This window comes from Mesoplodon bidens, assembly GCF_964165515.1.
Source record: "Mesoplodon bidens genome assembly, chromosome: 16".
NCBI classification, from domain to species: Eukaryota; Metazoa; Chordata; class Mammalia; order Artiodactyla; family Ziphiidae; genus Mesoplodon; species Mesoplodon bidens.
In genome coordinates, this window is record NC_138173.1 from 25,476,536 (window position 1) to 25,620,714 (window position 144,179).

At 35.6% G+C, this 144,179-nt stretch overlaps 1 long non-coding RNA gene across 1 annotated transcript; it reads left to right on the forward strand.

The window, feature by feature from the left end:
* Positions 1-35,875: 35,875 nt before the first annotated feature.
* LOC308629983 lies at positions 35,876-106,752 on the forward strand. Its single transcript, XR_014017753.1, has 3 exons — positions 35,876-36,006; positions 62,838-62,993; positions 106,716-106,752. It is a non-coding gene; the product is annotated as an uncharacterized lncRNA (long non-coding RNA).
* The last annotated feature ends 37,427 nt before the right edge of the window (positions 106,753-144,179 follow it).

Consider the following 144,179-nt stretch of genomic DNA (forward strand, 5'->3'; position numbering starts at 1 on the left):
TTAATTTATTTTTTGTTTGGTATATTTGTTTGTTGAGTTTGTTTTGTTTGTTTGTTTGTTTGTTTTTGGTTGCTTGATCCAGGCAATAGTTCAAGGTCTTGTCATGATCCACTGGCTGGATCTAGTCACATAATCCTGTTCAACTGGAATGGGATTGAGAAATGTAGTTCTCCTTGTGTCCTGAAGGGAGAAGAACCTGATATTGGTGAATGAAAGCAATCATCTTTGAATTGAAATCCCTAAAAAAAAAAACAATGGTGAGAAGGAAATGATGTCCCAAATTAGGACCAAAATCGAGAGAGAATTTTTAGCTATTCTAATTAGCTTTGGTCCAATTATACCATGTACTACTAAAAGGATTTGCTTTGGGGATTGCTAATTCATTTTCAGCGGTTATTAAGTAATTGTTTGGAGTAGAAGAAGGTTAAGAGAAATTGAGAGGGGAAAGCATAATCCCTTTTCTGAAAATCTGTATGAAATGGAGTTCATAAACTATAAACTGATGGATTATTGCAGTGGTTGTTTATGGAAAGTTGCAGAAACTGTGGTCTACAGACAGGTGCGTGTCTGCAGAACGTTACTGCTCCACGTGATAAGTAGAGAAATAGAAGCATTTTGAAACTTTTGCAGACATTTGTCAGAGAATTTTACATCTATCAAATCTAATAATAATTTAAAAATATTAAAATAACTAAAAACGCACTTGCATTTTGTGTCTTTGCTTTTTATGTGATTTCATTTTTCTAGCCAATCATTTTTTATTGTATTTTACAAAAGTTTCAGTCCATGATAGATGGAAAAAAAAAAAAAAAACAGTTTGGTTCATCACCACAGATGATTTGTGAAGCACTGGTTTGAGCACTTACCGAAGGATATGAAGGAAAGTGATCACTGGGAATTAGCCTGTGTTGATATGCTAAGATAAGCAACTAATATCAGTCCACATATATTTTTCTTTTCAATAAATGATCTAGTAATGTTGGAGAAACACAGTACATTCAGTGTATATGGATTTTGGCACATTGACAAGTTTCTCACCTTTTTGGAAAAGTCATTGAAATATGGGCTAAGTACCAACTTTATTAAGTAGGTTATCAGTTAAATTCTCACAGCTGAGATCACTGGTTTACATGTCAGTGTCCACCTCTCCAGTTGCCTCTCCACTCTTCCTGAACACGACTTCACCTTCGATGGCACATCTAGGTCCTCTTTACATTTGTAATCCCCTATTTTTCAATGGTACCTTTGCAACAGGTCTGAGGTGTGGAGAATGAGAAGTCAAATAAAGTAATTTTTAACATTTAAAGGAAAAGATGGGGGAGACCTATGTAAAGCATACATAATAAAGCATATATACTTCAATGGACAGAATTAACTGTGTAATTTGACTATCAAAATAATGAAAATAATCTTAGATTGCCTTTTTAGGAGATGTATTGACCTATTAATTTATATTCTACCTTTCTGCCAAACTGGATTGTCAGTTTACTATCCATATATCTTTAAAAATATCAAACTATTGAAGTAGGTTCAGTATATTTTATTAAATATTGTAGTATTGTAAGAGGTAGGTCTGAAATTTGTTTCTGAGCTATCTAGTAACCAGAACAAAGAGAAAAGTAAGAATTATGAATAAGATAAAAGTAAAGATTTTTTCCAGGAAAAACCAAACTTCTTCCCAAAAGCCATACAGAAATTGTGTGATATAGTGGTCAATGTCCACTAAAAAATATGTAAAATAAATATAATTTTGAGTTTATATTTCTTTTTCTTGCTGTAGCTCTTTGGTTGTCTGGTTTGAGCAAAATATAACAAAACACATCTAAAGTAGGTTCTCAAGTTTTAGATTGCCTAAGGATAGTCTGGGGCGAGTCTGACTCAGCAGATCAAGGGTGGGGTTCAGAAATCTGTGTTATTAAAAAACATCTCAGTTGATTCTGATTCCCATGGTCCAGAGACCACAGTTTGAGAAACAGTGATCTAGAGGAGTCCTTGGCAATTTTCGGTGTGGGTGGTTTATCACAATTGAGCCTTAGATAAGAATGGCTTCTATTTGTGATTCTGCTATTTGGAAAACATCTGGATTGCATAAATCAAATCTTGCTAATTCAGAAGACCGCCACATAAAATTTGACCTTAAATGCTTCCTCTTAAATGTACTTTAAAAGAAAAAATAGTTTTGCCCTCCAATGTATTTCTCTGGGCTCTCTGCAATCAATAAATACCATAAATGTAGGATTCTTATGAAAGTGAGAGAGCTTACACAGAAAACTTCACATGGAAAACACTGATATGAAGGACTGCCTGAGGAGTTTCCCAGGTATTATGGAATAATTATTTAAAATATTATCTTAAAGGTCAAATTGACAAATACCTACTACTTAACCATTTAAAAATGAAGTTTTATGCTTTAGATCAGATTATTTAGAATATTTAGTAGTCTTTTATTTATTCTGTAACATGGTTATATTGTGCAAGAAGTAAATGGGTAAATGGGCTAGTGTCTTTTTTTTTTTTTTTTTTGCGGTACGCGGGCCTCTCACTGTTGTGGCCTCTCCCGTTGCAGAGCACAGGCTTCCGACATGCAGGCTCAGCAGCCATGGCTCATGGGCCTAGCCGCTCCGTGGCATGTGGGATCTTCCCGGACCGGGGCACGAACCCATGTCCCCTGCATCGGCAGGCGGACTCTCAACCACTGCTCCACCAGGGAAGCCCTAGTGTCTTTTTTTAAACTGTAATTCAAAGTAATGTGTTTGATAATAGAAAAATAAGTCATGTGCTTTGAATATTTTAGGTCCTTTGGCTGACCTAACAGTACATGGCTGGGGGTGGGTACAAAATTTCTTAGAATTTGTGTTATTGATCCCCTGATAGGATGTTTGAACTAACCTCAAAAGAAAATATCAGCCACCTTCTTACAAGTCAGGTTAGTAGTAAGAATCATAGGATAAGATGAAAAGAGTATGCTTTGTGCAAAAGGAAATCTTTTGAAAGAAATTCTGAAAAGTTACATAAAAAAGAATAGATTTCCTAAATAGTGGAATTTCTTTCAATTTTATTTATAAATATGATATCAAATAATCCTAAATCCAAGTTAATTCAAGTTTTTAAGGCTCCTGCACATGGACCTATTAACTATACCTCTTCTAAAAGTTGCTTTATTTTATGAAGCACATTAGCACAGCACACTAGAATCAATGTACTAAATATGGGACAATTGTTTTCCTTATATAAATATGCTGCCTAAATTGTGATGTCTTGAAGCATTAAACATTTTTACATGAAGTTCAAAATGAAAATCTTGTTTTATGGAGATAGAGATTGATAGTTTTTGTACATGAAATCAAAGCATCTTAGAGACAGAGAAAATCTTTTCACCCTCCTTCTCTGTTGCCTGTTAAACACATGTAAACACATTACTAGCAGCAGCAGCAATAGCAGTAGCCATGCCTCGAGGCAGAAATCCTTCTTACAATATTTCTTCCAGGTTTCATATACCCTTTGATCAGAAGTTTCCAAGATAAAGTTTCAACACTTTATATTATGTCCACTCTCTTGCTATGCATGTCTAATTGTTGAAAAGTTCTGAAGCCAAATTTTGCCTTCCTATAATTTTCCTCCTTACCATTGGGTATGACACAATAAATATGCACCTAGAACCACATGTTCAATTATTTGAAGATATCTCACATTTTCCCTTAAGTCCTTTCTTCAGGCAGAACATTCCCATTATCTCAAATATTTCTTACACTAAAGAGTTTGCAGATGTGCACTGACTTGTGAATTTGCTTTTCTCCTCTACTGGGTCATTTGCTGATTGTGGACAGGAGCAGGGCAATTTTTATATTTCTATTTCCAATTACAGCATAATGTCTAGAACAGATTAGACAATTAAAAACTTACATCCAGATGTTTTATTAGAAGAATGAGTGAGTTACCACTGAACTTCCTACGGTTTTTCAATATTCCCTTTAAAACTAGTACCAGGGCTTCCCTGGTGACGCAGTGGTTGAGAGTCCACCTGCCAATGCAGGGGACACGGGTTCGTGCCCCGGTCCGGGAAGATCCCACATGCCGCGGAGCGGCTAGGCCCGTGAGCCATGGCCACTGAGCCTGCGCGTCCGGAGCCTGTGCTCCGCAACGGGAGAGACCACAACAGTGAGAGGCCCACGTACCGAAAGTAGTACCAAAAACTAAACATGGTACTCTTAAGATTACTGGTCAATTTGACTGCAGAGTGATTATCACATTTTAGAACTTGGATAATCTGCATTTTAAACAATACTGTACATAGGTTTCTTTTCATTATATCACTCTGTGGACTAATACTGAGTTTGTAGTCAGTTAAATACAGTAGGATTGCTTTTCAATTGGCTATTTACTTAACCATTGTCTCCCAATCTGTGTGAATGTAATTGATTTAATCTAAATCTAGGACCTTAAATATTTCCTGTTAAATTTACTATTTTATGAAAAAATTTAGTTCTGCAATCAAATTTATTTTTCCTAACTCTGTGTTAGGAATAAATTTCGTAGATTTGCCTTTAATGTATCTTCCCAAGTGAAAGGACAATAAGTCACAAGAACCTTGTTGCAAATTTTCATGTCTATAAATCAACATATTTTAGTGATAATGATCTTTCCATCTAACTCTGCTGTTAACCAGATAGTTCTTTTGTTCCCTACAGTTATTTCAGGGAAGGCTTTGTCAAAAGATCTGTTAAATCAGTATATACTCTTTTAAAAAGTGATATTCCAAACTATTTGTCTTATAATTCTGTCAAAAAAAGGAGATCTGGGACTGGGCTGGTCTTTGGAGATAACTGCTTTCTAAGTATTCATACATTACTCTAGAATTCTTCTAGGGATCCATGCCATCAGTATATTCTTTGGATAATTTTCTCCTTCTTTTTGAAAAACCACTGACAATATCTGTCTTTAATTTTTGGACTCTTTTACATAAGCTGGGATTCCTTTCTCCTCTTCCCGCCTTCCTCCTGCCCCCATAAGATTCCAGTGCAGGGACATTCTAAATCTTGTCAGTGTTCTCTGTACTGGGTAACATGAAACATGAAATTGTCAACAAGGAAAGTCTAGAATTTACCAGCTGTTATGGATTTAGAAAAAAAATAACCTTGCCAGGTACCATTATACTTGAAGTTCTTTATACCTTCCCTATTTTATTATCTATGCAGGTTTTTTTTTTTTTTTTTTTTTTTTTTTTAGCGGTACGTGGTCCTCTCACTGTTGTGGCCTCTCCCGTTGCAGAGCACAGGCTCCGGACGCACAGGCTCAGTGGCCATGGCTCACGGGCCCAGCCGCTCTGCGGCATGTGGGATCTTCCCGGACCAGGACACGAACCCGTATCCCCTGCATCGGCAGGCGACCTCTCAACCACTGCGCCACCAGGGAAACCCTCTATGCAGTTTTGAAATCCATAACTTTGGTATGGCTAAGTACTCTGTAGGCCATATCCCTAATGATGTTTCTTTTACTCTTTCTTCCTAATCTTACCTATTGGTTTCCAATTATGTTTCTGCTCTTAGGTCTGTGGATTTCTCTACAAGTACTTTTCCTTTGACCTCCTCCTCACTATCTGTGTTATAGATCCATTGTTTTTTCCAGACATATGTTTCATCTCCCACCAGTTTTCACTGGTATCCATGAGATCAACTTATTTCTTTAGATTACATTTTAAATTTTAATTTATGAGACACCCATATTCCAAACTGTTCTAGAAATAGACCCTAACCAAACTCATAAGGCCTTGTTTTATTACTGAACTCTTTCCCTGTGAATTATTTAACATCACTTCAATCACTATTATTTTTATGTTGAATTTATTTTTCATTCTGTTAGTTCAGTCTTTTGATCTGGGAATTTTTCCCCCTCCCTCATGTCTTAAAAGCTTTCTTTATCATAGCAGGAAATATTCATTACAAACTTCTTTAGATTTCCAGCATTTCCCAGTAACCCATAATTTAAGAGTCACAAACCTTAGTCTAGAAAAATCAAATCTTGATCATCATCTCTTAAGCACTTAGATGTTCACTTTCTGTATTTTTTAAATAACTTTTAATTCTACAGTCATACTTTTCAACTGACAGAAAAATATAAAATCCCTAGATACACCTATACATCTGTATTAGTTATCTATTTCTGTGAAACAAATTAGCCCAAAACATAGCAGCTTAAAAGAATGAGCATTTATTATCTCATAGTTTCTGAGGGTCAGGAGTTTGGAAGCAACGTAGTTGGGGTTCTGCATCTGGGTCTGTCAAGAGGTTGCAGCCAACCTGTAGGCTGGCTCACAATTATCTCAAGGCTCTACTAGGACTGCAAAGTCACTTCAAAACCCACTAATGTGATTGTTGGGAAGCCTTGGTTCCTTGCTAGCTTTTAGATAGAGACTTCAGAGAGAGAGAAAGAGAAAAGGAGAGCATAAGGGAGAAAGTGCCCCAGATGGAAGCAGCAGTCATCTATAACCTAATCTCAGAAGTGACATATTATTATTTCTGCCATATTCTATTGGTCACACAGAGCATCCCTGGTACAAGGTGGGTGGGGACCACAGCAGGGTGTGAGAAGCAGGAGGTGTAGGTCATTGGGGCCATCTTGAAGACTAGTTGCTACAATGTCTTTCAGTTCCCCATCCAAGCCTTCAAATGGGAGCATTCTAGGTTTCTTCTGAAGAAATTAGTAATTCCCATGGACGTTAATTAAGTAACGGTAGTGGATGAAGACCTATGGTTAACTTTAGATAAATTATCACTATATTAGCATACTCTGATTAGCTGTAGCATATGTTTAAGATGATGATCTAAATTTCTGCACCATAATTTCCAAGTTATTTCATTTCCTAGTTTTCAAAGAATAAGGAGAAGGATTGCGTTTGTTAAATATAGAGAATAGCCACATAGAAGATTAACTCTTCTATATATGGTCTTTACCATGTTTAATTCTAGTTCAGAAATTTAACTATATGGAAATATGTAAAATGGTATATGATATAGTGGAGTTAGGTAGTAATGTGTGAAGATAAAGGGGGTATGGAAGCACAAAGGCCAGGAATTCATTTTAGTTTTCAAACTGTGCAAAGCAGGGGAGATGAGATGATAAGATATTCTGCTTACCTTCAAGGAGCTAAGAGTAATTATTAGTTTCAGAACAGACTTGAACTTTGACCATTATTCCATTTTCCCCTTCTTACTAGTTTCAGGGTGGATATCCCATCTGTCAGTTAGGGACGTTGTGAAAAGCAGTGAGATGATTCTTATTGTGTTGTGATCTCGTAAAAAAAAAAAAAAAATGTGTTATATAAATGCCTTATTAAAATTTAAAGAGCCTGTTATAGGCACCATAATTATCAGATGTCTCTACACAAAATGTGTATTTTCCCCTCCTGTAACATAAGTATTAAAGTTTCTAATACAATCGTAACTGTGATGAGGCTTTTCTTACAAATATGAACCTAAGTGGCAAAATGGAAGTAATTCTCTAATTAATTCAAGCTAGAACCAAACCCTTTCCCCTAATTATCTGGCAAACAGACTCATTCTATCTTTCCTCTGGGGGAATTAGTATTTCAGGCAAAAGTGATTTTTGGCTTGCAGAGCCTTAAATAATTTTCAAATATTTAAAATAATTTTGGAGTAAAATACCATTATCCTTTCGAGAAATAAGAGAGTGAAATTAGAAGCCTTTAAGTTCATACAAGAAAACTGTATAAGATTAAAGAATCCGGGGTAACATTTTTGTTCTACATTGTATTACTACTAAAATGTCTAATTTCAACCCAAATCTTGAAATTATATGGGGAGAATCCTCACCCCAAAATGGACTCTCATCTATAGTTTTTAAAATGAGATCTTTTATTTATTTTGTGGGATCTTTCATACTATCGTTAGATGCAATAGGCAAGTCGCACAAAACATATATACACCAAGCCAGAATGATACAACGTATTGCAGTTTTGAATTAGCATTAAAGGAAAAATAAATTAAAATTAGCTACAATCAAATTTATCAACTAAGAAAGAATTGGAATATTATTTTCCTTCCTCTGGAGTTGGGGTTCATAGTACAGCCAGGCCATTGGATTTTTGCTATGCTAAACTCAACCCGAGAATAGGAATTGCAGGATACTTATTGTCTGTCGGTAGACCTGATTAATTCACAAATGCTTATTATTTATAATACAGGAAAATACAAGATAATCAGCTTGTACAAATTCTTTCTTGCCGTGCTATATCTTTGAATTCTGAACCCTTAAGGTGTAATTTCTGAAAGTGTCTCCTGGTATTTTGTTACTTGCAAATTATGGCTGTATTACTCTAAGAAAATTCAATATCTGGAGATCATTATTTACCAAATACATGGAGGAGAGAAAATTGTTACTATCTGTACTATAAAAAGATTCTGTTTTACAAAATGATGCACTTCATGATTCCTATAAATAGGGAGCTTCTCCAGTGCATTTAAGAATATGAATTGAATAACAGAAATGGGATGTATACAGAATTTTCCAGTCAAACATTTACAGTGGAACAACAAAAAAAGATTTTTTTTAAAGTATAAGACTCTTTCTGATTAATTTGTGATCAGGAAGCATTTAAACCATTTAAGAAAAATCACAGTCCATCTTTGGGAATCTGTTGATTTTTTTCACCAATAATTTTATTGTAGCTTTCACCAATCAGTGTGATCAAATTTAGTTTTCAGTTCATCTGGGGCTTACTAAATCTCTCTGAATTATATCAGTCAAGATGCTAAATGAGGATATAGAACAACTATGATCTTCTAATGCATCGGTTGCCATGGAAGCTGCTCTTCTGGCCTGATTTGATCAATTTTTTTCAAGCAAGTAATTTGATAAATCTTTCCAGAGGGAAAATGTCATAATGTTCTTATACCAAATTGAAAGAACCAAATTGTTTCTTTAAATTTATAATGGTCCCCTCCTAATAACCATGATATTTTTGTCATTTTATTTACATTCAGCAGATACTAAGCCTTGAGTTTGTGTATTTTTAAAAGCGTGTCACTAAAAGTCTTTCTACTTTAACTTCCTTCTTCTATGTTTATCAAAAAAATGATCTAAAAAATCCAAAGCTTTTTTTTTTTTTTTTTTTCTTTTTGCGGTATGCGGGCCTCTCACTGTTGTGGCTTCTCCCGTTGCGGAGCACAGGCTCCGGACGCGCAGGCCCAGCGGCCATGGCTCACGGGCCCAGCCGCTCCGCGGCATATGGGATCCTCCCAGACCGGGGCACGAACCCGTATCCCCTGCATCGGCAGGCGGACTCTCAACCACTGCGCCACCAGGGAGGCCCTCCAAAGCTTTTTAATATAAATATTGTGATGTTTTCCTTGAGAAACAGTGGCTAATTGCATCACAGTTAATGAAATGCGTAGGTAAAAATACTCTTAGAGCCAACCACCACTATCATCAAAAGCCTTCATTAAATGCTGCATTTGCATATTAGATTTATCGCAATTAGCAGAACTGGAATCCTTACTCAGAATCTTTTGACCATCTAGTTCTGATAATCTGCTTCCTGAAATGAAATGGAGCAGGAAAGAAACTGTGCCATACTATGAAATGTTATGTGCAGGAAGGGACTTTTTCAGTTTCCCTAAACCAATCTCAAACTCTAGGCAGCATTTTTATTTATGATTGTAGACATAAGATCCAGTGTGCATTTGCGTAGTTAACTTTAATGCTGCATGAAAAGTAGGGGCATCGTGAAATTAATTAGGACCTTTACTTTCAGCCATGAGAAAGAAAAGAAGTTACTCTCTAACAATTGCAGGCTTGCCTTTAGGTGGCAGCGTGTATCAAGGAGAGACTGGCTGTGATCTTCGACAACAAAAAGTAAAAAGAAAAAAAAAAAGAGATCAGTTTCTTGTCAGAAATGTCTTCTTGTGTCTCTTGCATTTGGTTTCTTCCTCTAATGAATCTCTGAACATACGTGCCCTGTATCACTGAAATCATCACCATGCATTTTCTTTGGTACAAAAACAATATCTGTTCTTTAATACGTACCTCCAAGTACCCACTATAGTGTTATGAGCCCTGTGGGTGTTAAAGAACATTTTTTGCCTGACTGACTGTCAATACTGAGTTGGAAGTAAACATCTCAACTGCTCTATCATTTCCTGTTTCTCAAAATTGGAGCACAGAAGTTATCTGTAGAGTATTGGCCAAGATAAGAAGAACAAATACACAGTCACACTGTTTAAAAAATATTCAGAAGTGGCAATCTGTTTTTGAATTCTAGAGAAAAACTCCTGTGAGTTTCTTTCTGTGATATGCTGTTCCATCGGGTTTTCTTGGGAATTAGGCTTTGCCAGATCTGGCCAAACGCTTTGTCATAAATTCAAATATGAAGCCATGTTTATCCCTTTTCATTATAACCGTATATCCATGCTGTACCCACTTTCTTCTTATGAATATAATTTTCATAGCAAAAACATAAATATAGAAAAAGTCCTAAGAATTTTTTTTCTGATCTTCTTTTCTTCTATCCTAAACAGGAATTATTGGAATTTTGGAAATAATGCATGTTTCTAACTACGAATGTCTTTTGTAAAAGAGACAGTAAAGGAATTAGAGCAATCCAAACATTGCAGCTCCAAACCTTGATCAGAGAATGTATTACTTTTTACATAATTATATTCTGTTCATGTCTGATTCAGTTAGAAGTCTTTCCAACAAAGTAGGTTACAGCATCTGGAGCTTTTGATCTCATTTAAGCCTCTGATGTAATCGGACAAAATGATCACTTCAAAAAGAAAATGCAACCCCTCAAAACCCATCTCCCCAATTTCTAATGATACTTTTAACCCTCTGTGTTTGTTGCAGCTGTCACCCTAAGATAACAGCTGGGTTTAGCTCTAAGCTGCAAGCTCAACTATTGCAGAATATTTGACGATCTTCTAATGCTATATTTGTCAACAATCGCTTATTTCCTTTGCCTACTTTTTTTTTAAGGGCCCTGAAATCAAGCTCATTAATTCAGCTTATTAAAAAAAAAAGCAAAACCCTTGCAAAAAAACTATTTAAGATGGCCTTTCCCAGCTATTTGATGTCTCTAGCCCTGCTAAGTTACAAGGGTCTTTTTCTGTCTCCCTAGTCTTTTCAGTGTTTTCAAATTCATAAAAACAAGCTTTTTTCTTGACTCTAATTTGCTCCTTTCTATCTTCAAGCTGTAATGTCCTTCTACCGAGTCTCTTGTGTTTTATCAGATGTCACTTGTTTTTATGCTCTTTATGCCTTATGTACTTTGTGCTTTTGTCCTTTTCAAACTACTTTGGATTCTTGTGGGTTTCAGCTCCCTGCCACAACTGTTCTATTCCTTTGTAAACTTCCTCTTGTGGGCAGAACACAGATCAGCTGCTGTTTAATAAAGCAGGCATCTGATTTCATTCCTTTCACATCCATCAAAATGTCTTTTCCTAGAACTGGCATTCTTCCACTATTATTTGGCTAACTTGCTACATACAAGTGATTTTTCATTTCTTGATTGGGGAAAGAAACTCTCAAGGGTGATTTTTTCTTGTTGAATTGGAGAACACCAGCTTTCCTCCTAGGAAAGGGCTTGCTTCTCTGCCATTTTGATACCCATCCATCCTCTAGTACCTTGAAGCTACCAACTTTGTGAAAGTTAGTGATCTTTGGAGAAAAATGTCATATATTTAACTTCATCTTGAGTTAAAAAACAAAACAAAAAAATTATTACATATCTTACATTGATGAACTGCTAAAATTAATTTCAGTAATAGCAATTCTAAATGTTCATGTGTATATATTTTTCTTTATTTGGCAGAATCTCAGATTATAGCATTTATCTATAAACTCCCATTTCTTTTCTTCTTCTCACTGTTAAGAAACAAACAAGAGTTATTTTTCTCATTTTGTGGTTGGGCAAAATGAAGAAATGCTAAGTGAGCAGAAATATAGTGACAGAGAAGGGAATAAATGTCTCCTGATTCCAAGCCTGCTGCCTCCAGCAGTTTGAAGCTGCTGGTTTCTCTGAAAGTTACTGATATTTGGAGGAAAATGTCACCATTAAAGCGCACTATAGCTTCCACTGGGCCAAAGGGATTCTCTGCTTACCATGGGAATGCAACACAGTGATGTGTTTTTGAAAAGTCTTGTGGATCTGTAACTGCTAAAAGGAAGCAATTTTCTTTGATTAACACAAGAGTCCATTAACTGATTAGAAAATTTTCTTAATAATATAAGAGGCATGAGAATTCCTGCAAGCTTCTCCTGACTGTGCAATCCATTTGGGGGTTCATTACTGAAATACTGTTTAATGCCTAAAATGAAAATATTGAGCATTTTCAAGCAACACCTATTGTAAGGGCTGTGAATAACCATTTTTTTTTTTCTGAGGAGATCAGCATTATATATATATATACATATATATAACCTTTTTTCCTAATTACAATATATGTTCATAAAATAAAAGTTTAGAATATGCAAAGATGCAAAACCAAATTGTCTGTAATTCTCTCACTTTGGTTTAATTATTTTTCAGATTTTTAAGTAAGCATACATAAAGAATTTTACAAGAATGGGTTTGTGGGTCTCTCAAGGGAACTCCAACAAAAAGCAGCCTTTCTCCACATCTGAAAAGTTAGAGAGAAAAACCCCAAAGGAGTATAGAGGCAAAAATAATGTTTATTACTAACAGAGGGTAGGCAGAGCAAGTAGCTTTATATCTGTTATAGGCTTGCAATAGGAAATTTTAAGATTATGTAGATTCCCTGTTATAGTGTCTGGTTCTAAACTGGGTTGTGGCCCATGCAAGAATCCTATCCAGGTAAAACTTATAGCCTGGAAGAGAGAAAAGTCTGTGTTCTCTGCAGGAATGCTCCATCTTGAGAGGAAGTGAGTGGTTTTAAGCAGAGCATGTCCAGTTATTTGTCCACATTTACCAACAGATTAACTCACAGGGCCAAGAGAATGTGCATTATACAAATTAGTTTCCCTTAACTGGAAGAACACATCAGTATGGAGAAGTATTTCTCATCAGCAGGGTCACACAATACCTGCTGGTTTATATTTTGCCCTGTCCCCCCATTTAACCAGGAAACTTGATTTTTTTTTCTAGATTCTAGGTGAACCCACTGGATTTACATTAGCCAAGCATGGTTTTAGGCATATAGCATGAATCAAAACTGGAAGTTATTATTATTATTAATTACTATTATTATGTACAAAGAAAACAACTGAAAAACAATATGAGGGGAAGATTGATGCTACCCCACTTCAAGACATACTATAAAGAGACAGTAGGAAAGAATAAACAAATAGATCAATGGAACAGAGTAGAGAGCCCAGAGATGGACCCACATAAATGTAGTCAACTGATCAAAGAAGCAAAGATAATACAATGGAGAAAAGATAGTCTTCAAAAAGTGGTACTGGAACAACTGGACACGCACATGCAAAAAAAAATGAATCTAGACATGGAATTTGTACCCATCTCAAAAATTAATTCAAAATGGATCATAGACCTAAATGTAAAATGAAAAACTATAAAACTCCTAGAAGGTAAAATAGGAGAAAACCTAGATGACCTTAGATTTGTCAATGACTTTTCAGATACAACACCAAAGGTGTGATCCAAAAAGAAAGAATTGATAAGTTAGATTTCATTAACATTAAGAATTGCTTTGTGGAAGACAACGTCAAGAGGATGAAAAGACAAGTCATAGACTGTGAGAAAGTTTGAAAAAGACTGATAAAGCTGATAAAGAACTCTTACCAAAATATACAAAGAACTCTTAAAACTCAACAATAAGAAAACAACTCAATTAAAAAATGGACCAAAGATCTTACTTAAGAGGTCCCTCACCAAAGAAAACATACAGATAACAAATAAGCATAGGAAAAGGTGCTCCACATCAAATGTCATCAGGGAAATGTAAATTAAAGCAATGAGATACCGCTCACTTCACACCTATTAGAATAGCTAAAATCAAGAACAACAACACCACATACTGTTGAGGATGTGGAGTAACAGAAACTCTCACTAATTGCTGGTAGGAATACAAAATAGTATTATGGTAAATACAGCCACTTTGGAAGATAGCTTGGTAGTTTCTTGCAAAACTAAGCATGTGGGCTTCCCTGGTGGCTCAGTGGTTGAGAGTCTGCCTGCCGATGCAGGGGACACCGGTTCTTGACCCGGTCCGGGAAGATCCCACATGCCACAGAGTGGCTGGGCCCATGAGCCATGGCTGCTAAGTCTGCACCTCCGGAGCCTGTGCTCCACAATGGGAGAGGCCACAACAGAGAAAGGCTTTCATACCGCAAAAAAAAAAAAAAAAAAAAAAAAAATCATACTCTTACCATACGATCCAGCAGTCACATTCCTTGGTATTTACCCAAAGAAGTTGAAAACTTATATTTACACAGACACCTTCATACATATGTTTATAGCAGCTTTATTCATAATTGCCAAAACTTGGAAGCAACCAAGATGCCCTTCAGTAGGTGAATGGATAAACTGTGGTACATCTAGACAATGGATTATTATTCAGTGATAAAAAGAAATGAGCTATCAAGACATGGAGGAACCTTAAATACATATTATTAAGTGAGAGAAACTAATATAAAAAGGCTACATATTGTTTGATTCCAACTACATAACATTTTGGAGAAGACAAAACTATGGAGACATTAAAACATATCAGTGGGGCTTCCCTGGTGGCGCAGTGGTTGAGAGTCCACCTGCCAATGCAGGGTGACGCAGGTTCGTGCCCAGGTCCGGGAAGATCCCACATGCCTTGGAGCAGCTGGGCCCGTGAGCCATGGCTGCCGAGCCTGCGCGTCCGGAGCCTGTGCTCCGCAACGGGAGAGGCCACAACAGTGAGAGGCCCGCATACCACACACACACACACACAAAAAAAAGTAGAAGTACAAAAATATTGGCTTAAATAATCAAAAAGGACTTAATGGAGGAAGTTGGACTTTGACCCATGAAAGATTAGATACACTTTAGCTGTGGCTCAAAAGGGGAATAGCGTTCACAAAGGAATAGCAGTATCAGAGGTTTAGAGAAATTTATGTCAAATTAGAACACTAGTGTAATCCTTGGCTTTCTTCTTAAAGTGGCTTTGGAAAGTATATGTTGAAACTGCAGAGCTGTACTGGGAGAATCCAGTTCAGTGCCTTCACCATTATAATAATTCTGCTTTTCTCCCTCTATTCTTTGGTCTATCTATATTTTCCTGATCTTTGTAACAAAATAATGAAAATAGTAAGAATTGGAAAATTGAATCTGGATAGTATTAACAATTAGAAGAGTTACCTCTGTGAGAACTTAACTTGAAATCTCATGAAGCGATTATGAATAGCCCTTAATTAACATTCACTTGAACATATTTGTTGTAACCACTAAGTGATAACTCTGGTCTAATATTTAAGGTTACATTACACAGTAAATAGTAGCTACAGTTACCAAGTATTTCATGCAAGTTAACAATATATAGAGGATGCAGTGAACATTGTTGAAACCAAGAATATCAACATCTAAAAAAGTTCTTCACCAGGGGCTAGTATAAATTCTATGATAAAGAGGGTCCATTGCACTTTCACACATATAATGATTGTTCTTATAAAATGTTGAATCAACCATAATCATTTATATGTATCAATTTTGATTTCTTGGTGCTTTTGATAATAATAACACATGCAACTGTGGAATTCTTTACCATTTGATACCTGTTTGTACTGTGAATAATAAAAAACGTTACATTAAATGGTCTCTGAGGCAGGAAAGTATTTTCTACTGGAATAAATTCTAAGGGTAGATTTCTGATTCATGAATAGATAGTTGAAAGATTCAGTTAGGATTAGGGTTTTTAGTTATGTTAGCCATTATTTTTTCTCCCTCTTGGGAAAATATAAAACCCAAGGCAAAGCTAGAGTTTATTAGCTTCTATCACATAATCAGTGCATTCTTCTTCACATAGTAACTAATCCCAAACCTTCAGGGTGTGGATTATACTTTTTTTTTAACTGGCTTTCACTTTTAAAGTCACTAATATTTAACTTCAAAAAATTCAATTATTATAATCCTATCTTCTGCCTACACAGACAATTTATAAAACCTTTAAAACTCTTTCTTCATTTCTGCTTGATATACCAATAAATGGTATATGTAACATACTCTATCTAGTATCTCTATAAAAAGTTTTTCCTTTTGCCTTGTAAAATATTTTGGACCTAATTGTGATATTTTTTAATAAAACACATGTTTTACCTTAGTCTTTTCCACCCCGTGTGTCTTGGTTGTTGTTCGTTTGCTAATGTGATGTTTCTTCTCTGCATCATATCCATTGATTGATTGGATGCTTATGAAATATTTGAATTCAACCTCATTGGATCTATTTTTATCTCACACTGAGCATTCTGTTGGTTAATTTTCTTTAGATAATAGGCACATCTATTTAGAGTTTTATGTTATGATAATGTGGTATAATGTAATACATCTTATTAATTTCCTAATAATCATTTTGGCATTGAATAGTTTCTTTAGAATGTATTTATTTATGATATCATTATGGATACATAATGATGCATGACTTTATAAACTTGTATAAAGGTTTACACTTTTCCAAAAAGCCTTACCATAAATTTTTAAAGTCACTGTACAATTAGTTAATGCTGTATGTTTTCTAAGAGACAGTAACTTCCTACTGGGAAAATTAAAGAATCAATTCCAGGAAAATCAAAGTTTGATAATCAAGGGTTGATAACATAAATTAGCCTCATGATGATACTGAAAGTTGTTGCTCTGTGTGGTGCAAGTGTGGTAGAAAAAATGGCAATTGTTTCTCTAGTTGTATATGACATAGAATTCTTGTAAAAGTTGTCCTTTGGTTTGTAATTGTAGTGCTGTTTCTCTTTCTCTTGATTTACTGTGTATATCATTGCTCAAAACAACAACAATGGAAGCAATCACATTCCCATCAGGCATAAAACTGTGTGATTGACAAGTGAGTCTGCCATTTTGGTTTAGTAACCCTGTTACAACTGTGCCATATTTTTTACAGTTGTGATTCATTAAGTACCCACCTATGGCTCTGCCACTTTTTTCATTATATGTTAATTTTTGAGCAATTTCTGTTATTTATTCTCTTGCCAAGACTAACCCAGTGAGGTTGTTTGGAAGCAATCATTCTTACAGGACTGATAGCTTGGCTTTGTTCTAGGACATTAGTTGGTGACTTTTTTTTTTTTTTTGCAATACATGTTTTTATTTTATTTTTATTTGCAATACATTACATGTATACATTACATACATGTTTTTTTTGCAATACATTACTCTTGGATGATACCAATGTAGTTCGATTAGAAATCAGGACACTGTCAAATAAAGAAGGATTTCTATGGAGGCTGAAATAGAACATGCTACCCAGGAAGCCTTAAGATAGAGCATAAACTCTTTAGGAATATATTAGAGTGACACTGTGTGAGTCAAAATCATGTGTCATATCAAATTTACAAGAAGATAAGGATGTTTGTTGGAATGATAATGTATGAGAACAGTCAGACCAATTCATATTTCTGTCAAATATAAGGTTTTAGAAACTTTCTAACAATTCTCTACAGTATACATATCTGCCATACTACTGCCTAGGAATAGAAGAGAGAATTTCAATAGATTTGCCTAAGGTTAGTCACCAAACACATAAGTTAGTGATTAAGAAAACATTTTTAACATTTTACCTTTAGGAAGGATATGTGCAAATTTCCTCATTTTTCAAAGCATCTTTATATACTGTGAAAGATGATTAATTCAGAGCTAGACATTTAACAGCATAATTTAAAGTCATAGAGGCAACCACTGGGATATCTCAAATGAGTAATAGTAGGTGGAGGAGAGAGAGGAAGAGAAGAGCAAGGTAGGTGCCCAAATTCCTCATCTCTCATGATGAGGAAACAGGGGAAACTGCCAGCATTATGAATAAGAGAGACATAGAGGTATATTTTGGTGATGACAACCACTAAAATAACTAAAAATAAAAATGTTGAAATACCTGTTGTTGAAGAATAGAGCTAGAAGGTTAGATCTGGGGAAAGAGACCTTACCTTCTCACTCTTAAATTCCATAGTGTTTGAATTTATTTTTTTGTGTGTATTCTCTATCTTTAGAAAAGATACTCTCCATTGGTATTTCCATCCTCTATTCTCGTCTATACGTTTTATAATCACATGCAGCTTTACCCAAATCTCAAATAGCATATACCTTCACATTTCTCTATAAGAATGAGTCATCTCATATGATCTCCAAGAGAGTTTTCACTGGGTTTGTGCCTCTGCCAGTCCTCTAGGTGGAACTGCCTACACAGTGTCTACACTGTCAGACTGAGGGCTTAGTGGAGGAAAACAGTTATTATAGAATATGGTTCCAGAGGTTAGAACAAAGACCTATATGCAAATATTGGAAGAAGAGAAAAATCAGAGTAAGATAGAAGGAATTCCTTCTGGAGGTACTGAGGACCTGTCACTAGAAGTTTCAACTTAGGATAGGTGCATTAGCTTCATTCATAAATGGGCAGTGAGACAAAATTGTGGCTGAATTTTGCCTTGTTGGGATGTTGGGTTTATGCAGGATATCATTTTTCTTCTTCTATGTAGAAGAAGCTGTAGTGCACAGCCTCTAGGGTAGTATCTCTCCATATATGATCCATATGTACGCTGAATGAGAATCAACCTGGGGTGTTTGGAAATTTATGGGCTCCAGACTATACATGCTGCTTCAGAATCTTTTGAGTCCTGGGAATCTTAACATTTAATAATGTTGGTTCTGGTGTCGAATAAAGTGTGAGAGTCTCTCCATGGAAAGCAGAAACACATACAAAAATTGTTTCGGATAAGTATGTTTCAAGAATGTGGCTCTTATGTGACCATCACAATGTGTGCAATGAAATAGTGTCTGGGGAGAAGATGGTCAATGCCAAGATATTTTTTAAATTGTGTTCATTTTGTTTTTGTAGTTTTATCTTCTCTCTTCTTCTTATATTATTTTTCTTTCACTTCGTGCTATAGAAATAGTGATGAATGCTGTTGAGGCAATAGTTAATCCAACCCCAGACTCTCATTTTCAGGTAATTATTTGAAACCAGAACAGCACTTAACAGCACTGACTCATCTGTCTTGGGAGATTAACTAATTAAAAGCTCAAGCAAGACAGGCTCTGGTTTTTTGTTTTCTTTTCTAAGCTGGTTAACAGAAAGAAAAGAGAAAAATAAGAATATTTTGCCTTCTGATATTTTTCTGCCATCATTTTATATTTGTAAAATATGTAGCGTGTCTGTGATTTCTCTTTTCTGAAAAATAGAATGGCAGATTAATATGAAATGGTGAGGGAGGCACAACTGAAAAATGAATCAAATTTATTCAGCCAGAATTATTTAAAAAGATGCAGTAGAAGAGGGCAATGTTTTAGACAAATTATCCAGATGATTGGGGGAAAGCAAATAAAAGTTTTGTGTTTGTTGCATTAGCTAGGTATATTTTTATACTGTCTTAAACCAGTGTACTTTGTGGACTGTAAATTTTAGTCTCAATTTTCATTAACCTAATAAGACTGATTAATGAGATATATGCTACAGTACAAGTAATCACTTCATTGATTACACAAAAACAAATGCCACTATCTTGTCGCTGATATGAGAGAGGATATTTTGGTTTGGATTTTTGTTTTTACTTTTATTTTGCTTAAGACAACCATCAAATCAAACCTCAGTATATTTCCCCGGTCTTACACTTGGTCAGGTTAGTATTGAAAATGTGTCTTCTTGAGAGCCCTTGTTGCACTTGGGTGCCCGTTTACTTTTGGAGCTGTGTACTGATCTATCAAACCATCTTTTTAAAGCAAAATCCATTTCAAATGACAGTACCCTATCTTTAAAAGTTTCCAGTCACCATTTTAAGAAAAGCACAAATACCTGCCATGGGTAGCAGCGTTTTGGCTAAATTTCACACATTATTAATCTTATGATGTTCACTCATAAAGTCTGGGTAGTTTGGTTGTACTTTTCCTTTTCATATGCACTTTTAAACTGTGTAATGTCACTCTGTTCTCCCCTCAGAAGTGGCTGTGATATTGTTTTGTGTGAAATGATCCTGTTTATAGTTTTGATGTCATCTTGTTAAATCTGGGAAGTGATAAGGGGGTTCTTTGATTTGAGAAAGACATAAAGATCTTGTGACTGTTGCCATTTATGAATTTAGATTCATCCATGTAGATTACATCCCTTTTTATTTTGAAATGAAAAGACGAGTGCTTTTAACATTATTCTTTAAGATGATATGTGCTCTTTAGTAGACTCTGAAATGGAACTGTAATAAATATTCATCTAATCTACAGGACTTGCACACAGAGTTTATCACCATTTCAATTTCAAGCTTTCATTATCTGCCTCTTGCACTGTCGCTTTGGACTAGCTCATTTTTCCCCCTTTGATAGTGACAACAAAAGAGCTAGACCCTTTTTATAGTTTGTGGTTATGTTTAGGCTTAGTAAAAGAATCTTATAATATTCATTTATTCATGCATGCTTGTCTCATGGGATAAGGTAACCATATCATTTGCTTCAATTCTTTCCTTTTCTTCTTTAAATTCGGAAATTCTTCTTTTTATTTCTAAATACATTTTCTTTAGTACATCCAATTCTCTCCAGCACTCCTGTGAACAGCTGTGGGTGGTGATGGGGAGATGTTTTGAGATAGTGCTTCTGCATTCTGCATGTCCCCCCTGAGCGGCTTTATAGAACATGGAAAAGTACAGTCTAGCTCTGTGGCAGATGGACTTTCAAATAGCATTCACTGAGATCTTTCCCTTTCATATCAAGAAACACAGCTATATACCCTGCTTAGTATGCTGACATTTCACAGTTGATATCCTCATATATTTTCCCTCTCACTTGATGGCAGGGATGGGGAATTGAGGTGCCCTTTTCAAGCAAAACATGGGTTTGTTTGTTTTTTTTTTTCAGCATCTGTGAATGTTGACTACAACAATCTATTTGGCTGAATTCTACATGTTTTCTAAATTCCTATGTTGTACACCTAATGCAGTGACGACCACCTGTTGGAAAAATGCTAAATTGTTCTCTAAGTGTTTGTTAGCATTTAGCTCAATGATTGTTATATTTTAATATATATTTAATTTAGTAATTCTTGAGACTAATTTTTATGCCATCTTTCATTTCTTTTTCCCTCCACTAGTTTGAGCACTTGTATTTTTTTAATTTAAAAATGTACCAAAATTGGCGCCAAAAGAATTCTTGGACAATTCGATGATATCAAATACAGTGTTTAAAAAATCTTGACAGTGAAAAGCATTATCTAGTTTAAATTATATCCTGTGTTTTGAACGGATTTTTACTCTGTATTTTGGAGCAATTAGATGACCAAGCAACTTTTCCAAATGGAAAAAAAAAAAAAAGAGTTTTGCCAAAGAGATGGGGAATTGCACACATTTTAAGCTTCTTTATAAAAGGCAGTTTCAAATATCAAAAAGTTTCAGCAGAAATATTACATGCTTATTCTCGGTTCTGCAGTAAATTTGGTTATGGAAAATTTAATACAGTCTGTGTGAAGAGTCTGGAGATAAGTAAGTGTATTGTTTCCTCTTGGGTAACTCCAAATTGTTTTCTTTAAACTTGTGATTTAGCAGGTAATCCTCTAGGTGAACCTTAACAATCTGGTTATACAGTAGTGCCAGGCCCTCTGAAAACAGCGGGTGATTGGCTAGCTGCCTCACCACTTCCAGCTCTGGGCTTAGGGGAAAAAGACATGTGAATCTTTATGAAGAATTTTAGTGCAGGGTTTATTTAGATTGAAAAGTATCCATGGATGGTCATTAGAGAAGTTTTTAAGGGGCTTAGGATCCACTAGTCAGTGGCAGCTTGAAAATTTCATTTGTACAAGTATAACTCTTGGTACTTCCTCTCTTGTTTATTTGAAAGGGAGACAAATGCTTATGAAAGATTTAAGATTAACCTATGGAAACAGAAAAATTTGTTCTCTGAGAAATAGAAAATAATCTGCGACAGGAAAGGGTTCAAAATCAGTGACCCTGACCATTTCGTGGTAATAGAAAGTGGATTTTGTTAAAAATGAGTGGGCACAGCAGGAACAGGTTATTATTTTTAAGAGTGGCTAACAGTTTGAGGGCCACAATTATATATCAGATGCTGGGCTGACTGCTTCATGTGTATAATCACATTTTATCTGTATAACCCTATAAAGTAGGAGCTATTATTTCTCCTGTTATACAGGTGAGAAAATTGAGACTCAGAAAGATAAGTGTGGAAGACAGAAAAATGGCTTCTCCAGATATGTCCCCATCCTAATCCCTGGAACCTGTAGCTATGTTATCTTACTAGGAAAATGACACTTTTCAGATGTGATTAAGATTAAGGACCTTGGGATGGGATGGGGGAGATTATCTTGGCTTCTCTGGGTGAGTCCATCCTCATCACATAAGTCTTTAAAAGAGGAAGCATCTTTTCTCCTTGTGGTTAAAGATCCAGATGTGATGATGAAAGAAGGGTCAGAGAGATAAAAAATTGTGGCTTGGAAGTTGGAAGAAAGGTGTCATGCGCCAAGGAATGCAGACATACTCCAGAAATTGGAAAATACGAGGAAACAGATTCTCCACTAGAGGCTTCAGAAAGTTTCTTAGTCCATTTAGGCTGCAATAACAGAACCACAGACTAAGTGGCTTATAAATGACAGAAATGTATTTCTCACAGTTATGGAGGCTGGAAGTCCAAGATCAGAGTGCCAGCATGATTGGGTGAGGGCGTGTTCCAGGTCACAGACTTCATGTTATATCCTCACATGACAGAAGGGTCTAGAGAGCTCTGTGGGGTCTGTTTTATAAGAATACTAGTCCTATTCATGAGGACTTTGCCTTAATGACCAAAGTGCCTCCCAAATGCTGCACTTCCTAATTGTATCACGCCAGGAATTAGGATTTCAGCATATGAATTTTAGGAGGCCACAAACATTCAGACCTTAACAGAAAGGAACAGAGCATGGCAAACATCTTGACTTTAGTCCAGTGAGACCAACTCAGACTTCTCACCCCCAGAACTGCAAGATAATAAATTTGTGTTGTTTTTAAGCCACTACATTCATGGTAATTTGTTATAACAACAATAGAAAATTAAGATAATAATAGTATTTTTATCCATAGATGGTCTGAGAAAGCCTTAGAATACCTAGCAGGGCTGACAGAAGGTATTTCTCTCTCAAAGCCAGTCAGTAAAGACTAGAGGAGATGACTGCTACTTCAAATGTGGAGACAGCAATTCAAGACTTGAAGAAACATAAAAAAATCAAGGAAATGTGACACCAAAAATGGATCACAATAATTTTCCAGTAGTTTACCACAAAGACATGAATACTGCAATTTATCTGATAAAGAAATAAATATAGCTGCTTCAAGGAAGTTCAATGAAATACACACACACACACACACACACACACACACACAAACCACAGAGGACAATTCAACAAAATTAGGAAAACATGATGAACAAAATGATAAGATCAACAAAGAGATAGAATAGTAAGAAGAGAACCAAATAAAAATACTGGAGCTGAAGAATATAATGAATGGAATGAAAAATGCAATAGAGAGCATCAGTAACAGAATGGATCAACCATAAGAAATAATCTGGAAAATAGAAGACAGGAAATTTGAAATTATCCAGTCACAGGAGAGCAAAGAAAAAAGAATGAAAAAAAGTGAAGAAAGCCTATGTGAGCTATGGATAATGTCAAGGTAAGCAATATGTAAATTAATGAAATCCCAGATGGAGAAGAGAGGGAAAAGGGGACAGAGAACTTATTTAAAGAAATAGTGACTGAGAACTTCCCAAATCTGGGGATAGGTTTGGACATCCAACTTCATGAAGCTTATATGTCCCCAGGCAAATTCAACTTAAAGAGATCTTCTCCAAGACATACAAAAATAAAATTTTCAAAAATCAAAGACAATGAGAGAATTATAAAAGCAATAAGAGAAAAGAAGCTCATCACTCACATGGGACTTGCAATAAGTCTATCAGTGGATTTCTCAGCAGAAAGCTTAAAGGCCAGGAGAGAGTGGGATTATATATTCAAAGTGCTGAAACAGAAAGAAAAAAATCTGTCAACAAAGAATACTTTAGGAAAGTGGTCCTTCAGAAATGAAGGAGAGAGAAATATTTTTCAGGACAAACAAAGCTTCAGGGAATTCATCATTACTAGACCTATATTGCAAGAAATACTGAAAGGAGTTCTTCAAGTTGAAATGAAAGGATGCTAATTGGTAACATGAAAATATATGAAAATATACAGCACACTGGTAAAGGTAAGCATATATTCAAATTCAGAATACAATCAGTCCTTTGTATCTGCAGGTTCTGAATCCGCGGATGCAAACAAATACAGATAAAAAATATTTGAAAAGGATTTCCCTGGTGGCACAGTGGTTAAGAATCCACCTGCCAGTGCAGGGGACATGGCTTCGAGCCCTGGGAAGATCCCACATGCCACAGGGCAGCTAAACCTGTGCATCACAACTACCAAGTCTGTGCTCTAGAGCCCACGAGCCACAACTACTGAAGCCCACGTGCCTAGAGCCCGTGCTCTGCAACAAGAGGAGCCACCACAATGAGAAGCCCACTCACCTCAAAGAAGAATAGCCCCCACTCATCGCAACTACAGAAATCCTGTGTACAACAATGGAGACCCAATGCAGCCAAAAATAAAAATAAATAAATAAATTTATTTTTAAAAAATTCCAAAAAGTTTCAAAAAGCAAAACTTGAATTTATCATGAGCCAGAAACTACTTACATAGCATTTACATTGTCTTTATAACTATTTACATAGCATTTACATTGTATTAGGTATTATAAGTAATCTAAACATGATTTAAAATATACAGGTATACGCATGTTACCTATACATGTGTAGGTTACACATACAGTAACCTACATGTGTGTAGGTTATATGCAAATACTACACCATTTTATATAAGGGACTTGAGCATCTGTGGATTTGGCTATTCGTGGGTGGGGGGAGAGTCCTGGAACCAATCCCTCATGTGTACCAAGGGGCAATTGTACTCTAATATTGTAATATGGTGTTGTGTTAACCACTTAATTCTAGTAAAAAGATTAAAGACCAAAAAATATTAAAAATAACTATAACTATAATAATTTAATGAACACTCAACATAAAAGAGGTAAATAGTGACATCTAAAAACATAAAGAAGGGGAGGAGTAACAGAATAGAGTTTTCGTATGCAATCAAAGTTGTTGTTATCAGCGTAAAATAAACTGTTATACCTGTAAGGTGTTTTATGTAAGCCTCATGGTAACCACAAAGCAAAACCTACCTTAGATACACAAAAGATGAAGAGATCAAGAGAATAAAAGCATGCCACTATGTAAAATCATCAATTCACAAAGGAAGACAGCAAGAGAGGAAGAAAGGAACAGGGGAGCTACAAAACAGCCAAAAACCAATTAATATATAACATTAGTAAGTTCTTATCTATCAATAATTACTCTAAATGTAAGTAGATTAAATTACAAAAAAAATAGAGTGGCTGAATGGATTTTAAAAAAAAGCCAATTATATGCTTCTTACAAAAGACTAACTTCAGATTTAAGGACAAAGTGAAGAAATGAAAAAAAAATATTCCATTCAAATGGTAAACAAGAGAGCAGGGGTAACTATACTTATATCAGACAAAATTAACTTAAAAAAAGGCTGATAAGAGACAAAGAACTTAATTATATAACAATAAGTGAGTCAAATCATTGAGACTGTAACAATTGTAAATATATATACACTTATCATTAAAGCACATAAACATATTAAGCAAATGCTAACAGCTCTGAAGGGAGAAATAGACAATACATTAATACTAAGGAACTTCAAAACACCACTTTCAACAATGAGTAGGTCATCCAGATGGAAAATCAATAAAGAAAGGTTGGACTTTTTTTTTTTTTTTTTTTTACGGTATGCGCACCTCTCACTGTTGTGGCCTCTCCCGTTGTGGAGCACAGGCTCCGGATGTGCAGGCTCAGTGGCCATTGCTCACAGGCCCAGCCACTCTGCGGCATGTGGGATCTTCCCGGACTGGGGCATGAGCCCGTGTCCCCTACATCGGCAGGTGGACTCTCAACCACTGTGCCACCAGGGAAGCCCGAAATGTTGGACTTTAATTATACTTTAAACCAAATGGACCCAACGAATGTATACAGGATATTCCTTCCCACAGCAGCAGAATACACATTCTCATAAAGCACACAGGGAACATCTCCAGGATAAGTCATATGTTAGATCATGAAACAAGTCTTATCATTTAAAAAGACTGAAATCATAACAAGTATTTTTTTCTGGCCACAAAAATATGAAACCAGAAATCAATACCAGGAGGAAAACTGTAAAATTCACAAACATGTGGAGATTAAACAACACACTCCTGAACAACCAATAAGCCAAAGATGAAACTAAAAATAGTATACTGAAACAAACAAAAATGGAAAAAATTTACCAAAATTATGGGATGCAGCAAAAATTTTAAGAGGGAATTTCATAGGGATGAATGGCTCCATTAAGAAAAAAGATATATCTCAAAGACACAACCTCACATTACACCTCAAGGAACTAGAAAAACAACAACAAATTAAGCCAAAAGTTAGCAGAATGAAGGAAATAACAAAGATCAGAGCAAAAATAAACGCAATCGATAGCAGAAAAGCAATAGAAAAGATCAACAAATGTAAGAGTTTTTTTCTTGAAATGGTAAACAAAATGGGCAAACCTTTAAACTAACTAAAAAGAGAGAAGACAAAAATAAACAAAACTAGAAATCAACAAGCAGACATTACATTACAGAAATACAAAGGATCATAAGAGACACTATGAACAATTATATGCCAACAAATTGGATAATCTAGAAGAAATGGATAAAATAAAAAAAAAAAACATACAACCTAGCTAGGCTGAGTCATGAATAAACAGAAAATCTGAACAGACCAATAACTAGTAAGGAGACTGAATCAGTAATTAAAATACCTCCCCACAAAAAACTTCCTGAACCAGATGGCATCACTGGTGAATTCTGCCAAACATTTACAGAAGAATTAATGCAGTCCTTCTCAAACTCTTCCCAAAAATTGAAGAGGAAGGAACACTCCCAAACACATCTTATGAGGCTAGAATTATCCTAATACCAAAGCCAGCTAAGGTCACTTCAATTAAAGAAAACTACAGGTCAATATCCCTGATGAACATAGATACAAAACTTCTCAACAAAATACTAGCAAACCAATTTCAATAGCACAAAGGATCATACACCATGATCAAGTGGGATATATCTCTGGGATACAAGGATGGTTCAATATACACAAATCAATAAATTTGATACACCGCATTAATAGAGTGAAAACAAAAATCATATGATCACCTCAATAGATGCAGAAAAATCATGCTCTCATGATAAAAAAAAACTCTCAACAAATTGGGCATAGAAGGAACATACCTCAATATAATATAGACCATATATAAAAGCCCATAGCTAACATCATATTTAATAGTGAAAGGTTGAAAAGGTTTTTCCTCTAAGATCAGGAACAGGGCAAGAGTGCCCACTCTCACCACTCCTATTCCACTACTACTGGAAGTGCTAACCAGAGCCATCAGGCAGAAAAAGAAATTAAAGGCATCCAAGTCAGAAAGGAAGAAGTAAAATTGTTTCTGCTGGCAGACAACATGATTTTATATATAGAAAACCCTAAAGACTCTGCCAAAACACTGTTAGAACTAATAAACAAATTCAGTAAGTTGCAGAATAGAAATTTAGCATAAAAAATTAGTTACATTTCTATACACTAAAAATGAACTATCTGAAAAAGAAATAAAGAAAAAAATTCCCATTTACAATTGTATCAAAAACAATAAAATACTTAGCAATAAGTTTAACCAAGGCAGTAAAAGATCTGTCGACTGAAAATATAAGGCTTTTATGAAAGAAATTGCAGAAGACACAAGCAAATGGGAAGATATCTCATGTTTATGATCAGAAGAATCAATATGTTAAAATGTTCATACTACCCAAAGCAACCTACAGTGTCAGTGGAATCCTTATCATAATTCTAATGGCATTTTTCACAGAACTAGAACAAACAGTTCTAAAATTCATATGGAAATAACACATGTTGGTGAGACTATGGAGAACAGCTAACCCTTGGGCATTCTTGGTGGGTATGTAAATTGGTAGAGCCCTTATTATTATTATTATTATTCAGCCAGTTTTATTCCCAATAGCCAAGACATGGAAACAACAACGTAAGTGTCCATCTACCAATGAATGGAAAAAGAAGATGTGGCATGCATATATATATACATATATATATATATATATATATATATGTATATATATATTTATTTATTTATTTCAGCCATGAAAAAGGACCACTGCCATTTGTGAAAACGTGGATGGAACTTGAGGGTATCACGGTAAGTGAAATGTCAGAAAAAGAAAGACAAATTCTGCGTGATCTCAGTTATATGTGGAATTTAAAATAGCTGAACCCATAGAAATAGAAAGTGGAATGGTTGTTGCCAGGAGCTGGGAGATGGGGAAAATGGGGAGATGGTCGAAGTGTACAATTCCCAGTTATAAGATGAATGGTTCTGGGGATCTGATGTATAGCATGGTGACTGTAGTTAGCAATATTATATTATATACTTGAAAGTTTCTAGGAGAGTAGATCTTGAATGTTCTCACCTCTGAAATAAAATGGTAATTATGTGAGGTCATAGAAGTGTTAACTTTTAATTAATTCTACTGTGGTAACAATAGATACATGTATCAAATTTCACAATATATACATGTATCAAATTTTCACATTGAACACCCTAAACTTAACAAAATGTTATATGTCAATTACATTTCAATAAAGCCAGAAAAAAAGTTAAATAAACAAATAACATTGGTACAAGGGAAAGAAAAATATTTATTGAGTGTCTACTCTATGCCAGGTATGGGGCTAGGTGCTGGATAGGTGGTAGGATATATTGATACATAAAACAGTCATGGTCCTGCCTTTTTGAGATATTCTTTCGTCGAAGACATCAAAAAATACAAAAACAAGGAAATAGATAAACAAATATCATAATTACAATAGTGATAAGGGTTATGGGGCATATAAGTGTATGAATTGTGATAGAATATGATATTAACTGTAACTGACTTTCTTTAAATGGTTAGAGAAGTTTTCTCTGAAGAGGTAATATTTACTATAAAACTATGTGTAAATTGAGAGGCATAGGAAAACTAGCATTTGGGAAACTAGAGTATTAGGCATAGAAAGAGACATAAGCTAGTGTCCAAGGAAGGAAAGAGTTTGTTGGTGTGTTCACAGAACTGAAAGAAGTCTTTAATAGTTGGAAAAGAGTAAGCTAGAGAGAAGACTCGTGATGAGGTTGAAATTGTGAGCCAGATCATGTAGGGCTTTTATAGGCCATGCATAAGAATTTGGGTTTTACTCTAGTTGCTGTAAGAAGTCATAAAAGTGTTCGCAGAGCAAGGAAATAACATGAATTGATTTATGCTTTGCGAAAATTGGATGTGCAGAAAGTGGATTGCAAAGGACAAAAGTCGAGGTTCGGGGACGAAGAGAACTGTAATCCATGACACAATAAAGTTCCTCTTCCCCAGTTTGCACAGGTTTAGTGACTGTCTCCTCCTGAAACAGATTCTACATGATTACTGTCTCTAGAAAAAGGAAGAGAGGCTGCGTTACATGTGCATTATCTTTTAGTTAAGATCTCAACTGCCAAAAATATGAGCTCCTTAAATGACTGGATGTAAACAACAAAGATTTCTGTCAGCCTTGATGTCATACTAATTTATCCTTTTGGCATAGGCATTTGTATATTTTTTCCCAAAATGTGTATTGTGATTTGGGGACAAATATTAATCTAATCTTGAGTTGGAAAGCTAACAGGAAGAACTAACTCTTCAATATCACAGCTTATATGAGAGTGATTCTAAATATCTTCTTCTGACTCAGTATAAATTCTAAAATTCAGGAGAAATAGTCTAGTTTATTAGGTATGAAATTGTATCTGCTACAGATATAATATGTACATATTTCTATTATCTCTGATGATGAAATCACCTTTATATAAGAAGCTCTGTGTTGCTCTAAAGACATTAGATGGAATTTAAAAGATGCCAAAAATATAAGTGAATGCAACTTCTAATTTCATTTTGAATTAAAAAACCATCACTAATGCAAAACTCCACAATAATGACAAGCTAAGGCTTTATATATAAGAAAAAATCCTTTAAGAAATTAAAAAGCTAATCATCTTACAACATAAACACTTATCCACACTGTTTATATATTGTATTCTGCTTGTTAAAGAGATTTTAAGAGTCTGCATTAGTGTGTAGAGTTAGTGCCATGTTGGTGAATTAGAGTTGCTAACTACTTTGTCAACTGTTCATTTTGGTAGATTTTCGCCTTGCATCCTAATGTGGTTTTCAAGTCTCATTTTGATGAATTTTATTGTTACATTAGATACGCTCTGGTTTCTCCAATCAGTCATGTTCACTTCATCACTGTCAATGTGCTACCATAACATTAAATATGACCAGAGGTAAACATTATTGAAAGCTGTGCCTGTTACTGCTTTTTTACAGTAGTGTAATTTTGTTTTTTATTTCCTGTGATTTTATTCTGAAACGGGTTTCAGGAGTATTTGCCTGAAGCCTTTTTCAACTTTTCTTTTTAATTAAAAAGCCTAATTGGGAGTAATAAAAACTTCCAATTAAGCCTTTTAAATAAAAACTGAAAGCTGAAAGTGGCTCTGGTTGCAGATAGAGGCTGGCTCTGACACTTGCATTAGGGCAGGAGTCCATTACTACAATACAATTTGTGGTTTCCAGGTTTAACTTGAGACCTGCGAGTTAGGAGAAGTGGACCTTGAGAGAGATACCCAAGCAGATAATTATACAGTTAAACATCCATTTTCTTTGATGAGGGGCTTTATTTTTGAGGCAGGAAGGATACTGAAGGGGAGCTTGAATCAATCATCATTATGGCAGGCTCATTAAATAAAAATGTCAGTAATGTTGCACATTTAATAATAAAAACACAAGATTTTAGTATTTGAACAAAAAGATAAAATATGCTATCTTATTTCTTTTTTTAATTTAGGTATAAAATAATCTAAAAGTTTTGGACTTGTTTTATTTTCTTTCATTTCTTGTACCAGAGAAACATGCTAGGAAAAAGCCTGCAATGAAGCCTAAGGTCACACAATGTATAATTGGACAGATCGGTGTATAATTTGCTGATCCTTGTATATGAATTGAATAATAAAGGACTAAAATAAGCTTTTTATACTATTTGAAATGTGTAACTATGTGACTCTGGGATTTTCCTGTAAAAAACATTTATGTATTGAACTTAAATTTCTAGCCTTTATCATGATATATGTTTGGGGGCAGGAGGGAAGGGTATGATGGGAGTTGGAATGGGAAGGAGCAATATTTTAGCTTTGCTTGTAATTGGCTCTTAGCAGATTTCATATACTTTGGAAAGGTTAAACACAGGAAACATTCTGTGACTGAATGTCTCAGTTAAGTAAAATACTATTTTAAGACAAATTTTAACTATTTTTCTCTATGGTCACCTATTTAAAATATACCTATTTTTAACAATCAGCCTTATTTGTTTTCTTATACAAGTAGTACCTGTTGCTTACAGAAAATTTGAAATGTATTTAAAAATCAAATTCATATATAATCTTACCTCAAACCACACAACATGTTTGGTATATTTCTGTCCAGCTGTTTCTTTCTTTCTTTTCTTAAAATTTTTAATCTATTCTTTCTACACACATTCACATACAAATGGGCAAAGATAATAAATTTGAGATTGTATTACTTAGAGTTTTATTTATTCTTTTTTCACTTAACATTATATATAAGCATTTTCCATTTTTCAAAAACATATATCAATATATTTATCCTAATTTATTTGAACAGTCTCCAATTTTTGCTTATTTGGGATTGAGAGGCTGACTATCACAGCAGGTCAGAGCATGGGTTTGGAGTCACGCAGTCTGAATTTAATACTTGCTCCCCAAATCCACTAGCTATGTGATGTTAGCAGTCTCCTTTTCTGAGCTTTTATTTCCTCCTGCATAAAATGCAGAAAAGCATAATATGTACCTAAGGGATAGACATGAAGATTATATTGGTTAATCTATGTAAAAGTAAAAGTGCCATGGCACATAGTAAACACGACACACATATTATATAACTGTTATTGTTTCAAACTATTTTCCATTTTCGATAATTTATGAATTTCAAATAATCTAATAATATTTCTACTTGGTTAGATTTGGCAAAATTAGCTCATTCCCTGTTACCCTTAGTCCCAGTAGATATCTCTAGAATGGTTTGTTTAGATCCTCGATTATTCTCAGTAAAGAGTTTGGGAGTTTACTTCCTATGGGGTCACATTTTTATTGTCAGAATTACTCAGAATTTTTATATTGTTTTTGGTAGCTATTATAAATAAAATCTTTCTTCATTGCATTTTCAATTGCTTGATATTTGTGTGCTTTTCAGTTATTGATTTTTTAGATATCCATCCACTAAAAGTTTACTGAAATTTTAGTAATAATTGAAATGAAATATTACTTTTGAGGCATAAGGGGAATCTTAGTAAAATTGTCTGTTTCCAATTTTTTTGGAATTAATTTTTTTAATTAAATATTTTGATAGATTTTCACTTATCTTACCTGAGTATTGTTCCTTTTAGGTTTCTGTTTTTCTTTGAGTGAATTTTGAAATTTTATACTTTTTTTTTTCAGGAAATTATCTATTTCATTAATTTTTTCAGATATCTTAAACATAAAATTTTGCATTCAATTTAAAGGAGAAATCCTTTTACTTGTTATCAGACCCTTTTTTCCATGCTTAATCTTATTTACTGATTCTTCAATCTTTTATTCTTGACTAGATTTTCTAGAGATTTATTAGCAATATTATTTTTAAAAGAAAATATAAGTTTTGGATTCATTTTATTGTTTTCCTTTTGTTTCAAATTTACTTTTACTCTTATTTTTAAACTAAATTATTATTATAACTTCTCCAGGACAATGATTAGGTTATTTTAAAAAAGTTAGAGAATGTATTTATCATAAATTTTTCTCTAAGTTTTTCTTTGCTTGCAGTTAGCACATTGTCAAATGATTTTCTTTTTTTCATATTTTCTTGTATGCTCCTATATTTCAGAAAAATGTCTTTTTGACCCTAATATTACATAAATTGTTGTTTTCTAATTTTCTCATCATTTGTTCTCTCAGTTATTGGCTATTGTGGCAGTTTACTTTATCTATGAGTCTCCTGTTTCACCATGCTCCAGACTGCTGCTAGAAGTATATTTTTAAAAGCAATATACTTTCCACAGTAGATGTTGTTTAAGGGTACAAACTTGGAAATGATAAATAATACTGATAAATAATACAGATAAATAAATACTAAAGACCTAATATACAGCACAGTGATTATAGTCAACATTACTGTACTATATAACTTCAAGGTTGCTAAGAGATTAGATTTTTTAAAATAAATTTATTTATTTTTGGCTGCGTTGGGTCTTTGTTGCTGCTCGCAGGCTTTCTTTAGTTAAGGCAAGCGAGGGCTACTTTTCCTTGTGTGTGCATGCTTCTTATGGTTTTAATTTAGGAGAGGGAGGTTGAAGGTGTTTTCTCCTCTTTCAACTAACTCTCTACATGTTTTGCCTCTAGACCCGGCAAATACAAATGCTTGGATAAGCTTCTAAGTAGAAATAAAAATGATAATTATCTTTTATTTCTTTTTTTTCTATGAAGTCATATAGGTGGATTTTCATTAAACATGGGAAGATAAAAAATGGAAAATGCACTTTCCCTGAACTCTCTCAATGTTCTATAAACTGTTCAATTAACTGTACTTGCCACTGTCCATATTTCTTCCCATAGTCTCTGGATTGAGGTCTCTCTTGTGTCTTGGTTAACATTATAAAAGAGAGGCAATTTATTATTTTTTACTGAACTGGGAATAGCTGGGTAAATAAATACTGCTACTAATCATTCCATTTGCTTCATGACCTGTTGTTTAAACTTCTAAGGAACCATAACACAGTAGGGACTAAAACTATCTTAAAAGAAAAGTCAGCTAGTAGATAATAAGAATAAAACTTGATTTTTCCCATGCCTCTGTGCACCATATCCAGCCACCTCAAAACAGCCAAGCAAGTAACTTCATCTCACATACCACATAGAGAAAAAATAATAGTAATAAAAATTTCAAAGGAGGATAAAGAGCTGGTTTAAGAATCTGAGGTATTTCACATAGAGAAATTTGGGTATGAATCCCAGCTCTGTAATATAATAGTTATGTGACCAGGGGCAAGTTATTTTTTCTCTCTAGACCTTAGTTTCCTCATTTGTAAAATGGGGATAATAATACTTAACTCACAGGTTATTGTAAGGATTGAGATGCTGAATAAAACCCACCAAGAATAGTAAGTGATGCAGGGTAACAGCTCAATAGCTCAATACTGCTGTTATCAATGGGACTGAAGCAAGAAACTTTTCTATCATTGTTATACTTAAGGGACTATTTTGCCATAAGACAGCAAAAGTCAAAATAGTGATTTCTCTTTTTATTTCAGAAAATGTGGGTCTAACTCTGCTTCTATTAAGAGGGAAGTGTGTGTGTGTCAGGGCGGGGTGTGTGTGTGAAAGAGATTGAGAGACAGCAGTGGGGAGATATACTGGCACAGTGGGTGGCGATGTTGCTGCTTGGGTGCACTTAAATTGATTGCTTTAAAACATTATTTAGTGGCAATGTAAGGGAAAGAGCAATTGATTTGGAATAAGAAAACTTAGGTTTATGTCTCAGCACTGCCAAATATTGATTGTATTAAATCCTTGATTCATGTAGGTATCAGCAAATGTTTATTAGGATTAAGGACAAATGATTTGTTAGTCCCTGAATATTGGGGTTGTATATAAGTTCAATAGGCTGCACTATTTGCTTCTTTTAAATATCTTGAAAGAGTGATGAGAACTTGAAAGCAAACTTAGTTAGAGTAAGTGTCCATGACTGTGGAGCAGATTGAACCTGCTAGAAATGTTACATCTTCCAAAATGTTTTCTTTGCTGACTGGGAGCCACTAATAGGGACCTCATTATTACTGAATAATTTATCCAGGTCAGTGATTATCACTTTTTTGTCTTGGGACACTTTTATACTTTTAAAAATGACTAGGGGTTCCAGAGAACTCTCGTTTATGTGAGTTATATCTATTGATATTGCTGTATAAAAATTTAAAACATACATTTACAACTATACTAATCAGACCACTACATGTTAACATAAAGAATATTTTCATGAAAGATAACTACATTTTCCAAAATAAAAAAGATTAGTGAGAAGAGTTAAATCCCCAACCCCTTCATTTTTGCAAATCTGATTAATGTCTGGCTTAACAGAAGGCACCTAGATTCTCTGATCTGTTTCTGCATTTGGTCTGTTGAGATGGCATCTATCATGTAGCTTCTGGAAAACACTATATACTTGTCAAATAATGAGAGTGAAAAAAGCAATGGATATCTTAGATTTGTTGTGAAATAAATCTTGACCTGTCTCCTGAAAAGATCTCAGGGACTCTCATGGGTTCCTAGTCCACGCTTTGAGAACCACTGATATTGGTTAACCATTGTTTCTTTCAGCTGTCTTCTTTTAAATTCGGACTCAGAAAGGACTCTACAGTTACTCGACACCATAGGATGAATTGATTAAATTATTGAATTCTGAGTGGGAGAGAGAGCAAGAATGAGAACAATGTAGACTTGAAAGGAATGTGGCCTTGAAAAATATGGGAAATGAGAGGTAATGAATCCTAATATCAATTACATTTTGCAGTTTGTAAATTGGCTCCATTACTTAATGGCAGCTTAAATTTGGACCAGTTACTTAATCTTTCTAAGTCTCAGCTTGTCCATCTATAGAAATAGGGATAATAATATTTAATTCATGATGTTATTGTGACGATTAAATAAGATAATATTTGTGAAACACTTAGTTTACTGCCTGACACATAGTAAGTGGCTCACTATTAAGCTATTATTTGTATTGTTATTTTTATCCAGGATTTGACCTGCTTATAAACATATGTAAATTCTCTCTTCAGGGTTACATGTCTGTGTTGCATTAAATATCTTTGTGCAAAAGATTTCCATATTTAGAATAATGTTCTTACTTTAGAATCCTATATGCTGGGGTGAAGTGAGGGTAGCATCGACATATATACACGACCTAATGTAAAATAGTTAACTAGTGGAAAGCAGCAGCATAGGACAGGGAGATCAGCTCGGTGCTTTGCGATGACCTAGAGGGGTGGGATAGGGAGAATGGGAGGGAGGCTCAAGAGAGAGGGGATAAGGGGACATAGATATGCATATGGCTGATTCACTTTGGTGTACAACAGAAACTAACACAGTATTGTGAAGCAATTATACTCCAATAAAGATCTATTTAAAAAAAAGAATCCTATTGGAATTACCGACTCAATAAATTTTTTAAGGCTTTGAATTTATGTGGGGAAATTACTTTCCAAAGGGCTATAACATTATCACTCCTATGAGGAATGTATGAGTGTTCAATAATTTTATGTAGATTCTGAGTCCTGGGATACAGCAGTAAGAGAAATAGAAGAGCTGTATCCTTTGCTTTAGCAGGTAATATAATTTAAATTTTACAAATTGTATAGGTGAGAATTGTAATGTCTACCGAGTACAAACCATCAACATAAACACTTGGGAGATACAGGTATGGTCTTTTGTAGAGATAAGTTTTTCCCTAGTGTCTCAGATAGCATTTAATAAAAGTAAATGTAATATAGCTTCCTGAACTAAACCGTAGTATTAATGATTTGGTTTTGTTTTGGCTAGTAGACCTTTAAAAGTATTCAGAGTATACTTTATCCACTTATTTATTTTCCAGACAGGAGCTAACCCTTGGGTAATACATTCTAAGGGCTCTAATTTTATCCTGTTTTAAAATCCTGGTAGAGATAAAGCAAGAATGAGGGCAGTGTGGAAGAGAGAGTTGAGGTAATTAGATTGGTTGAAATTCCAGGATAGACATCATGAGACAGGCTCTCAACGACGACTGTGCTAGTAGGAATATAGAAGAGGGGTTCAAATCGTGTTATGGGCTAAACTGTATCACTTCCCAAATTCATGTGTTGAAGTCCTAAACCCTGGTATCTCAGAATGTGACTGTATTTGGAGATAGGGTTTCTTTTTTTTTTTTTTTGTGGTACGCGGGTCTCTCACTATTGTGGCCTCTCCCATTGTGGAGCACAGCCTCCGGACGCGCAGGCTCAGCGGCCATGGCTCATGGGCCCAGCCGCTCCGTGGCCTGTGGGATCTTCCCAGACCAGGGCACGAACCCGTGTCCCCTGCGTCGGCAGGTGGACTCTCAACCACTGAGACACCAGGGAAGCCCTGGAGATAGGGTTTTTAAAGAGGTAATTAAAAGTAAATGAAGTCATGGAGGTGGGCCCTAATCCGACATGATGTATGTCTATATAAGAAAAGGAGTTAGGACACAGACACATGGAAGGAAGACCATGTAATGACATTGGAAGAAAATGGCTATCTACAAGAAAGTAGTTAAGCCCTAACAAGGAGAAACCCAAAGATGGGAATTTTCGTCTGCTCCCTGTAAAATTAATAACCAGAAATCTCAATTAAACTGAGTTGGAAGACCAGAAGGGAGAGTTCCCACACCCTGTGATGAGAGCAGAGCCCAACAGAAAGAAGAAAGGCTCCTTTCCCTGGAAAGGACTCAGCCAAAAAAGCCATGGACTCTTTGTTTATTGTAGACCTCCCAACTTCCTTGTTCTTCTCATAAAAGTGCTCTCCTTCCCTTGTTATGTGGGGATTGCACATGGCTCACCATCGTTGCAGACCCTGAATTGCAATTCTCTGCTGGCCCCAAATAAACCCAACTTTGCTGGAGAAATATCCGACAGTCTATTTGTTTTCAGTCAACATCCATTTGTGCTGTGCCCTGGGGGAATAGCCACAGCAAAGGACTGTTTGCTTCTTAGCCACTGCTTCTGTGTTTGCTATAGTCTTGTGGGACTCAGGAACGCTGAGCCCTGTTGCTTATCAGAGATAGGTGATTCGGTGGTCCATCCCTCAGGCAGCAGCCTCAAAAGTTGGGGATCTACATGTGTGAATAAGTTTTTTCCAGGGAGATAACTGGCAGCTTGGCTTTTTTATTGGAGTAAGCTAGAGGGAGAAGGCAGGAGAAGTGTCCAACAGAGCTCCCAGGTTCTGGGGAGAGTGCAGTCAGCCTTGACATGTGCTAATTAGAAGTCAGGCTCTCAGGCAGCAGCTTGTAAAATTTGCAATCAATTGTCTTCTAGGAAGGAACTTGGAGATGAGGATTTTTGCCTGCCCCCTTTGTGCTGGTCCCCATGCAGACAGCTTCATTAAGCACTCAAAGGTCTATTAATAACTTCTCCTTGGAACTTCCCTGATGGTCCAGTGGTTAAGGCTCCATGCTTCTAATGCAGGGTGTTCGGGGAACTAAGATCCCACATGCAGCATGGCTAATAATAATAATAATAATAATAATAATAACAACCTCTCTTCTGTTTGCTGTATTTCCCATGTGACTTGTGTACACAAACTTCTCTGGCTTTCAGAGCTGGGTGTTTGGGGGTCCTTCCCTCAGGCGGGGCAGTTGAAGTTAGGGCACTAGATGTGTGGTCCAAACACTTCTCTCCTCAGGGAAAGTTGGGAGTTGGGGGTTCCATCCTGATTGTATGGGGCTATCCAGGGGTTGGCCAGAGGTTATTCCATATGTAAGAGTCCCTCAACTAGTTTCTGGATTTCTCTCAGAGGGAATTGCTCCATATGTGGCTGTATATTTGGAGTGTACATGGGAGGGGGCAAAGTCAGAACCTTCTTGTGTTGCCACCTTGTTTCAGAGTCCCATCCATGTTTGTTTGAATGAACTCTGACTCAGGTTTGTGCTTGACTGTCTGGGTGGATGATAATACTGTGGAACATGTAACTAGGAGGACATCTCTTTGAACATGTAGTTGTGAAACCACTAGGTGGGGTTTCATGGGGGGCTCCAAGAAGCTACTGTTCTTTATGTCTTAGCACAGACATAAAGTGAGAGGCACAGTGATAGATAAGAAGTGATGTATTAGAATAGGATACTTGTGAAGCTTATAAGCAAGCGAGAGGGTGCTGAGCCCCAAGAACTTAATGGGCTATGGTTTTATAATCAAAGGAGAAGTGGGGAGGGGGAAAAGACCACCTTCTTCCTCATTCTTGAGTGGACATCAAGCTTCCATCATCAACTCCTCCTCCAGGTTGGGCAGGGGAGTTTTCTTGTTCCTACCTGGTCAAGCCAGGACTGTCATGGCACTATGGAAAATTATTTCAGGTCTCAGTACAATGAGGGTCTTTCACTTTGAAATATCACCTTTCTGTAAATTATTACGTTTTATGTTTTCAGAGAGCATGTCCTAGGGGTCATTAACTTACTGAACTCACTGGCAGAATGTGCGTCTCATGCCACCATTGTTTTATTGTTTTGGGGCATGTCTCATGCTTCTGTTGCATGGTTTTGTTGCTAAGCAAGCCTGCTTCGTTTTGTGGTTAAAACCTGCATTTTAAGGTCATCATTAACTTAAAGGGGTCTGCCATACTTTTTTTTTACTTATAATCCCGTAGTGGGATTAACTATTTAATCATCTACTTTGTCCCTTTACTCTGTCCATATCAGTTGTTAGCATAAAGTATGGACTTAAGCTATTCTTTACATAAAAATGTTTCATTAACTAGTTGTTTACACCACTTGCTCATTCTCACAAGCATCAAAATTTTTATTTGGTCATTTATTTTACAAATGATGTTTCATTTCCCTTTAAAAAATTTAAGTTCACAACTGAAAGGTATTCTTACAGGATAACTTTTGCTCTTGTTAGCTTTTTTCTGCTAAGCTCATTTTTGCAAGTGTTGCAAGCTGATATGGAATAAATTAAAACTTCCTTGAGTTAGGTTTTATTAAAGTTATAGAACTATGGATAATTAAGTCATGAACAATAAAGTACATGAGATTCTAGAGGAGAAAAAAAAGCAATGCATGCAAACCTGATTGTTGTTTTTCCTAGAGATACTAAATTCTGGACTGCAAAGACCACATGGTGTGTACTAAATCTGGAACTTCTCGTTTAGCTAGTATCCGTTAGCAGAGAGAACATAAACAAAGTTAATTTAGGTGATGACTTCAATGTAACAATGTCTTTCTCTTGCGTTTCTGACTTTCTGAACACGGATACCAGATTTTCAAGTATTTTCTTTTTAAAGGGGACTATGTCGACTAAAAAAAATACATTCACAACCTAAAAGTTGAGAGTTATATTTTATTTGGCGAGAATCTTTAGGACTCCAGGCCCAGGAGACAGCATCTCAAGTAACCCTAAGAAAACTGCTCCAAGGAGGCGAGTGGGGAGCTAGGATATATAGGAGTTTTGCAACAAGGGTCAGGTAGTTGGAACATCAAAAGATTATTGTTAATTAAAGAAAACTGGAAATCCCAAGTTAAGGAATTTAGCGCTTTTCTATGTATGGGAAGATGCAAGAGTCTAGGCTCACTAAAATCATTCCTTTGATATGTACCTCAGCTATCTGGGGCCAGTATCCTGTGTTATTACACCCTGAGTTCCCTCAGGGCTCACCAGCTCACCAGCTTGCCTTTGGTGGTGACTGCATGCCTGCAATCCCTGATGACTATGACATCCTTTGTTTACTGATATGGCAAGAAAATATTCCATTTATCAACTACTATTCATATCACTAGTTTCTTTTCTTTATCAAACCAAGTAGAAAAATATTTAATGGTAATTTGGAATTCAGCAAAGAAATTAAATGGGAAATACTACTTTTCTGAAAAAAAAATTTAAGGAAGGAATTTTTTCTGAAATATTTGATTATTTTATACTGTTTAACCATTGATTTATTAGTTTATTTCTAAGAACTTTTGACGCTGAAACTCAGCTTCTCTGTACACTGGTGCCAAATTGAATCTTGGAGACAGATTTTGGTGAAGTAGAGGTTTATTACTTTGCCAGGCAAAGGGGGACACAACGGGCTCCTGTCTCAAAAAGGTACGTGTCCCAACTTGGAGAGGATAGTGAGAAGTTTTATAGTAATTGTTCAAAGAGGGTGTGATCAGCTTGTGGATATTCTTCTGACTGGTTGGTGGTGAAGTAAGTAGGAGTCAGCATCATCAACCTTCAGTTTCCAACTGGTCTGGGGTCTACATGCTTGTGGGCAGCATACCATTGTTAATCGTTAACTTTGAGGGGGTTTCAGTATCTGCAAAACAGCTCAAAGATATTGCTGTGTGTATCCCTTGATTGGGAATGAGGACCTTGCCCCAAGGCTGCACTATTGTTTCTCTTGACTGTTTGTTTCTCCCTGGTGTAGCATCCCTTTCCTTCCCTAATTAACAACTGCTTGAATCTGCCCTTTGGACCTCAGGGAAGGTCATGGAGGCTGAATGAAGGCTATTTCTTGTAATCAAAGAAATGGAGGACACAGAAAGTTTTTGTGCCCAGGAGCCCCATAGGGCTGTGCTTGGTCTCACTCTCTTCCTTTTCATCTCTCTCCCCGCTCATTATTTTGCATTTGGCTTGCTATTCATTCTTTTGCTAATCTATTTTGAGCCACGAAAGCAATGCTACTGTGTTGATAGCATGTGTTGTACCTAGAGCTGTTTTACCATATGTCTACTTCCTACATTCAAAATGCCTTTGTTATTTTGAGTTATTTATTAATTTCTTAGCTTATGTTACTGTATAGACCTATTTTGATCTCACTTTATTATTCTTCATTGACTATAGATGGCTTTTCCATCACAAGGATCAAATATTTCCTGAATAGATGTAGAAGAAAAAATACTAAAATGATAACAAGAATAAAACTATTTTAGCTTGGCTAATTCTGACAATAAGAGATGTTGTCATAGATAAAACATTAGAAATTGGAAATACCTGTGGATTTTTCATGTTTTAAGGAGACTCTAGGATGTGAAGAAAATAAGACTCTGTTGCTGAAAGCAAATTAGGATCATTAATTAAGTCAACGGTTATTTATGGGACACTTACTCTACATCAGTCCATGTTGATGATGCAGGGGTGAACAAAAGGGGACAGGTTTTGATCATCTGGATTAGGTTCATGCTTGTGGGGAAACAGAGAGATAATCAATAATAAATTGGTAATTAATAAACAAAAACTAGTTTTAAAATAGATAGTGGTAAGTTTTAAAAAGAAAATTTTAATGGGATGATGTGATAGAAAGGGTCTGTGTGGTCACTTTCCTGATGAGGCTAGGAAAGAACTCTTCAAAACAGTAACATTTAGGGCTTCCCTGGTGGTGCAGTGGTTGAGAGTCTGCCTGCCGATGCAGGGGACACGGGTTCGTGCCCCGGTCCGGGAGGATCCCACATGCTGCGGAGCGGCTAGGCCCGTGAGCCATGGCCGCTGACCCTGCATGTCCAGAGCCTGTGGTCCACAACGGGAGAGGCCACAACAGTGAGAGGCCCACGTACGGAAAAAAAAAAAAAAGTAACATTTAAACATTGACTGACCAGAAGATAACTATGCAGTGATCTGTGGAAGAACATTTTGAGAGAAGAGAACAGTTTAGTGAAAAAGCCCTAAGTCTGAGGATGAGCTTGGTGCATATGAAGAGCCAAGAAAAGGTCAGTATGTCAGGAGAGAAGTAGATAGCAGGTGAGAATTTTGGGAGGTGATGTAGACAGAAGATAAGTCTTGTAGGGCTTTGCAAGTATGACTCATAAACTAAATAAGTTTGTAAGTGAGGAGTGGAATTATTTTATTTAATTTATGTTTTCTGACTGCCAAGTGAAGAATACACTAGAAGGGGTCACAAGTAAACTTAGGGAGTCTAGTTTGGAGTCTGTTGCATTGGGCAAACAACGTATGGTTATTCCTCAGACTAGAGTGATAGCAGAAGTGCAGGGATTTGAAATACCATTTCAAGGTAGAGTAGACAAGGCTTGCTGAAAGATTAATAAGGGTATTGAGGGAAAGAGAAGCATAGAAAACATGTCTTGAGTAACTGGGGGAGTGGTGGTGTTATTTTCTCAGTTGTAGATGACTGGCAGCAGCCTATCACCTACCCATTCTTCCTTTGTAACTCTCTCAGGCATATTCATATGGGGTACCATAATTAGTTCTGTGTAGTGAAAAGAGTTGATTTTGAAACATCTAAGCTTTGTCTTTCACCAGCTTTGGGCTGTAGTAAATTTACATAGATTTTGTGAAAGCAAATTTCTAATTTGTGATCAGACTATTAAATGAGATCATGAATGTGCATAGCAGAGGACCTGTATATAATAAGAGCACAATTTTAGCTTTAATTTTTTATTGTTTTTTGCTTATAATAGATTTTATTTTATTTAAAAAAATTTTTATTTTAGTGTGGTTGATTTACAGTGTTGTGTTAATTTCAGGTATACAGCAAAGTGAATCAGTTATACATTTATATCTATCCACATTTTTTTTTTTTTAGATTCTTTTCCCATATAGGTCATTACAGAGTATTGAGTAGTATTCCCTGTGCTACACAGCAGGTTCCTATTAGTTATCTATTTTTTATATAGTAGTGTGTACATGTCAGTCCCAATCCCCCAATTTATCCCTCCCCCCCTTATTCCCTGGTAACCATAAGTTTGTCTTCTACATCCGTGACTCTACTTCTGTTTTATAAATAGTTCATTTGTACTCTATTTTTTTAGTTTCCACATATAAACAATATTATATGACATATGTCTTTCTGTGTCTGAATTACTTCACTCAGTATGACAATCTCTAGGTCCATCCATGTTGCTGCAATGGCATTATTTTGTTCTTTTTTATGGCTGAGTAGTAATCCATTGTATTTATGGACCACATCTTCTTTATTCATTCCTCTGTTGATGGACATTTAGGTTGCTTCCATGTCCTGGCTATTATAAACAGTGCTGCAATGAACATTGGGGTGCATGTGTATTTTTTGAATTATGTTTTTTTCAGGGTCTATGCCTAGGAGTGAGACTGTGGGGTAATATGGTAGTTCTATTTTTAGTTTTTTAAGGAACCTCCATACTATTCTCCATAGTGGCTGTATCAATTTACATTCCTACCAACAGTGCAAGAGGGTTCACTTTCTACACACCCTCTCCAGCATTTATTGTTTGTAGATTTTTTGATGATGGCCATTTTGATTGGTGTGAGGTGATACCACACTGTAGTTTTGATTTGCATTTTTCTAATAATTAGTGATGTTGAGCATCTTTTCATGTGCTTTTAAGCCATCTGTATGTCTTCTTCAGAGAAATGTCTATTTAGATCTTCCACCCACTTTTTGATTGTTATTTGTATTTTTTTTTAAAGATGTTCCAGACCCCTCTTTTTTTTTAAATTTAATTTATTTATTTATTTATTTATTTATTTATTTATGGCTGTGTTGGCTCTTCGCTTCTGTGCGAGGGCTTTCTCTAGTTGCGGCAAGTGGGGGCCACTCCTCATCATGGTGCGTGGGCCTCTCACTATCGCGGCCTCTCTTATTGCGGAGCACAGGCTCCAGATGTGCAGGCTCAGTAATGGTGGCTCACGGGGCTAGTTGCTCCGCGGCATGTGGGATCTTCCCAGACCAGGGCTCGAACCCGTGTCCCCTGCATCGGCAGGCAGACTCTCAACCACTGCGCCACCAGGGAAGCCCCTATTTGTATTTTTGATATTAAGCTGCATGAGCTGTTTGTATATTTTGGAGATTAATCTCCTGTCAGTTGCTTCCGACAAGGGATTAATACTTGTAAATATTTTCTCCCACTTGGAGAGTTGTCATTTTGTTCTGTTTATGGTTTCTTTTGCTGTGCAAAACCTTTTAAGTTTAATCAGATTCCATTTGTTTGTTTTTGTTGTTATTTTCATTACTCTAGGAGGTGTGTCAAAAAACATCTTGCTGCAATTTATGTCAAAGAGTGTTCTACCTATGTTTTACTCTAAGAGTTTTATACTGTCTGGTCTAATAGGTCTTTAATCCATTCTGAATTTATTTTTGTGTATGGTGTTATGGAGAGTTCTAATTTCATTCTTTTACATGTAGCTGTCCAGTTTTCCCAGCACCACTTATTGAAGAGACTGTCTTTTTTCCACTGTATATTCTTGCCTCCTTTGTCATAGATTAGGTGACCATAGGTGCATGGGTTTATCTCTGGGCTTTCAGTTATTGTCTTGTTCATCTCTGTTTGTTTGTTCTTTAGTTCTTTCATTGTTAGTGTATAGGAATGCAAGAGTTTTCTGTGTATTAATGTTGTATCCTGCAACTTTACCAAATTCACTGATGAGCTCTAGTAGTTTTCTTGTAGCATCTTTAGGATTTTCTATGTATAGTATCATGTCATCTACAAACAGTGACAGTTTTACTTCCTTTACAGTTTGCATTTCTTTTATTTCTTTTTCTTCTCTGATGCCATGGCTAGGACTTCCAAGACTATTTTGAGTAATAGTGGCGAGAGTGGACAACCTTGTCTTGTTCCTGATTTTAGAGGAAATGCTTTCAGTTTTTCATCATTGAGAATGATGTTTCCTGTTGGTTTTTCATATTTGGCCTTTATTATGTTGAGGTAGTCTCCCTCTATGCATACTTTCTGGAGAGTTTTTATAATAAATGGGTGTTGAATTTTGTTGAAAGCTTTTTCTTCATCTATTGAGATGATCACATGATTTTTATTATTCAATTTGTTAATATGGTGTATCACATTGATTGATTTGCATATGTTGAAGAATCTTTGCATTCCTGGGATAAATCCCACTTGATCATGGTGTATGATCCTTTTAATGTCTTGTTGGATTCTGTTTGCTAGTATTTTTTTGAGGACTTTTGCATCTATGTTCATCAGTGATATTGGTCTGTAATTTCTTTTTTTGTGATATCTTTGACTGGTTTTGGTATCAGGGTGATGGTGGCCTCATAGAATGATCTTCCTCTGCAGTTTTTTTGGAAGAGTTTGAGAAGGATAGGTGTTAGTTCTTCTCTAAGTGGTTGAAAGAATTCACCTATGAATTCATCTACTCCTAGGTTTTGTTTGTTGGAAAATTTTTAATCACAGTTTCAATTTCATTACTTGTGATTGGTCTGTGAATATTTTCTATTTCTTCCTGGTTCAGTCTTGGAAGGTTATACTTTTTGAAGAATTTGTCCATTTCTTCCAGGTTGTCCATTATATTGGCATGTAGTTGCTTGTAGTAGTCTCTTATGATCCTTTGTATTTCTGTAGTGTCAGTTGTAATTTCTCCCTTTTCATTTCTAATTTTATTGATTTGAGTCTGCTCCCTTTTTTCTTGATGGGTCTGGCTAAAAGTTTATCATGTTGTTTATCTTCTCAAAGAACCAGCTTTTAGTTTCATTGATCTTTGCTACTGTTTTCTTCATCTCTATTTCATTTATTTCTGTTTTGACTTTTATGATTTCTTTCCTCCTACTAAGTTTGGGTTTTGTTTGTTCTTCTTTTTCTATTTGCTTTAGGTGGAAGGTTGGCTTGTTTATTTGAGATTTTTCTTGTTTCTTTAGGTGAGATTTTATTGCTATAAACTTCCCTCCTAAAACTGCTTTTGCTGCATCCCATAGGTTTTTGGTCATTGTGTTTTCACTGGCATTTGTTTCTAGGTATTTTTTGATTACCTCTTTGATTTCTTCAGTGATCTCTTCGTTATTTAGTAGCATATTGCTTAGCCTCCATGTGTTCTTTTTTTTACAGTTTTTTTTCCTGTAATTGATTTCTAATCTTATAACATTGTGGTGAGAATAGATGCTTGATATGATTTCAATTTTCTTAAATTTGCTGAGGCTTGGTTTGTGACCCAAGATGTGATTTATCCTGGAGAATGTTCTCTGTGCACTTGAGAAGAACATGTATTTTGCTGCTTTCAGATGAAATGTTCTATAAATATCAATTAAGTCTATCTAGTTTAATGTGTCATTTAAGACTTGTACTTCCTTATTAATTTCCTAACTAGATGATCTGTCCATTGGTGTAAGTGGGGTGTTAAAGTTGCCCACTATTATTATTTTTTTTACCCACTATTATTGTGTTACTGTTGATTTCTCCTTTTATAGCTGTTAAAATATTGCCTTATGTTGGGTGCATACATATTTACAATTGCTATATTTTCTTCTTAGATTGATCTCTTGATCATTATGTGGTGTCCTTCCTTGTCTCTTATAACAGTCTTTATTTTAAAGTCTATTTTTTTCTGAGATGAGTATTGCTACTCCAGCTTTCTTTGGATTTCCATTTGCATGGAATATCTTTTTCCATGCCCTCATTTTCAGTCTGTATGTGTCTCTAGGTCTGAAATTGGTCTCTTGTAGACAGCATATATACAGGTCTTATTTTTGTATCCATTCAGCCAGTCTGTGTCTTTGGTTGGGGCACTTAATCCATTTACATTTAAAGTAATTATCAATATGTATGTTCCTCTTACCATTTTCTTAATTGTTTTGGGTTTGTTACTGTAGGTCTTTTTTCTTCCCTTCCTCTTTTGTTGTCTTCTCTTATGTTTCATGCCTAGAAAATTTCCTTTAGCATTTGTTGTAAGGCTGGTTTGGTAGTGATGAATTCTCTTAGCTTTGGCTTGTCTGTAAAGTTTTTGATTTCTCCATCGAATGTGAACGAGATCCTTGATGGGTAGAGTAATCTTGGTTTTTCCCTTTTATCACTTTAAATATACCCTGCCACTCCATTTTGGCCTGCAGTGTTTCTGCTGAAAAATCAGCTGATAACCTTGTGGGGATTCCCTTGTATGTTATTTGTTGCTTTTCCCTTGTTTCTTTTAATATTTTTTCCCTGTATTTAATTTTTGTTAGTTTGATTAACATGTGTCTCAGCGTGTTCCTCCTTGGGTTTGTCCTGTATGGGACTCTCTGTGCTTCCTGGACTTTGATGACTATTTCCTTTCCCATATTAGGGAAGTTTTCAACTATAATTTCTTGAAATATTTTCTCAGGACCTTTCCCCTTTTCTTCTTCTTCTGGGACCCCTATAAGTCGAATGTTGGTGCATTTAATATTGTCCCAGAAGTCTCTGAGACTTTCCTCATTTCTTTTCACTTTTTTAAAAATTCTGTTCCATAATGGAGATTTCCACCATCTGTCTTCCACGTCACTTATCTATTCTTCTGCCTCAGTTATTCTGCTATTGATTCCTTCTAGTGCATTTTTCATTTTAGTTATTGTCTTGTTCATCTCTGTTTGTTTGTTCTTTAGTTCTTCTAGGTCTTTGCTAAACTTCCTTTTATCTTCTGGATCCATGCTTCCATTCTCTTTCTGAGATCTTGAATCATCTTTACTGTCATTACTCTGAATTCTTTTTCAGATAGATTGCTTATCTCCTCTTCATTTAGTTCTTTTTTTAGGTTTTTATCTTGCTCCTTCATCTTCAACATATTTCTTTGTCATCTCATTTTGTCAGACTTACTGTGTTTGTGGTCTTCTTTCCACAGACTGTAGGATCATACTTCCTCTTGCTTCTGGTGTCTGCTCCCTGGTGGGTGAGCTTGGTCTGGAGTCTTGTGACATTATCCCCTAGATAGGGGGGTTGATTGGTGTTATGGTGATCATAGCCTGCCCTAGACATTGAGTGGGGCCTCCCCTTTGTTCTGTGGTTGTCACTGCCTTGTCAGGGTTGGCGTCTGCTCCTTAGTTGTTGGAGTAGAGGCCCCCACATCTGTTTCTTAGCTGTGATTCTGATCTGTAGTGCAAGGTAGGTGGGACTGGAGCATTCTCACTCAGAGAGAAGCCACTGAGTATTCCTCCTCTGGAGTTGTTCACCTGTGAATGTGCTCTGTTGTGTCCTCTTTTGCCCACAGTGTGAACTCACAGAGTATACTGTTGTTGGCATTGCTCTCGGTCCTGCCTTAACTGTGGGTATGCTGGCAATCATCCCTGGTGACTCTCAGGTGTTGTTTTCACTCAGCCACTGGTGCAGATCCATTGAGGTCAGGTCCCAGGACTGCAGTAGTCATGCACTTGGACCCACTGTGGGAACTATGGAGGCAGCTCGAACTCTAGTGTGGCCCAATCCCTGCTTATATGACCCACAGAGCTTACAGTTGCTAAAGCCAGACCCATCCCAGCTATAAGAGCACTTGTTGGTCTTTCAAATGTTTTGCAAGTGCTGAATTTGGGAAGCCATCGGTGGATGTGTAACTTCACAGTTTGTTTAGCTGTGAGGAGAAATTTCAGCACTTCTTCCTTAGTCACAGCCCCTGGGACTCAGCTGTGGTTTTAGCCAGTCTTCTGCACAGGTTTCCTAGTGGGGGGAGATATCTGTGTCCTCCTGGGACAGCAGGGCAAGTCCTGACACCCACTAGCAGATTTCCTAGACTGCCAGAGAATTCCCAAATTTACTTCTTAAGAACAAGTGTTTCTCTAGTTTTCAGCTGACAGCAATGTGACCATATTAGAAAGACTATTTTGTTCTTCCTACCTTGGATGTTCATGTGTCTTCATTTTTTCTCTTTTTTTTCCCTTAAGACATAATTGACACATAACATTGTGTAAGTTTAAAGTGTGCAATGAAATGATTTGATATACGTATGTATTGTGAAACATTTACCATAATAACGTTGGTTAATACATCCTTTACATCACATAATTACCATTTTATTATTGTCATGCTGAGAGCATTAATATTCTACGTTTATAGCATTTTTCAAGTATTCAGTACAGTATTGTTAATTATAGTCACCATTACCATGAGATCTCCAGACCTTACTCATCTTAAACCTAGAAGTCTGTACTCTTTGACTAACATCTTTCCATTTCACTCATGCCCCTCAGCCCCTGGTAACCACCATTCTATTGTTTCATGGAGTTCAATGTTTTTCTATCCTGGTACAAGTGAGGTCATGCAGTATTTGTCTTTCTCTGTCTAACTTATTTCACTTAGCGTAATGCCTTCAAGGTCTAGCCATGACATCGTGAATGGCAAGATTTCCTTCTTTTTATGGCTGAATAACATTCCATTGTATACATGTATGCCACATTTTAAAATACATTCATCTATCAAATGATTCATCAAAGATTGTTTCTGGAAATGTCTTGGCTATTGTGAATAATGATGCAAAGAACCTGGGAGTCCAGATATCTCTTTGAGATAGTAATTTTTATCTTCTTCAATAAATACTCAGAAGTGGGATTGCTGGATCATATGGTAGTTCTATTTTTAAATTTTTTGAGGAACTTCCATACTGTTTTCCATAGTGGCTGTACAAATTTTCATCCCCACCACCAGTGCACCTGCTGTCAGAGTGCACCTGCTGTCAGAGTGCACTCTTGTGACTGCTGGGTCTCATTGCAGGCTCATGGCAGTGGAGGCCAGTGATGGAAGCTGTACCGACTACTGCTTTCTTCAGTGGCAGAAGCAGCTGAGTTTGTCTGCAGAGTAGGTCACTGGGAGCTCTAATTCCTCCAGCTGTGTGACTGCTACTGGTAGCCCCTGCTTTTATTTCTTGTTCCTAGCCATCTCTATATGTCTCAGATTTTCAGGTCTCCAAGTGGGGTGAAAGTGAATAAGGAACTTTCATGTAGTGCCCTGAAAGACTAAGGAAGCTGGTTGCTCACTCTTCTCTTCCTTTCCCTGTGAGGGGAACTTTTTCTAGCTGGGGAGTTCCTTCCTGGTGCTGAGTGATGCTGGCTTGGGGGATAGGATGATACAGGCAAAATGAAGCTTTCTTCCCTTCTTTGGAAAACTATTCTCAGTTTTGTTGTTGTTGTTGTTGTTGCTCTACTCTGTTGCTGATATTTCTTAACTGAGCTCCAGAGCTTCCCCAGAGCTGTTTTATGTTTGTGGATAGCTAATTTTTTATCTTTGTTGGAAGACAGAGGCTGGGTTCTCCTTTTTCTCCATCTTGATGACATCCCTGCTAAATTCTGTGAGTCTTCTTAATTTACTAAAGGAAAACCACCACTTCTAGAAGCAAGAGTAGTAGAGTAGTATCAGAAAATTCAATGAAAATGAGACAGCTGCTCAGTTGGGTAAACTGATGAAAATACATCTATGACTCACAATCAGGGTTTACATGTATGTTTGCATACACAAATATTTGAATCATATGTGAAAGCAAAGCAATAAATGGGGGTAAGAGATATATAAAAAATCCAAATGCCGTTAGAAATGTAATTTCCTATTCTGTTTTTATAGAGTATAGAAACAATTAGAAAATAGGCATATAAAAATATAGAAACAATATAGAAAATAAGCATTTTCTCACCTTTGTATATGATTTTTAATGTATGTGTGTGATGTTGCATTATATAAACTCATTGTGTATTATTAATAAGTTCTTTAACCACCAGCAGAACTCTAATTTAACTACCAGTATCACAATTTTATGTTATTTAACAAAGTAGGATTGGGTTTTCAGACACTTGTGGACTCACTTGTTTGTGGATTTGTTTTGCTTTTGGCTGGTAATGTAGAGTTTTGATCAGCTATATCCCAGTGGATACACTCTACATTTTGAGTATATTCTCTTTTGGATTTGGGATTTTGATACGCTGAATCATAGCTCTGGGCTCATACTTTTTTTCATGGGTGGTGGACAAATTGAATTATTTATAAAAAGGCAGTGAATGGTTTGTTTTAAAAAGTCTGTATAACTTACGTTTAGCTCCTTTTCAGTATTTAAATATATTTTAGAGGAAAAAATCAGACTTCCTAATACTTTTAAAGCTAGAATTAAAGTGCATTAAGGCTCTCTCGAATCTTGTTATCTGTCATTCTAAATCCTCTTTGAAGTTAGGTATAAAGAATAATAGATATATATTCAGTGAGGATACTGAAGATTTTTACTAGCTTGAGGATTAGATTTTCAGCTATCAGTGTTTAAGCTTCAAGTTGCTGTCAGTTAGTCTTGACAAGGCCAAAATAGGATTTTAATAGTTGTGATTGTGGAGAGGGTGCTTTTTTATTAGATGAGGCAAAGTGTCAATTAAAAGGATATTGAGATAAAGAAATTGAAACTAGATTAAATTTATACTTTTTCATGGATGATAAGAAAATCCATTTTCGAGTTACATTTCATTGAGGATATATTATCAGAGGAAAAGCTGGAATACCTTGCTCACTTAAAAGATTGCCTTTAGTTCTCAAAAGACATTAATTGCCTAATAATCGTTTCAAGAGAATTTTTGTATATATAAATCAAGAATATTTTAAATAAAATGCAATGCCAAAACCAAATAATGACAGTTACTTTTAAAGAAGCTACAATCAGCAATCTTATTTTCCCTTCAGTCTTTCCTAGTGGGTCCCTACAATTTAACATTTGCAGTCCTTCAGTGAGATTTCTAATCTTATAAGGAAGTCTGAAAGCTATATTGATATATATCCATAAAAATAAGTACTGTGTATCTTTCCAGCATGACCGTCCTTTTTAAAGGGCAATGCATGGTAAGACTAAGCTGAAGATTTTACAACAACATTGAAAATTGAGCATGCTTCTATAAAATGCATGTAACACCAAGCTGGAATGTGCTGTCCTGACCAATCTATATAAAGAAAATTGTTTCTCTCTGATGGTTACTGCATATTGTGAAGTGGTTGGATAGGTTTTTCTCAAATTTAGAAAGACTTCTTAGGACTTAATGTGTAGGCTATGTATTAAATAAGAAATTCACTTAAGGAAGACCCAGGAGATTCTCAAAGAGATGCCTCCAGTGAGCTTCAGGCATTGATTTGTGGAGGGCTGCTTCTCACATTGCCACTTAATCTAGTTTGTGTCTAGGTAAGTACCATCAGAGATTTATCTATATGTTTAGTGACAGTTAATGATTCTTCCTGTTTTTTAGGAAAATAACACAACATTGAAAGTTAGCTACTTCCTTCTATCCTCTGTAGTTTTGTATGAGAAATCCATTGTCTTTAGAATGAGTGTTCTCCTGTAAGTAATGCCTCACTTCTCTCTGACTGCTTTCAAGGTTATTTTTTTGTTTTTATTTTTGTTTTTTTGTTTTGTTTTGTCTTGATTTTCAGAAGCTTACTTATTCTTTGGGTTTACCCTGTTTTAAGATTCACTTATATTCTTGAATCTTTAGGTTTGTGTCTTTTGCCAAATTTGGGAAACTTTCAGCCATTATTTCTTCAGATACCCTTTCCACCCTACTCTCTTTTTTCTCCTTGCCTTCCTGGGACTCTGATGATACGAATATTGAGTCTTTTTTAATATTCCTATGGGTCTCTGAGCCTTTGTTTATTTTTTTTCCAGTCTACTTTCTCTCTATTTTTTCATACTGAGCAAACTCTATTGATCTTTCTTCAAGTTCACTGTTTCACTCCTCTGTCACCTCCACGACTATTGAGACCATCCACCAAGTTTATTGTTCCTGTTATCATATTTTTCAGTTCTATAATTTGCATTTAGCTAATTTTTATTTTTTCCAATTCTTTGCTGAGATTTTGTAATATTTTTTCCATTTGTTTCAAGGGAATTTATTCTTGATTGTGGAAACATTTTTATGATGGCTGCTTTAAATTCCTTGTTAGATACCTTTTATAACTGATTCATCTTGTCATTAGCATCTGTTCATTGTTTTTTCTCATTCAAGTTGCCTCTTGATTCTTGGCAAGAGGAGTGATTTTTGGTTGTATCCTGGACATTTAATCTATTATGACAGAAAACTCTGGATCTTGTTTAAATCTTATGTTTAGACAACAATTATCCTATTGTTTAGTACACAGGCTCTGGCTTATTGTTTTGGGCTGTGGTTCCAACAGCAGTTTAATTTCAGGGTATTTGCAATATTATTTTGGTCTACTTGGTTTATCAGGCACTGATATGGTAGTTATTGGTCTCTGCTGATGCTGCCCAAGAAGCCAGAGAAGATTTCCTGAGGCTGGGGAGCAGGTTTCTCTGGGTGGAGAGGAGGAGCCTCAGCCCATAGAGATGATAAGTCTTCCCTGGCCAGGTGGGGTTGTGGTGGGATCCCTCTGGCTAGTGTTGCCCAGTTGCCTTGTATCACTTGATGAAGGAGGAGAGCCTCAGGCTCTGCATGGAAGTAGAGCCCTTGCCCTCCAACTTACTGTTATTTGGGTTCCCTATCCATCCCCCTTATAGGTGGTGCTGGTCTCACCTGGTGTTATCAAAAGGACTCCCATTACAATGTGGGGGGAGGAAAGAATCTCCCTTGCCTGAATGCTATTGCTAGATTGAGAGGAGAATGCATGTGAATTGTTCTCCTCTTGTATTATTTTTCTAGTCCCGGGATTCCAAACCAGTTTACCTTCCTCTTCTCACCTTCCAGAGTTTTTCTTTGATTGCCTTTTGTGTTATTTCCAGAATTTGTCATTAACCTTAGTGTGGAGAAGCAGAAAGAAATGAGTCTACACATCTTGTCTGGATCTCATGTTGCCACCTACTATGGCATGTTGGGAAAAGAAAGGAATTTGAGGTGAAACAGTTTCATCTTGGGATCCTTGTTCAGCCACTAATCTATATGACCTATATGATCTTAGAAAATGTGTTTAACTTCTCTGAGTCTCATTTTCTTTATCTGTAAAATGAAGATAACATTTACTCATACACTCTTTATTTATTCAACACAGTGTCTGCCCTTGCAATCTTACTCTGATCTGAGCACTGTTCCTGCTACTGGAGATGCAGTAGAGTATAAGAGAGGGATGATCCCTGCTCTCATGACACTTTATTCTTGTGAGATACTAAAATAATCAACAGTAAAACTGAAAATAAATAATTCCAGAGAATAGTTAAGTTCTATGAGAAAAATGAAACATGGTAATGCTAGAGAATGGCTGCGATGGGTACTTAGATGGGTGTATTACAGATACGCAATGAGGGTCTCTCTGAGGAGGTGATGTTTCATTCACTCAGCCTGTTGATTTGGCCACATTAATTGAGCTCTTACTAGGTCCTGGGTATACATTTGAACAAAGACCTCAATGATAAGAGAGTCCTGACTATTTGAAAATATTGCAGGGTAACTTTCCAGGCTGTGGCGGGAACACTGTCAAAAAAAAGCCCTAAGGTGGGAAGAATTTTGACAAGATTGGGGAATAGAGAAGGGTGACGAGTGTAGTTGGAATGTGTAAATGAGGGAGGAGTATTTATAGAAGTGATCTAAAAAGAAAGCAAGAAATTGTTTATGTGGGTGCTCTGGGACTTGAGCCAATAATGAGAAGACTTTAGAGGGTTTAAACAGATAAGCGATACAATCTATGTATGTTTTACAATGATTACTCTAGATGTTTTCTAGGGAATGGAATATAGCAGAGCAAAACTAGAAGCTGGGACACCAGTTAAATAGCTATTTCAGTAGCCCAAGTAAGAAATAATGAAACTTGAGAGGCAGCTATGAAAAAAAAAGCAGTTGTAGATTGGAGATATGTTTGCAGTTTGAACAGGCAAGGTTTTCTGAAGGACTGTCTCTGTGAAGTTAAGAAAAATGAGGAATCAGTTCCAGACTTTGGCTGGATGATAGGAGCCATGTGAGACATAAGAAGTTTGGGAGAGGAGTTGGGGTCAGAAATAAATATATTTGTTTTGGATAAGTTTTGAAGTGTCTATAAAACACCCATGGAGATGTACTATAAGGAGTGAATATCATGGGGTTTAGGGCTGTATGTTTGAGTATCACAACATCTAGATGATATTTAAGGCAGTAGAACTGCAGGAAATCATCTAGGAGGAGATTACAGAAAGAGAAGGAGCTCAGTTACACCATAATTTAAAAGTCAGGAATAGGAGATGCAACCAGCAGAAAAAGATCAAGAAGGAGCAAGAGAAGGTGTGGATAAAAATCAGATAGTTCAGTGTCAGACAAGCTAAGTGAAGAAAATATTTCAAGAAGGGAGAAGGATCCGGCATACCCTAGCAGTCCAGTGGTTAGGAGTCAGTGCTTCCACTGCAGGGGGCATGGCTTGGATCCCGGGTCAGGGAATTAAGATCCCCCATGCTGGGTGGCATGGCCAAAAAAAAGAAGGGAGGAGAGTTCAACTTTGTCAAATGCTTTAGCAAGATGAATACAAAGAATTGACTGATAAATTTGGTAACTTGGAGGTATTGAATGTCTTTGACAAGAGTTATTTCAGTGGAATAGTCATGGTTATTGTGAAAATCATTTGTATATGAAGTTTGTCATTCTACTAATTTTAGTAACTTTCCCTCCCTCAGTTTCTGCATATGTAAAATGGTTTAATATATAATTTTCTTTAATATATTTGGAGGTGAACCTGTTTTAAGCAAATGCATACTTAACACATACATCCAATGAATGGGTGCTTATTTCCATAAAAAAATGTTTGATCCAATAAGAATTGCCTCTATACCATAGATATTTAAGTAGGCAGCCTTGTCTTTAAATACACATGAAGATGTGGGCCAAAAAAATCTTACTGAAATTTATGTCAAAGAGTGTTCTGCCTATGTTTTCCTCTAAGAGTTTTATAGTGGCTGGCCTTACGTTTAGGTCTTTAATCCATTTTGAGTTTATTTTTGTGTATGGTGTTAGGGAGTGTTCTAATTTCATTCTTTTACATGTACCTGTCCAGTTTTCCCAACACCTCTTATTGAAGAGGCTGTCTTTTCTCCATTGTATATTCTGGACTCTTTTTCATAGATTAGGTGACCATAGCTATGTGGGTATCTCTGGGCTTTCTCTCCTGTTCCATGGATCTACATTTCTGTTTTTGTGCCAGTACCATACTGTCTTGATTACTGTAGCCCTGTAGTATAGTGTGTAAGATAGATAACTAATGAGAAATCTACTGTAAAGCACAGGGAGCTCTATTCAGTGCTCTGTGGTGACCTAAATGGGAAAGAAATCCAAAAAAGAGGGGATATATGTGTACGTATAGCTGATCCACTTTGCTGTACCATAGAAAGTAACACAACATTGTAAAGCAACTATACTCCAATAAAAATTAAAAAAACTATACACATGAATATATGCCAAAAAGTGCATGATTTTAAAACCAAACATTGAGCCATACGTTCCAAGGGTGACAGATATGAACATTTTAAAAGTGCTTCCAAAGTTTATTTTCAGAGGTTACCTTATTTTTATAATAATCACTACTACTGACATTACCATGGAGACAACCACAATTAAAGTCACAGCAATAATAGCTACCATTTTTAAGACATGGTACATATCAGACACTTTATTTATATTATATTATTAGGGCAGGTGAATAGTGGCCTGGAATGTGAGAGGCTGATGAAGAAAGGACTGTGTGCCTTGGCTCAGCATCGATGGATTTGCATATGAAAGGTGTGTCACAGGCAAGTCGTTTGCTATCACTGGGAATTAGCTAACCCTGGGAGGGGCAGTCCCTCTCAGGTCAGCAAGATCCCAGATGTCAAAGCATCAAAATACAGAAAATAAAATTCATGATTAATACATTATTCAACACTTATTATACACTAGGCACAAACTTTGTCTCCTTTATTTCTCATGACAAACCTTAAGGTAGGAATTACGTTTTGAATTTACAAATGAAGAAATTTATGTTGGTTGGTTGTAAGAAAAGTCCCAATAGGTGATGAAATCCTGACTGTGTCAGTGCACTAAGTAATCACTTAATGGCACTGAACTCTTCCATTCTGCAGCTGCTAAATGATGTGTCTGTGAGTGGTGGTGAGAATTAGCACTAGATGGCTTCTGAGGTTTCTCACTGCCTGGGTTGCTTGGTATAGTCTGATGGGATCTGAAGAAGCGGTGACACAAGGAAGCTCATCTTGACAGCATGTGCAGGAAGCAGTGCTAAGAGTGGGCTCGCCCAGGGGGAGAGTCTTCACAGAGACACTAGCTCCTATGCTATAAACAAATGTGGATGAAGGAAGGAAGGAGAGTAAAAGGAAAGGAATGAAAACTGCATGGGAGAGGTGGGGTGAAGTAGCACTCTCAGTGGACCAAAATTTTCATAGACCAAGTTTAATCAGGGGTTTTTCAAATCCAGTCTTTTTCTCGTGGATGTTGAGATTCTAGGGGAATGCAATAAGTGGGGTGGGGAATGATACAGTTTTATGAGATGACGGAGCTTTAAATTTAGGAAAATTTATTTAAGATGATGTGTGGGAGAAATGGAATATGCTAGTAAATTAGCTTCAGAAACCACAGAGACACAGGGACATTGGACCTTTAGAGCTTCAGGACTCTGAGGGTCAAAGAAAATAGGGAAGCCTTGGGTATCTGAGAAGCACAGAAAGTTGGGATCAAGTAAATGACCCATCTTTCCCATCAGAGACATGTAAATGATTTTAGAATTTAGAGGAATAATATCAAGGTGGTAAAAAGATTTTTCTGAAAGTTGCCATTTGATGGGGCAAGGGTTTTGATGAGTTGTCTTACCAGCACCACTTTGGTTTTGGCTGAGAGGCAACTGCACTAAATTAAAGCACAGGTTGGAAGGAGCCTAGCAGTCCTTACTTCAGACCCCTCATTCTCCCTTTGGAGGTTTTAAAATCCTTAATTATCACTGTTGCTGTCATTCTGTCTCGAGGACTCGAGGTCACTTTTGCTTCCCCCAATCATACTGTAATGCTTTGTTCTAAGTGTAGTTCACTTTGGTACAGTGGATACAGGACAGATGGAGAGATAAAAGATATGCAAACACATAGAGAAACGTGTTTTTATTTATGAAAAACAGCAGCCTGGAATTAACATGGGTATCTTACTGCAAGGACCACAGCTCTATTCTATTCCACATGACAGCCCCGGGGAAACAAAGTTTGGGTTCTCGAACGTAGACATATTATCTATTGTTTTAATATTTATTTTACACAGGCACCATGGAGAGTTCAGTAAATATATGGCAGGATATAGATGTTCATAGTTCTCTCTCTTTCTTTTTTTTGGTTGCATTAGAAGAATGCAACTATTTCTTTTCTTCAGTACCTAGTTGTATTTGAAGATTAAGCCAAAGGAAATTTATTTTCCTTTATTCAGACTGAATTTTAAGGACCATTAAGTGCTATTGTTAAAGAATATGAGAAGAGAGAATTGTTTATTTAGAAACTAGAAAGGAGAAGAGGGCTTGCAGAACAGACAAAAGATTTATTTGGCATTTCTTTGGAGAAGAAAGTTTATCTATCTATCATCTATCATCTATCTATCTATCTATCTATCTATCTAATCTATCTATCTATCTATTTCCTCAAGCCATATATGGCTTGAGGATGAAAAAATATATATAAAGGAGAGGGTATTCAGAAAGAGTGTTTTCTGACACATAATTGAGCCTAAGAACATTTCCCAAGAAGGAAGCCTGATATCTGGAGAGAACCAGTTGCAAGGACCTGCGGGTGATCAATGCAGAGTCATTGTTGGATTTCCTGGTTCCACACAGGAACTGAGCCATTGCAGACTGTTCTATCTTCACTTGAGCAGGCACCTTCCATGGACTGCCCCCTGCTAGAATCTGTCCTAGCAGTTCCTTCTGTCAGTGTCTTCTGACACTGACTCACTTCTTCATAATTCAGGGCTCCATGGTGTTTTTACCCAGCAGGAGAGACACTTGACCTTGCCTTATGACTTGCTTTATTCCTGTTTGGTTATTTTACTGTTGCCACCTCCCCACCCCCTGCATCTGCCTACCACAAATCCTCAGGACATTTGTCAGTAAAAAATTAGGGGGTTGAAAACTGTGATTCCTAGACACATCATTCTATTTGGGAGACTTGATCTAAATCACCTTGAGATGTTCTCTGGTGTAGTAAATATAGCCATATTCCACTTGTATCACCTCATTTAATACTCAAAATTGGGGTAAGTTCAGGTTTTTTTAGGCAAATTTTATAGGAAGAGGAAGCTTTGAGTGTTTACTCAGCTTGCAGAAAGTAGAGCCATGTGAGGAATCCTGTTTAGTCAACTCCAAAGCCAAGTTGTTGATCATTGTTATTTTTTCTTCCTTTATTCTTTTTTGCCACTCTGTTCCTGTTTCTACAAGTAAAATATCAAGTTAGTATGCATCATCTTTACTTTTAAACAAAGGCATTGCCCTCTGCATTCTGTCTTGCTTCAGTTGACTAATAATAGGAGTGACCCCACTTCATTAAACGACCCTGACTCTCTCATCCATGAATCGGCCTCCTTGATAGAACAGAATATAAATAACTTAAATACTTAAAAATATGCTTCCATGCAAGTGTTGCTTAATTCATGGCTTATTCATGACAGCCCAGCCTATTTAATCCTGGATGTCTTGCTGTAAATATATGAAGGGGGAGATGAGAAAGGTAAGACAGAGAATATACTTACAAGCTTAGAGATTCAAAAGTCTGAGAATGGTCATAAATGGCTGATTTAGTTTCCTCCTTAATGGATTATTTCTAACTTACCATCCTGTCAGTGAATGACCTAATCCCATCTGAACAAATTTAAGTGTTCCCTATGGAAACTATTTCATATTATTTATCTATAGTCTACTTTAGACCTTTTGAAGTCTGTTTTGATGTATATTTCATAAAAATCTTAGAATTCTTCATATATTTTGATACTTTATTGTTACAGTTATATCTAACTATCATACTCTGTGGCTAAGAATAATATGATTATTTTTTTCAACCTTGTCTCATGTCTCTCTTTCAATTATATGAGTTGGGCAGTATTAAAAATAAGAGAACCATGGTATCATCTACCATCAACACTGAAATACTAATTTAAAAATACCTATGTTAGCTATCAATAAACTAGTAAGCGATAAGTTGAAAGTGGTAGTTTCTTCAAAAGTTTATTAGCATTGCACATTAACGATAATACACTGGTTTTGTTCACTATTGTCTGTGTGGTTTGAACTTGAATGTTAAACGTGGCTATGAGACCAGATTGAAATGGACCTTGATCACATTTGTGAATTTCCGGGAACTTGCCTTACAAATAACACCTTCTTGGTAAAGAAGGTTATGGCCTAAAGTAGTGCTGGGCATCTGTAGATCTTGGTACATAGTTGAATAATTTACTTGAAAGTGATAGTGCTGCTGGTCAAATGACCAGTCTCACAATTTGTTAATTTAAAACCTACTTAGTCTTGGACTTCCCTGGTGGTGCAGTGGTTGAGAGTCCACCTGCCGGTGCAGGGGACACGGGTTTGTGCCCCGGTCCGGGAGGATCCCACATTCCGTGGAGTGGCTGGGCCCGTGAGCCATGGTCGCTGAGCCTGCGCGTCCGGAGCCTGTGCTCCACAACGGGAGAGGCCACAAGAGTGAGAGGCCCGTGTACCACAAAAAAAAAAAAAAAAAAAACAACCAAAAGAAAAAAAAAAACATACTTAGTCTTGCTTTTAATATGTCATATACAATTCATATTTATAAGTTGCATTTAGGATAGTTACTTTTTTATTCAACGTTTTTCTGTTAATTTCTTTTGTTGGTAGAGGAAAAACAAATCTAACTTTTGCTTGCCAGAAGAATCTAGGGTTTTGTCTCTCAATATAAACTGTCCACGTGTCTGAAGTATCAGAGTTTTGCTGAAGAAATCACTCTTTAATCAAGAAGGTGCAATCTGGCCTTTCCTTGAAACAATAGATAAGTAAAAAATAATTGAGTAGAATAGCATAAGCAACATATTTACATAAGATTTTAATCCACAAGTCAGACTAAATCATGATCAGCTCTACTATTTAATTGGGACAATCGTTTCCTGCAAACTGGGAAATTACTCAGGGAAGGATAAATAGAATGGAGGTTCCTCCCATGTGACCCTCTGCCAGTTTCATGTTTATTCCTTCATCTTTATACTTGCACAGTCTAACACATTTATCCTTCCTACAGGAGTTACTCTGATATGCATTAGACATTAATATACACATCTGAATGAAGAGTCAGGTTCCAAATTGTAATAAAAACCACTGGTAAAGAATTTCTTCCCGAATTCAAATCTTTAAAACAGCCACAACAGATTAGATTATTTTTAAGGCATGTAAATTGTGTTTTATTGCTTCTTTTTAAATGTTCAAAATTTACTTCATTAGTTATTTTATAGTGTGTCCTTAATGAATATATTCATATCAGACCAAGGGGAATGAAGCCCGTCACTGAGAAGGCTTTCTAATGAGTCATAGAGAACTGAAATAACTACATATGCATTCCACAAATGGATCATTAATTGGAAAAAGAACCGAAGTGTGAAGATATAATCCTATAGGGTGGAACTTAAAACGGGGATATGTTTTAAGGCTTTAGAAATTTTTATTTTTATTTTTTATTTTTGCTGTATGCGGGCCTCTCACTGTTGTGGCCTCTCCCGTTGCAGAGCACAGGCTCTGGACGCACAGGCTCAGCGGCCATGGCTCACAGGCCCAGCCGCTCCGTGGCATGTGGGATCCTCCCGGACCGGGGCACGAACCCATGTTCCCTGCATCGGCAGGTGGACTCTCAACAACTGCGCCACCAGGGAAGCCCAAGGCTTTAGAATTTTTGATTCACTTGTGTGGAGGAAAAAGTGAATGAAAATTCATTTTTCCCTCTAAAATAAAGGTTTTACATTAAACCATTGTTGTAACCTAATTTTGAGAAAGAAATAATTTTTGAGGCTTTGGTTAATTTAACAAAAACTCTTGTCTCGATCTGATACTTTTTTTCTTGGTTATTTAAGTAGCATGTTTCATGACACTGGTGGCTCTTCTCTCCTACTGCTGGTGCTGCAAGGACAGCTTAAGATGGAACGTACTGACCTTAGGAAAAATAAGGACAACTCCAGGCTGCTGTGCCCCCTAGAACAAACCTGCTAAGAAGAAGGACCTTCTGTGAACAGGTAATTTATCCACTACAGGCCCAAGGGACAGGGCAGGGCCGGGTGGGTGTATTAAGTCAAACCATGCTGCCACCAGCCACCACAAGCTTCCATGAGCCCTGGGAAGAGTAGCCTGGGCTGGGCAAATAGCCACTTCTTCCCAGCCCGCCAACCCTATCGAGTGTCCTTACTTCCGCCCCTGGTGCTTCTGCTCACCTATGGGGGCTTTCATCTCCAGCCCCCAGAGGGTCTACCAGTTGCTTTGCTCAGGGCAGCCCTCAGCAAACAGATGACTCCCACCCCCACAGCTGGGGCTACCTCCAGTCTTCCCTTGTGACTCGTTTCAGAGAAACACAACCTCTCTCTGCTTTGTAAAAACAAACAAAAAAACCTCCAAAACACCAAATGCATATGTGAGTGAAAAGGGGAGCTATTGATATTTACAGTTGGACCACAGTCATAAACCTGGTCTGTCCTGGACTCATTGGAATATATGGCTGTATTAGGATTCACCAGGGTTCTTTACATATACATTATGTACAAAAAGATTTATTATGAAGAATTGACTCATGCGATTATGATCACAGAGGCTGGAAAATCTGTAGAGCCCATGTCCCAGTTTGAGTCCACAGGCTGGAAGCTGCTGTAGAACCACGGGGAGCTGAGATCTCAGTTCGAAGGTCTTCAAGCAGGAGAATTCTCTCTTACTCTGGGGGGACCTGTTTTTTGTTCTATTTAGACCTTCAACTGACTGGATGAGGCCACTCACATCATGGAGGGCCATATGCATTAGTTAGTCTACTAATTTAAATGCTAATCCATTCAAAGACATCTCATAGAAACACCCAGATCATGTATGACCAAATATCTGGGCACCCTGTGGCCCAGTCAAGTTGACACATAAAATTAATAATTGCAGTGGCCACCAGCTGACTTCAAAGCAGCAGGTAATTTTCTGTCTCATGTTGAACCTCTGTCCAATGTGATTTACACAGTATTTTCTTTTACCTTTACTGGAATGAATCTAGTCTCTGCTTGTTCTATACTTGCTCTTAGCTTGGGTCACAACCTCCCTGGCTCCAACCTCATCATGTTTATTTACCTCTCTCTTGTATGTATTTACTTTTATCATGTCAATTTAAAATGGTGATTTACAAACGATGTTCTGTGAAGGAATGTGGTGTGGGGGTGGATAAATAGAGGGCTCGAGGCAACAAATAGTTTGTCGGGCATCACATTTGCTTCACCTGTTGTAGCTCTGTTTTGTTGTTGTTGTTTTATTGGTATTTCTTTAGAGTAAGCTTTTATCTGAAGACAGATTAGTTGACTAAAACATATCTGAAAGTCACTTTATATTTGCCTTAATGAGTCTATAATTTTGCATCAGAGAATCCATGAAACTGCTGAAATTGTATGTAATAATTTTTTTCTTCATACAGATGTATTTTTCTGAGGTGAGGGAACACACATTTCTCATTTATTTAAAGAGGCTTGTAACTCTCAACAAATTAATCACCAATGGTCAAATGTTATGTGTGACATCTTGTATTTTCAAAAAGGGATATGAGTTAGAAATTGCATACAAGGGCTTTGAAAGTATGGATATCTAATAAATCATCTCTTTTGTTTCCATTGGATCACTAATAAAATGATACTGAAATTATGCAAGGATTCATCAGCACCAGAAAACAAAAGAGAAAAAAATGTTTTTCCAATCCACATTTAGCAGTAGACTTTCCTGCCTTCTTGGTGGGGTGGCATATTTGACATATGGAGAATTAAATATCTTCCTGCTCAAAAGCCTTCTCTGAAACTTAGCTAAATAGAAAAATCATCAAGTCGGACCAAGTTTAAACAGAAACATTTTCAGTTTTCTACTGTTGCATAGCAAACATTCCCAATGCTTTAGTGGCTTCAGATAACATCACTTATTATTTCTCATTGTTCTTTTGGTTGGCTGGGTGGTTCATTACACCACATATTGTCAACTCTTTTTAGTTGGGAGCTTGGCCAGGCCACCTGGGTTCTCCATGTGGTGCCTTATCTTCCAGAGTATTTCCATGTATCCTCTCTCTTCAGGAAAATAGCCTGGAATCCCTAAGTTTAGCAGATGCATCCAAACATATAAAAGTAGAAAAATTCATACCTTAAAACTTTTATTATTAAAGTAGGAAGAAAGAATATAGAATAATTAAGAGTTCTGTTCAATATATATATAGATATATATTTAAATCCAGAAAATAAAAATTAAGGAAAATATAGACATAAATAATAAGGCAAAAGAAAGAATTTAATAATTTGAAAAACCTTCACATGTGATAGATAAATATCAAAAACTACTTCCTTGAAAACAGGTATGGAGGTTCCTCAAAAAACTAAAAATAGAGTTGCCATGTGATCCAGCAATCCAACTCCTGAGCATATATCTGGACAGAAGTGTAATTCAAAAAGATACTTGCACTCCTATGTTCATAGTAGCACTATTCGCAATAGCCAGGACATGGAAACAACCTATTTTTATGTCCATCAACAGAAATATGGATAAAGAAGATGTTGGATATATATATACAATGGAATATTACTCAGCCATAAAAAGGGATGAAATAAAGCCATTTGCAGCAACATGGGTGGACCTAGAGATTATCATAATAAGTCAGTCAAAAAAGAGAAAGACAAATACCATATGATGTCACTTATATGTGGAATCTAAAATGTGACACAGATAAACCTATCTATGAAACAGAAACAGACTCACAGACATAGACAATAGACTTGTGGTTGTCAAGGGGGAAGGGAGGTGAGGAGTGATGGACTGGGGGTTTTGTGTTAGCATATGCAAACTATTATATGTAGAATGGGTAAACAACAAGGTCCTAGTGTATAGCACAGATAATTATACTCAATATCCTGTGATAAACCTTAATGGAAAAGAATATAAAAAAAAGAATGTATATATATGTATAACTGAATCAATTTGCTGTACAGCAGAAATTAACACAACATTGTAAATCAACTATACTTCAATTAAAAATAAAGAAGAGGAAATCAACACACACAGAAAGAAGACCATATTGGGACAGGGAGAAGACAGCCATCTACAAACAAAGGGGAGAGGTCTCAGAAGAAACTAACCCTGCTGACACCTTGCTATCAGACTTCTAGCTTCCAGAAATGTGAGAAAGTAAATTTATGCTATTTAAGCCAAAAAACAAAAGCAAAAATAAAAACGTGATTGGCATGGCACATTGGCAAAATGTGATTGCACATTTGCCTAAATAAAAATTTAAAATCTTTGTAAGTCAACGTATTATAAATAAAAGTTTAAATATGTTTCAGTTATGCAAAGTGAGTTAAGTTCTAGAGATATGCTGAGCAACATTATAATAAAAATGTTGTATTATATACTTAAAAATTTGTTGAAAGTGTGGATCTCATGTTAAATATTCTTACTATAATAAAAAGCAACTTGATAAAGTGTTTTTCAAAAAAAGTCCCCAAAAAGTGAATACATATTCTCATTAAATAAAGAACCCTTACAAAAAATAATGAAAGAAGGAGTAATAAAAAACATAAATAACAAAAACATGAATAGGACATTAACCAACAGAACAATACAAAATTAAATTAAAAGTGTGAGTTGTTTATCCTCACAATTAATTAAAGAAAATTTATACATTTCTCATTTTAAAATATTAAGTGACACAGCAAGAGTACAAGTGACACAACATATGTATAGAACAAAATAGTTTAAATGATAATATCATTTGATCCAGTAATTTTTCCCCTATAATTAACCCTAAGTAAATAATCATGGATGTGAATTAGAACATTAGTATTTAATAGCAAACATAAAATATAAACAACCCACATTTACAACATAGAATAATATTGAAGGACCTTAAATCTATATGATGGCAATAATATTCAGGGTGATTAATACTAAGTGACTAAGCAGTATATAAAATATTATGCATAGTATAATCCCAGTGGAAAAAAATCTTAGAATATATATACCAAAATATTAATAGTGCTTAGTTCTTATTTGTTGCATTATAAGTGATTTTTATTTCTTTTTTTAGTGTGATTATCTGTTATTTTCCAAAAAAATTAATAATTGTTTTATTTTTGTAATCAGAAGAAAGCTATCCAGTTACTAAATATTATACACAAAAGTTGACCAAACAGACTAAACATTCTGCTTGCATACACGTATGTGAACACGCACACACACACAAACACACATACCTCCCAGAGTGTAGACCTCTTTGCTTTGCAGCATCAGCTCTTACAGCATTAACTGATTTAATAAGTTTCCAGAGCTATGGCATCTACGGCACAGGTAAAATATTTGGACAATTCTCAGCCTGTATTCCCCAACCACATGAGGCAATGAAGACACTTTTGACTATGTGGTGAAGAGAGATTTGTTCTTCTCTGGGCAAAACTGCTATCTGAGGAATTTTCTTCAGGTCCAGACCTGACAGTTCTCAAGTATTCAGAATTCTATTGGCCTGAAAGCTAGTTATTTTTTCACTGGCCCTTCAGTTACTCCTTGAGAACTCTATCAGCGATTGACATACGATTTACAATTTCATATAAGTCAAGAAGAAAGCATCGCTATATCTGCTTAATATTTACTTATTCATTGATCCTCCTTGTTCTTTCCTTCCTTCCTTCCTCTTTCCCTCTCCCTCTCCATTCTTTTTTTTCCTTCCTTTTTCTCTTCCACCATCTCCTCTTCTTCTTCCCTCAAGTATCTACTATGCACCAGGTGTAACACTTAGTGTTGGCCAGTGATAATCAAACCTCTTTACTTGTCTTCTATGAGCTCAGAGTTACTTGGGGGGATATTAGTAAATAAATTAAATTTGCCATTAAAGTGTTTTGTGTTTTCAGAAATTTTATGAAATAGTACTTGCAAGGGCTAAATTGAATAATCCTCATAAGGATTTAGTGAGAAAGATGGTGAGAAGCTTAAACGTTTTGATAGAATACCTCAAGTCAGGCAACTTGCCTCACTCTATGACAACTATTACCATGGAGCAAAATCTCTTGGTGAAACGATCAATTTGAAAGTTATATTCTATCAAACTGGGATCTTTTTTTCTCCAATATCCTGCTATGGACTGAATGTTTGCATTCCCTTAAAATTCATATGCTGAAACCCAATCCCCAATGTGATGGTTTTAGGAGAGGGGACTTTTGGGAGGTGATTAGGTCTTTAGGACAGAGACCTCATGAGTGGGATTAGTTTCCTTATAAAAGAGATCCTGGAAAGATCCCTTGATCCTCCCCCCATGGGAGGTTATAGCAAAAAGACAGCCACATGAGGAAGTGGGTTTTCACCAGACACTGAATTTGCCAGTACCTTGATCTTGGACTTCCCAGCTCCCAGACTGTGAAAAATAAACGTCTGTCATTTAGAAACTGCCAAATCTATAGTATTTTGTTATAGCAGTTCAAAAAAACTAAGACATATCCCTTGAAAGTGTTTTCCAGCATATCCTGACCAGGAATAAACTTTTCTTCTCCTCATTCGCTATTAACTATGTATAGAGGCATCTCCCAGCCCCAGTCTCCAACACCTGCAAACTGTTATTTTATTCTCCCTGTGTTCTCAAATGTCATCCTTCACAAAATACTTGGATTTTCTACGGTGGTTAGGAAAGTAAACTTGAACTTTGCCCTGTTTTCCTCTGCTTCCCACTATTAATCTCTTTTACCATCTTTTAATTTCTTAAGATTCTGGATGTGAATATATTGACTTGTGAGTTGGGATAAAAAAGTGAAACAAGATTTCAATTTGTGTGTGGGAATTTTCCCCTAGAGATTAAAAAAGTCAAGGTCATGCTACTGTTCAAAGTTCAGATAGTAATGAAAGATAACATAGTATTGGTAGACAGGATTCAAGTAGAAGAATGTTCTGATTTATTAAACTTGTCTTTCTAAGTAAGATAATGTAGTTGAGCTAATAGACAATGCAAGTCTTTTCTTCCTGAGTCTCCAAAGGAACTAATTCTGCAATAAGAGCCTTGGGAGACAGAAAACTATCAAAACAGGTTCTGCTCTGATGGACAGACATTGGGAAAGGGACTATATAATTTTGTACCTCGACTGAGGCTAATTCAAATAGTGTTAATTGCTCTTCTGCTTCCAGTCATGGTGATGCCTGAGACTCAGTGCAATTCCACTGAATCTCCCCCCAGAAGTGAGAGTTCTGGAGGCTGAACTAGGTTCCAGGAGGAGCAATGATCTGGGCTCTAGCTGTGCACTACATTCACCCCAGCATGTCTTGGAGCCAGGGCTAGGAAAGCAGAGAAGGCAGGCACTGGCATCACTTCTATCTATTACTTTTTGTCAATGTTTCCTATAAATTGACTTTTGCTGTTAAGGGTTGCTTAATTTATTTAATTGTGCAGAGGGTCAAGGCAGAGTTGACATGGGTTATAGAACAATGTTAATGTTTAAAATGTTTTATATGGTTCCCTTTTGACCTCTGAGCCTTCCTTCACTAGTGTTTACCTAAGTAGTCATGAAGCCAGGAAGAGATTTCAGGTTCTGATATCCAGTAGGAGTTTTTTGTATCTATATTTGCCTTGCAAGCCAGGCTATTGTTAGATGAATTGTTTAAGGTTCATATCCTTTTAAGCATGGAAGAAATCTTGTATGGTAACCTTGATCATTGCGTTTTAAAAAGGGGAAATTTTGAGAAGTAGGAGAGGAAGAAGAAAAGGGGAAACCTCCCATTCCTAGTCTTGATGGATGGTGGGAAGGAGAGAGATGAAAGAGGCATAATAGCATGTGAAGGTGTCAAATGCAGGGGCCTCAATTTCTATTCTTCAGATTTCAATCCAGAGTGGTAGTGTGTCAGATAAATAAGGATATCACCAAGTACAGAGGGGCAGGTCTTCTTTATGCTCTTGTTTGTGACTCTGGGAAGAAGCTAGATTTGCATTTTGCAGACTGACCTAGGCCACATCACTGAACACTTGCCTGGGGAAAGCTTGACAGAAAGCACTGGGCCAGCAAGCATGGCTCTTCAACAGTGTCCATAGGATCTGGTGTCTGTGCTAGGAAGTAGTAGGATCAAAGTTAGACCTTAGAACTATCTTCAGTAACACCAGGAGGTAAAGTGAGACCTTCTGTGTCTGAACCCTGAGCAGAAACATGGGTCCAAAAAATGATACAAATGAACTTATTTACAAAACAGAAACAGACTTACAAATATCGAAAACAAATTTACAGTTACCAAAGGGGAAACATGGCAGGGAGGGATAAATCAGGAGTTTAGGATTAGCATACACACACTACTATATACAAGATAGATAACCAACAAGGACCTACTGTATAGCACAGGGAACTCTACTCAATATTCTGTAATAACCTACACGAGAAAAGAATCTGAAATATATGTATAACTGTATCACTTTGCTATACACCTGAAACTAACAACATTGTGAATCAACTATACTCCAATAATTTTTTTTTAAAAAAGAAGCATGGGTCCAACCAAAGAAGAATGAACTAAAAGTTTACCAAGAGTTGACATCTTAGAGGAGCCTGACAATAAATTGGTAAGGAATCTGCATTTAAGAATCATAAATTGCCCCCCTCTGCCTCCATCCAGAGTGTGTGAGCAGTGAAACTACAGGGAAGAAGCAGGAGAGAAGCAGCTGCAGGGAAGTTATCTGTGAGACTGAACATTTTTATCTAAATGAATGAACATATCCTGAAGGGCAATTTTTTGATATCAGACTAAACTTTAGGTTAGACTATTTACTCAACAGAAACAATGGGGGAAACAGTAGGAAGAATAGATTAGTTATAGCAAAACTAATATACTACATATATAAAAAAGCTTGTTATATAACAAACTTTTAGTTCTTTAGGTTACAGCATGAATAAAAATTGGTGACTGCTTTTTAGATGTAAATTATTGAAGATAGCCCACAGCTGTCATTTTGAAAAATCGTCTACTTTCTCTTTCAACTTAAAAAATTAAATTCTGATTAAAGTCGAGGCAGTTCAAGGTATTGAACTGTCTTTTCCTATGTTCCTCCATTTTTTCCTCATACCTCAACCTGACCCCCTTATGCACTCTCCCATCTTCTCCTTCCAAGATTTTTAGACCTGAATTTTGGGAAACCAGGTTTTCAAGATCACAAGGCTTGGCTTGATGAAATTCCATTCAACGAATGCCAACTGTTGTGAACCTCCTATGCTCGTACCTTTTTTTTTTTTTTTTTTTTCGGTACGCGGGCCTCTCACTGTTGTGGCCTCTCCCGATGTGGAGCACAGGCTCAATGGCCATGGCTCACGGGCCCAGCCACTCCGCAGCATGTAGGATCTTCCCAGACCAGGGCATGAACCCATGTCCCCTGCATCGGCAGGCGGACTCTCAACCACTACACCACCAGAGAAGCCCTGTGCTCATATCTCTTAAAATTCTTAAAACATGGGTGCAGGTATTCACATCTGCATTTCTGCATTTGGATCTGCAATTCACTTTAAAAAAAATGTTTTTAAGACAAGTGGTAAGAAATACTGTTACCTGTCTGAAGTTGTAAAGACCTACTGGTTTTAAAATACTTATAGCAGTGAGAAAGGTTTGTCATTCAGATAATCTGCATCTAGATTTTGCTTCCCCCGTTTTTGTGTCTAATTCTGTGTGGTTCTCTACTATAAAATTTTTTTTTGTCTCTCTAGGTCATGTTTTTTGTTCTGAGATTTGCATGTGCTTTGTGGATTCTGTGAATGCAGTGAAATTGCATGCATATGCTGTATTTTTTTCTAGTGAAGATTCATATTTTTCATGAGATTTTTAAAGAGGAATGAGAGTGAACAAATTTGAGAATTCTTGTTCTATCTTTTTTTGTCAGTTTTATTTGTCTCATAAACTCCTCATTTCCCCCATTCTCTTTACTCCTTTCTCCTTCCATAATGTGGGTAGGAAATATATCATTTTTTATGCCTTAGTAATATTTCATCATATATACGTACCACATCTTCTTTATTCATTCATCTTTTGAGGGACATTTATGTTGCTTCCATGTCTGTAAACAGTACTACAATGAACATTGAGGTGCATGTATTTTTCAAATTATGGTTTTCCCTGGATATATGCCCAGGAGTGGGATTTCTGGATCACAAGGTAGCTCTATTTTTACTTTTACAAGAAACCTACATAGTGTTCTCCACAGTGGTTGTACTACTTTACATTCCCACCAACAGTGTAGGAGAGTTCCCTTTTCTCTGCACCCTCTCCAGCATTTATTGTTTGTAGACTTTTTGATGATGGCATTCTGACTGGTGTGAGATTTTTTGTTTGACTTGCATTTCTCTAATAATTAATGATGTTGAGCATGTTTTCATGTGCTTTTTGGCCATCCTTATGTCTTCTTTGGAGAAATGTCTATTTAAATCTTCTGTCCATTTTTTGATTGAGTTGTTTAGCATTTTTTGATATTGAGCTGCATGAGCTCTTTGTATATTTTGGAGATTAATCCCTTGTTGGTTGCATCATTTGCAAATAGTTTCTCCCACTCTGTGGGTTGTCTTTTCATTTTGTTTATGGTTTCCTGTGCTGTGCAAAAGCTTATAAGTTTAATTAAGTCCCATATATTTAGTTTTGTTTTTATTTTCATTACTCTAGAAGGTGGATCCAAAAAGATATTGCTGCTATTTATCTCAGAGAGTGTTCTGCCTATGTTTTCCTCTAAGAGTTATATAGTATCTAGTCTTACATTTAGGGCTTTAATCGATTTTAAGTTTTTTTCTTTTTTCTTTTTGTATATGGTGTTGGAGAATGTTCTAATTTTTTTTATATATGTAGCTGTCCAGTTTTCCCAGCATCACTTATTGTAAAGTGTGCCTTCTCTCCATTGTATACTCTAGCCCCTTTGTCATAGATTAGGTGACCACAGGTGCATGGCCTTATTTCTGGGCTTTCTATCCTGTTCCATTGATCTATATTTCTGATGTGTGTGTGTGTGTGTGTGTGTGTGTGTGTGTTTGCCAGTACCGTACTGTTTTGATTACTGTAGCTTTGTAGTATAGTCTGAAGTCAGGGATCCTGATTCCTCCAGCTCTGTTTTTCTTTCTCAAGATTGCTTTGGCTATTCAGGGTCTTTTGTGTTTCTATACAAATTAAAAAAATTTTTTGTTCTATTTCTGTGAAAAATGTCATTGGTATTTTGATATGGATTGTACTGAATCTGTAGATTGCCTTGGGTAGCATAGTCATAATAAACCTACCTAAGGAGGAAATATATCTTTATGAATATAGAAAAACTTTGCTTTCTGACTATAACATAAAGGAGAAAAAATGAGAAATTTTATATATCTTTTAAAGAAATAAAGTTGTTTTGTTATGTGTTCCTTGGTTTATTTTATTTAACTATAGGTCCTTAGCTATTTTAAAGCAAACAAACAATAAAACCAAAATAAAACCAATAAAAAGAGCAACAAATACCCTTTGGATTCCTTTTGATTTTGAAAAGAAATATAAGAAATTACTTACTATTTTTATGAAATTCTTTTCCAAATGCAAACAACATTTTTTTGAATATTAAAATAATAATTTAAAAAAACATTTAAATTTTACTTAGAGGGGAATATGTATGTATCCTAAAATCTTACCACCATGAATGAATCACAATGAGTCTTTTAGAAAAAAATTCTTTAAGGTATCTTTCATATTAACAAAAAATTTTAAATAAATGGGGTCACAATATAATTATGTATTTTGTAATCTGTTTGTTTTTCCCATTGAAGAATACATCATGGTCATTTTCCACAAAAAGAGATCTAAACCATCATTTTCAATGCTTATGTAGGTTTCAATTTATATTCACATACCACAATTAATTTTACCTATGTCTTATTAAGTGTACCTTAGTTTTTCCTAGTTGTTCACTTTTACAAATAATATATTCATCTGTGGCTTTTTTGTATGTATTTATATTTTTATTTTAGTTTTAAAAATTCATTTAGATGTATTTCAGACATACACAGATATATAAAGGAAAAGGTAGTAGACACCCATATACCCACTACTAAGTTCAAGACTTAAGAGAACACCAGAGAATTAGGTCCCCTAGATGTACTGACACTTCATATAGTTATCTAATTGACTACTTCAGGTAAATTTCTAGAGACTGAATTTCAGCATCAAAAGCACAGTGAAGTCATTCTTTTGAATATATTTTATTTATTTGTACTTATTTATTCAATAAGTATTCAGTACCTGTTGAGTTCTGGAAACTATGCTTAGGCCAGGAGTAGAGAGACAAAAGACATAAGAAGAAGATATTCTTGAGTCAAATAATTTATCAAATAATATGACAAGTAAAATATAGCATGAAAATTGATGAAATATAACTAAGAATAGTATATAAAAGTAGCACAGGGAATTTGACCTAACTGGACGGTCATAATAGATATGGAAGAGGAAGTGATTAGATTTGAATTAGTTAAGACATGAAGGTGAACATGGATAACATTTCAAGTGTAGAGCATCATTTTCAATTCAAGAGTTGGTGCCATGGGGAAATTCAGGTCTGGCTGAAGCATGGAGTTCTTAGAGAGAATGGTGAAGGATGGAGGCATAGAAGAAGGCAGAATTTGAGTGTTAGAAACAGAGAAGAGTAGGTAGGACCACTGATAGCATAAACTGAAAATTTTGTTTTAAAAAGTAGTAATTAACATGGTTGAAGACAGAAAAGGGTAATTTATAGAGGGAGAGACTGAGGACACTGGAAAACCAATAAACTAACTGATGGATGTTAGTATGTTTGCTGTTCTGTTTCTGTGTCATTACTTCTTAAATTTTAAACATTTCCTTTTGAAATTCACTGTAATAAACATTCATTCCTTCAGCTCATACCTAGGATGTAGCTTGCAAAGAGAAGTCTATATGTCTCCCTTTTATATCCCTTCCCTTCTAGCTGTGTGTGTCAGGAGGCAACAGCAGGTGCCATGCTTCCTGTCTAGACATTCTCTGTATTCATCTTGATTGTACAGAGCTCGGTGAAGTGAATACTGGGACTAGTAACATTATTAGATCTCTTTTCACTAAAAAATAAAGCATCCATGATCATCCTAAAGGAGTAAATTGGCACGCATGTTATAGGCAATTTACTTTCAAGTTTCATCTAAAGGAATCATACTTCCTATGCAAGTTTTGTTTAAAATGTCTTGCATTTCAGGTTAATGCTGTTGACCACCAGTGAAGACAGTAAAAATTGACAGTGTGTGCCAAATAATCTTCCATACTAGTAGACTAGTGCTCTCTTCGTTTGACCTTTGATTGCTTAGACGTTATGCGCTGCACTATACTGGAACAGCTTGAAACGTCCAGGACTTTCTGAGTCTTAGCAACTGCTTGAAGCTTTTTTTTTTTTGTAAATGCTGCTTATATTTTAATATAATATTATGATGTATTCAAATTATCTTGATTATTTTATTTTTTATTTTTTATTATTTTTTAACATCTTTATTGGAGTATAATTTCTTTATGATAGTGTGTTAGTTTCTGCTGTATAACAAAGTGAATCAGCTATGCGTATACTTATAACCCCATATTCCCTCTCTCTTGCGTCTCCCTCCCACCATCCCTATCCCACCCCTCTAGGTGGTCACAAAGCACTGATCTGATCTCCCTGTGCTATGCTGATGCTTCCTACTAGCTATCTATTTTATATTTGGTAGTGTGTATATGTCAATGCCACTCTCTCACTTCGTCCCAGCTTCCCTTTCCCCTTCCCTGTGTCCTTAAGTCCATTCTCTACTACTTCTGAGTCTTTATTCCTGTCCTGCCCCTAGGTTCTTCAGAACAATATTTTTTTTAGATTATATATATATATATATATATATATATATATATATATATATATATGTTAGCATATGGTATTTGTTTTTGTGACTCGCATCACTCTTGGCAACTGTGCTTTGGACTTACAGCAGTAATGTTGGTTCATGTGGATAATGGAAGCAGTTTTCTGCCTCTGTGGTAGTAAATGGTCTTAAATGAACTTTGTTCAAAAACTTTTCCTTATAGAACCCTTGACACTGTTTTTGACCTTGTACAGAACTCATTCTCCACTGCAGAAATGGTCACTGCTGGTTAGAGAGATAAAATTACTTAACTATCATACATGACTGGCATAACCTGAACCATGAAAATTGAAGAAAAGGAATTTTTAAAAAATCTCTTTCCTTGCTGTGTAGAATTATTGTTTCCTCTATTTTTATGCTCGAGAACAACTTGTTTTGAGATTTATATTACCCAAGTAATTGCCTTTCTAATTTCCTTTGGGGATTATTAAGGTAATATACTAAATCGTTTAGTGTCATTTTTATATGTTTTGACTTTTAGGTATTTAGAATTCTAATGAGGGATTTCAGTTGTTCTAATTTACCCTGAAAATAAGTAAAACTAATTTTGAATTTTAAGGAGTGCTTACTTAAGAAATGAAATATTGCAATAAGTATAAAACTTTAATTTCGTGTTTTAAAAATTAATTTGTTAAATGTATATGTGTGTGCATATGTGTGTGCATATTTGTATTTAACAAAGGCTATGAGAGTGACATACTTGAAATATTACAGAATAATTCAGAAAATAATAATAATACAGAAAAATTCAGGAATTTGGAGGAATCATTTGAACCTATGGAACATTTAATTTTGTAGAAAAACCTTACATGAAACTAAGCAAACAGTAAACTCATTGAAAATGATAAAGTTAGAAGTAAAGTTGCTAAAAGGATCATTTTAAAGATCTAGGAGCATTGCTGGAATATTGTTCAGATGTATTTTAGGAGCTGATTCTAATTACCTTCTTTATGAGGAAAATATTAAGATCTATATGCACTCAGATCTTCTCTTTTAGTTTTATTAAAAATTAACCTCAATTAGAAAATTTATTCTAAATATTATGTACCTCTCATATGCAAAGTACCATAATAGACATTCCAAGTAATATTTATTTTTTTATTTCACAAATATATATTGCACATTTATTGTGAGTCGTTGGAAGCTTTCCAGTAGGGTAAAAACTAAATCCCTTCAATTTATTAGGAAGGCCTGTGATAAACTGGGGTGATTGATGAGAGAGTGAAATAAAACTGATTTAGAGGTAATTCAATAGCCAAAGAATGGAGTACAAAGGACCTAGACCAAGGTCATGACAATGGGAATAAAAATAAAGAAATGGATTGAAAATTATTTTTTAAAAGTTGATTGAGTGTTTGTAAGTGAGATTGGTCAAAAAAAGAGAGAAATGAAAGAACATTCAAGAAGTTTAGTTTGTGTCATTAAATGAACAAAAATGAAACGGCTTGAAATAGTAAATCCAGAAGGGCAGATGGTCAGTAAAGAAAGACTAAGCCTTTGATTCTAAAAAATATGGAGGTGATGGTAGAGACTTCCAATCGAAGGTGTTGATTGGCATTTGGGGCTATGCAGAGGAGTAGGTAGATTACTATAATGGCCAGGGCCTCATCTAGCTGGATAGAGAAAGATATAGGGCAGGAAAATTGAAGTTTTTCTCCCAAGTTCCTATTGTTGAGATTGAAATAAATAAGTGAATTTTGAGTTAAACATCCTATATTCAAGAACTATATCATAACTATTATAACATTGTGATAAATATCTAGGAACTTAGTAAGGTGATCAAGGTTTAGTACTTTATACACACATAAATGCTCATATACAAATAATCACATGAATTGGGCACCAATGATGAACCTTTCATTTTTCTATGATTTATTTTGGTATCTACTTATATCTCTGGAGTAGGATGATACAATTTCAGATATCAGGTGAAGTTTTATCCTACCTAGATGGCAAATTTTGTGCCCATCCTAGAGTTTAGGTTAAGCACTTGCCCTTTGTGGGCTCTTTGAGCTTACGTAGTAAAAATCGATTCACAAAGGAAGAAAAAAAATTATTTTGCTTTTCTTGAGAGTGTAGCAAATGGAGTTGTCTAAGTAGAGACTAAGTTCTTGGAGAGACTAGGAAGAGCTGGATGGAAAGGGATACGGAAATGAGTGTGTTTATATTAATTTCTCCAGAGGTGGGAGGGAAACTTCCCCAAGAATAGAGAAGTGAGACCTCACTGTTCTGAGTAGATTTCTACAGAATAGGGAGTTGCAACTATAAAATTACCTGTCAGAAGAGCTGCCTCATCCATGTCTCTTGATTGAATCCTCAGCTCAGGGCTATCTCAACTATGTTTGCTTTGGTAACCATGTCAACCAGACTCAGGGCATAGAGCCTTATTATTTCTCTTCTCAATCTTATTGGGTTCATCATATTCCAGGGGTCCCCAGCAATCCAAAGACTAAGTTGGCCTAGTCTCCCCTTTAGCAGGATGTAATGGTAATGATAAATTTCAGGAAAACTGTTGGAAAAGGAAATGAAAAAAGGGGCAAAATAAAGAAGAGTGATAGTTCTTTGTGAGGAAGGGTGAGATTTAGAAATTAAAATCTGGCAAGAGCAATATCCAGAAGTCTTACAACAAGCACCAAAAAAATCTGTCACCTGGGTAAAAGGATCTTTTAATGATAAACTGTCCCTTAGGAAAAATATCCTTATCTTAGTATGGAATTAACGTCTGGAGCAGATTACTGGAAGAGGAATTCAGGGAGAGCAACCAAGATAGAAAGAAAAGGTTTTAGTCTCTGATATGGAAGCAAGGAGTGATGTGGAACCTGGGAACCAGTCTGGATCTTTAAAACTCCCAGTACATTGGCTTTCTTGCAAATTTTGAAGCAGCCATTAATTAGGGACCTAATATCTCTGTCTCCTGGATGTGTGCAAAAAAATGCTACAGTAAATATTAGAAGTTTTAGAATGAGTTAATAACGTTTGAATGGAGGAAAATTCTAATTAAGGCTTAAGAAGTTTCAGATAAATTTCTTCTGGCAGCCATGTGTATGTAAACACTAACCCCAGAACTCAGAGTCAGCTCTCTCTTTTGGTGAAGACACTACCCTTTTAATAACAATTAAGAGATTCATATCTGAGTCTTTATTTTCTTTATGTATCTCTTCCTCTCATTAAGTGAAGCATGATGTAAAATGACAGTCTGAGGCTAGAAATCTTGTCTCCAGCAAACAAAACAAATACTATCTACAAAGATGTTTGTGCTGTCAGGATAATGGTGCCCTCCATGACGATGAGTATTTGAGGGTTTGGTTGTTAGGGTCACATCATCGGGATTTCTTTTTATCCTTGCTAATAAATGACACTTCTGTTTCTCTGCAGTCACACTATCAGTTATAGATGTGGAGAGGAACTGAGCATAGGAATTTTTGGAAGTGATTTCAAAACTTATCTCAATGACAATTATTTACTTTTAGAAGAAACTTCAGTGTAATTTTTAGAAAGGTTGTTGGTGGCTGTGGACTTCACCCACTGTCAGAATAGGCTACTTTCACCATATCTTCTTTCTAATTTTTAGAGAGAACTTGGAGACTGGGTACAAAGTGCCATTCCTGGTCAAGCACAGGTAAATGTTGTCTGGGTCAAAAACAAGGAAAACCCAGAGAAGACCAAAGTTGACTAGAATTAAAGATTTATGCATATTCTTTACATGACCTTGACATAAGGATGGGAACAGTTTGATGTAACTGACCTGAGGCATAGGATGGGTAAAGATGCAGGTCCTGTGAATAGAAAAACAGATTGAGAGGCTTCCCTGGTGGCACAGTGGTTGAGAGCCCACCTGCCGATGCAGGGGACACGGGTTCGTGCCCCGGTCTGGGAAGATCCCACATGCCGCGGAGCGGCTGGGCCCGTGAACCATGGCCACTGAGCCTGTGCGTCCAGAGCCTGTGCTCCGCAACGGGAGAGGCCACAACAGTGAGAGGCCCGCGAACCGCAAAAAAAAAAAAAAAAAGAAAAAAAGAAAAACAGATTGAGGAAAAGTGGTCTTCTCCTTCTAGTATCATTTGTCTCCAAGCAAAAAAAAATAAATAAAAAAAAACCTGCCACCTTTCTACGATAAAATTTACTGTCTCTTACTTTCTTAGATTACATGTCTTTATACTATTATGGTACCTACTAAATCAAACGGTTAGGATTTTGAAAGCAAAGGATATCAGTAACCAAGCAGAATGATACTATTGAAATTTATTTCAAAATTTGCATACTGTAAAATTTACTTGCTTGGTTTCCAGTTCTTTGAATTTCAACAAAAATCATACTCAAGATACACAACAGTTCCCTCACTCTAAACCCCCACTCATGCTGTCCCTTTGCAGTAAAACTGTCTGCTTAATCCTAACCCAGGCAACTGATATGTTTGTTAACTTTCTATATAAATAGACACTTCCAGTTAGTAAACTTTTTGAATCTTGTTTCTTTCACTTAGTATAATGCATTTGAGATTCATCCATATCAATAGCCTTTTCCTTTCTAATCCTGAGTAGTGTTCTACTTTATGGATATATCACAGTTGATTCACTCACAAGTTGAAAGACATTGGGTAGTGTGGTAGGCAGGATTTGAGCTCCCCTGATCTTTGCCCCATGGCATTATGCCGGTGAATACGTTATGTTACATGGCAAAAGGGAATTATGTTTGAAGATGGAATTATGGCTACAGATTTCAGGTGAAAATAATGTTGGTAACCAGCTGACCCTAACATAGGGTGATTATCATGGTGAGTCCAATGTAATAACAGGTACTTAAAAGTCCATCATAAGTGTCAAAGAGATGCAATGTGAGAGGATTTGTTGCACCCTGTTGTTGGATTTGAAGATAAAGGAAGGGAGATGTGAGCTAAAGAATGTGGTAGCCCCTAGAAGCTGATAACAGTCCTCATATAATAACCCATAGGAGAGCAGGAATCTCAGTCCTACAACTGCAATCAACTGAACACTTCCAACAGTTTAATTAAGTAAGGACATAGATTTTCCCCTAGAACCTGTAGAAAATAACTCTGTTTTATCAACATCTCAACTTTGGTTTTATGAGATTCTAAGAAGAAACTAAGCCGCGTCTGCTGGACATTTGACCTGTGGAAACTGTGAGGTATTAAGTTTGTGTTGCTTAATGTGACTATTTTTGTGGCAGTTTGCTATGACAGCAACAGAGTAATAATATGGTAGTAATATGGCTAGTTTGGAACAATTACAAAAAAAGCTGTTATAAAACTTAAATATAGATATTTTTGTTTAAACATGTTTTCATTTATCCTGGATAATATCTACGAGTGTCACAATTAATTCTCATTCTTTAGGATAGTTATGTTCTGTAAAGTCACCTTCAACCCTGAATTAACTAGTAATGGGACAGTTGATCCTAGGGGAAATACAGGGTTAAGTTCCTATGAGCCTCTGATTGCAATGAGTTTTTTGTCAACTGATCATTACATAACCTTGTTTTATATGTGTTTTCTGTTTAAAATCACATTAATTAATATATATTGATTTATTAACATTGAACTTGTGGTCAACAGCACTATAACTCATGGCTGAATGAAACCTATCTTATGTATGCATTTTCTCTATAATACACATTGCAGCCTTCTTGTGTTTAGAAACATCAGACAGCACTTAAGTATGACACACCTGGAGGGCATTTTAAACCGCAAAATCATCAACAAAAAGCAAACAAATGCAAAACAATGAAAATGCCCCACAACAAAATAGATCGAGAAAAGGACACATTTACCATATGAGAGTTAAACAAGAAGCCAGAGCATTGCCTTGTTCAAGCTCAGCTGGGAACATGCATGTTGGTTGAGTCCAATTTGTCACTGATCACAAAAGCCTCCACAAGTATTGATTTGGGGATTACAAGTAAATTTCAGCAAATGGGTAAATTCACAAATACAAAATCTGTGAGTAATGAGGATTGATTGTATTATAGGATCATATGGTGAGTGTATGTTTAACTTTGTAAGAAAATGCCAAAATATTTTCCAAAGTCACTGTACCATTTTGCATTCTCACTAGCAATGTATGACAGTTCCAGCTGTCCACTCCCCCACAGCAATTAATAGTGTCAATTCTTCTGATTTTAGCTATTCTAATAGATATATAGTGGTATCTCGTTGTAATTTACATTTTCCTAATTATTAATGATAACAAACCTCTTTTCATCTATTTATTTGTCATCCTTATGTCTTTTTTGCTGAAAATATTTCTGTTCCAATATTTTGCTCATTTATTAAAAACAGCATTGTGTTATTTTCTATTGTTTTTATAGTTCTTTCTATATTCTCAGTATAAACCCTTTGTGAGATATGTGATAGGCAAATATTCCCTTCTAGTATGTGGCTTGCCTCTTCATTCTTTCAAATGTATCTTTGGCAAAGCCAATGCATTAGATTTTATTTTTAAACATCTTTATAGAGTATAATTGCTTTACAATGGTGTGTTAGTTTCTGCTTTATAACAAAGTGAATCAGTTATACATATACACATATCCCCATATCTCTTCCCTCTTGCGTCTCACTCCCTCCCTCCCACCCTCCCTATCCAACCCCTCTAGGGGGTCACAAAGCACCGAGCTGATCTCCCTGTGCTATGCGGCTGCTTCCCACTAGCTATCTATTTTACACTTGGTAGTGTATATATGTCCATGCCATTCTCTCACTTTGTCCCAGCTTACCCTTCCCCCTCCCCATATCCTCAAGTCCATTCTCTAGTAGGTCTGCGTCTTTATTCCCATCTTGCCCTTAGGTTCTTCATGACTATTTTTTGTTTGTTTGTTTGTTTTTTAGAATCCATATATATGTGTTAGCATATGGTATTGGTTTTTCTCTTTCTGACTTACTTCACTCTGTATGACAGACTCTAGGTCCATCCACCTCACTACAAATAACTCAATTTCGTTTCCTTTTATGGCTGAGTAATATTCCATTGTATACATGTGCCACATCTTCTTTATCCATTCATCTGTTGACAGACCCTTAGGTTGCTTCCATGTCCTGGCTATTGTAAATAGAGCTGCAATGAACACTGTGGTACATGACGCTTTTTGGAATATGATTTTCTCAGGGTATATACCCAGTAGTGAGATTGCTGGGTCATATGGTAGTTCTATTGTTAGTTTTTAAGGAATGTCCATACTGTTCTCCATAGTGGCTGTGTCAGTTTACATTCCCACCAACAGTGCAAGTGGGTTCTCTTTTCTCCACACCCTCTCCAGCATTTATTGTTCACAGGTTTTTTGATGATGGCCATTCTGACTGGTGTGAGGTTATACCATATTGTAGTTTTGATTTGCATTTCTCTAATGATTAGTGATGTTAAACATTCTTTCATGTGTTTGTTGGCAATCTGTATATCTTCTTTGGAGAAATGTCTATTTATGTCTTCTGCCCATTTTTGGATTGGGTTGTTTGTTTCTTTGATATTGATCGACATAAGCTGCATGTAAATTTTGCAGATTAATCCTTTGTCAGTTACTTCATTTGCAAATATTTTCTCCCATTCTGAGGGTTGTCTTTTCCTCTTGTTTATGGTTTCGTTTTCTGTGAAAAAGCTTTTCGGTTTCCTCAGTTCCCATTTGTTTATTTTTGTTTTTATTTCCATTTCTCTAGGAGGTGGGTCAAAAAGGATCTTGTTGTGATTTATGTCATAGAGTGTTCTGCCTATGTTTTCCTCTAAGAATTTTATAGTGTCTGGCCTTACAATTAAGTCTTTAATCCATTTTGAGTTTATTTTTGTGTAGGGTGTAAGGGAATGCTCTAATTTCATTCTTTTACATGTAGCTGTCCAGATTTTCCAGCACCACTTATTGAAGAGGCTGTCTTTTCTCCACTGTATATTCTTTCCTCCTTTATCAAAGAAAAAGTGACCATATGTGTGTGGGTTTATCTCAGGGCTTTCTATCCTGTTCCATTGATCTATATTTCTGTTTTTCGTGCCAGTACCATACTGTCTTCATTATTGTAGCTTTGTAGTATAGTCTGAAGTTAGGGAGTCTGACTCCTCCAGCTCCGTTTTTCTTTTTCAACATTGCTTTGTCTATTCGGGGTCTCTTGTGTTTCCATACAAATTGTGAATTTTTTTCTTCTAGTTCTGTGAAAAATGCCAGTGGTAGCTTGATAGGGATTGCATTGAATCTATAGATTTCTTTGGGTAGTACAGTCATTTTCACAATGTTGATTCTTCCAATCCAAGAATATGGTATATCTCTCCATGTGTTTGTATCATTTTTAATATCTTTCATCAGTGTCTTATAATTTTCTGCATACAGGTCTTTTTTCTCCTTAGGTAAGTTTATTCCTAGATATTTTATTCTTGTTGTTGCAGTGGTAAATGGGAGTGTTTTCTTAATTTTACTTTCAGATTTTTCATCATTAGTGTATAGGAATGCAAGAGATTTCTGTGCATTACTTTTGTATACTGCTACTTTACCAGATTCATTGATTAGCTCTAGTAGTTTTCTGGTAACATTTTTAGGATTCTCTATGTATAGTATCATGTCTTCTGCAAACAGTGACAGCTTTACTTCTTCTTTTCTGATTTGGTTTCCTTTTATTTCTTTGTCTTCTCTGATTGATGTGGCTAAAACTTCCAAAACTATGTTGAATAATGGTGGTGATAGTGGGCAACCTTGTCTTGTTCCTTATCTTAGTGGAAATGGTTTTAGTTTTTCACCATTGAGGACAATGTTGGCTGTGGGTTTGTCATATATGGCCTTTTTATGTCTAGGTCAGTTCCCTCTATGCTTACTTTCTGGAGGGTTTTTTTTTTTTTTTAAATCATAAATGGGTGTTGAATATCGTCCAAATCTTTCTCTGCATCTATTGAGATGATCATATGGTTTTTCTCGTCCAATTTGTTAATATGGTGCATCACATTGATTGATTTGTGTATACTGAAGAATCGTTCCATTCCTGGGATAAACCCCACTTGATCATGGTGTATGATCCTTTTAATGTGCTGTTGGATTCTGTTTGCTAGTATATTGTTGAGGATTTTTGCATCTGTGCTCATCAGTGATATTGGCCTGTATTTTTCTTTCTTTGTGACATCCTTGTCTGATATTGGTATCAGGGTGATGTGGGCCTCAGAGAATGAGTTTGGGAGTGTTCCTCCCTCTGCTATATTTTGGAAGTTTGAGAAGGATAGGTGTTAGCTCTTCTCTAATTGTTTGATAGAATTCCCCTGTGAAACCATCTGGTCCTGGGATTTTGTTTGTTGGAAGATTATTAACCACAGTTTCAGTTTCAGTACTTGTGATTGGTCAGTTCGTATTTTTGATTTCTTCCTGGTGCAGTCTCAGAAATGTTGTGCATTTCTAAAAAATTGTCCGTTTCTTTCAGGTTGTCCATTTTATTGTCATATAGTTGCTTGTAGTAATCTCTCTTGATCCTTTGTATATCTCCAGTGTTAGTTGTTACTTTTCCTTTTTCATTTCTAATTCTATTGCTTTGACTTTTCTCCCTTTTTTTCTTAGTGAGTCTGACTAACGGTTTATCAATTTTGTTTGTCTTCTCAAAGAACCAGCTTTTAATTTTAAGGATCTTTGCTATTGTTTCCTTCATTTCTTTTTCATTTATTTCTGATTTGATATTTATGATTTTTTTTCCTTCTGCTAACTTTGGGGTTTCTTTGTTCTTATTTCTTTAATTGCTTTAGGTGTAAGGTTAGGTTGTTTATTTGAGATGTTTCTTGTTTCTTAAGGTAGGATTGTATTGCTATAAACTTCCCTCTTAGAACTGCTTCTGCTGCATCCCATAGGTTTTGGGTTGTTGTGTTTTCACTGTCATTTGTTCCTAAGTATTTTTTGATTTCCTCTTTGATTTCTTTTGTGATGTCTTGGTTATTAAGTAGTGTGTTGTTTAGCCTTCATGTGTTTGTATTTTTTACATATTTTTTCCTCTAATTGATATCTAGTCTCATAGCCTTGTGTTCAGAAAAGTTACTTTATATGATTTCAGTTTTACTAAATTTATCAAGGCTTGAAGATATGATCTATCCTAGAGAATGTTCCATGAACACTTGAGAAGAAAGTGTATTCTGTTGTTTTTGAGTGGAATGTCCTATAAATATCCATAAAGTCAATCTCATTTAATGTATCATGTAAAGCTTGTGTGTCCTTATTTATTTTCATTTTGGATGATCTGTCCATTGGTGAAAGTGGGGTGTTAAATTCCCCTACTCTGATTGTGTTACTGTCTCTTTCCCCTTTTATGGCTGTTAGTATTGTTGATTTCCCCTTTTATGGCTGTTAGTCTTTGCCTTATGTATTGAGGTGCTCCTATGTTGGGTGCATACATATTTATAATTGATATATTTTCTTCTTGGATTTATCTCTTGATCATTGTGTAGTGTCCTTCTTTGTCTCTTGTAATAATCTGTTTTAAAGTCTATTTTGTCTGATATGGGAATTGTTACTCCAGCTTTCTTTTGATATCCATTTGCTTGGAATATCTTTTTCCATCCCCTCACTTTCAGTCTGTATGTGTCCCTAAGTCTTAGGTGGGCCTCTTGTAGACACCATATATATGGGTCTTGATTTGTATCCATTCAGCCAGTCTATGTCTTTTGGTTGGAGCATTTAATCCATTTACATTTAAGGTAATTATCAATATGTATGTTCTTATTACCATTTTCTTAATTGTTTTGGGTTTGTTACTGTAGATCTTTTCCTTATCTTGTGTTTCCTGCCTAGAGAAGTTCCTTTAGCATTTGTTGTAAAGCTGGTTTGGTGGTGCTGAATTCTCTTAGCTTTTGCTTGTCTGTAAAGGTTTTAATTTCTCTGTCAAATCTGAATGAGATCCTTGGTCAGTAGATTAATCTTGGTTGTAGGTTTTTTCCCCTTCATCACTTTAAATATGTCTTTCCACTCAATTCTGGCTTACAGAGTTTCTGCTGAAAGATCAGCTCTTAACCTTATGGGGATTCCCTTGTGTGTTATTTGTGTTTTTCTCTTGCTGCTTTTAATATATATATATTTTTTATATTTCATTTTTGATAGTTTGATTAATATGTGCCTTGGTGTGTTTCTCCTTAGATTTATCCTGTATGAGACTCTTTTTGCTTCCTGGACTTGATTTACTATTTCCTTTCCCATATTATGGAAATTTTCAACTATAATCTCTTCAAATATTTTCTCAGTCCCTTTCTTTATCTCTTCTTCTGGGACCCCTATAATTCGAATGTTGATGCATTTAATATTGTCAGTCCCAGCGGGCTCTGAGACTGTCCTCAATTCTTTTCATTCTTTTGTCTTTATTCTGCTCTGCAGTAGTTATTTCCACTACTTTATCTTCCTAGTCACTTCTCCGTTCTTTTGCCTCAGTTATTCTGCTATTGATCCTTTCTAGAGAATTTTTAATTTCATTTATTGTGTTGTTCATCACTGTTTGTTTGCTCTTTAGTTCTTCTAGGTCCTTGTTAAACATTTCTTGTATTTTCTCCATTGTATTTCCAAGGTTTTGGATCATCTTTACTATCATTATTCTGAATTCTTTTTCAGGTAGACTGCCTATTTCCTCTTTATTTTTTAGGTCTGGTGGGTTTTTATCTTGCTCCATCATCTGCCGTGTGTTTATCTTATTATTTTGCTTAACTTACTGTGTTTGGGGTCTCCTTTTCACAGGCTGCAGGTTCATAGTTTCCGTTGTTTTTTGTGTCTGTCCCCAGTGGCTCAGATTTGTTCAGTGGTTGTGTAGGGTTCCTGGTGGATGGGACTAGTGTCTGTGTTCTGGTGGATGAGGCTGGATCTTGTCTTTCTGGTGGGCAGATCCACGTCTGGTGGTGTGTTCTGGGGTGTCTGTGGCCTTATGATTTTAGGCCACCTCTGCTAATGGGTGGTGTTGTGTTCCTATCTTGCTAGTTGTTTGGCGTAGGATGTCCAGTATTGTAGCCTGCTGATGGTTGAGTGGAGCTGGGTCTTGGAGTTGAGATGGAGATCTCTGTGAGAATTTTTCGTTTTTTATATTACATCGAGCTGGGAGGTCTCTTGTGGGCCAATGTCCTGAATTTGGCTCTCTCACCTCAGAGGCATAGCCCTGATGCCTGGCTGAGCACCAAGAGCCTGTCATTCACACAGATCAGAATAAAAGGGAGAAAAAGAAAGAAAGAAGAAAGAAAGAAAGAAAGAAAGAAGAAATATAATTAAATAAAATAATGTTATTAAAGTAAAAAATAAAAAAAAATTATGAAAAAAATTAAAAAGTAATAAAAAAAAAGAAAGAAGGAAAGAAAGAAGAGAGCAACCAACCAAACAAACAAACAAAAAAACAAATCCACCAATGATAACAAGCCTTAAAATCTATACTAAAAAAATAAAACCCCAAAAAACGGACAGATAGAACCCTAGGACCAGTGGTAAAAGCAAAGCTATACAGACAAAATCACACACAGAAACATACAGATACACACTCACAAAAAGAGAAAAAGGGAAAAAAATATATATATATACTGTTGCTTCCAAAGTCCACCTCCTCAATTTGGGATGATTCATTGTCTATTCGTGTATTCCACAGATGCAGGGTACATCAAGTTGATTGTGGAGATTTAATCCCCTGCTCCTGAGGCTGCTGGGAGAAATTTCCCTTTCTCTTTTTTCACACAGCTCCTGGGGTTCAGCTTTGGATTTGGCCCCACCTCTGCATATAGGTCACCTGAGGGCGTCTGTTCTTCACTCAGATAGGACAGGGTTAAAGGAGCAGCTGATTCAGGTCTCCACCTCACTCAGGCCGGAAGGGTGGAGGTGTTTGGAAGCCACAGAGAGCCTGCGGCAGCAAAGCCCAGAATGACGTTGCACCAGCCTGAAGTGCGCCATGTGTTCTCCCAGGGAAGTTGTCCCTGGATCACGGGACCCTGGCAGTGGTGGGCTGCACTGGCTCCCGGGAGGGGAGGTGTGGATAGTGACCTGTGCTTGCACACAGGCTTTTTGTTGGTGGCAGTAGCAGACTTAGAGTCTCATGCCCGTCTCTGGGGTCCGTGCTGTTAGCCGCGGCTCACGCCCGTCTCTGGAGCTCCTTTAGTAGTGCTCTTAATCTCCTCTCCTCCAGCATCAGGAAACAGAGAGGCAAGAAAAAGTCTCTTGCTTCTTCGGCAGCTCCAGACTTTTTCCTGGACCCCCTCCTGGCTAGCCGTGGCTCACTAGCCCCCTTCAGGCTGTGTTCATGCAGCCAATCCCCATCCTCTCCCTGGGATACGACCTCCGAAGCCTGAGCCTCAGCTCCCAGGCCCCACCCATCCCAGCGCAGGAGCAGACAAGCCTCTTGGGCTGGTGAGTGCTGGTTGACACCGATCCTCTGTGCGGGAATCTCTCCGCTTTGCCCGCTGCACCACTGTGGCTGTACACCCCTCCATGGCTCTGAAGCTTACTCCCTCTGCCAGCCACAGTCTCTGCCCGCGAAGGGGCTTCTAGTGTGTGGAAACCTTTCCTCCTTCACAGCTCCCTCCCACTGGTGCAGGGCCCTTCCCTGTTCTTTTGTCTCTGTTTTTTCTATTTTCTTTGGCCCTACCCAGGTACGTGGGGAGTTTCTTGCCTTTTGGGAGGTCTGAGGTCTTCTGCCAGCATTCAGTAGGTGTTCTGTAGGAGTTGTTCCACATGTAGATGTATTTCTGATGTATCTGTGGGGAGGAAGGTGATCTCTTATCTTACTCTTCCGCCATTTTGAAGCTCCTCAGTCCTTTAGAATTTTGATGAGGTTAATTAATTACTTCTTGTATAGATCATAGAATCTAACACATTTTTTTCGAATGTAAAGTAATGCAGAATTTCTCTTATATTTTCTAGAAATTTTATAGTTTTACATTTTGCATTTAGGTCTATGATTCATCTTGAATTAATTTTTGTAAAGAATGTGAAATATAATTTGAAGTGTAGATAGATAGAAAGATAGATAAATGTCTATTTGTTTTAGAACCGTTTGTTGAAAGACCATCATTTCTCTATAGCATTGTCCTTGCATCTTTGTAAAATATAAATTAACCATGTATGTGCATCTATTTCTGGACTTTATTCTGGTCCATTGATCTATATGTCATTATTTTCTCCAGTACTACACTGTTTAATTGGTACAGCTTTATATTAAGCTTTAAAATTATGTATTGTTTGTCCTCCAACTTTGTTCTTCAAAATTGCTTTTGCAATTCTAATTAATTTGTCTTTCCATATTAATTTTAGAATTATCTTGTTGACAAAAATATTGTGCTGAGATTTTTGACTGGGATTGCATTGAATCTATATATCCATTTGGGATAAATTGACATCTTTATAATATAAAGTCTTTTAACCCATAATTACTTTATTTCTCTTAACTGAGATTCCCTTTGATTTCTTTCCTCAGTATTTTGTATTTTAAGCATACATAGCATTCAGATGTTTTGTTAAATTTATAAATATGTATTTCACTGTTTACTGCTCTTATAAATAATATTGCTTTTTAAACTTTAATTTCCAATTATTTATTACTATTACATAGAAAAATAATTGAATTTTGTATATTAGCTCCATAATGTGTGACTTTGTAAACTCATGGATGGTTTTAGGAGTCCCCCTAGCTCCTTTTGAAGACTCTGTAAAGACTTTCTAAGTAGATAATCATGTAGGTTATGAATAGGGATAGTTTTATTTTTTCCCCTTCTAATTTGTATGCAAATTTATTTTCCTTGTGTTATCAGTATGAAGTTAAATAGGAGAAGGTGAACATCCTTGCTTTTCCTCAGTTTGGGGAAAAAATTCAGTCTTTCACTGTTAAATATGAGTTTGCTATAATGTTTTTTAATGTTATTTATTAAGTTAATGGAAGTTCCTATACATTTCTAGTCTGCTGAGAGGTTTTTTTTTTTTTTTTTGTGATCAGATGTGGAATTTTGTAAAATGCTCATCTTTTGAAAAGCTCTTATGGGCTTTCTATTTTAGTCTGGTTATATGATTAATTATTTTGTGAGTTTTGAATATTGAACCAGCCTTGCATTTCTAGGATATATCCCCTTGTTTCTAACATATTATCCTTTTTATTTATATTACTATATTTAGTTTGTTATATTTTGTTGATAAGTTTTGTGTCTGTATATGAAGGGTATTTGTCTACAGTTTTCTTGTAATGTTTCTGCTTTTGGTATTCATATAATGCTGGCCTCACAAAATGAGATGGAAAGTATTCTACCTCATATTTTTTGGAAAATATTGTGTGTAATTGGTATCATTTCTCCCTAAAATGTTTGAAAGAATTCACCATTGAAACCACCTGGAATTGGATTCACCTTTGCTAAAATGTCAAAATAATATTTTAAAAATGTAATTGAGCACCTGTTACATGTCTGAAATATTAGTCACTTTCTCAATTTTTACAGCAAGTTTTGGCCTAGGTTAGCAGGATGTATTGATGGAAGAAAAGATCAATCAGTAGATTTGATGCAAAGTAGACGCTACTTTATTAGTGTTCTTGGTATTTCACCGAGGATACTAAAAACGTCTGATAGAAAAGCTAGGCTTGTATTTATGGTGACATAAACTTGTGACCTCAGATCAAGTCACACAACTTCTTTGAGTCCAAGTTTTCTTATCTAAGAAATGGATGTAATGCATCATAAAACACATTACATCAGATAAAGCATTCTGAATTTATGCCAAGATTATAAATGACCTAATTGGTCAGATTTTTATGGAATATAAACATTCATTTTTCATAAAGTATAAAAAAATCAAAGGTTTAAGTTATATAACTATGAGAGAAACAGCTAGTTGGTCATCAAAATATGTATTCCCTTTCCTTTCTGGGTACATAGCAAGATCTTATTTCTCAACCTGAATTCTAGCCAGAGTAAAATGCAAGGAGGTACTGCTTGCCTTCCAGTCCTCTTGTGTGCAGCCCTTGTTTCATTCCCTTCATGCCTGTGGGGATGGAGATAATTAGTCAGTGGTGACCTTGAAGATTGCAGAGGTGCTATGAGCCTGGGTCCCTGAATTATTACATGGATGAGCATTATCATGCCAACACATTTACATTTCCAATAATATTGTGAAATATAAAATAATCTAAATTGTTTGGATCATTTGGGGATACATTTGTTAACAACAGCTAGTGTTACCCTAACTTGTACAATTTAATAGGGTGAGAATTCTCTCTTAAACTATCATTTTCTTATTAGGAAAAATGAATGTTCAAATTTGAGCAATCCCAAATGGAACATAAGTATCCTATTTCAGAGAGGACACCATTTATGATCCCTCAACCTATGAATCAAAGGTAAAAAAAGAAAAGTAATGTTTAAGAGTTTGTTAATCAGGGGAAAGATTCCAGGGGAGGATATTTGTGATGGTATTTGCTTATTTGTTTAGGGGGAAGCATAGTAATCCAAATAATGCTCCAAAATAGGGCATGCCAAGCTGTAATGATATTTAGTTTATGTAGCTAGAAACTTTACTTACACCTGTAACTGTATGGGACAGTATATGAGCAATGTTGATTTAGAATTATTAAATGACTACTGGAGAAGCTGAAGTATTATATGTACTTAAGAGCAATAGGAGCCATCAGGTATTTATGTGGCTCACTAATAATTTCCATAATTCTCCTTAGTGCTGAAAAATATTTGCACACATTTAAACCAAATTCCACAGTACTTTAGAAATAACAAGCCAACAATTAAAAATGCACAGAGGTAATAGATTCATGTGCTTTCTGTATGATGGAAGATTGTTTAGATTTCAAGGTTTATTTTGACCTGTCAATAGTGTTATTAATAATAGTTCCTCATTTCCTTCCACTGCTGGGATTTGACAAGGATGTTCTTTCACCTTGAAAAACTGCACATAGCGGAGAGTTTCTTTGCCTTATTCCTGCAGTCTTAACATATCATACTGAGTAAAGACAAATTGCTTTTTTATTCTGTGTTCTGTGATATTTTTGAAAAATGGTTTTCAAATCAGGGATTTGATTCCTCTCTTTGTATTGAAAGATCATAAACAAATACGTTTTTATGTTATTTTTCTTTAGTAAAATTTATGATTTTATCCCTAGCAACTGGACTAATTCAGTAAGCAGCAGACCATGAGGCAGTAAATGGATACACTATTAATTTTTATTGCTAAAGTTTCTTTTGCATACTATTTGATCTAAAGATGTTATTCACATTTTTATGGTGATACTGGCAGAGTGAAAAAACCTAACTCTATAATTCTTATTGATAAAGTCTGGATATTTTTAACTCAGCAGCTCAAGGAAGGCAACAATTCACATCTCAGGAACCAGTTCATTAAGTGAAAAGTCTTGTGTGAAAAGGGGAAAGCAAAGCAGGTAGAGCAGAGTTTAGTGCCCAATCAATAGAACACAATTGGGAAGGTTTAACCACAGTACTAATATCAGTTCACAACACGAAGTTGGTGGATGATTCATTCTTTTCTTTGTTCACCTTCAAAATGAGAAGTATAGGCCTGACTTACCTCAAAAATAGCCTCTTAAAATTGGTTTGATTCTGAGGTTGCACGAAATTGGAGCTAAAACAGTTGACCATTAAAACAGAATGTTCAAATTAAAAAAAAAAAGTTGGAGGGAAAACAAGGATGTGCCTCATTTCCAAATGTACGGGCAATCCATAGGCCCTCATCTCCAAGACTAGCTTGCTAACTTTGAAGTTGTACTAATTGATGAGTACAGCAGAGTCTCCCATCCCAGGCCCACACTGATTAACCCAATTCTCTCAATTCATATTCCCTCACCTTTGAAAAAATGTGTGTCCTACAGAGACTTGGAAGAAGTGCTGAATCCAGTATAAACACTGGGTTGGTAATGATAATCCAAGCCTTTCCAGAACTATGTTATATCAATTTGACTAATATGTATTGAGGACTTATGTTTAAGGTTCATGGAAATACAAATAAATACAGTCTATGCCCACTAGGAGTTTAATAAGAGAAATAAGATCCAATTATAAAAGATACATAAAATTAATTGATAATCATGCAAAAGCTGTTTTAAATCTGTTTGGTGCTACATGCTAAATAGCTGCCATAGGTGTTTAAAGGTGAAGTAGCTCATTCTATGCTGGTATAGCCTGGGAAGTTTTATGGACATTCATTTTACTCTTGGAAGATTGTTTAGTATTAAGCAATATTAGAACACAAAGGATTATTATTATTATTATTACTATTATTATTTACGGTACGCGAACCTCTCACTGTTGTGGCCTCTCCCACTGCGGAGCACAGGCTCAGGATGCACAGGCTCAGCGGCCATGGCTCACGGGCCTAGCCGCTCCATGGCATGTGGGATCTTCCCGGACCGTGGCATGGACCCGTGTCCCCTGCATCGGCAGGTGGACTCTCAACCACTGCGCCACCAGGGAAGCCCCACAAAGGATTATTATCTTTACATCCATGAGGCAGGCAGTAAATACCAAAGGCACTCAAAGAGGAAGACATGATTCAAGGCTAGAGTAGTCTGAAAATTCTTATGAAGGACATACGATCTGAGTTGGGTTTCTCTCAAAATCTATGGCAAACATAATAATGATGAAGCATTAGAAATTTTCTTTTAAATGAAATCAATATACAAAAAAGCCAGGTTGCTGATCACAAATCTATAGTAGACACTTTTCAAAAATGTTTTAATGGGGTATAATTTACATACCATATAATTCACCCTTTATTTAAAGTGTATAATTCAATGAATTTTTTATATTAATTTTAGGATATCCACAGTTGCACAGCTGTCATAATAATCTAACTTGAGTTCATTTTCATCATTCAAAAAAGAAATGCTGTACCATTAATAAAAAAAGAAAAAACAACCCTGTACCCTCATACCAGACACCCCAGCCTTAGGCAACCATTAAAATATTTGTCTCCAAAATTTGACTAACATTGTTTCATATACAACAGGTGGTCTATTGTGACTGACTTCTTTTACTGGGGATAATTCTTTTGACTTTCATCTATGTTATAGCATATAGATCAGCACTTCATTACATTTTACATTTTATTGGCAAATAATAGCCCTCTATCTACATAAGTCAGATTTTATTATCTATTAATAAACAGATTTGTCCATTCATCAGTTAGTGGACATTTGGGCTGTCTCCACATTTTGGCTATTATGAAAAATGCTACTATATAAACATTCATGTACAAGTTTTTGTGTGGATGTATGTTTTTATTTCTCTTGGCTGGGAGAAATTGCTGGATCATATGGCAACTCTATGTTTAACCATTTGAGGAATCAGCAGACTGTTTTCTATACCTACCAGTAGTATATGACTTTTCCAGTTTCTCTACATCCTCACCAAACACTTGTTTTCATCTGTCTTTTTGATCATAGCCAATATAGTAGGTATGAAATGGTGTCTTGTGGTTTTGATTTGCTTAACTCTGATGGCTAATGGTGATTGCACATATTTCCATGGCTTGTTAGCTATTTGTATGTGATCTGTGGAGAAATGCCTACTCAAATTCCTTGCCTATTTTAATTGCATTATTTTTTATTGTTGACTTGTAAAAGTTCTTTATATATTCTGAATGCAAGTCCCTTATCAGACATGTGATTTACAGATATTTTCTCCCATCCTGTGGGTTGTATTTTTACTTTCTCAATGGTATCCCTTAAAGAACAAAAGTTTTTAATTTTTATAAAGATCAATTTATCTGCTTTTTGTTTGGTTGCTTGCATATCTAAGAATCTATAACCTAATTGAAAGTCACAAAGATTTACTCATATTTTCTCCTAAGAGTTTTAATGTTTTACCTCTCACAATCAGTTCTATGATCCATTTTGAATTAATTTTTGTATAAGATGCCCTGATCCCTGGAATTTATGACTATGTTACCTTAATTTGCAGATGTGATAAAAGTTATGGACCTTGAGATTGGGAGACTATTCTGGATTATCCAGACGTGCCTGATCTTATCACATGAGTCCTTAAATTCAGAGAATCTTTCCTGGCTGTGTAAGAGAGAGATGGACATGTGAAAAGGACTTGTCGCCCCATTGTTGGTTCAAACATGTAGTGTTCTATGTGTAAGGACTGGAGAAAGGCCTCTGGGAGCTTAAAGTGCTCCCAGATATTGATAGCCAGAAGGACATAAAGTCTTCAGTCTTACTACTGCATTGGACTGAATTCTGCTAACACAAGAATGAGCAGGAAATGGATTTTCCCCTAGAGCCTGAAGAAAGGAAGAGAGCCCCGTGGACACCTTGGTATTAGCTCTGTGAGATCAGTGTTAGTCTTCTGACTATAGATAATAAATCATGCAAGATAATAAGTTCTTGTTTAAGCCATCAAATCTGTGGCTACTGCAACAAAGAAAATGAACACAAATTCCTATTTGATTTTGTAATGGGGTCTTCCAAGTTAGTCTTTTCCTTCAATCTGGGGAGAATATCCTTCTCTGTCCTCAGATTTGGGAACACCCACTCAGTGATTTTTTTCATGCCATGAATTCCAATCTTACTTATATATTCTTTGGCAGTCTCATACTACTGATGGAAGAGTTTGCAGAAATTTCTACCACATTCTTCAAGAATTCTCCTTATGACATATTGAAATAATAATAAAAAAGATTTATTTTCTGATGGGGTGTATGACACATTTCCTGGTTATCACTTAATTTTGCCTTTAGTTCACATATATTCTGCACATTTGAACAACTTAAATTTGCCTCTTTTAACAAAAGAAAAATAAAAAATTTGTGGTAAAGCCATGTAAATTACAGAAATATCTCAAATAATAATGATAATTTTGGTATGCTTATTACTAAACTGTACTCTCTGGAAATCACAAGATCTTAGTGTTGGAAGTGATGTTAACTTCTTAAACCTGGAACAGAGGAAACTGGTGCCAGAAAATTTAAATCATAAGTGACTTGCAAAGGTTTATCTGGTCTGTTTTGGTGGACCCAAAACCTGACCTCCAGTATTATGTTTTCCAGTTGAAATCACCATTCACTAAATATTTCATTCTTTAAGAAAGAAGGTAGAAGAGATATGTATAAATATATTTATAACTATATATATATATATATATATATATATATATAAAATTTAGGTTTAAAGTGGATCCCATAAACCCAAGAGTTTAGTGAAAGGGCAATATATTAAACTCTTAGGTTTATGGGATCCAGTTTAAACATAATTATAATATAAAATATAATAGTAGGGTTATTACTTTGTGGTTCAAAGTTTATTTTCTTTTATAAGAGCATGCAACTTTAAAAGACATGCTAAGATTGGTAAATGTTAATAACTTAAGTAGTAGATAAAATGTGTCTTTATTATAATATTTTCTTACATTTGTGTATGTTAGAAAATTTCCATAATTAAAAAAAGGAACATGCTGTAGTTCATAAGATTAAACTGTCAGAGGTACAGCAAATTCCATGGACTCTGAAATTGTGAAATTATCAAAAGGATATTAAACTGTGATTTTATCATGTCATTTTTTTTACTTTTTTTTTTTTTTTGGTCTGTCTGTGGGTATGAACTCTGAATGTCATTCAGTCAAAAGCATAACATCAAGAGATCTTTTCGATAAAAAAGGAAAACTCTAGACATTTGAATTAGCTGATGGGGAACAAACATGGAATGTATTAAAACAAGGAAAAGCTAGGGTGAATATCAATTCATTATATAAAATACATGCAGTTCTAGATATTTGTAGATGTAGATAGGTATGACTATTTAAATTATGTTCTCTATTTTAAGTAACTTTCTCCTTTTTGTTTCTTTAAAGAAAAAAACTATGTCAATCTTGACAAAATTGATGAATTTTATTTTTGCATTTTAAAATATATTTAATATTAATTAAGACTATAAATTTAAGGTTAGCTAAATTGCACTCCTGCAAATTTAAGGGAAATTAATGGAATGATGGAAGAGAATTTTGCAATTTAATGGTATCACCATTAATGACCTACTTTTCTTCAAGTAGATGTATTTGGGGTAGCAGTTTGCAGTTCAGATATGATTTTTATATTTGCTAACAAGTCAGTGAAGGGAAACAGCTCCAACTGTTTCTGTTTTTGGTGCTTCTTTAACGTTGTGCTCCAGATCACTGTACTATCAGTCAAGCAAAATTTTCATCTCATCTTCTAATCTATCAATTTCTAGTCCTCCAAAATGAAATTCCAATGGCAATCCTATTTTAACTAGAATGAGAGACATGCAGTTTAGGGTTACAATTTTATCGCCACCCCTCCCAACGAAACAATAATGACTCATGGAAGTACCTGTGTTCTTCTAGGTATCCTTTCAATAATATACCCTGAAGAAAATTCCACATTCTTATATCTGACATTAATGGGAAAACTGATTATCTCTTTTCCTAGCCCTAATGTTAAATGCCATTTCTGTGTGTACATCTATTATGGGAGAAGTCTTAGCCTCTACGTTTATTTCATAGAACATCTTTTAAAAATCCAGGGACAATAATGAGAATTAGAATTATGTCTTCTCTTTAAAGTTTCTTCCATGACATAGTGGATCTGAGGACCAGTTTTTCTTGATCTATGGAACAGAAGTTAGCTCTTCATTGCCCTCTGATTTTGCCTGTTTCCCTAGAATGCTGGAATTATAGCTATGTGGTTTATTTCTACATGTATGTAAGACAAGACCTGGCCTTTCACTAATATGTTTTTTTATTTTAGGCCAAGTTCACCAATCATTTAGTCTTTAAATGCAACTAAAAGTAACCATGTTTAAATATCATATTGCAAACTATCACTAGATCCTTTAAAAATATAATCATTTAAAATGATTTTATTGAAAGGTCCTAGCTAGGAATGTGTCTTCTAGTTACTTTCCTTCTGAAGATCCTTATTTATCAAAAATGATGACCTTCCATATTCCAAAGTGTGTGAGTACACTTACTGTCCTGTTCAAAACAGCAGCATCTCATTTTTCGCTATTGAAAATTCCTCATTGGTTCTTAATTTGGATATGTATTTGCTATATCATTGACTACGTGCTCTTTTTTGTTTTGCTCTCCTTTATTCAGGAATCCATCCGTTTTTTTTTTTTTTTTGTCTCTTCATAATTTCCCCAGCAGCATGGTTTTTTGTTACATTAGGACCAAGGCCTCTCCCTTCCCCATGAGGCTACAGGACATAGGTCAAAGCCGCATAGTCAGGAGAAAGCATGAAGACTTGTTGGCCAAAAGATCTGGCTTTGAATCCCAGTTTCACCTGATAAGTTTGCTTACAAGAGTAAATTTACTAATATGTACAAAGATTTTGATACAATGTTGATGTTCAACGAATGGTATTTCCTTTTACTTCATTTCTTCTCTCCCACATGCTTTATCATTTATATTTTTGGTTTAACTAGCAAGTAAAGTATATGGCCGAGTGTCTGTCATATAGTGTTACTCAACAAATACTAGTCATTATTAAAGTTATTACCCATGTTTTGCCACCTCAACTTTTCCTGACTATATTTCCTATGAAGTTCTTTATGCTTTCAATGTCAAATATATTTATTTTTCTCCTCTAAATGTAGGCTGAGAATGTTTTGTCCAGGAACTGGGGTTTTTGATGTGTTTTCAGGAGGCTGAGTTCCTAAGGGTGAAAAGAGAAAAACAGGTAAAGTGGAAGAACAATTACAGTTAAATGATTCAGAAAAGTTGGAAAGGAAGAAAAAATGAGGCTATATTTGTCTTATTCGGATAATATTTAAGAAACACAGTTTTAAAGACCAATGTGTACTGTATATGAATCGTTAAGATACTGATGTTTTTAGATTCACTATGTGTGTGGCCTTATGACTGATCCATTGTATTAATAGTGCATACTGGTGTTTGACCAACATAACAGTAATTAAATGTAACATGATGCATGGAATCTGCTATGTGATTACCATCAAGGCACAATTTTATTTCATGAATGATATGAAATTTTTTGAAAAAGGAACTTCAGATTTCACCTTGAGATAAAGTTTGTAGTCAGAGTTCACTGCAGGTGGATAGATATATTGTTCAAATACATTTTGAAGAAAATGGAATAAACCATGACCACTTGTGTGTTCATTAAATATATGGTTGGTACTTTCTTTGAAAATACATCTTATTTGATATCAACATTCTCGAATACCTGCTTTAAGTAATTCTAGTTATAATAATTTCTCATATTTTATTATCAATACCCGCTGTTCCCTTCCTTAATTGTTTTTTCCTATATGGGCTATTGCCACAGAATGACTTTTAGCATTTGTTGCCAGTTTACTATAAAATCTCTCCCTGCCAGCAATATTGTATTAATAATGGAAAGCAATTGTATAAAGTGCCTTGACTCTTCTACACATTTTTATATATTTAGTCAGTTTACTATATAAGATGGCATGTGAGTGCTCTCACTGAGAGGATCTCATTCTCTTCAAGGGCTACAGTTGTAACGTTCCAAGGACTTCTGGATCTATATCATCAACCCAGGTCTTTCTCTTGAATTCCATGCCTACATTCTGAACTGCCTACTGTTCATTACTAAAGACATTTCAACTACAGTTATGAAGAGCTGAACTCATTAATTTTCCTCCACATAACTGTTAATGAAAGGCACCACCACCCATATGTTTGCTTATGTTTTAGGAAGACTGGGTATCATTCAAATGCCTCCTTCTCTATAAACAGCCTCCATGTTCAATCAATCATTGCATCTTTTGAATCTTACCTCCTTAGTTGAATCTATTTTCTTCTCTTCATCTCCACGGCCCTACCACTTTTTAGGTCGTCAGCATCATTTACCCATTTTACTGCAACAGCATCTGATTCAGTAGCCTACTTCTTGCATAGAAACAAATGTAGGCACAGAATTATTTATATCATGTCACTCCCATGCCTAAAACATTCCCTCTGCCCTAAAACTGAAGTTAAAACTCCTCAACATGGGTTACGGTTTCCTTTATGATCTCGTTCTAGCTGACTACACTGGTTTTATCTCTATGCTCTTCCTCCCTAGCATCCCCGTTAGAGCTCCACTGAACTTCTTCCAGTTTCTTGAATAGCTTATTCACTATCTTCCTTCAGAGATTTGCCCTTCCATTTTCCTTGTCTGAGATTCTCTCTCTACTCCATTTTTATTATTCACTCTTTGTATTAGTTAGGGTTCTCCAGAGAAACAGAACCAATAAGATACAACTTATTATAAGGAATTGCCTCACATGATTATGGAGGCTGAGAAGTCCCAAGATCTGCAGTCAGTCAGTTGAAGACCCAAGAGCACTGATGGTCTAAGTGCCAGTATCAGTCTGAGTTCAAAGGCAGAGGACCAATGTCCAAGCTCAAAGACAGGTAGAGAGAGTGAATTCTCCTGTACTCAGCCTTCTTGTTCTATTCAGGACTTCAATGGATTAGATGAAACCCATCCACACTGGAGAGAGCAATCTGCTTTTTTCGACTCTATAGACTCAGATGTTAATCTCATCCAGAAACACCTTCAGAGACATACCCAAAATAATGTTTAACCAACTATCTGGCAACCCTATGGCCCAATCAAGTTGACACACAAAAGTAGCCATCACACACTTCTAATCTCATTCTGGACACCTTTTTCTCAAGAAAAATTTCTATGACCCCGGGTCCTGATGAGATTGCATTCTTACTCTCTCACCTGCTTCTATAGCTCCATGTTCATCCCCATCCTAGCACCTATCACACTTCATCCTCATTGCCTGCTTACTTACATCCTAAACAAGACTCTAAGTCTTGCTCATCCTTCCTTTTGTAATTCCTAATTTAGGAGTTAGGAATTACATTTTGGCACTTAGGAGGTGTTCAATAAATATGCATTGAATGCATGAGCTATTCTATTAACCTTTAACTTGAATCCTTACAACCATTAAAACAATATAATTATTGTAGCTTGATTGCTTATATAAAAGCAACATTTACTCCTGCCCAATTATGGCTGAATATATATGTAACCATATTCAACATTCTGGTTTCATTAACTTTCCTCTGGAATTTTATACACTAAACCTGTTCAATCTGTGGTTTAGATACTTTATGCTGATTAAAACTGTGGCTGTCTTGTTAGAATTCTCTTTGTTGCTCACCACCACGGAAAAGGGCATTCAATTTAGCTGTTTCAAATTAGAAAGTCGCATATGAAAGGAACACAGGCTTTGGAATAAAACAAAGCCCAGGTTTGGAGACTAGTGTTTTTTGCCTTCATTCTGCCTTAGTTATTGACTTCTGTGTACTGAGCATCTAGAAAAATACCTGGCACAGAATAGGTTCTAAAAATTGTTAGATAACTTTGATAAGTTACAAAGATTATTTTAGTCACAGCCTTCTCATTTAGTAAGTTACCATAATTGTATTTACTTCACAAAGGTTTTTGAGACTATAAATGAGTTAATATACTCAAAATGAGTGCAGAGCATATGCCAAATGAAAGTCTCTTGTATTTCTTATTTTCATAGTATCAGCATATCTGAATGAGAATGTGTTTATAAGTGCAAAATATTGGCTCAATCCTGTAGCCCCCAATTACATAGTTTTCCCCTTTAAGTATTTATATGTGCCAGATACTATTTAAGTGCTTTACATACATCATCATTTCATTTTAATAAGGCATTGCTCCTCTCAATTCATAGAGAAAATCTAGTTTCATAAAGATTCAGTAACTTGCCCAAGTTCACATGTGTATAGAGTTGCAAAGCCTAAACTGGCACTTGAAATTATCTAATATCAAAATACGATGGTAATAACCTTGTTCAATTTTAAAACACCTGGAATGAAGTCTGTGTTCATTAGAAGTTAATTTCTTTTCCCTTCTCGTCCTATAGAATCAGCGTTCTACTGGTCTATATCTTTTGTATTTGCATAAGCATGGAGTGTATGGCGTTTAGTGGAAGGCATTTCCACCAGAGCGTGCGAAGATGCTTTTGCTCTAACTGCTCTTGGCTCCTTCCCAGCTATCTTGACTCCTCTCCCACCCACCAGTGGATGTTCATACCGTTGCACAGCTGGAACACAGCCATGACTGCTGCAGATGAAATATTCCACGGATGGACTTTGTTCAGACTACACTGGACATTTTGTAATGGGAATATTGTTTGTCTTTCCTTCATCTTTGAGAAAGTAAAAGACCCTCCTGGCTACATCCAAGTAAAGGAGAAAAGCCAAGGTTAAACTTACATCTCTATACCCCTCCCTCCACAACGTTCAATTCAATACATAAAATGAGCCCCTACGTTAACTGTCACTGCTTAATCCCTTACCAGATGATGTTCTTCCACCTGTATTTTGGAAGCTTTCCCTTCTTTTCTCTTCTCAGATTTACTTCCACAATAATCATCCTCCCATTCTGTCAATGATATCTTTTTCTTCTGTGTTATTATTGCTCTTATTCTTCCTCTCTACCTTAAAGAATATCCTTTTTTCCTCTATAATAAAAATAACAACAAACTTCCTGAATTGCTCTGATTTTTCTTTTAGTTACCATTCTTTCTTTTTCCATTTGATAAAAAACTCTTAGACTTTTTGGTAATCTTAATTTTTCTCCTATTATCTTCCAAGCTATACAATTTAAAAATTGTTAAAAGAACTCTAATAAAATTTTATTGAAATAAAAACCATCAACTGAACTACATTTACAACTTTATAAATTAACTGAATTATATATATTGATTTATTGATTTCATTGTTTTTAAACTGATATTTCATATATTTAAAAAAGCTTTTAGAGTTAACTGTATAATATTTTATCCCTGAAGAATCAAAGATATTCTCTGTATTTAGTAGGGAACATTTTTCTATATTGCAGACACTTAGCTAATTTACAAATGAATGTGCTTTTTCACATGGGGTTTAATAAATTGATTTTTATAATAACTTTATTCTACCATAATAGGAAAATATCCTTAATGATAAATGACTAATCATTAAAAAAATGAAATATGTGAGTAACCAGTTGTTTTTGTTCTTAATTACTTGTTCTTAATTACTGTACATACACAGGTTCAAGACACATAGACACCCTTTTTTTTTTTTGCCTATTACTACCCATATAAAATTTAATAGTAATTTGACTAATGTGATGAGGAAAATTATTCTATTTATAATTACTTGAAATTTTTTGAAGAAATTTGAGCATTTGGTTGCTAAAGTGGGAATTAACATTTTAAAGATACAGTGTTTTCAGAGAGCTCAGCAAAGCATTTGGTTATTTTTTAGCCTCAAGAAGTGGGAAAATGGTAGTTATTTAAATGTCACTGCTTTACAAAGACTTTAGTCTCTTGTTTCCTTGTCTCTTTATCCTTCATTTGCAAGTGCTTGCATAACATATACAGTAAGTGTATTTTTTGAAGTATAACTATTTTTAACATATGCAATCCTTAATTTTATTGCTTCATATTTACATTAGAGATTAATACGTTTTCTTGAATGCTTGGCAGATTGACATCTCTTTGTTTACCTTTATGATTTTTGTTCTAAGCACTAAAGAAGTCTGTCATTAACAAAACTGAGCTAAAGTCAATGATTCTATTTCTCAGAACTTTTTGCGACATTGAAATTTTGGAAAAACATGCATATAAATTAGATGATAAAGGTAGAAACTGAAGTTTTAATTGTTAGTTACTCAGTGTACTTTTAAGCCTACTAGATGAGAACATTGACACCATTATTTCATGTTTTATAAGATAATTTATTATTATTTTGAAAACTATTTGCCATGTTTATTCCAATTCTTCAATTATTTTAATAAAAAAATCAACCTAATTAAATCATTGAAGGTTAAAATTAAATTCCATTTCAATATTCTTTACCTAGGAATCCTAAGAGTTTCTAAGTGTTTAATTACCTCAGTTGTATAAGGGTTAACAGTCAGAAATATATCTAGGTTATCTAAGTCATACAATTGTCAGATGGTTGCTAAGCAACAGATAGGTTTGGCTGATGCATGTTTCTAGGCAAAGCTTATAGTGTGAAAATAACAAGTTACGTGATACCTGCATTTTTGTTGTTATGCTTTTAGAAAATTAAGTTGTACTGGAGGGGAGAAAAAGAAGCCTTGACATTTATTATGCACATTATCTTTCTTCTAAATGTCAGAACTATATTATTTGATAGTTAAGTGATAAGGGACATTAAATTAAAATGACAGATGACATTTTATTTCTTATGTGGTTTTAGATATTGGCTTTTCATTTAATCCTGTTTTCTGTAGCTTATCATCAAGTTAATTAATTTCTAAATTTATTATGATTGAAAAGAAGCTGCAAATCAAAATTAATTAAAATATAATTACTTTAAAATATACACATTTCAATGCTACTAAGGAAAAGAAAGGAAAATGACTTATATTACATGATTCTAGCACAACACCAGAATATTTCAGCAGTGATGGAAATGGTACTGAAATAGAGACCACATTTTAGGAATCTAGGGTGAAACTTCAATCCTTTGCAAATGATTTAAAACTACTATTACTACATATTACTTGATTCATTTTTGTTATCTGTGTCCAGTATAATGCCTGCCTCTTAGTTATAAACTCTTATGATGTTAGTTCTTCCTCTTTTTTTTTACTCTCCTTAATAATTGATGAATAAGGAGTAGGTGAGAATTTTAATTGCATGAAGAAAAAATGAAATTATCCATTAGATGTCTAGGAAACAAAAGTACATTGTATGGTCATTAGTTTTCAAACGTACTATATATTATTTAAAGTAAAAATTTCAGAGGTCTCATTTTTTATTCCCCAAATGAGGAGTTGTGGAAAAAATCATAAAAAAATCATTTTGATTTAGTTTAGCTTTTCATTAGGAAAATTTAATTCAAAATTTAGCAAAATTAATATTTTCTTTTGTGTCAATTGGGAATGCAATCTCTCACCAATTATGAGGTTTCTCAGTGAACTTCCAGTTCTTAGGATTAGAGGAAAATCAGAGAACATTCAAATTCAACATCTTTATAAAAAAATTTCATAAAATTTCTATCTAGAATTATGATTCTGGTGCTTCTCTCTAATTTCTAGAATTAGATAATAGAATTTAAGGGAACTCAATTGAAATAAAGTATGTGAGGTAGATAAATCAGGTGGAAGGATATGGTGACAATGAGTTAACAAGTCAACTGAAAAAATACCAGAGTTTTTTTTGTAATTCAAACCAAACTTTCTGTTTATATAAACCTTAATTCTGTATTCAGTTCACAGAGCAGACATCTGCTCAGTTATTTTAGACTCTAAAAAGTGAGGCCAAGATTTATTTTACCTCTTGGAAAATCAACCAAAGAACGTCTTTATATTCTTGATGTATAAAGTGAGAATTTCAGACTCCATGTGAATTTGTTGACAATACCATATAACAAAAATAATAATAAAATAAAAATACTTGAAATTATGAAACATTGTTATTTATAAATATATCTAACATAAAGAGAAATGTAGTTACGCTTAATATATATTCTCTATCTAGCAGCTTTTATAATATGTGGCCTTGTTCAAGAGCAAACTGTCTGCCTAACACCTTCTAAAATAAAGAATATACCCAGATAAATATTGTTACCAGGTTTCAGAAATGTTTCAACATGTTATGAAATAAGCACATTTAGAAAATCAGGACTGTTACAATTTGAGGACTAGATTGTTCAGAAGGTGATGCTATTTTCAAAGTTATGTCTCTTAAGACTATTATGCTCAATTTTCTTTTTCTTTTTGACATCCAGAGACAGAGGCATGTCCGGATGAAGAGAGTTTTATTTAAAAAGCAAAATAAAACACTTTAAATAATTAGTATGGATGCTCGATGCTTTGATATGAATTTCTGGGGATATTTTGAAAATTAGTTGTGGTTAATTCTTTTCTCATTTCTTCTAGATTTCTCCCACTTTGAGGGACATGTGAAACTAATGGAACCAGATGTACAGAAGAGGATCAAGCTGTATAAATCCCACTTCCTTTAAATTGCTAACTATAGTTATCTGTATTTTAATAAAGAGACTTTTATTAGTATTGGAGATGTTTCTTGTCTTACAACTTCGATTGAGTTGTTAAATCTCCAATTACTTTCTTCTTCCCATATTATTTTTTAATAGATTATCTGTATAGAATTTCATGGACATTCTAAGAAATGATGATGAAAAACTCTTTAGTCTTGAATTGAGGTAGAGTAAAATAGTAAATTTTTGTTGTCAATTAAATCATAATAGTCTTTTAAGTTATTTTATAAAGAACATTTTGGTGGAGCCATAATAGGATCTTTCTTTTAAAACTTTATTTTCCTTCTACCTGTGGACATAATCTACTAGAAACTGACAGCATTCCTATACTGGTTAGCAAACAGACCCATTTATACAGAAGAGATTCCAGATATCCAAACTTGACTTAGGATATAGTATGTATATCCTTGAATTACTGAGACTGTTCCAAACAGGTGGCCTGCTCAACCATGTGTAGGATAATAGAAGAAAATAGACATATGATGAAAAAAATTAAGAAAATCTTCATGATGCCATTAGTTTAGCTTATATTGTACTTGAAATTAATTTGATTACATTAGAAAATAAATATGAAATATAATCATATATGTTAGAAAGGCCTTTGTTAGGAGACCAAGGCAGGAGTCTCATGATGCTTACTATAATTAGAAAAGGAACTGTATCTGGGGACTGGAGAAGGAAAAAGACTAGAGAAGAAGGGAACGAACATTTATTAAATGCTTGCCACTTGATAGATACTATTCTAAGGGCATGTTATCTCAGTTAACATTTATAACCCAGTAAGGCAGGGAATGTCATTGCTAACAGGTAGATGAGAAAGAAAAAGAAACTTCAAGGAGTTATGTAATTTGTAAAATGTTTTATACTGGTAGCCAGCAGAGAAGGTATTAGACCTCAGGCGTGTCTACCTGCTGGGCTCGTGTTCATAGTGGTTGCTGAACTTGAAACTAGCAGAGATAGCAGCACTTATAGCAAAAGAGCCATCAGAATGTTCCTCATTTTGTGGCTTCCTGATAGGTGCTGAATAAACATTCAGTGACATGGGCCCAATTTTAGAAAATAATCTATAATTTAATGGAGGTTAAGTCTTCACTGACTTTATTTCCTAAATCTTATGTAGGACAAAAACTTCAGTTGCAGATATACAGATAACAGCCTGAGTGTGTTAATTTGGCTAAAAGACAGATGTTGGTGTTATAAAAACACATAAATGGCGAACATCGCTTACAACAGTGGTTTGCAAACTTCTGTTTTCAATTTCTTTTTAAATTATTTTTTAATTTATTTTTGGCTGCATTGGGTCATCTTTGTCGTATGTGGGCTTGCTCTAGTTGCAGAGAGTGGGGACTAATCTTTGTTGCGGGGTACAGGCTTCGCATTGCAGTGGCTTCTCTTGTTGCAGAGCACAGGCTCTAGAGCACAGGCTCAGTAGTTGTGGCGCATGGGCTTAGTTGATCAGCGACATGTGGGATCTTCCCGGACCAGGGCTTGAACCTGTGTCCCCTGCATTGGCAGGCAGATTCTTAACCACTGCGCCACCTGGGAAGCCCCTCAATTTATTTTTGAATGTGACTCACAGTAAGAAAAATATACTTTCTTTCATCACCAACACATGCACACAAGCAAATTTATAAAATAGTACTTTACCATAACTACAAGTAATGCAGTATATATTCCATCCCATCTCATTCCATTCTATCCCATGCCAGTTCATGCTATGGTATAACATTCTATCACTTTTTAAAAAATACTTGTTATACACACACTGAATAGATTTCATAACACACTGTGGGCCATGATTTATAGTTTGGAAATTACTGATCGAAAGGTATCAAGGTAAAGTTTCCAGAAGAATATAAACTTTAAACTATAAATTTAGATGAAGAAAATAAGTAGAAGGTAGCTAGATAGAAAAGTAGGGGATGGGAGGCAATGTAGAGTTGTGTTCCAGGCAGAGACAACAGAAGGTGTGGAAGCCCAGAATTGGAAAAGAATTTGGTTAGCAGTTCAGGTACCTGAGAGAAGGGACCGTGTAGGGGGAATATATTGGCAGAGTGGGAAAGTAATATATGTGATCTATATACATATAACTCAAAGCTATGCAGTCCATATTAACAATGAAATTTTCAGAGGATGCTATTGGAGGAGGGAGTAGTGTTGGTTTGATCAGATTGTCTTCATAAAGAGGTCAAGGTGGGGAGAGGTGGGGAAACATCCAAAGAGGGACCAGATTGGATATCAGAAGAATAGTTGTGAGGCTGCTATAGTGGGCTGGGTGTGAGACAAAGAGTGGGCTGGGTGGTATGTAGTTTAGAATAAGCCAGTGCAGAAGAATTGGAGGAAAGTAGATGAGATAAAGATATATCTAGTAAATAAAAACAAGAGGATTTAGTGATGGATTGGTTGTGGAAAGGCAGTGAAGAATGATGGGTTAAAGACAATAGTTATAATAGTTGTTAACATTTTAGAATACTTGTGTCAGATACTTGTAAAGCAATTTCTGTCTTAAATTTGGCCTTCAAACATTTTTTCTGAATGTAACCTACATTAAGAAATCTATTTTCTGTTATCATATACACAGATATATTTGTAAAACAGCACCTCTCAGATTTTTGACTTATCAATTAGGTAAAGGCTAGTGCTATAAAGTAAATAAAGAATACTGAGAAGTTTGTTTTATAGAGGGGAAATGAGGGATGATGAGTTTGGTTTGGATATCATGGACTTTAGATGTCTCTATGTGGATCTGAGCTCAGAAGAATCATTTGGGCTACAGATAAAACATATGGGAGTGATCAGCACATAGGTAAAAATGAAAACCAAGGGCTCAGTGAGATCATCTGGGCAGAGAAGATAGAGTGAAAAGAAAACGAGGCTTCATTTAGAGCCTTGCACAAATCAAATATTAATGGTCAAATTGAGGAGGGACAGCTGATAAAGGAGCCTGAAAACAGTGGCCTAAGACAGAGGAGAAAATCAGGAGAGAGTATCATCACGTGGTCACAGCATTAAGGTGTTTTTTTTGTTTGCTTGTAAAATGATGAGTATATCAGAATGAGTCATAAACTGTACAGAATAACTCTGTAGAGTCAACTAAGGTAAAAACAATGAAAGTTTCTTTTGGATTTAGATACACGCTCAGTGGTGACCTCAAGGAGAGTTGATCTCTATGGTAGAATGTATAAGGGTTGTAAATGTGTGACTTAAACAAATTCTGTTTAACCTATGATTAGGTAAAATTCACATGCTAACATGTCTTTAGGTAACGTTTTCATTTGGGGATAATTAAACATCTAGCCAAAATTACAGCTTGGTCCACTAAGTCTGAGGTTGGAACTCTGTCAACTGTGAAGACTTACTCTTCCATCACTGCAAGGACATGCAAATGAGACAACACAACAACAACACAATGAAGACAACAGTAAAATAAGGAGGGTCTTCTAACAACCCAAAGAACGTTTACAGGAGTTGAGGAATGAGGAGGAGTTGGAGGCATGGGGAATGGAGGGATGAGGAGAGAAGCTGTCATTGTACAGGATGTACATACACTTGGCCTCCCTGCTGTGCTCTTCAAGGTGGAGGGTTCCCCTTGGGTGGTTATGAGAACAAAATAGAAGTTACATTTTTCTCAGTTGCCTTAGACCTGGTCCCTGAAGTTCCAGAACACAGGGAGGTTGTCAATTGTGTGATGGGACAGATTTTCAGGTTAGAGCAGATACAGGGGATAAGAAAAAGTAAAGCACTGAAGCTATTAAGAATAGAAAGTCCCTGAAAGGTGATTGATTGCCTATAAAGAGAAGGGGATGCTAGGTTAATATTAGGGGTGTCTTTTTGAAATCATAGATATATTTATTTTCTTAAAGAATAGGGATAACTTTTGGTTTGCAACCTTGAGAGTTCCACAGATGAAATTCAAAACTGACTTCCATAAATGAAGGGCAAGGAGGGACTGAAGAAAGAGACAGAACACTCCAGATTGGTAGGTGGAACTTTTAATAAGCAAGGGAACTTACATGCAAGGCTTGTCGTGGGCAGACAGAAGACAAGGAGACCTCTGCTCCTGACTGCCAGAATCTTAAAAGTTTATATAGAAGCTTTAATGGGGTTCAGTCACATACACTGTCCTGATGGTCTCAACAACACCTTATTCTCTCAAAGCTGTGTCCTGGTAAAGACTCACAGTGTAGGCACGGTGAGCAGAAAGTACATTCCAAGGATGGGGCAGAGTTTAAGGAGTCTCCATCTTGGGTCTGGCTCCTGGGTCAACCAGTGGTCATGTCCTCTCTATGACCTCCTCCAAAAATACCTCATCTGTTGTAATAGGAAAGTAGATGGAAAAGAAGGAAGCCATTTTAGGTAGATTTATGAATACAGTGGTGCAAAGTTGAGTTGATTACCTTCTGAATGCTTTATATTCCCTTTGAAATATATAAATAAGTGTAGGCAGTGAGCTAAACTCGTGAGAGAAAGAGAAATGACAGAAAATAAGAGAGAGTCAACAAGAGAAATAAGAGCAACCTGGCAAGATTCCTGGGCAGGATTGAAGTCCCAGTTTAGTTTATAATGGTTTTAATTTCCTCAGGTGTGTGAATTTCCCCTTAGCCTCACAGTTTGCACGGGGGAGACAGATGGTTGAATTCATCCTGGATTAGGGTGTTGTGAGAGGTGTAACTAAAGGACAACAGGGAAACTGTGTTCTGCATATTACTAAAAGAATGACTTAACTAGTGGACCACAGTCTCTAATTGGTCAACTGGAATTACTCACAATGACTTCAAAGTGTACTTGAATTTTTTTGTTCTGAACTCATCTTGAGCAGGACCTCCCATTTGCACTGGGGATAGAAAAACAAATTTGTCAGTTAAAGATAACTCAAGCTTGTATTTTAACACAGTCTCTTTGGGAGTAAATATTCTATTAATTCAAAGTTCAAAATAATTTTCATAAATGTTTCTCTTCATTTCAAGGGGTCTTGCCTTCATTTCTTCTTTCTAAGATACCTGTCGATAGAGGAGATCAACGCCAACTGGGTGGGAGAATAGGACTGTTAAGTCCACATTTTTCCTTATTCTTCTCATTCTCTCTTTCTTTGGCTACTTCTCTCAGTAGCTAGAAATGCTTAACCTCAGTGTCTTGTCTGAATAGGAACTACCACCATATAACATCATCTTCTTTATCTAGGAACAATATTATGAAAAGGGGAGCTGATAGGTAGGAAGAAAGTAGAAGGGTTGGTGGATTAGTGGTCCCAACATGGTAAAAGAACAGATATAGCATAACAATTCAAGAAACAAGATGGAAGGATTAAAATGTATTCAGGGAGGATGATGTCTGAATTTAGTTTTCCGAAGCCAGGGAAGTTTTGTAGGTGACAACATCCAGAGTATGCCCAAAGGAGTTGTTAGATGAGGTAAAATGATGGTCTTTGAAAAAAAAAAGTGCTAATGCAAGACTGGTGTGTAGTTTGGGTCCTCAACATTGACTGGGAATCATCTAAGACACACATAAGAGCTGTAATGGAGATTGAGACCATGATCCCAAACCTTCAATTAGTGAGGCAATTATTCCAGATAGCAGTGGCAAATGGATTTTAAATATCATTTTCAGTAGAGAGACTCTCTGATCATCATAGAACAATAGAACTGAAGGAAGAAAATATAGTATAGACACTTTTTAGAGGTAGCAGGTGAGGAGGAATTTATAACTAGAAAGGGATCAAAGAGAACAATGTTAGAACTTTCATGCCAAGACTTGCTAAAGTTTCTGATGGACTTGGACATTTTGTCATTGGTCCCCACATGTTACTGTGACAAAAAATAAAGATTTTCTTCACTCCTGAATGGATGAGGGGTTGGAAAAGAATAGATGAGCAGCTGGGTGAAAGGTATCAAGATACCCTTCCCTTTCCCGCCTCTTGGCCTCTGCTCTGATAATGTAGCAGGATTTGGAGTCATCGCTGTTACTGCCGACAACCCTGTCTGCAATTTGTTGACATTTTACATAACAGGATATGGAAGTGAGTTATGAATAGCAGTCACTGTCATTTTCTTGTATTTTGAAATGTTGAAATATCCTTGGACAAAAGGACCTTGCTGAATGCAGTTTCCAGATATCTCACCCTGCTAACTTAGATGTGAAATGCAGGAAAGCAGTGGGGTGTTGTGTGGAGACTGAAGAGAGAGACATAGGCAATTCCTGGCTAAGTGTCTACTGGGAGAGGCTCTGAAATTTACTGTTTAATTGTGATTAACTAGTTGAGCACTTAATTAGTAGTTACTTCAATTAGATAAGTATTTAGTGGGTAATTTTTTTTAATTTCCAAGGCTTCATTTGTTGGGTAGATTGTATCTATTATAAAATGCTTTTGCATGTGAGACTGACCTCTTCAACTGCTTTTTCATAAAGAATTCTAGATTTGACACTTTGAATAAAGTTCCATATTATGCAAAGCTATTAAAAAAAAGAAAGAAACCAAACTGTTCTGATGAATTCACAGAGTTATCATGTGGTCTCTTTATTTACAATCATTAGCATTTATGCTGTTCTCAGAAATTATACTTTATTACATGGCTTATTATTTTAATGCTAAAGGTGTTATCTAATTACACTATAATTAAATGTAATTTATTAAATAGAAATAAAGACAAAACCAGTAATCAGAAACTCTTCCTCCATTCATAGATATTCAGTGAAGGTGTATCGTGTAATGAGTTTACCAATGTTTACTGTAGAACAAGTAGAACAAAATTGGCATCATTTTTCCTTTCATCATCTGACAGTGCACTTGGAATTCATTTACATAGCTATACAATGAAAGTCATTACCCTCATCACAGATCTACTGTTGTATAACCAGCAATGAAAAAGTGAAGTTTTTGAAGAGGGAAGAGGGAAGACGATAGATTTCTTGTTGAATAAAATAGTTCGAAGTTCCTTTTCCTTTTGCAGGGGAGCAACTTATGTTAACATAGAGCTCTTGTGATCTTAGGTTTGGCCAAATCTCCAAGAAGACAGATTCTGTTTACTCCTACACAACAAAGTGAGGAAGACTTCAGAGAGACATGACTTACAAAGGAGACAGCCTGAAACTGGTGCTGGAATTTGTTCTGTCCCCATCCAGAGCAATAAAGGGATTAAAGTGGAGAGACTAGGCAGTGGGAGATAAAAGATTTCTTCAGAGTTGGTGTGCTCTGTGTTCTTCCCCTCTGCAAGGTATAGAAGTGTGTGCGCATATGCACGCATGCGTGTGTCTTGGGATGGTGAATTGTTTTCTTCTCATTCTACGAATTCAAATCTATCGAGAGGCACTGCATGAGCCTTGTGGAGAAACAGGTATGTGCACTTGTGGTTTGAAGAACACAGAAGCTGAGGCAGGAGCTGCCTATCAAGCCACTAAATAAAAAGGATAAATTGGGGAGGTAAGTACACTCACACCAGTTACCATCAGAGATGTTCATGTCCAGCTGTACTCTTTCAACAAGGTGGTTACATTCATCTGTACCACACATTTAACACAGGAGAATTAGCTTCCCAATTAGCAACTATGTAATTGATTAGAGTTCAGGATAGAGAAGCATCAATTCCCCACCTCTCCTCTCCCACCTCAATCCCTTCTCTACTCTTGGCTTTCTGGAGTAATGGTCTCTCTCAGTCCATTTATAGTGGTTAACAGCATGGTCACTGAGGTCAAGCCACCTGGAATAGATTTTTTTTTTTGAAGATGTTGGGGGTAGGAGTTAATTAATTAATTAATTAATTTTTGCTGTGTTGCGTCTTCGTTTCTGTGCAAAGGCTTTCTCTAGTTGTGGCAAGCGGGGGCCACTCTTCATTGCGGTGTGTGGGCCTCTTACTATGGCGGCCTCTCTTGTTGCAGAGCACAGGCTCCAGACGTGCAGGCTCAGTAGTTGTGGCTCAGGGCCCAGCTGCTCTGCGGCATGTGAGATCCTCTCAGACCAGGGCTTGAACCGGTGTCCCCTGCATTAGCAGGCAGATTCTCAAGCACTACGTCACTGGGGAAGCCCTGGAATAGAGTTTTGACTCCATCCTCTTTGACACGAGAAGCAGTTGCAGTTTACCAAAACTCTTAGGCTTCTGTATTGTCATCTTCAAAATGGAGAGGAGTATAGTGCCGACCCCATAGTTACTGTGAAAAATCAGTGCATGTAAAGTAATGAGCTCAGTGCCCGGCACATGAGTTAGATAGATGTTAGCTATTGTAAAATATATATTAAAAATGGATGTCCACTCTAGAGTGTCCTACTATGCCCAATCATATCTCAAAATACAGATTCAGGAATTTCTCCTGTGAACTCAGTTGGGAATCTTGTGATCTCTGTTGATTTTCAAAAGTCTTGAGAGTTGCTGAGAAATGTCTGCATTGAGCAGCTGAATGATACAGAAAGGGGAAGTGTCATAAACAATGATATCCATCGTATGGCTACTGAGCAGATGACAGAAGAGGCTCCTGCATAAAGTTGGGGAAATATTCCTGTTTATGAATTGAGTTGGCAGAAATAGCACTATGAAGCTACCAAGTGTTCTCACTTAAATAATTCATGAAAATGACCAGCTGCATCAGTTCTCTGAAACCACTCTAGGCCTTAAGCATTTGAAAGGTGTCCCTTAAAAAAGTTTTTCTCCAGAATCTTTCACTGTAAAATTTTCCAGTCAACCATTATACTTTGGAGCCTAGGAAGGTTATGCCTCCCGCTTTGTTCTTATATGGTTCCATATACATTTTAGGATTATTTCTTCTAGATCTGTGAGAAATGTCCTGGGTAATATGATAGGGACCACATTAAATCTGTAGATTGCTTTGAGTAGTATGGCCATTTTAACTTTTAGGAATGGCATTTCAGGGGTCTGGGTCTTGGTAACATTTTAACTTCCCCTTATTAGCCCCCTTCTTAGCCAAAGCTCAATTTCTCCTTTTTTTCCATAATAGAATTTAGTGAGGCATTGAGAAAGACCAGATGTATGCAACAAAATATATGTTTACCTTCTGGAGGATAAAGAGAGTTAGTTCAAGAGGCGATGGCTTTTATATCCACAACTTTCTTATAGTCTAAGGGGAAAAGGAGATACTTTCACATAGTACCTTTCTCTGTGGATCACATAGCTTCACCTGTTGCATAAAAGAAGGAAGTGAGGGAGGGAGGGAGAGAGGAGGAGGGGAGGAGAGAGAGGAAGGTAGGTAGAGAGAATCCTTTTGTTGTTTATCACATATATGCACATATATACCTTTATAAATGGCCAGGAAGCTGTCACCCACTGTGTACTAGGCTTTGTGCTAAGTGTTCATTTCCCCTGTTAATCTTTCCTGTCATCTTAAAAGAATGATATCATGATCTGGTACATACTAGGAAATTATGGTTCAAAGGAGTTAAATACCTTGCTTAAGTTTGCATAGCTAAGTAGGGAGTGGAAAAATACACTGTCTCACTCTACGCTCTACCATGACCTCTCTGATCACTCAAGTTCAGTTAATTTGTATTCTTTAAATAGAGATGACCAAAAAATGGGCATTCCTCTGGAAAAAGCAACATAATGATTTTTCATACAGGTACTCATAATGTTTCCTGAAATGAATTTTCCAAGGCAAAGAGGAAGATATACTAAAATAAAACCTAGAAAGAGAAATGTAAATTTGGTTCACTTCATCTTATGGCCTAGAGGTTACATTGGTGTACATGTTTAATATTTAAACAGATGAAACACAGTATTACCAGACATAGAAACCCCAATATTTCCAAACTTGGAAAGGAAAATAATTTAACTAACTTCTAGCATTAATCTGTTATGTTTTATGGTATTGTAGATATTTTATCTACTATTAAATAAAAACAGTTGGCCCAATGAAGAGTCTTTTAAACCTTTAACTCCCAATCACTTTTTGTTTTGTCTCCCCTGACAAAAAGTTTCCATGTACGAAGATGTTTCCAAATTTCATTCTTGAGACATTCTTAGATCATAAAATATAAATTAGTCCTTATTATTTTATCATTCAGCATTGTTGTACAAATTTTGAGCAGACATTTCAGATGCAAAGACACATTTAAATGGCATTTAAAAATCAAACAGGACATATATCTTTGTTCTGGTTATATGCTCAGGGTAGGAAAATTAACATTTCTTATCTGAAGTTATCAGATTTTTTTCCAGAAGGAGCATGAATTAATAGATTCATATCCTACTTTATAAAACCACAACTAAATAAATATTTGTTGAGTTTAAGGATTGGGTAATCTGTGTAACATTCCACACGGGCCCCCTGAGGTCTATAAATTACCTACATTTTTGTAGCTAGAACTAAGTTTTCTTTTGAATTTTTGTTTTTCGGATTTTTAAAAAAATAAATTTATTTACTTTTGGCTGCATTGGGGCTTCGTTGCTGCACGCGGGCTTTCTCTAGTTGCTGCAAGTGGGGGCTACTCTTCGTTGAGGTGCGTGGGCTTCCTATTGCGGTGGCTTCTCTTGTTGTGGAGCACGGGCTCTAGGCACACAGGTTTCAGTAGTTGTGGCTCGTGGGCTCAGTAGTTATGGTGCACAGGCTTAGTTGCTCTGCAGCATGTGGGATCTTCCTGGACCAGGGCTAGAACCCATGTTCCCTGCATTGGCAGGTGAATTCTTAACCACCGTGCCACCAGGGAAGTCACTTGGCTTTTCTAAATTTTATATAAATATCAGAAATTCACAGTACAAAAATATACTGAAAATGTCCATGTATAAATTATCTTATGTCAATTGTTATTTCTAGTCTGTATTTTTTACTACCTAAATTATACAGGCATTCAGAACTGGTCTATTGTAAATGTTCATGGACTAAATTGAGAATAAAATCTAAATAGGTCAACAGCCTCCCGGGTGAAGAAGAGGTCAGAGCAGCCAGGCGGCGAGGACGGATGAGCACAGGCCGGCACATTGGTGGTGACTAACCAGCTCAACAGCCACGCAAGCCTGCAGAATTTTAAAGATCACAGTGTCTACAAGTCTAGGTGCCAGATTCCTTTCTGAAGCTAACCTCAAGATCCAATGATCCAGAGAAAGGGAAACCTCTCCCAGCAGCCTCAGAAGCAGCAGATTCAAGCTCCACAATCAACTTGAAGTACCCTGCATCTGTGGAATACATAAATGGACAACAGATCATCCCAAATTGAGGAGCCAGGAGTCAGTGATGTGCCTCTGAGGTGGGAGAGCCAACTTCAGGACACGGGTCCACAAGAGACCTCCAGCTCCACATAATATCAAACGGCAAAAATCTTCCAGAGGTCTCCATCTCAACACCAGCACCCAGCTTCACTCAACGACCAGCAAGCTACAGTGCTGGATATCCTATGCCAAACAACTAGCAAGACAGGAGCACAACGCCACCCATTAGCAGAGAGGTGGCCTAAAATCATAAAAAGTCCGCAGACACCCCAAAACAAACCACCAGACGTGGACCTGCCCACCAGAAAGACAAGATCCAGCTTCATCCACCAGAACACAGGCACTAGTCCCCTCCACCAGGAAAACTACACAACCCACTAAACCAACCTTAGCCACTGGGGACAGACACCAAAAACAATGGGAACTACGAACCTGCAGCCTGCAAAAAGGAGACCCCAAACACAATAACATAAGCAAAATGAGAAGACAGAAAAACACACAGCAGGAGAAGGACCAAGATAAAAACCCACCAGACCTAACAAATGAAGAGGTAATAGGCAGTCTACCTGAAAAAGAATTCAGAATAATGATGGTAAAGATGATCCAAGATTCTATTCCCCAGATCCAAAATCTTGGAAATAGAAAATGCAAGAAACAGTTAACAAAGACCTAGAAGAACTAAAGATGAATCAAGCATCGATTAAAAACACAATAAATGAAATAAAAAATACTCTAGATGGGATCAATAGCAGAATAACTGAGGCAGAAGAATGGATAAGTGAGGTGGAAGATAAAATAGTGGAAATAACTGCTGCAGAGCAAAATAAAGAAAAAAGAATGAAAAGAACAGAGGACAGTCTCAGAGACCTCTGGGACAACATTAAAAGCACCAACATTCGAATTATAGGGGTTCCAGAAGAAGAAGAGAAAAAGAAAGGGACTGAGAAAATATTTGAAGAGATTATAGTTGAAAACTTCCCTAATATGGGAAAGGAAATAGTTAATCAAGTCCAGGAGCCACAGAGAGTCCCATACAGAATAAATCCAAGGAGAAATACGCCAAGACACATATTAATCAAACTGTCAAAAAGTAAACACAAAGAAATCATATTAAAAGCAGCAAGGCAAAAACAACAAATAACGCACAAGGGAATCCCCATCAGGATAACAGCTGATCTCTCAGCAGAAACTCTACAAGCCAGAAGGGAGTGGCAGGACATACTTAAAGTGATGAAGGAGAAAAACCTGCCAACAAGATTACTCTACCCAGCAAGGATCTCATTCAGATTCGATGGAGAAATTAAAACCTTTACAGACAAGCAAAAGCTGAGAGAGTTCAGCACCACCAAACCAGCTTTACAACAAATGCTAAAGGAACTTCTCTAGGCAAGAAGCACAACAGAAGGAATATACCTACAATAACGAACCCAAAACAATTAAGAAAATCGGAATAGGAACATACATATCGATAATTACCTTATATGTAAATGGATTAAATGCTCCCAACAAAAGACACAGATTGGCTGAATGGATACAAAAACAAGACCCATATATATGCTGTCTACAAGAGACCCACTTCAGACCTAGAGACACATACAGACTGAAAGTAAGGGGATGGAAAAAGATATTCCATGCAAATGGAAACCAAAAGAAAGCTGGAGTAGCAATTCTCATATCAGACAAAATAGACTTTAAAATAAAGACTACTAGAAGAGGCAAAGAAGGACACTACAAAATGATCAAGGGATCAATCCAAGAAGAAGATATAACAATTGTAAATATTTATGCACAAAACATAGGAGCACATTAATACATAAGGCAAATACTAACAGCCATAAAAGGAGAAAACGAGAGTAACACAATCATAGTAGGGGACTTTAACACCCCACTTTCACCAATGGACAGATCATCCAAAATGAAAATAAATAAGGAAACACAAGCTTTAAATGATACATTAAACAAGATGGACTTAATTGATATTTATAGGACATTCCATCCAAAAACAACAGAATACACATTTTTCTCAAGTGCTCATGGAACATTCTCCAGGATAGATTATACCTTGGGTCACAAATCAAGCCTCGGTAAATTTAAGAAAATTGAAATTGTATCAAGTATCTTTTCCGACCACAATGCTATGAGACTAGATATCAATTACAGGAAAAGAGCTGTAAAAAATACAGACACATGGAGGCTAAACAATACACTACTTAATAACGAAGTGATCGCTGAAGAAATCAAAGGGGAAATTAAAAAATACCTAGAAACAAATGACAATGGAGACACGACGACCCAAAACCTATGGGATGCAGCAAAAGCAGTTCTAAGAGGGAAGTTTATAGCAACACAATCCCACCTTATGAAACAGGAAACATCTCGAATAAACAACCTAAGCTTGCACTTAAAGCAATTAGAGAAAGAAGAACAAAAACATCCCAAAGTTAGCAGAAGGAGAGAAATCATAAAAATCAGATCAGAAATAAATGAAAAAGAAATGATGGAAATGATAGCAAAGATCAATAAAACTAAAAGCTGGTTTTTTGAGAAGATAAACAAAATTGATAAACCATTAGCCAGACTCATCAAGAAAAAAAGGGAGAAGACTCAAATCAATAGAATTAGAAATGAAAAAGGAGAAGTAACAACTGACACTGCAGAAATACAAAAGATTATGAGAGATTACTACAAGCAACTCTATGCCAATAAAATGGACAACCTGGAAGAAATGGACAAATTCTTAGAAATGTGCAACCTGCCAAGACTGAATCAGGAAGAAATAGAAAATATGAACAGACCAATCACAAGCATTGAAATTGAAACTGTGATACAAAATCTTCCAACAAACAAAAGCCCAGGACCAGATGGCTTCACAGGTGAATTCTATCAAGCATTTAGAGAAGAGCTAACACCTATCCTTCTCAAACTCTTCCAAAATATAGCAGAGGGAGGAACACTCCCAAACTCATTCTACGAGGCCACCATCACCTTGATACCAAAGCCAGACAAGGATGTCACAAAGAAGGAAAACTACAGGCCAATATCACTGATGAACATAGATGCAAAAATCCTCAACAAAATACTAGCAAACAGAATCCAACAGCACATTAAAAGGATCATACACCATGATCAAGTGGGGTTTATTCCAGGAATGCAAGGATTCTTCAATATACGCAAATCAATCAACGTGATTCACCATATTAACAAACTGAAGGAGAAAAACCATATGATCATCTCAATAGATGCAGAGAAAGCTTTCGACAAAATTCAACACCCATTTATGATAAAAACCCTGCAGAAAGTAGGCATAGAGGGAACTTTCCTCAACATAATAAAGGCCATATATGACAAACCCACAGCCAGCATCGTCCTCAATGGTGAAAAACTGAAACCATTTCCACTAAGATCAGGAACAAGACAAGGTTGCCCACTCTCACCACTCTTATTCAACATAGTTTTGGAAGTTCTAGCCACAGCAATCAGAGAAGAAAAGGAAATAAAAGGAATCCAAATCGGAAAAGAAGAAGTAGAGCTGTCACTGTTTGCAGATGACATGATACTATACATAGAGTATCCTAAAGATACTACCAGAAAACTACTAGAGCTAATCAATGAATTTGGTAAAGTTGCAGGTAACAAAATTAATGCACAGAAATCTCTGGCATTCCTATATACTAATGACGAAAAATCTGAAAGTGAAATCAAGGAAACACTCCCATTTACCACTGCAAGAAAAATAATAAAATATCTAGGAATAAACCTACCTAAGGAGACAAAAGACTTGTATGCAGAAAATTATAAGACACTGATGAAAGAAATTAAAGATGATACAAATAGATGGAGAGATGCACCATGTTCTTGGATTGGAAGAATCAACGTTGTGAAAATGACTCTACTACCCAAAGCAATCTACAGATTCAATGCAATCCCTATCAAACTACCACTGGCATTTTTCACAGAACTAGAGCAAAAAATTTCACAATTTGTATGGAAACACAAAAGACCCCGAATAGCCAAAGCAATCTTGAGAACGAAAAATGGAGCTGGAGGAATCAGGCTCCCTGACTTCAGACTATACTACAAAGCTACAGTAATCAAGACAGTATGGTACTGGCACAAAAACAGAAAGACAGACCAATGGAACAGGATAGAAAGCCCAGAGATAAACCCACGCACATATGGTCACCTTATCTTTGATAAAGGAGGCAGGAATGTACAGTGGAGAAAGGACAGTCTCTTCAATAAGTGGTGCTGGGAAAACTGGATAGGGACATGTAAAAGTATGAGATAAGATCACTCCCTAACACCATACACAAAAATAGGCTCAAAATGGATTAAAGACCTAAATGTAAGGCCAGACACTATCAAACTCTTAGAGGAAAGCATAGGCAGAACACTCTATGACATAAATCACAGCAAGATCCTTTTTGACCCACCTCCTAGAGAAATGGAAATAAAGACAAAAATAAACACATGGGACCTAATGAAACTTAAAAGCTTTTGCTCAGCAAAGGAAACCATAAACAAGACCAAAAGACAACCCTCAGAATGGGAGAAAATATTTGAAAATGAAGCAAGTGACAAAGGATTAATCTCCAAAATTTATAAGCAGCTCATGCAGCTCCATAACAAAAGAACAAACAACCCAATCCAAAAATGGGCAGAAGACCTAAATAGACATTTCTCCACAGAAGATATACAGACTGCCAACAAACACATGAAAGGATGCTCAACATCTTTACTCATTAGAGAAATGCAAATCAAAACTACAATGAGATATCATCTCATACCAGTCAGAATGGCCATCATCAAGAAATCTAGAAACAATAAATGCTGGAGGGGGTGTGGAGAAAAGGGAACACTCTTGCACTGCTGGTGGGAATGTGAATTGGTACAGCCACTATGGAGAACGGTATGGAGGTTCCTTAAAAAACTAAAAATAGAACTACCATATGACCCAGCAATCCCACTACTGGGCATATACCCTGAGAAAACCATAATTCAAAAAGAGACATGTACCAAAATGTTCATAGCAGCCCTATTTACAATAGCCCGGAGATGGAAACAATCTAAGTGTCCATCATCGGATGAATGGGTAAAGAAGATGTGGCACATATATAGAATGGAATATTACTCAGCCATAAAAAGAAACGAAATTGAGCTATTTGTAATGAGGTGGATGGACCTAGAGTCTGTCATACAGAGTGAAGTAAGTCAGAAAGAGAAAGACAAATACTGTATGCTGACACATATATATGGAATTTAAGAAAAAAATTGTCATGAAGAACATAGGGGTAAGACAGGAATAAAGACACAGACCTACTAGAGAATGGACTTGAGGATATGGGGAGGGGGAAGGGTAAGCTGTGACAAAGTGAAAGAGTGGCATGGACATATATACAGTACCAAATGTAAGGTAGATAGCTAGTGGGAAGCAGCCACAGAGCACAGGGAGATCAACTCCGTGCTTTGTGACCGCCTGGAGGGGTGGGATAGCGAGGTTGGGAGGGAGACACAAAAGGGAGGGGATATGGGAACATATGTATATGTATAACTGATTACATTTGTTATAAAGCAAAAATAAAAAATAAAAAAATAAAGATAAAAAAATAAAAATAAATAAATAAATAAAAATAGAACTACCATATGACCCTGCAATCCCACTACTGGGCATATACCATGAGAAAACCATAATTCAAAAAGAGTCATGTACCACAATGTTCATTGCAGCTCTATTTACAATAGCCAGGACATGGAAGCAACCTAAGTATCCATCGACAGATGAATGGATAAAGAAGATGTGGCACATATACACAATGGAATATTACTCAGCCATAAAAAGAAATGAAATTGAGTTACTTGTCGTGAGGTGGATGGACCTAGAGTCTGTCATACAGGGTGAAGTAAGTCAGAAAGAGAAAACAAATACCATATCCTAAGACATATATATGGAATCTAAAAAAAAAAAAAAAAAAGCGTCTGAAGAAACTATGGGCAGGAGAAGAATAATGATGCAGATGTAGAGAATGGACTTGAGGACATGGGGAAGGGCAAGGGAAAGCTGGGACGAAGTCAGAGAGTAGCATTGACCTATATACATTACCAAATGTAAAATAGATAGCTAGTGGGAAGCAGCCACATAGCACAGGGAGATCGGCTCGGTGCTTTGTGATCAAGTAGAGTGGTGGGATAGGGAGGGTGGGAGGGAGATGCAAGAGGGAGGAGATATGGGGACATATGTATATGTATAAGTGATTCACTTTGTTATAAAGCAGAAACTAACACACCATTGTAAAGCAATTATACTCTAATAAAGATGTTAAGAAAAGAAAAAAAAATCTAAATAACATACACTTGATATGCATATTGTAATATATTACATTAGACAAATATCTGTCATACACCTCCTTATCCTTTAAAATTTAGAATTCCTTAAGATATCACTATCTGTATTGTATTTTGAAAATAATTTATTTCTCATCTTCATTAAAATTTACCATGATTATTATTTTACTGTTTAACATAAATAAGAAAGGATGTAAAAGAAAAAAATCTAGTGTTTTTATTGGTATCAATGTATGCTTGTATTATGTCTAGTGGAATTCATTTACCTTGATTTACATCTTTATTTTTATTTTTGGTATTACTAAATATCTAAACCATTTACTATACTTTGCACTTAATTTTAAAATTATCTTTTCTCATATTTTGTTGATCAGAGCAGTATAGGGATGGACGATGATGGGGCATTATGAGAGTACCAGAATTCTGGGTTAGGGCTGCCAATATTACATCAAAAATCCATTGAGGAATCACATTTACATGTGAATGTTTTCTTGAAATTTGGGGAAATATAGAGATACTGCTATGGAGAGAAGGTTAAGTTCCAAGAAGTTGTTTAAGTCTAGTATTTCACTTAGAAGTATTTTCCTCTACATATTTAGGTTAATGTGTTTACATTGAAGAGTTCTTTCTTTTTCAACACTCACATTTTGGTTTTAGCACATTTTCCCAGAAAAAGTAGAAGGAGATCGATGCAGCCTGATTTTGATTTCCCTTAGGATTTAGAAATACTGTACCTAGAAACTTAAAATCTGACAGATTAAGTCAGCATTGTCTGGGTAAGGAAGCCTGTGAGGGAGCTGGGTGAAAGTAAATAGATGGATGCTTATTTCCTTCTCTCTTCTTTGACCACAAAGTCTAGAAACAGGGTCTTCTGCTTTTTCTCCTGGTGTCTAGGACAACTTGCCGACTCAGCTCGCTCGATCTGAGCAGTCCAGCAGAAAACCCAGAGAAAAGCAGTAAGTGAAAGAAATGTCACATTGTGAGTTGTTTCTTTAGCTTTTCTTTATTACCCCATTTGCTCTAAGAGCACACATGACACTTTTTACAAAACTCCAAAGTAGCATAATTGGTTGTAATGGGCATTGGAAACTTTCCTCACTCCTCATAGATTCCTGTCTTCCCAATTGGAGCCAAGGTTAAAATAACCCAGTGTTGATCATCTTATGATCAAAGCTGTCTAGACAAGGTAAAAATGTTCTGATAAGCAGTTTTGCAGGCAGGAAAAATATACGTTTGAGGAAATGGCTGGCTCAACCCTTTTGTGGTATGACTACAAAATGAGAACTCTGATTTTATTTCTTATATATTTTACAGCAAGTAAAATGAGGGAGTGAAAGCCATTTTATGAAGCCTGTCCATGGGGCAGGAGCCTTGCCCCAAATCTTCTGTGTCCAGGATGAAAGTAGGAATTAAGTTCACATGCACTCAATTGTAGCTTAAGTATACAGACCCACTTCCAGGTCAATTTCATCTGTTTGCTGTTGTTTTTTATCTTAGCATTCTTTGCTGGGTCCCTTCTGTTTTGAGCTCTCTTTATATAAAAATCCTTACAAATTTTTTTTTTTCTGTGAGTAATTTGGCAAATCCTTTTTCTCAATTTTCAGCTGCTCCACAGCAAAACTTTCTTCATTTGCTTTTTTATTCCTGCTCCTTTTCTTTCGTGTACTAGTAGCTTTTTACATAGATTCTACACTGGATCCTTTTTGATTATTACTCATCTTGAAAAGACACGAAATCTTTCCAGATCAAAAATTTGTATGAGGTGTGCATGTTTGATTGAGGCTAAAGGAACTCTCTGTTCCTGAGTCATGTGTGAGTTAAACAATCCTTTCCTGTACTTCAGTTGACCAAGATGGGCATTGGGGGCCTCCCTAAACCCCTCTCCTCTACCTGCAGCATGGTTGGTTATAAAAAGAGAGGGCCTATGCAATGTCTCATTCAGGCAATTTTCCGATCCAGATCCTAGTCACCTGGCATCCACTGGCTAATTTTGGTTGATATTATTGTTTTACAAATTTATTGTTTTAGCATTTTTAGAATAATGATTTTTTAAATGGTCTGGTTATAAGATGTCACTGGAATTGCATAAGGTTAGAAAGCTGAGGTAGTAATTTTGTGCAGGGCCTCTATGGCAAAAATTACGTCCCCAAATACTCGGAAATAATGTTTTCCTGAATCAAAGTACAGTAAGTCCCCAACATATGAACGAAGTCCATTCTGAGCACACGTTCATAAGTCCAATTTGTTCTTAAGTCCAACAAAGTTAGCCTAGGTACCCAACTAACAGAATCGGCTGTATAGTACTGTACTGTAATAGGTTTATAATACTTTTCACATAAATAATACATAAAAACCAAACAAAAAATAAAGAAAACATTTTTAATCTTACAGTACAGTACCTTGAAAAGTACAGTAGTACAGTACAACAGCTGGCATACAGGGGCTAGCATCGACTGAACAGGCAAGAAGAGTTACTGACTGGAGGAGGGAAAGGAGGTGGGAGATGGTAGAGCTGAAGGATCGTCAGTAATAGAAGACGGAGGGCAAGCTGCAATTTCACTCATGCCTGATGTTGATGGAATGCACATTCGTATCTGAAAGTTCGAAACTTGAAGATTCGTATGTAGGAGACTTACTGTCTCCTAAAGGTTATTTCATTACCTTTGAGCATCTAATGTTGCTGACAAAATATCTAACAATAAGAGAAAAGCTAAAGCATATCAAGTGTTTAATTGGTGCTGGAAACTATTCTTAGCATTGTATGTCTATGTTTATACTTTTATCTATATCTGTATCCATACCTATATATGAAATCTATATGTGAATATTTATTGAATTCTTACAATAGTCCTATGAGATAAAATCATTTTACCCATTCTACAGATAAGAAACTTGGGCACTGGTGAGTTAAGTAACATTCTCAAGATCACAAAGCTTGCAAGTAGCTGTGTCAGGGTTCAAATTAGAACATCTAAATTAAAAAAAAAACAAAAAAATCTAATTACTGTGGTCTATGGACTCTGATGACAGTTCATTTGTAATTTTTCACTTAAGAAGATTTTAAAATCTTCTCTTTATAACTGAAATTCTGACATTTTGCAATGTTTTATCCAGTGTGCGTCTTTTTTTTGTTGAACACTGGGAAGGTCATTTCAATCTAAATACTAATGACCTATTCAGATCTGTGGAATTCTTTCTTCTATTTTTATCATCATCATCTTTACCATCTTTACCATCGTCATCATTTCCCCTGTATTTGTTTTCTATTGTTAAGTAATTTGTTACAGACAAATATCTATTATTATTTCATAGTTCTTTAGGTCAGACGTTCAGGTGGGTTCAGCTGGCTTCTTTGATTAGGGTCTTATAAAGTTGAAATCAAGATGTTAGTAGGGTTATGTGTTCCTTTCTGGAAGCTCAAGGAGAGAATCAATTTTCTTGCTCATTCTGTTTGTTGGCAGAATTCAGTTCCTTGTGACTACAGAACTGAGGTCCCTGTTACCTTGCTGACTGTCATCCAGGGACCAATCTCAGCTTCTACAAGCTGTCTTCATTCCTTGGCTCATGGCCCCAGTCCATCTTAAAAGCCAGCAATGTGGTTGAGAGTCCGCCTGCCGATGCAGGGGACACGGGTTCGTGCCCCGGTCTGGGAGGATCCCACATGCTGCAGAGCGGCTGGGCCCGTGGGCCATGGCCGCTGAGCCTGCGCGTCCGGAGCCTGTGCTCCGCAACGGGAGAGGCCACAACAGTGAGAGGCCCGCGTAACGCAAAAAAAAAAAAAAAAAAGCCAGCAATGACATGTCAAATTCCCTTCATGCTTCCAATCTCTGACTGCCTTTTCTGTTATTAGCCAGAGAAAATTCTATGCTTTTAAAAGGCTCACATTGTTAAATTGAGTCCACCTAGATAACACCTCTCGATTAACTTAAAGGTAACTGATTGACAACCTTACTTATATGTGCAAAATCCCTTTTGCCATGTAATATAATATAGTCACAGGCTCAATATCTCATCGGATCTCATATTAATCATTTTAGGGTCAAATTTGGAATTATTTCTACCACACCCACCCTCCCTTCATTTTCTCTGATTCCTTCATTTTCTCTGGTTCACTTTTTCTGGTTTCTCTGACACATGTTGGATTTCCTAGACTGGTCCTCTGTGTTTATATTTTTTTCCCATATTTTCTACATTTCTGCCATTTCCTTCTATGTTTTAGGAGATTCCTCCTACTCTATTTTCTATTTCACTCTCTTTTGGAGAAATTTTATTTTTTTTCTAAGGGCTTTTCTTCGTTATCTTTTAAGAAATGGCATTCTGTTATTGTTTTATTGATTTATGATGAAATACAATTTTGAACTCACTAGTTACATAATTAAAGATTTTTAAAAGTTGTTTTCTGTCTTCTGCATTATCTCTATCCTCTCTGGTGAACACTGTTACTATGTTTATTTAAATTTTTAATTTTATGTATCTAACATTCTATATGGTGATTCTTAGTTATCTGTTCATATTTAAGACAGTACTATTGAGAGGGTACAGTGGGTTTCCTTTGACTCTTTTGAGGTAGGTCTATTTTCCTAAGTGACTGAAGACCTGAACTTGGAGCGAGGCATGGTAGTAGATGGCTCATGTTTACTGATAGACTTTGTGAGCTGTCTGGTAAACTGTGGGCCATACAAATATAAGAATACGAATTTTTGGAGGTTGTTTGCTTTAGAGTCATACTTTGGCTCTTTGGCTTTCTCCAAACAGTTTCTTTCTTTCTTTCTTTCTTTTTTTTTTTTTCCTTTGGAGTATGCTATCAAATGTTATGCCTGGGAGAAAGTCAGGCTGTCTGTAGAGAGATTCTGGAAGTGAAATTAGGTTGCTGACCAGCAAATTTATTTTATGTAAATATTTTTAATGAATCTTCCTGTTTTTAGTATTATTTCTCACTTGGTTCTTTGTTGTACTAGTTGACTTTGAGACCAAATCCTTCCTAGGTTTCTTTCAAGTGAATATTTTCACACCTATTCAGCAGTATTTTTATGGCATATTCTGGCCTGTAGTATTTTCCCCTCTCTTTATCTGTCAATCTGTTCTCATATCGCTTAAACTTTGAAAAGTTTGTTGAAATATCTTTTATTCTTTGATGTGCCTCTCATTATTTTCTCTGGTATGAAGTTTATGTATTTGGTACTTCAAAATCTTTCCAGAGTAGTTGGAGGGGTGGATAAAATGCTAACATATGTTTCTAGCCCACCATCTTAAATTGGAAGTGAAAAGTATGACTCTTTTTTAACACATAGTGGATTGGTTAAGGATTATTTGAGTTTGCTGATTTCAGCATAGTGATTAAGATCACAGACTTAGATTTCAGTCTAAAACCAGCTGTACCACTTACTAGCTATACTCTCTTTAACTGAATATTTAACCAGTTACCTCAAGAATACAACAGTTGAAACTATTAGTTGAGATAACATTTATACTCATTTAGCATAGAGTATATCCCATGTTAGTACTTAATAAATGTAATTACTATTTTTCTTAGGTGATAGCAATAGCAAAACACAGTGACCAAAAAAATATGGATTATTTGGTTTATATTTTTGGTATGATCATTATTGTCATCAAATATTGACTGAAGCCTTTGATGTCATGGGCAATGAGAATACAAAGATATACTGGTAAAAAAAATTGTTTTTTTATAAATATAATTAAAAATAGTTGTCTCATGTAACATGTATGTAGTATTTTTATGTTATAATGGGTATAATATTTTCCTTTGAGGAAATATTTCCAATTTTTGTTTACAAATTATTTTAATCAGATATCCTGAGGCTCTATGTTTCTTTTCTATGGAGAAATAGATATATTTCTTATTTATATAGTTATTTTAAAGGAAACACTGCTGAATATAATATATACCTGAAACATAAAAGTAGTTTTCAGTTTATCTAATTATCTTTTAATATATAAATTTTATAATATATTCTAATATATATTCTAATATGTATTATATACTTAAAATACATAGTATATAATATAATTGTAATATATATATAATTATAATTATTATATATATATATATATATATATCTCCTAGGCAAAGGGCCTTGTTAGTCACTATATCTCTGCTCCTTTATTCAGCCAAAAATTAATTCTAGTTATTGGGATGGTGGATGATTATTAGCCTTGAGAGTAGAAGAACCTTGCTTGGCTTTGACATTTTGTCATTTATCATTATGTGGTTGGTCAACTCTGAGACTTCATACATTAAATAAAAAGACCAGAAATACAAACTAAACATGTTCTGGTTAAGAAAAAGGGATGTGTGAACAGTTGCCAATTTATCACTTGTTTTTATTTTTTCTATTCAAAACCAGTTAGGTTATTATCTCAATTTATGGGAGCTCTGACTTTATTATGACATATTATCATATCTATGGTAGCATTGAAAACACTTTGTGTTTAATGTTACTTTTAGAACTTTTAGTTTTCATCTGGAAAGCAAGAATATTTTAAAACAGTTTATCAATTGCCACAAATAAAAGGTATGAATTTACAAACTGAAAATCTCACATTAAAAAAAAATACCTTACTTGGTCTCTAACATTTGTCACATTTGACAACACTTTCTTTAGAACTTCTTTTTTGAACTCCCAGTTTTGTTTTTTTTACTATTTTTTATTGTCTGTATTGCTAGATCTTATGTTCTCAGATTTTCTTCTTTTTTTCCTCATTTATTATTTTAATATATGTTTTTAATGAAATTCAGCATTTATATACTTTTTTTTTTTTTTTTTTTGGTCTCACTGAACTGCATGTGGGATCTTAGTTCCCTGACCAGGGATCGAACCCGTGCCTCCTGCAGTGGAAGCATGGAGTCCTAACCACTGGGCAACCAGGGAATTCCCTGAATTTCTTCTTAACCTATACTCTTTTTTTGGGAGAGGGAAACAGTCACAATAATCCTTAACTACAAACACTACAAAGCAGAAATAACAAATATACCTGTATATTCGACTTAGATCTATTTTCTAAGTGGAATATCTCTCTCTACCTATGTATCTCAACTCTGCTTATCTATCTGTCCACTCATCTATCATCTATCTATGTATCATCTACCTATATGTCATCTATCTATCTATCTATCTTCTATCTATCTATCTATCTCTATTCTTAGCTATTTTACCAGATATGCCTGCTTGAAAATCCTGAGGGGTATGTAAAATAAGCTACGTTACAAACTAATCTTATTTATAGCTTTTTCTATGCAAAACACTCACTGTTTATGTCCTACAACATGCACACCACGTCCAACAACAATCCCTAAATCTGCTACTTCTGTTGGTTAATAGTAATATCAACAAACAAGTTTCCCAATTAGTAAATTGAGGGTCTTCTCAATTTCCATTCTTTTTTCCCTTTTAACTTTTATTGCAAAATTTTTTTCAAAACTATCATAACTTGTTTTCTTCAAATTTAATTTATCCCCAAACATATTGATTTTGTATTGAGAATATTTATCGAATGTCTTCTTATTCCATTTCATTCTGAACTCCTCTTTCCAAGTCTTTATTACCTCTTTCATCCTTTATTGTGTTTCTTTTTATCTATTAGTTTTTTTCTGAAAATCATGCAGAGAGTCAATTATGAGTCTGTCACTGTGTCAGGGACTTACTTCAGAGAGTGGTCAGGGAAGCCCTCTCCCATGGTGACATTTAAGTCAAAGATAATAGGAGGTGAGGGCTAGCTGAACTATTATCACAACTTCTCTCCCCCTCTCCCCTCAAATGTTACTTCCCGACATCTATCATCCTCAGTGACTTCAGATCAACACAGGCACTAAGACACAAATGTTAAAGTGTTAAAATTTTTAAAAGACTCCAATTACCTATGGTGTGAAATCCAAATTCCTTCAAGGCACAGCCCTTTGCTTTCTTTGCTAGCATGGATTCTTTTCTACTCTTCCGTATACTACTGAAAAACAAAGCATTTGCATTTCCCAACTAAATCTGAACAAAACAGCACAGAATAAAAAATGTATGTTATTTATTGCTATCTTTGCATGTGCCTGAAATACCCACCCTCTCTTCTTGTCTTCCTAACTCACCCTTCAAGACTTACCTCAAGTATAAGCTCTTCAATGAAGTTTTCCTGAGAGAATTAGATTCTTTTTCAAGCTTCTGCATTTCCTCTGCCTCTAGAAAACACCTCCATTATAGTACATGTGGAATTAAAATTCAATCATCTTTTACGTTTGTTTATTAAACTAGACTGAGTTTATTAAAGTCAGGGGCTGAGATATTCATATCTGCTATTTCTGGTACCTAGCTCAGTTCCTGGCATATTAGGTATTTAGTACAAGTTTGATGAATTGATGGATGGATAGGGAGATGAATGATAAAGATTTGCTTCTTTCTAAAAATAATTGCTTTGAATATACCATTAGTCTTGTTCTCATTTGAGTGCCAACAGTTTAAAGAGATTTCAATGACATAACTTTTCTGACCCTGGAAATAAATTTCTGTATTTTACAACTCCAACACAAAGAGCTTAAAAAAAAACACTTCTCAAATTGTACATTAGATTCTTTTATATTTTTAAGATTTGAGGCATAGAGGGAGAGTCTAATGGAAATTCTAAGTGGATTTGAAGGACATCTCAGTAGTTACTTGTAAATAAGAACATTCTGTTTATCTTCTTCTAGTTCACCAAGTAAAAAAATGCTCAGCAACAACACTAGGGAAAAATACTTCCTGCATTTTAAGTCACAACAAAAAAAACTAATAAACAGCAAAACACAGAGACCTGTCAGATGAAAGGAAGATACAGCTTTCATTTTATAAACAATTTAATAGAGTGTCAACAGTCAGTCTGACAGAGAAAGAAAGGAACACAATTTTTAAAGTATATCTGTTTTGCTGAATAAATCGAGCAAAATATTGTGTAAGTTGTATTGATCTGGAGTAAAGGCTATGAAAATATGAGGATGCCATATCTCCAGCATTAAATAAATATTTTTTTTGTTGAGATACATTCCCCTTGAAATTTGAAAATTATTCTAGTGTCATTAATATTAATTCTTTTTCTACAATAGAATATTTGAATAGATGTTACAAAAGACTCTAATGATGAAAAAAATGAGGTATGGTGATAGAAATAGTAAGATACATGTAATTATCTTGATATTAACAACATTATTCTGGTGATAAAAGAAGGAAGTCATGAAAATCAAAATAGATTAGAATTATTGACAAGTAGATCAACCTATGTGATTATCCATGCAACTTATTAAGAATGCTTGGAATTTATTACAGAGATGATCAGATTATTACAGAGATGATCAGATTAAAAATTCAGTGTAATGAGATTCTTGTCATAGTTTGGGTTCTTCCAAAAGCAAATCCTTAGATTTTGATTTAGGCACAGATAGATTATTTGAGAGGTGATCCCGAATGCTACAGTGAAGCAATAGGGAGAGTGAGAGAGAGATGGAGGGAAAGCCAATTAAAAGTGGGATCTTGAGCTGATTATTAGTTTAAGCAACTGGGCTCAGTCTTGCTGGGGACCCTTTGGAAAACCATGTAAAATGAACCTCAGAATTATCCCTCCAAAGAATGTGGAGCTGGGATATCCACCCACTGACACTCATCTCTCACTGACTGAAGGTTTCTCCTGGAGACACACACACACACACACACACACACACATATATATATATATATACACACACATATTTAGAGGTAGAGGTAGAGCTGGCCCTAGGTTGTGTGGTGTGGGGTGCTAACAATGTCCAACGTACATGTGCATTTAACTTATAATTTCTCCAGCTACTATTTTAATTATAAAGATGTATTTTTTAATAATTTTATTGCTCTAAGAGATAGGAAGTAACCTGGAGACAATAACCTAGTATAAAAAAATTTGAAAAATTTTTTAAAAATTTGGAAAAGTCATAATGCACTAGTTGTGGTAAATACATTCTATTTTCTACTTGTTGTTGTTATTAACAGGCTGGAGATAATTCTGCTTTATGTAATTGTGAAGACATCATTTCAATGAAGATCTTTTCTAGTCATTCTTTAAGACTTTTTTTCTTTGAGTGGATCATGTTACTAAAATGTAAAAAAGCTTCTGACAGCTAAGAGAGTATATTTGCGACCACATCCTTCCCTGCTCTATAGGTAGAGCAGTCCTCTTGGGCATTGGAACAGCACTAATTTTTACTTTCACTAAGTTGTGTCTTAAATCCTCTATAGATTATATCATTAAACTTGTAACTTAGACTAGTTACAACATTTTTCAGCAAATATCTATTTTGTAAGTTTTCAGCAAAACATATTTGACAGAAGGTTCACAGACACATGTTCCAGACAGTGTTCTAAGGAAATGATCTGTAGTAACATTTTTAACCTTAATTAAAGCACTGTGAAGTAAGAACTATTATTTTTCTTATTAAATAGATAAACTGAGGTACAGCGAGGTTAAGTAGCTTCCTAAAGGTCATAGAGATGGTAGGTATTTGAAGGAGGTTTTAGACCCAGGCAGTCTGACCCTAAGAGTCTGTGCTTATAACAAAGCAAGTGGTAGGACTTCCCTGGAGGTCCAGTGGTTAAGAATCCGCCTTCCAATGCAGGGGACACGGGTTCGATCCCTGGTTGGGGAGTTAAGATTCCACATGCCACGGGGCAACTAAGCCCGAGCCACAACTAGAGAGCCCGCATGCTCTGGAGCCCACACACCACAACTAGAGAGAAGCCACACGCCACACTGAAAGATCCCGCTTGCTGCAACTAAGACCTGACACAACCAAATAAATAAATAAATATTTAGGAGAAACAAAATAAAACAAAAACAAAGCAAGTGGTCATATCAGAATTTATTTATTTTAAAAATTTTATTTAATTTTATTATTTTAAAAATTTATTATATTGAAGTATAGTTGATTTACAATGTTGTGCTAATTTCTGCTGTACAGCAAAGTGATTCAGTTTTATATATATATATATATATATATATATATATATATTCTTTTCTCATATTCTTTTCCATTATGGTTTATCACAGGATGTTGAATATAGTTCCCTGTGCTATACAGTAGGACCTTGTTGTTTATCCATTCTACATATAATAGTTTGCATATGCTAACCTCAAACTCCCACTCCATCTCTCCCCCACTCATCAGGATTAACATCAGAGTGTTACTTAAACCTGGATAGGTCTGATTTCAAAACCTGTGTTTTAATGGTTATTCCCCATTTTGTTACTTTAAAATGGCCACTTCAATCCTCCTTTGTCTAACAGGTTGATTTTTTGAAGTACAAATAGGGTCATGTCTTACCTCATCATTTGTCTACTCTAAATCCTTCAACGGCTCCCCATTACTTCAAGGAAAAAGTTCAAGCTCCATTTTATGTAGTTCCTTCACATTCTACCGATCTTTAAATGCCACATTCTGGTTGTGTTGATTTTCTTGCAATTGCTATTTCATACTTTCTTACTTCCATAATTTACACATGATACACTCTGTTTGGAATAACTTGTTCTGAATTCGTTTGGTTTCACTCCCATTTTTCTTTATAGCACTAACTAAAATATAACTACCTCATGAATATCACTTTTCATCTGAGCTAAGACATGCTTTAAAGTGAAGTGAGACACTATTAAAAAGCTATGTTTAAAAAGCTATGTCAAGACAACAAATGTAAACCCACACTTCTAAGGGCAAAGGGACTCATGGTCACCCCATTAATAAAGGTCTTCCTATCTCCTCATCTCTTCTAATTTCAATTAGATACTCCTTTCTCTCCCTGTATCTTATCAATGTTATGTGCTTTGAATAATCTTCTGAAATTAACCCTTTTGGGGAGTCTATTTCACTAGAATGTAAAGTTATCCAGGATAGGAGCTTTGTTTTGCTTGTCTTCCCAAGCCCAATTCATTGTAGGCACTTTACAAGTATCTGTTTAATGAATGGACTCAACATGTGTTTCCAATAAGCTAACTATAGCAGGAGAAGACAGGTTTATGGGAAGTTGGTCTAGTTTATGGGAGTGGTATTGCTGCGTACTGGTAGGACTTATATAAAAGGTATGGCCAAGTTAGTGGAAGTTAAATTGGGTTAATTTTTTGGCAGGGCTAAAGCTCAGAGTTTGGTCTCAGAGGGAGGATTATGTGTTTTGAGATACAATCATACATCTATATCAAAACTGGATTAGTGGGAAGGAGGTTACAGTGAGGTTACAGTGAGGAACAAATGTGAAGAGAAGTATGTAGCCCAGAAGTTTTGGCAGGGTCTGAGCTAGTATCAGGTCTCTCACAGTGAATTTAAACAGTGCAAAATAAAAGTATCTTTTTTTACTCTTCAAAGTAATTGTACCTTAAAGAAACAATCATTTCCTTCTCTGTGTTCTGATTGTTTTTTAATATGTGCATAAAATAGAAATATGTACAAAGGAGTATTTCTATTATATATCTTTATTATTACATCATATAATATGGGTGTGTATGTTTATATCAGTTTGATTACATATCTGTTTTCCTATTAAGCCACATGCTTTCTGAAGGACTGAGGACTATGTCTTTCTTTTCTTTCTGACTGTAACTTTTAAAAATTGAGATATAATTGACATACAACATCATATTAGTTTCAAGTATACAACATAATGATTTGATGTTTGTATATATTATGAAATGATCACCACAATGTGTAGTTAACATCCTTCAACATACACAATTACAATTTTTTTCTTGTGATGAGAACTTAAAAAATAGCAATTTTCAAATATACAATATAGGATTATTAACTATATCACCATGTTGTGCATTATATCCCCATGACTTATTTATTTTGTAACTGGAATGTCTTACCTTTGAGCTCATTTAACCATTTCATTCACCCTGCACATCCCACCTCTGCCAACCACAGATCTCTTCTCTGTATCTATCTATGAGTCTGGGTTTTTTTTTTTTTTTTTTAGATTCCACATATAAGTGAGATCACAAGGTGTTTGTCTTTCTCTGTATGACTTATTTCACTTAGCATAAGACCCTTAAGGTACATACGTGTTGTTGCAAATGGCAAGATTTCCTTTTTTAAGGCTGAATAATATTCCATTATATACATACATATATATATATATATATATATATATATATATATATATATATATATATATATATATATATATGTATATATATGTATAGTGTAACAGCTTACAAAAACCCGAACAAACTTTTTGGCCAACCCAGTGTATATCTATATATGTGCGTATATATATATACACACATACATAAATGTATCACAGTTTCTTTCTCCATTCATTCATCAATGGGGAGACTATGTCTTGTACACACTTTTTTCTCTCTCCACCAGATCCATTGCTGTGCCTGACATATAGTAATCATTTAACTAATTTTATTAAATAAACGAAAAGTTTCCCTTATTTAACTCGATCCACTTTCTATGTTTTGATCCATCGCTGCTGATTGTACCTTCACTAAATATGACTCTGTGTTCAGTTAATAACAATTGTTTCTCTTTCAAATAAGTAAAGCCTGTAAATAAGAAGTTCAGGGATACTGTGGTTGCTCAATGACCATCAGCTGTCCATCTTCTTCTATCTTTTGGCTCTTCTGTCCTTAGCAAGTGACATCCATTGTGTGGCTCAAGATTTCTATTGTGGTCCAGCTATGTGCCAGTAAACAATGAGAAGAGGAAATGAGAGCTTACACTGGATGTCGTACAGATACTTCCTCTTACATGTCTTTGGCCAAAACACAATCACATGGCCACACTTGCTGCAAAAGAGGCTGGGTATATAGTTTTTACTCTAAGAAGTTATTTCTCAAACTAAAATATGGGGATTATACTATTGTTAAATGTGTTGAGAATTTTTTGTAAACCAGCATTTTAGCAAACATAATGGAAAATAGTGACAAGTTAAAGAATGCAATAGAAATTGGTTAAGAAAGGCCACTACGATTACTCCTGGTCAACATTGTAATAGAAGTGTGAGCTATAAAATAAGACATGTAAAAGAAATAGAAGTTATAAAGATATAAAAAGGAAGTATCTACTGTTAGATTTATTAATGTTGTTATTGTATACACAAAGACTCAAAATATCATAGAGATAGTACTTAGAATTAGTAAGACAGTTGAACAAAGTTGGCAAATATAAGAATATGCAAAAATAAAATATATTTATATTCACCAGAAAATAGCAATTAGAAATACAATTTCAAAACTGGCACTAAAAATTTGTTGCCAAGAAATAAATCTAGCAAAATATGTACAAGAACTTCATGGAAATATTTATAAAAATTATAAAAAATGTTACAGAATAACTAAACAAATCAAGAAACATAGTAGGCTCATGCCTATTCAATCTCAGATAATCTATTAATTCTAAGCAATTTATTTATTTATTTTGTTGTTATTATTATTATTTTTAACATCTTTATTGGAGTATAATTGATGTACAATGGTGTGTTAGTTTCTGCTTATAACAAAGTGAATCAGCTATACATATACATATATCCCCATATCTCCTCCCTCTTGCATCTCTCTCCCACCCTCCCTATCCCACCCCTCTAGGTGGTCACAAAGCACCGAGCTGATCTCCCTGTGCTATGCAGCTGCTTCCCTCTAGCATCTATTTTACATTTGGTAGTGTATATATGTCCATGCCACTCTCTTACTTCGTCCCAGCTTACCCTTCCCACTCCCCATGTCCTCAAGTCCATTCTCTACGTCTGTGTCTTTATTCCTGTCCTGCCCCTAAGTTCTTCTCAACCAGTTTCTTTCCTTTTAGATTCCATATATATGTGTTAGCATATGGTATTTGTTTTTCTCTTTCTGACTTACTTACTTACCCTGTATGACAGAATCTAGGTCCATCTACCTCATTACAAATAACTCAGTTTTGTTTCTTTTTATGGCTGAGTAATATTCTATTGTATATATGTGCCACATCTTTATCCATTCATCTGTCGATGGACACTTAGGTTGCTTCCATGTCCTGGCTATTGTAAATGGTGCTTCAATGAATGCTGGGTAGCATGTATCTTTTTGATTTATGGTTTTCTCAGGGTATATGCCCAGTAGGGGGATTGCTGGGTCATATGGTAGTTCTATTTTTAGTGTTCTAAAAACCTCCATACTGTTGTCCATAGTGTCTGTATCAATTTATATTCCCACCAACAGTGGAAGAGGGTTCTCTTTTCTCCACACCCTCTCCAGCATTTATTGTGTAGATTTTTTGATGATGGCTATTCTGACTGGTGTGAGTTGATACCTTATTGTTGTTTTTTTTGTTTGTTTGTTTGTTTTTGCGTTATGCAGGCCTCTCACTGTTGTGGCCTCTCCTGTTGTGGAGAACAGGCTCCGGATGCATAGGCTCAGCATCCATGGCTCACGGGCCCAGCTGCTTCATGGCATGTGGGATCTACCTGGACCGGGGCATGAACCTGTGTCCCCTGCATCAGCAGGTGGACTCTCAACAACTGCACCACCAGGGAAGCCCCTTATTGTAGTTTTGATTTGCATTTCTCTAATGATTAGTGATGTTGAGCATCCTTTCATGTGTTTGTTGGCAATCTGTATATCTTCTTTGGAGAAATGTCTATTTAGGTCTTCTGCCCATTTCTAGATTGGTTTGTTTGTTTTTTTGATACTGAGCTGCATGAGCTGCTTGTAAATTTTGGAGATTAATCCTTTGTCAGTTGCTTCATTTGCAAATATTTTCTCCCATTCTGAGGATTGTCTTTTCATCTTGTTTATATTTTCCATTGCTGTGCAAAAGCTTTTAAGTTTCACTAGGTCCCATTTGTTTATTTTTGTTTTTATTACTATTTCTCTAGGAGGTGGATCAAAAAGGATCTTGCTGTGATTTATGCCATAGAGTGTTCTGCCTATGTTTTCCTCTTAGAGTTTTATAGTGTCTGGCCTTTCCTTTAGGTCTTTAATCCATTTTGAGTTTATTTTTGTGTACGGTGTTAGGGAGTGTTCTAATTTCATTCTTTTACATGTAGTTGTCCAGTTTTCCCAGCACCACTTATTTAAGAGGCTGTCTTTTCTCCATTGTATATTCTTGCCTCTTTTATCAAAAAGAAGGTGACCATATGTGTGTGGGTTTATCTCTGGGCTTTCTATTCTGTTCCATTGATCTACATTTCTGTTTATGTGCCAGTACCATACTGTTTTTTTTTTAATTTAATGTTTTATTTATAGATAATGTTTCAAAAACAAAATTATGAAAAGCCTTTTGATTTTTCAAAGCACAATGATATATATATATTTTAATTAATTAATTTATTAATTTATTTATTTTTAATTAGTTTCTGCTTTATAACAAAGTGAATCAGTCATACATATACCATACTGTTTTGTAATATAGTCTAAAGTCTGGGAGTCTGATTCCTCCAGCTCCCTGTTTCTTTCTCAAGATTGCTTTGGCTCTTCAGGGTCTTTTGTGTATCCATACAAATTGTGAAATTTTTTGTTCTACTTCTGTGAAAATTGCCATTGGTAGTCTGATTACATTGAATCTGTAGATTGCTTGGGTAGTATTTAAATAAAATTTACATAAAACCTTTAATATAAATGATACTGGAAATATAGGTGATCCATATAAGATATTATTTCACACAATATGAAAATTTAACTTAAGATGAATTAAAAATTAAACATGAAATGTAACACGTAATATTTTTAAAGCCAATGTAGATAAATGCTTTATGATCTTGAAATTGGAAGTATATTTTTAATAAAGAACCAAAAGTCTAATCAAGAAATGGAAGGCTTGATAAATTCCTCAATTCTAAAATTAGGGACATATCTTCATCATAATACATAAAGTGAGCATATACATAATAATATTAGATATTTCATTTACAAAGCGAAATGATGAGCCTCAATGAGGATATAACTGCATAAAATAAATAAGACTTTTTCTATTTTAAATAGAAAGAATTCTGAAAACTATTAACACAATGACAAACAACCTCACAGAAAAATTGCCCAAAACACAAACAAGTATTTTAAAGTAGAAAAAAATGGCTAATAAACCTAAGAAAATGTGTCCACTCTAATTTGTAAACAAACACTAATTAAAATCAATTAAATTATTATTTAAAACTTTTAGTCAAGCAAAATTTTGTCTGCTAATTCCAAATGTTGGTCGAGATGTAGACTAACCAGAACTCCAATATTGCTGTGACATCACTTTGTATAGCTAAGCAATTACCCTATTAAGCAACACCTCCAGTCTTATTTTATACCCTGGAGAACCTTATAAATATGTGTGCAATGGCACAAGAACAGGAATGTTCATGGCAGCATTTTTCATAGTAGCAAAAACTACAAATATCCAAAGTGTCCAAAGCATACTGGATAAATTGCAATATGTTTATAAGACTGTATAGTATACAATGGTGAGAATGAATGTTAGGGTTTCACCCAATTGCAAGGATGAATTTCACAAGCACAATGAAAACAACATGATTTAAAAGAAAACATAGAGTATGATTCAATTTCAGTAAAATTGAAAACAATACTAAGCAAAAATAAATATCATTAACAAAATATAATTATAAAGATATGATAAAAATACCAAATTCAAGATAACATTTACTACTGGGTGAATGTAGGCTATGCCACCCAGGAGTGGTACACAGGGAATTTCAAGGTGTAGGTATTTGTAAATGTTTTAAGGCTAAGAAGGGAATACATATATATGAATTGTATTATTATTTGTAATATGAATAAAATATTTAATATAAAAGAACAAGAAAAACCAATGCGGTAAATCTACAAATACTGATATATAAGGTTTCACTTTCAAAAGCAAATAAACAATTGAGACCATGTAGTAAGTAAAAATGACATATTTTGTATATTTATGCCTAGGTACATTATTACAGGGAATGTTGCAGAAGAAACTGTTGAAGCTTTTTGGTTATTGTTGGGGAATATAACTGAAAATCTTTTTGGAAGGAAAATCAATAAGTATACATATATTTTTTGGTTTCTATATTATTTTATGGCCAGGTGCATACATTATTTTTATATTCATTTAAAATAATAATGGTATTTACCCGAGTGATGAGATCATGAGCCATTTTATGGTGTCTTCAGATAGAGCTGTGTTTTAAAAAATCTCCCTAAGTTGTTATTAAAAAATAATTTACTCTGGGTGATTCAGCTGGAGTGAGTAAAAAGACTTAACTTTACCTTTTATACCCTTTGAGTTTTGTTTGTTTGTTTTAGTTTATTACTTTTTGCAGGTATTTCTGTTAATAAAAAACAAATAATAGACTCTGATGCTGAAAGAGAGAAACCTGTCCTGTTGTTAATAAAATCTTACACTGGAGAGAAGTAAACTACCTGAACTTTAAAATCAGAAGATGTTTTTCCCCAAAAGTCATGGATACAAAGCAGAAAAAAAAAAATTAAAGAATGGATTTGGCTAGTCACAGGGAAATAACTGATGAAATGATTATTGATGACCCAACTGAAATTATTTTCTGCATAAGTTTTGGTAAACTGTTTATTGGAAAAATTAAGCATTAAGGAAAATTGGTTTTCAATAAAATGCTTTTTGAAAACGAAATCTCAATAATTCTTCTCCCAGGGGAAAATCTCCTTCCTTCGTATGCCTTGTTTATATACCCTATACTTCATTTCAGTAAAATGCCCCAATTTCCCCAGTTAATAGTATTTTTTTTATCCTTAGTCTGGAGAGAATGGCTCCTTTTCTCTCTTTCTTTTAGTCAAAAGATCATAACCAATTCTCAAAGCAGTAGCTTATTCTTTTAAAAAATAGCTTTGAGATATGATTCATATGCCCTCTAGTTCACCAATTTAAAGTGTACAATCCAATATTTTTTAGTCACAGGATTCTGACTAAACCACAATCTAATTTTAAAGTATTTTTATCTCCTCTAAAAGAAACACCATTAAAAGTTAGCATTTTACTTCAAGCCCTGAGCAACCACTGATCTCTATCTCTATAGATTTGCATATTCTGAACATTTCATATATGTGGAACCACACAATGTTTGGCCTCTTGTGATTGGCTTCTTTCACTTAGCCTGATATTTTCAAGGTTCTTCCATGTCTAGCATGTATCAGTTTTTCATTCCTTTTTATTGTTGAATAATATTCCATTATATGGATGTAACACCTTTTACTTATCTGTTTATCTGGTGGTGGATATTTGGGTTGTTTTCAAATTTTGGCCATTATGAATAATGCTGTTGTGAACATTCATGTTCAGGTTTTTGTGTGAACACGTTTTTATTTCTCGGGTATTTACCTAGGAGTGGAATAGCTGGGTCTATATTTAACTTTTTGAGGAACCATGAAACTGTTTTCCACAATAGGTGCACCATTTTTCATTTCCATCCAACAACGTATTAGGGTTTCAATTTCTTGACTTCCTCACCAACACTTTTTATTTTCATTCTATTTTTATGATGACCATCCTAGTGAGTATGAAGTAATATCTCATTGTGACATTGATTTGCATTTCTCTGATAATTTATGACATTTAGCACATTTTCATATGCATATTGGCCATTTGAATATCTTCTTCAGAGAAATGACAATTCAAATTCCTTACCTGTTTTCAATTACATTATTTTTTTATTATTGACTTGTATAAGCTCTTGATATATTCTTAATAAAAGTCTCTTATCAGGTGTATAATTTGCAAATAATTTTCTCCCATTCTGTGGGTTGTCCTTTTATTTCTTGATGGCATCATTTGCAACACAAAAGTTTAGATTTTTAATTTTGATATGGTCCTATTTATCTTTTCTTTTGTCAGTTGTGCTTTATGTGTTATATTTAAGAAAACTTGC